This window comes from Pyrus communis, chromosome 10 (assembly GCF_963583255.1).
Source record: "Pyrus communis chromosome 10, drPyrComm1.1, whole genome shotgun sequence".
Lineage (NCBI taxonomy): Eukaryota > Viridiplantae > Streptophyta > Magnoliopsida > Rosales > Rosaceae > Pyrus > Pyrus communis.
Genome location: NC_084812.1, coordinates 22778680 through 22915348, shown reverse-complemented (window position 1 = coordinate 22915348; position 136669 = coordinate 22778680). Strand labels below are relative to the sequence as shown.

General features: G+C 37.1%; 14 protein-coding genes, 1 long non-coding RNA gene and 2 pseudogenes across 23 annotated transcripts in view; 7 read left to right on the top strand and 10 right to left on the bottom strand.

Annotated features, from left to right (window-relative positions):
* The first annotated feature begins 1185 nt into the window (after positions 1-1185).
* On the top strand, positions 1186-7797 carry LOC137746663 (phospholipid-transporting ATPase 1-like). The gene is made up of 7 exons (XM_068486665.1): positions 1186-3982; positions 4079-4385; positions 4557-5265; positions 5384-5507; positions 5631-5850; positions 6355-6813; positions 7323-7797. Exons 1-7 carry the CDS (start codon positions 2062-2064, stop codon positions 7540-7542), a joined length of 3960 nt encoding a protein of 1319 aa, XP_068342766.1. The 5' UTR covers positions 1186-2061; the 3' UTR covers positions 7543-7797.
* A 2425-nt stretch (positions 7798-10222) lies between these two features.
* Positions 10223-20293, top strand: LOC137746662 (ATP-dependent DNA helicase Q-like 4A). The gene is made up of 26 exons (XM_068486664.1): positions 10223-10348; positions 10438-10548; positions 10630-10800; positions 11630-11687; positions 11844-12275; positions 12611-12781; positions 12869-12999; positions 13255-13633; positions 13722-13853; positions 14143-14229; positions 14325-14452; positions 14916-15036; positions 15134-15285; positions 15385-15520; positions 15818-15941; positions 16015-16085; positions 16205-16273; positions 16560-16688; positions 16790-16948; positions 17073-17153; positions 17236-17397; positions 17551-17606; positions 18499-18628; positions 18962-19056; positions 19264-19341; positions 19415-20293. Exons 2-26 carry the CDS (start codon positions 10520-10522, stop codon positions 19803-19805), a joined length of 3672 nt encoding a protein of 1223 aa, XP_068342765.1. The 5' UTR covers positions 10223-10348; positions 10438-10519; the 3' UTR covers positions 19806-20293.
* Positions 20294-20477: 184 nt separating this feature from the next.
* On the bottom strand, positions 20478-22771 carry LOC137746661 (probable gamma-secretase subunit PEN-2). The gene is made up of 2 exons (XM_068486663.1): positions 22387-22771; positions 20478-20796 (listed from the first exon to the last, which is right to left on the bottom strand). The coding sequence occupies exons 1-2, from the start codon at positions 22643-22645 to the stop codon at positions 20636-20638; spliced, it is 420 nt and encodes a 139-aa protein (XP_068342764.1). The 5' UTR covers positions 22646-22771; the 3' UTR covers positions 20478-20635.
* Positions 22772-24840: 2069 nt separating this feature from the next.
* Positions 24841-25814, bottom strand: LOC137746660 (uncharacterized). The gene is made up of 2 exons (XR_011069893.1): positions 25571-25814; positions 24841-25074 (listed from the first exon to the last, which is right to left on the bottom strand). It is a non-coding gene; the product is annotated as an uncharacterized lncRNA (long non-coding RNA).
* A 9225-nt stretch (positions 25815-35039) lies between these two features.
* On the bottom strand, positions 35040-39917 carry LOC137747009 (probable inactive leucine-rich repeat receptor-like protein kinase At3g03770; annotated as a pseudogene).
* Positions 39918-45813: 5896 nt separating this feature from the next.
* Positions 45814-48150, bottom strand: LOC137748388 (pentatricopeptide repeat-containing protein At1g11710, mitochondrial). Its single transcript, XM_068488535.1, has one exon. It carries the CDS (start codon positions 47973-47975, stop codon positions 45996-45998), a length of 1980 nt encoding a protein of 659 aa, XP_068344636.1. The 5' UTR covers positions 47976-48150; the 3' UTR covers positions 45814-45995.
* A 1508-nt stretch (positions 48151-49658) lies between these two features.
* LOC137748228 (chlorophyll(ide) b reductase NOL, chloroplastic) lies at positions 49659-58105 on the bottom strand. Its single transcript, XM_068488343.1, has 13 exons — positions 57704-58105; positions 56497-56565; positions 55279-55340; positions 55020-55106; positions 54756-54823; positions 54604-54652; positions 54443-54528; positions 52905-52962; positions 51825-51875; positions 50554-50604; positions 50413-50454; positions 49963-50073; positions 49659-49813 (listed from the first exon to the last, which is right to left on the bottom strand). The coding sequence occupies exons 1-13, from the start codon at positions 57981-57983 to the stop codon at positions 49766-49768; spliced, it is 1062 nt and encodes a 353-aa protein (XP_068344444.1). The 5' UTR covers positions 57984-58105; the 3' UTR covers positions 49659-49765.
* A 10562-nt stretch (positions 58106-68667) lies between these two features.
* Positions 68668-76873, top strand: LOC137747216 (serine/threonine-protein kinase VPS15-like). The gene is made up of 11 exons (XM_068487283.1): positions 68668-69160; positions 69452-69574; positions 69674-69719; positions 69808-69968; positions 70677-70756; positions 70997-71102; positions 71406-71582; positions 71679-74825; positions 75528-75772; positions 75852-75951; positions 76395-76873. The coding sequence occupies exons 1-11, from the start codon at positions 68888-68890 to the stop codon at positions 76569-76571; spliced, it is 4635 nt and encodes a 1544-aa protein (XP_068343384.1). The 5' UTR covers positions 68668-68887; the 3' UTR covers positions 76572-76873.
* A 4571-nt stretch (positions 76874-81444) lies between these two features.
* On the top strand, positions 81445-86800 carry LOC137748690 (uncharacterized protein At2g38710-like). Of its 2 annotated transcripts, none has more exons than XM_068488865.1 (5): positions 81445-81689; positions 83246-83365; positions 84372-84486; positions 84712-84805; positions 86455-86800. In XM_068488865.1, exons 1-5 carry the CDS (start codon positions 81586-81588, stop codon positions 86658-86660), a joined length of 639 nt encoding a protein of 212 aa, XP_068344966.1. In that variant the 5' UTR covers positions 81445-81585; the 3' UTR covers positions 86661-86800. The 2 variants fall into 2 exon arrangements, with proteins under 2 accessions (XP_068344966.1, XP_068344965.1); XM_068488864.1 differs by having other exon boundaries at positions 84372-84519.
* Positions 86801-87524: 724 nt separating this feature from the next.
* LOC137747629 (vesicle-associated membrane protein 727-like) lies at positions 87525-91062 on the top strand. Of its 2 annotated transcripts, XM_068487770.1 has the most exons (7): positions 87525-87686; positions 87919-88158; positions 88254-88452; positions 88537-88657; positions 90539-90601; positions 90710-90854; positions 90949-91062. In XM_068487770.1, exons 2-6 carry the CDS (start codon positions 87969-87971, stop codon positions 90851-90853), a joined length of 717 nt encoding a protein of 238 aa, XP_068343871.1. In that variant the 5' UTR covers positions 87525-87686; positions 87919-87968; the 3' UTR covers position 90854; positions 90949-91062. The 2 variants fall into 2 exon arrangements, with proteins under 2 accessions (XP_068343871.1, XP_068343870.1); XM_068487769.1 differs by having other exon boundaries at positions 90710-91062.
* A 2139-nt stretch (positions 91063-93201) lies between these two features.
* LOC137748947 (pentatricopeptide repeat-containing protein At1g09220, mitochondrial) lies at positions 93202-95574 on the bottom strand. The gene has a single exon (XM_068489137.1). The coding sequence runs from the start codon at positions 95461-95463 to the stop codon at positions 93991-93993; it is 1473 nt and encodes a 490-aa protein (XP_068345238.1). The 5' UTR covers positions 95464-95574; the 3' UTR covers positions 93202-93990.
* A 1864-nt stretch (positions 95575-97438) lies between these two features.
* Positions 97439-101256, bottom strand: LOC137747691 (ribonuclease H2 subunit A). 2 transcript variants are annotated; one of them, XR_011069990.1, is made up of 9 exons: positions 101046-101256; positions 100895-100966; positions 100230-100353; positions 100057-100144; positions 99250-99387; positions 99082-99169; positions 98873-98993; positions 97929-98212; positions 97439-97785 (listed from the first exon to the last, which is right to left on the bottom strand). XR_011069990.1 is itself a non-coding variant. In XM_068487847.1 (8 exons), exons 1-8 carry the CDS (start codon positions 101134-101136, stop codon positions 98035-98037), a joined length of 900 nt encoding a protein of 299 aa, XP_068343948.1. In that variant the 5' UTR covers positions 101137-101256; the 3' UTR covers positions 97846-98034. The 2 variants fall into 2 exon arrangements, 1 of the variants encoding a protein (XP_068343948.1); XM_068487847.1 differs by lacking the exon at positions 97439-97785 and having other exon boundaries at positions 97846-98212.
* Positions 101257-102979: 1723 nt separating this feature from the next.
* Positions 102980-104491, bottom strand: LOC137748861 (F-box protein CPR1-like). Its single transcript, XM_068489048.1, has one exon. The coding sequence runs from the start codon at positions 104352-104354 to the stop codon at positions 103218-103220; it is 1137 nt and encodes a 378-aa protein (XP_068345149.1). The 5' UTR covers positions 104355-104491; the 3' UTR covers positions 102980-103217.
* A 7750-nt stretch (positions 104492-112241) lies between these two features.
* Positions 112242-114077, bottom strand: LOC137748746 (F-box protein CPR1-like; annotated as a pseudogene).
* A 5216-nt stretch (positions 114078-119293) lies between these two features.
* On the top strand, positions 119294-123057 carry LOC137747197 (uncharacterized). The gene is made up of 2 exons (XM_068487254.1): positions 119294-119981; positions 122612-123057. The coding sequence occupies exons 1-2, from the start codon at positions 119438-119440 to the stop codon at positions 122791-122793; spliced, it is 726 nt and encodes a 241-aa protein (XP_068343355.1). The 5' UTR covers positions 119294-119437; the 3' UTR covers positions 122794-123057.
* A 1223-nt stretch (positions 123058-124280) lies between these two features.
* On the bottom strand, positions 124281-128955 carry LOC137748556 (ABC transporter I family member 6, chloroplastic-like). Of its 3 annotated transcripts, none has more exons than XR_011070073.1 (7): positions 128504-128955; positions 128091-128312; positions 127867-127989; positions 127441-127617; positions 126716-126813; positions 125337-125470; positions 124281-124588 (listed from the first exon to the last, which is right to left on the bottom strand). XR_011070073.1 is itself a non-coding variant. In XM_068488725.1 (6 exons), the coding sequence occupies exons 1-5, from the start codon at positions 128924-128926 to the stop codon at positions 126733-126735; spliced, it is 1026 nt and encodes a 341-aa protein (XP_068344826.1). In that variant the 5' UTR covers positions 128927-128955; the 3' UTR covers positions 124281-124588; positions 126716-126732. The 3 variants fall into 3 exon arrangements, 1 of the variants encoding a protein (XP_068344826.1); XR_011070074.1 differs by having other exon boundaries at positions 125337-125431; XM_068488725.1 differs by lacking the exon at positions 125337-125470.
* A 5697-nt stretch (positions 128956-134652) lies between these two features.
* The window catches only part of LOC137746478 (ubiquitin C-terminal hydrolase 13-like), a 14405-nt gene continuing 12388 nt past the window's right edge, over positions 134653-136669 (top strand). For 2 of the 4 annotated variants that reach the window (XM_068486499.1, XM_068486498.1), the window contains exons 1-4: positions 134653-134797; positions 134926-135013; positions 135598-135742; positions 135852-136009. In XM_068486499.1, the coding sequence (XP_068342600.1) occupies positions 134768-134797; positions 134926-135013; positions 135598-135742; positions 135852-136009 (421 nt within the window). In that variant the 5' untranslated portion in view covers positions 134653-134767. Of the gene's footprint in view, positions 134813-134925; positions 135014-135597; positions 135743-135851; positions 136010-136669 lie in introns of all 4 variants that reach the window. The other 2 variants (XM_068486495.1, XM_068486497.1) reach the window with 2 other exon arrangements.

Genomic DNA, 136669 nt, shown 5'->3' with positions numbered 1-136669 from the left:
GTCGCTAAACGGGCCTAAGTTGATTAACTAGATTTTATTTTTGGAAACTTTAACAAAAAGCTTCCGGTACTGTTTATTTTGACGAAACCCATATTTTTATACTAAAAAATCAATTATGGTACTATTCATTTTACTCTTTATTTTGTTATTATCATTAAAACTTAAAATTTTCAAATCATTTTCATTAGTTTTCTTTTTATCTTTCCTCGTTAGTTATGTCATGTGTGGGATTTTTTTATTTGGTTGTTTTCCAGGCTTGTGGACATTTCTTGCCCAGTATGGATTTGTTTCTTAGGCTTGCATGAAGCTCAACACGTAAACCCGTCCACCCCAACCACGTAGCGGTTTGGTGGATTCGTTTACCTATATTCTTTGGTGAAAATGGTTTGTAAAAATGTCTACTTGAGCCTAGCTGACCGTCTAGCGGGCTGAGGCTCGAGAAAATTTTAATTATAACCGGAATACGGATGGTACATCACGTGTTTTTATATAAGTAGTGAAAAAGTTTAATTTTTAAGTTATTAACTTTTTAAGACACATATCTCACTATTTGTATAGTGACACGTAGTGTACCACTTCGTGTGCAGATCACACTTCAAAATCTCTCTTAAGGCTCAATCTGAACCGAATCATGTTCACCCATATGTCTAACCGTGATTGACACGCAGTAATCAAATTAAATTAAAGAAAAAGAAAACATACAAGATATTCGACATTCCTCAAATAAGACAAGCTTGCTGTCATTATTGGCCAAATATATACATGCACGCAACTTTCTTTACACGACGGCCCTACGCGAGACATACAGAGGTTTTCTCCTTTCTACATTTGTGCATGCATAAGACATTTTAACTACAATGACACTTTGTTCGCTTTCTACATGCATTAGCCTTATATGCCCATAATATGTATATAATATATATATATATATATATTTTTTGCCATAAGAAAATAAGAGAATGAAATGATAGACTACATTTTTACCACATTTTTATTAGAGATGTTGTACAAATGTAATATGAAAATGTAGTAAGAATACCATTTTTGCAAAGGGAGAGGAGAACTTTAGAGCGTAGTTTTTTTTTTTTTTTTCTTTTGAACAAGCTATATTATCAACATAAGCGGTTGTGAAAATAGACTAAGTCTCTCAATAAACAAGTCCACTCTTTTCTTTATTTTAATTTAAAATAAACATATCGTTTTTATTAAAAAAAATATTGTGATATTAATTGTTCAGGATTTATAACATATATCATATATGATATAGCTGTTTTTTTTTTTTTTTTTTTCCCAGTTTAAGAAAAAATTGAGAAATTTATCATAGTTATTACGGGAGCTGGAGCTACAGGAAAGGAGACAAAATGGAAATAAAAGGATCCTGCGGTCAAACTCCGACACCCACACCCCACGCACATTTCTAATTCACTTAAATACAATAATTTAATGCTAATCTCCAGCTTAATTAATCTAAATGGATTCCAATCACGAGCAGCCCTTCCTTCCTTCTAGAATATTTGAAAATAAACAAGTAGAAGAAAAGAAGAAGAGGAAGAAGGACAAGGACTTCTGTAACATTATTTGAATTTTGATTACTTTTGCTGTCGCCACCCGTTACGACTTGTTCTTCTTCCACATTTATTGTATTAGCCGGCTTCCTCCTTCCTCCTCAGACTCCGTAATGCCTCTCCCTTTGACCTTTTACATTTCTTTATCCTCCATTTCCAAATCCATCACACCTTTCCTTCAACCGCCATTGTTGTTGTCTGCAATTCCTCTCTTTCCTCTGATATGTTAACCCACTAAGCTCAACCCAAACAGTCTCTCTCTCTCTCTCTCCCCTAACTTTCTGTATTAATTTGGATGGACAGTTCTTGCATGTTTAGCTGACTCTACTGGATTATTCACTCGCGTTCTTTTCTGGGCTCATTTGTTTTCCAGATTTCGTTGATGTTCTTGTGAAATATTGGGACTTTGGTCGGATTCGATATCTGGGTATTTCGTGGATATTGTTGACTGAATGCTGGTCGGAGAGGCCTCTGTGATCTGAATCTTGTTCGGATCATGACCTCGAAGCGGCCTCTACTGATCCCATCTCCAAGAACCCCCAATACCCAACACCTCCCTGCTCTACCCGTCTATTCCGATATCGCAAATCCCACTTCCGGTGGCACTGGATCGTTTTCCGGCATGGATTCCAGAAACCCAGCTGCAGCTGACAATTCCATCAACGTTGAACCCCCCACCTTCAAATCTTCCCCCCAAAGAAGCGTTTCTTCCTCCCAAAGAAGCGTTTCTTCCTCCCAAAGAAGCGTTGTTGAACCCCCCACCTTCAAATCTTCCTCCCAAAGAAGCGTTTCTTCCTCCCGAAGAAGCGTTGTTGAACCCCCCACCTTCAAATCTTCATCCCAAGGAAGCGTTGTTGAACCCCCCACCTTCAAATCTTCATCCCAAGGAAGCGTTGTTGAACCCCCCACCTTCAAATCTTCCTCCCAAAGAAGCGTCTCTTCCCTTCAATCCAAGGCTTCCGGCAACAATTCTGTTCGGGAAAGCATTTCTTCCCTTCAATCCAAGAATTCGGGCAACAATTCTGTTCGGGAAGTGAGTTTCGGCGATCTCGAATCGAAGCCAGTGCGGTATGGATCGAGAGGAGCTGATTCGGAAGCGCTCAGCTTGTCCCAGAAGGATCTGAACGAGGAGGATGCAAGGGTTGTTTATATAGATGATCTTGCTAAGACAAATGAGAGGTTCGAGTATTCTGGTAATTCAATTAGGACGGCAAAGTACTCAGTTTTTACATTTTTGCCTAGAAATTTGTTTGAACAGTTTCATAGGGTAGCGTACATATATTTTCTTGTGATTGCCGTGCTCAATCAGCTCCCCCAGCTGGCGGTTTTTGGCCGCGGAGTTTCCATTTTGCCACTGGCATTTGTGTTGCTTGTTACTGCTGTTAAGGATGGCTTCGAGGACTATAGGCGGCATCGGTCTGATAGAATTGAGAACAATCGTCTGGCATCAGTTTTGGTTGGTAATCAGTTCCAGTCGAAAAAATGGAAGGATGTTCGAGTTGGTGAAATCATCAAAATTCAAGCAAGTGAGGCTATACCTTGTGATATGGTACTGCTTTCGACAAGTGATCCAACTGGGGTTGCTTATGTGCAGACAATCAATTTAGATGGGGAATCAAATTTGAAGACACGGTATGCAAAACAAGAAACCCTCTCCAAGATGCCTGATAAGGAGAAGATTACAGGGTTGATTAAGTGTGAAAATCCCAACAGGAACATATACGGATTTCACGCATTCGTGGAAATTGATGGGAAGAGATTGTCACTGGGACCCTCTAACATTATACTTCGAGGGTGTGAGCTTAAGAATACTCATTGGGTAATTGGAGTTGCTGTATATGTCGGTCGTGAGACCAAAGTTATGCTCAATAGCTCTGGAGCCCCATCCAAGAGGAGTCGCCTTGAGACCCGTATGAACTTTGAGATCATTTTGCTCTCCGGGTTTCTTGTCGCTTTGTGTACAGTTGTCTCATTCTGTGCTGCGGTTTGGTTGAGACACAACAATGATGAGTTGGATGACATACTTTTCTACAGGAAGCAGGACTACTCCAAAGGGAAAGTGGATGATTATAACTATTATGGATGGGGCTTGGAGATTCTTTTCACGTTCCTTATGTCTGTCATTGTGTTCCAGATCATGATCCCCATCTCATTGTACATTTCTATGGAGCTTGTCCGGGTGGGTCAGGCTTACTTCATGATCAGGGATGGTCAAATGTATGATGAGTCCTCTGATTCAAGATTTCAGTGCAGAGCTTTGAATATCAATGAAGATTTAGGACAAATTAAGTATGTATTCTCAGACAAAACTGGTACGCTGACAGAGAATAAAATGGAATTTCAATGTGCAAGCATTTGGGGAGTAGATTATAATGGTGGGAGAAGTAGTCCGGAGCAAGTGGGGTACTCTGTCGAAGGTAATAAATGTTTTTCTTTTGATTATGTTTTCTTCTGATTATTACTTCCAATTGTTTTACCAGTCTACAAATTCTTATTTTTCTTGTTCGTATCAGTTGATGGGAAGATTTTGAGGCCAAAGATGAAGGTGAAGGCTGACCCAGATCTTCAGCAATTACTCAGAAGTGGAAAGGACACAAATGAGGGCAAACATGTGTACGAGTTCTTCCTTGCATTGGCAGCTTGTAATACCATTGTGCCTCTTGTTGTAGACACGTCTGATCCAAATGGGGGATTATTGGATTACCAAGGGGAGTCGCCAGATGAACAAGCATTGGTTTATGCTGCTGCCGCCTATGGTTTTATGCTTATTGAACGAACCTCTGGTCATATAGTTATCGATATCCAAGGGGATAGGCAAAGGTAATTTCACAGTGTCCTTAATTAATTTATATATGGATACTTCTGACTTTGAGTAATCATGCTTGTGTAATCCCTATGATTACAATCTAGTGATATTAATACTGAACTTCCTTTTGAGAAATAAAGATTTTTCATTTCTCGTTCATAACTTACCAATCCTGGGCATTGCAGGTTCAACGTCTTGGGTTTGCATGAGTTTGATAGTGATCGGAAGAGAATGTCGGTTATATTGGGGTGCCCTGATAAGACCATCAAAGTCTTTGTAAAAGGTGCTGACACAACCATGTTCAGTGTAATAGACAAACGATTGAACTTGGATATAATACGAGCAACAGAAGCCCATATTCATGCTTACTCCTCTTTGGGTTTGAGAACACTTGTTGTGGGCATGAGAGAACTGAGTGCTACAAAATTCGAGCAGTGGCACTCATCTTTTGAGGAAGCAAGCACTGCTTTAATTGGTAGGGCTGCTCTACTTCGCAAGGTTGCTGGCAACATAGAAAACAATCTCATTATACTAGGTGCCTCTGGCATTGAAGACAAACTCCAACTGGGGGTGCCTGAAGCGATAGACTCTCTAAGAACAGCAGGGGTTCAGGTATGGGTTTTGACAGGGGACAAGCAAGAAACTGCCATATCAATCGGCTACTCATCAAAGCTTCTAACAAGAAGAATGACACAGATTATAATTAACAGTAGCTCCAGGGATTCATGTCGACGGAGTTTAGAGGATGCCATACTAAAATCTAGGAAGCTCATGACGGTGTCTGCAGATACACAAACCGACAGAGGAAGCTCTGGACATGGTGGAACTCAGGTAGCTTTAATCATTGATGGTACCAGCCTTGTGTATATTCTTGACAGTGAACTTGAGGAAAAGGTAATTGCTTTTAGACCTACCTATTTAGTTTTCTAAATATCTAGACAATTCCATTTGCCTTTTTTATTTTATTGTGAGATATTGTCTTATATGCTGGTCTAAAATATTTATACCGCAGCTCTTTGAATTAGCAAGTTACTGTACTGTGGTGCTTTGTTGCCGAGTGGCTCCATTACAAAAAGCTGGAATTGTAGCCCTTGTGAAGAACAGGACGGCTGATATGACACTTGCCATTGGGGATGGTAAGCACTATTCTGTTTATTTCACTTGTGTAGATATGTTTCCAATACCAGAATCAGTATCTTATGCCCACTCTCATTAACATTTGGTGTTGACAGTAGGAAGTTCTTTTGTTATATTGATAGGTGCTAATGACGTTTCAATGATCCAAATGGCTGATGTGGGAGTTGGCATCAGTGGCCAAGAAGGTCGGCAAGCTGTCATGTCATCAGATTTTGCAATGGGGCAGTTCAGATTCTTAGTTCCCCTTTTATTGGTACATGGGCATTGGAATTACCAGCGGATGGGCTATATGATATTATACAATTTCTACAGGAATGCAGTGTTTGTTCTTATTTTGTTTTGGTGAGTAATTCTTCATCGGATAAATTCTCAGTTACACTCTGTGGTTGTTCGGCAGATTTCAGTTGCTTTCCTTGAGCCTGAACTTTGTCTTGGACTCTTTGTTTTTCTTTTAAAAGAATTAAAAAATAAAAAAAAATAAAGAAACAAAATACTAGGGAGAGGATTATTCATGGTTGTCTAGGTCTGAAATCAGTGTCATTGAGAGGAAAAAATCTCTGGCTTCCATTATAATTCATCATCTAATTTCAAGCTAGAAATGTTGTGGAAATGAAGTTTGAACTTGATGCTAAAAGTTTGAAGCTGGTCAGATTCAAAGTAGGTCTCTATGTCAGAGTGTAATGCGTTCCAAATTATAATTGACGTTTAGATCATGCTGTGAGTTTTATTTTATCTTTTCCAAAGGGAGGAGTAAATGGAGCCAACCAGTAAAGGAAAATAAAGGAGAAGAATCTGTATGAAGTCTTGCTTATTGTTGTAGCTGATTATATTTTGTGGTCTGTGTAGGTACGTGCTCTTCACTTGTTTTAGTTTGACAACTGCAATCACCGACTGGAGCAGCATGTTGTATTCTATAATCTACACGGCAGTACCTACAATTGTTGTCGGGATTCTTGACAAGGACCTAAGCAGAAGGACCCTTCTAGATTATCCTCAGCTATACGGAGCTGGTCAGAGACAAGAATGCTACAACTCAAAATTATTTTGGTTAACGGTTGTTGACACATTTTGGCAAAGTCTGGCTGTCTTCTTTATCCCTCTCTTTGCATATTGGGGCAGCAGCATTGATAGATCAAGTATAGGGGATCTTTGGACGCTTGCAGTGGTAATTTTGGTTAATTTGCATTTGGCTATGGATGTTATCCGGTGGAATTGGATTACACATGCAGCCATTTGGGGATCTATAATTGCAACTTGGATTTGTGTCTTTGTCATCGATGCTATACCTTCACTGGTTGGATACTGGTATGCCCTCTAATCTTGTAGTATTGCGTGTATATCTTAATTTTTGCACAAACATAATTGCATCTAGCTTGTTTAAACTACGACACCCTATAGGAAGCAGCGGCAAGCATTTATGTTGCATTTCATGTCATGCAATGATCAAAGATTGAATATCATGATATATAGGTCCCCTCAAACTCGTTGACTTATCCAATTAGTGTAAATCCAATAATTCGCCATACCGAGGCAAATAAAGAACACAAAACTGGATAGTTGTCTCATGATTGCTTACTATTTTCAACAAATAATTAAATGCAAGTGTTTCTTTGCATGGGAGGCCACAGTTTATTTATCCCAAATAATAATGTAGGATAACTTCATGCTCATGGTAGAACATGACATTACTTATGAATGCTAACGAGTATATTGTGCTTTGAGAAGCTCTACACATGCATTTCTGAAGTTTTCTATTATAGATGTCACTTGCATTGGTATATGCTAATCTTTGCAACTCCAATTCTATTTGACAGGGCCATTTTTCATGTCATAAAGACTGCATCGTTTTGGTTATGTTTGTTGGCAATCATCATAGCTGCAATGGCTCCACGCTTTGTTGTAAAGTTTTTGTATCAGTACTATAGACCTAGTGATGTTCAGATTGCAAGAGAACTTGAGAAGTTTGGCAATCCAAGTGCGTCAAGGCCTGCACAAATAGAAATGAACGCGATCTTGGACCTGCCGAGGAGATGAGAAGGTGATGTTACTGCTTTCGGCATCTCTTCTCATTTTTTCTTTGTAAAAATGGAATTCTTTAGGCTGCTTCAGAGTATCTCTGTCTTAGTTGCCTCATTGTTCATTGTTTGCTATCCAAAGGATAGAGTTTGTAACTTTGTAGTGCTAGCCTTATATTTTGTTTTGTTGTACCTCAGAAGATGCATTCAGTGTAAATAGTGACAGTTATTGTAAGAATGCTAAACATAACGGAAAGAAAATACCTTTTTTCAACTCTGAAAAGTGGGACTTTCTGTCACCTCATGTTTTTAACATAATTTTCGTGCCAATATTATAAAATACTATGCCAAAAACATAAGATGGCGGACAGTCCATAGAGATTGGAGAGTCCTACTTTGAGAGTCTTCTTAGCATTTATCTACCTTGTTATTATAAAGAGAGTTAGAAACAATGAGTGTCTGGATAACAAAACTTATGCTTACAATCGCATTAAGAATTAAAGTTATTAAACTATGACCGAAGACATAAATGAAATATTTTGAAAGGGTTGTGGTTATAATCATGACAGTACTAAGGATTGTGCATGTTGCATAATGTTTGGATTTTAACCTGACACCCTGAATTCAATAATTGGTGATGTGTATGATATTTCCTATTTTTCAATATCTGTATACAGGTATGAGTTTGGCTGTATGATAACAGGAATAGTCTCTAACAAGGACATTATTGGACCCTTGTATTTACTTGTCACTAATTGACCGTCTTGATTGATTTGTTGTTGTGGTACACGGAAGAGATTATGTCGTGTATAGATTTAAAACCGCCATGACCCTTGTATTTACTTGTCACTAATTGACCGTCTTAAGTGATTTGTTGGTGTTGTGGTACACGGAAGAGATTGTCGTATATAAATTTAAAACCGTCATGATCTGCATTAGTGAATTATTTAAAATTGGTATCTATGTTGACCATTTGATAATGAAAGTGCTTTCAAATATAATGTGCGGTGAATATTAATTTATTAAATCATTAAGCATATGTGTTATATAGGCAAAGTGGTTCAAATTATTAAGTTAAATCATTAAGCATATGTGTTATATAGGCAAAGTGGTTCAAAATATTAAGTTTACAATGTGTTTTCCGAAGTTGCCCTATTCAACCAGGTAGACGTGATCGTGAGAAATGGAGGTATAGCATAAACAAGTGAGGTTATCTTCAAAGAAGATGTCAAATATGCCAAATAGGATTAAAAGACGTTCAAGTGTTCTCTAATGGATATGCCAAATATGATGTGGCAGTTGAGTTATTTGACTTCTTACTTTCTAGCTGGCTATTTTTATGGCAAACAAAGAAGAAGTCAAATATTTTTAATTTAATTTTTTAATTCATGGGTCCCATTAACAAGAATAAGAACTAAAATTAATTTTGATTATTTTTCAATAGTTAATGTAACTCTGACCCAATAAAATAATAAAATACATATTTAACACATTTATTGGAAAAGAATAGGATTTAACACTTGTATTCAATTTGCCACATCAGCTATTAAATATAATTTTGACATATTATTTTTAACATCTCATTTGGAGATGCTCTGAAATGACTAATATGTGCATCAACTAGTAATCTAAATAGTCAAGTTTTTGATGCAGTATTAAATAAAGACCGACTATTAATATTGAGCTTAGCACTATATCAGACAAGAGAAAAATTGATGATGAAATAAAAGATTGATAGATAAAACGAAAAAAAGGCAAGTCCAGATAAATTACAGAAAAAAAACATAAAATAAAAAGAGAAAAATTCAGAAAGAGGGAAAAAAAAAAAAAAAAAACCAAACCTAATATGAGCAATAGAAATTTAATGGCTGCCTGCCATGAGAATTGCGCAGGGCCTTCGTGACTCGTGAGATGCAGAGAGAGACTGAAGAGAGAATCCGATAAAAAGAGAGAGAGGGAAATAAAAAAGACGAAGCGGTGCGAATTGGACTAATAATACATAATTTTGGGTGTATTTAAGCGGTTGTGTGAGGAGTATCAAAATGATGAGGCTGGATAATTTAGTTCAGGTACTATTTAATACATTAGGGCATCAAACATCCGGTTTCGTATTATTAGTTCAAAGTGGTGTGACCTCAAACGAATTATTGTTATAAAATTGTGAGAATAAATGCTCACAGTAGTGTAATTATTGTTATGTGATGTTTTTAAAAGGGCAATTATAGTGTAATTGTTGTTGTGTGAAGTTTTCAAAAAGAGTAATCATTTCACTTTTAGTTTGTCACGGATGTGACTTTAATAAAAAACGCTCCGTGTGTGATTACAATACAGCAAAGAAAGGAAGTGAAAGCAATACTATTAGTATTTCTCTCTTTCTTTTTTTCCTGCAATCTTTTTGTGTTATAGTTACAAAACTAAAAAATATGATATTTTGCATCCGTTTATCTCACGTCTCTATCAAAGGTTGTTTCTTTAACTTTTACCTATTTATAACAATTATTCGATTTTAATACAAATTTTAGTTGAAAATGTGGTGGCAAATTATAAACGGTATAAAAAAAATTAAAAATCATAGGGTTGAAAATATAACCTCGAACAAATTATTTGGTTTTAAGCCAAAATAATGTATCCCGCCACTAGTCACCGCGCCTTCTTTTGAAACTCCCTCACTCTCTCCCTCTCTCCCTCTCTCCCCCGTTACAACCCCGAAATCTCAGTTGCCGTAGCATCGACCACCGAAGGAAACCGTACGTCTCCAGGCGCCTCACTAGCATTTCTAGGGTTTCATTTCAGCAGAGCGTCTTCGGATTAGTGCAATTTTCAAGGTATAAATTTTCCCCTTCTCATCCCACTTCCAGCAATCCCAAATTTGCCATGTTTTCCTTGCTCTTCAACCACTTTGTCCTTTTCGTAGCAAGCCCCGATTCATTCAATCCGCAGCAGATTTTGGCACGAAGAAGCTCCATTGATCCCGAATACGCAAATGTGTTGGAGCAATGAATAGGGCATCGCATATGAGGCAAGAGTAAGCGGAACAAAGACACAGCATTTTTACTTTTCATTTTCCGGATTGCTTGTTATTTATTTGGAATTCGGGTATGTGCAGTTGTCCCAATCTGGGTCAAGATTTCTGCGCCCAGACGCCTTTTAAAGCTAATTTGTTGGAACATGTCAATGCACTTAATAATTTCTCGTGCCCACATAACATCCTGAGCTCAAATTTCATTTTCTCCTTACCAACACAAAAACCTCATGCCGAAGAGGCAATGGGTTCCGGGTATGTCGCGGTTATACATGTTTTGTTTATTTTTTGTTGGGTTTTTTCCTACTGTTATTTCATTTTAGCTTGAGGATTACTTGTTATTTGGTGACAACTTGACACCAGTTTTTGTATTTGGTGATTGTGGTCGTTTGGTTGGGTAAAATATAGCTCGTGTTAGCTGCAGGATTTATTGTTTGTTTCTGCTAATTCTAAGTTTCATCTGCCTTAGTAATTAAGGCCGGTTCTGAGATTTTAGGGGTATGGGTCCCTACATAAGAGAACCCCCGACATAGCGAAGCTAATTTATCTGTCTATAGTTGTATTAATAAGGTATCTAAAATTTCAAATGAACAGTAATCATGAAAATAAAACACAATTTAGAGCAAAGCCAGCAGAACCAATTTGAAAAAACATAAAAGTGATTCCTATTAATACAGATGGAGACTATTATTTCTCTTATTCATATACAAATCCTAAAATGTTTCCCTAAGATGAGATCATTTTACACAAACCAAGGTGGAACATATATACATGATATCATCATTTAGGGACCCCTTGGGATCGGGGTCCTGTGCAAGGGTACCTATTGCACGTGGCCAAAGCCGCCATTGTTCGTGATAGATATATAATACATCATTTTAAGAATGGATGCCTTTGTGAATTCCATTTTTTGTTTTCCTCGAATCCAATAATTGATGACTGTTGGATACTCCTCGTTCTTGATGGTAGACATGGATTTTTATACAACTAATGATACTATTATCTCAAAGCATTTAACCTGGTGTATATCTTGAGTCAATTGGGAGTTTTTTCCTTCTAACAAAGGTTCTCGTTATGCTTTTAGCTCAATGGCTTGTCCAATTCAGGATACTGAAAGATTACAGAGTGCACAAGTTCAAAAGGTAACCATGTTGGATGAGGGGTAGTCAATCTCATTTGTCTTTTTGACTTGGTTAATTGGTTTTTTCAACATTTTTGACAAACTGGGGTTCTACCAGCCCTTTCCTGCCAAAGCTTTCTGATTTGGCTTTTGCTTCTGAATTGGGAAATTTTGGCAGGCTTGGCATGCTCTTTCCAATCTTCAGATTTCTTGTAGGAACTACACAAAACCTGGAAAAACTCTTCTAGTTAAGGATGTTAATGCAGAGTGTCGTCGTGATGTTGGAACAACAACTTTGCCAAGCTCATGCAACATTGATAAGAGTCGCGCACATATGCCAACACATCAATACATGAATGGAACTAATACCAGGAACAGTGAAGCGGCAACTTGTTCGGGCAATCCGTTTCCGTCAAGTAATGTTAATGTTGCAGATGCAGGGAAAAATCTTGGACGGCAAAGTCAGTTCAGAGCATCAATCGTCAACAGTTCTGATGCTCGGGCGTTGGATTTATCTCTTGGCAACAATAGTGTTCATACCCGCCAAGGGAAAGACTCTGCAAAAGTTTTTGTTAATGACCTGGACGACGACGATGATGGCATTCTTGAGGTAATTCATATCACTATTTTAGATCATTGTGGTTTAGTTGTTGCTTATTTAATCTGGCTATTTTTGTAAATATCTGTTGAATAAGGCTACTACTGTCAAGATCTAGATGAAAGTTCACTAACTAGCATGTGGTTGTTACAGTTCTACTTAAGTGCTATTTTGTACGGTGACTTAATTGCTACTAGTCAATCCATGTTACGGGTTATGTATCATTTGGACTACTCGTGTGTAAAATTTGAACATTGTTTTATGTTTCTATTTTCCCCAAGGCTTATGTTGTGTTGTCTTTGTTCGTGCAAATGTTGATTTCACTGAACTCATTTACTTTGGTTCAGAATATTGATGTTGACCAGATAGTGGAACAGTACCAATCAAGTTGCACACCTCAACCATCAATTTCCAAGCTTCCACCCATTGCTCCCTTTATAGATAAAGATAATATTGCAAGACAAGATGCTACTAGTTTGCCACCGGAATTGTGTTCAAATTGCAGTCATGGGTTTAAGGTATGCTTGTCATCTATATTCTGCTTTTTGTGGCTCCATCTAAATATGTGGACAGCTTAATGTGCCTAATTCCTGAATGTGATACAGATAGGACTTTGCCCAGAAGCTGCAAGTCATTTGCAGGAAATGAAGGATACCCTAATTATCATATCAAATGAACTGCTTGATGATGTTAATGACCTCAGTCCAGAACAAATAAATAAGCTTCGCCAAGATAGGTTTACATACCACCCCCTTTCATCTTGATTTGATTTTCTTTGTGAGAGTCAAGGTATGTCTATATTGAGGGAATTGTGGATAACAATAAACAAGTGAAAGAAAAGAACTGGCGGAAAAATGCTCTGGTTCTCTACAAGTCATGTATTATGCAACAAAGCTTCAGACTGTTATTTTTGGATTTTTGGTTCACATTTATTATTATTTTGTTATATTTTACAAAGTCATAAAGGAAAACAGTGTATTCCCATTGGTAGGTTACAGCTTAATAAGCAGATTCAGCAGCTTGAGAGATATCTTTGTAACAACTCATTGGACGAAGAAAGGCGAAAGTCACATTTTTCTGCATCAACAACAACTCCCAGGCCTTTCCAATGTGAAACACCTCAAGCAGCTGCATTCAGGACTGATCCCATGAGATTTGATTCGCAGGTTCATCCACATAACGAGTCTGGAGGATATGACAGATGTAATTCATCATCAGTTTCATTCTCTTCTGTTGATAGGCTTGATTTCTCATCTTGTCCTGTTGAGAGGGAACCATACATTTCAAAGTTTGTTGAAGTTACCTACATTGAAGGTTCTAAGGACAAAAAATGGAGTAGTGATAATTTTCCATGGACCAAAAAGCTGGAGGTGCTAATCTAGATCATTCTCATAGTTCATATTAGTATTATCTTTCATTATTATTTTGTAATTGTTGTCCTACTGCTACCACTTTCAGGATGGTAACAAGAAAGTGTTTGGAAATCACTCTTTCCGTCTCAACCAAAGAGAGGTCATTAATGCTACGATGAGTGGCTATGATGTTTTTGTTTTAATGCCAACTGGAGGGGGTAAGAGCTTGACATATCAGGTAAAAGAATTATTTTTTGGAACTTCTTACGAGATAAGTCATTTCTGTTTAAGGCTTACCATAGAAACTGTTCACTTAGGAGCAGTTCTATTGTTTGGTCATCTTAAGTATGTAGTCTTTATTTGTATGGTCATGCTTAGTTTACTGGTTCAGTTTCTTTCTTTATTTGTAGGCCAAATACCTTGCATCTCCATCATTTGTTCCCTGTAGAGTAGTCTCATTCTTTACGGTAAAGTACACATTATACTGTCTAGACTAAAGGGTTTACTTGCGTTTATGTACCTTGTAGCTCCCTGCGCTAATTTGTCCAGGAATAACATTGGTTATTTCTCCCCTTGTATCACTTATTCAAGATCAAATAATGCATTTATTGCAGGTAATGTTTCTTTCCATCCCTTAGTTCATTTATATTGTTTCACTTCCTGCTATCTATTACATTGCGTGCTCATGTCCTGTTCTGGCATGTGTTAGGCAAATGTTCCTGCTGCTTACCTAAGTGCCAATATGGAGTGGACTGAACAACAGGAAATACTTAGAGAACTAAATTATGAGTATTGTAAATACAAGCTGTTATATGTCACCCCAGAGAAAGTTGCTAAGTGAGTATTTGTTTATCTTATATGCTTGCAAACATCGTTCATTTGTATTCCCTCTATTACTTTAAAAACAGCATTTTATTGGTAGGTATAGTGTCAATAGAAAGGTACTGGAAACTAACAAGTTTGTGTTATTTACAACTACTATATGTGAATCGACTCTTTCAGTAGTCAAACATGATAAATATATCTTACAACTGATGTAAGTAATTTGTGTTGTCTGCTAATTAGGGAATGTGAATTGGCATTTATTTTGGCTGTTGATTGTTGGAATCATTGAGAACACTATACTTTTTATTTAATTATCTTCTATTTCTTGACCTTGTCAGGTCATGTCTAACCACTAACATGAATATCCAGCCTTATAATAATTTCTGTTTCAATTGCAATTGAAATGATTGTTATGGTGTTAAGTACTGACTGAGTCTGTATAACTTTTTAAGAAGCCAATCTTTCTTGTCTGCAGAAGTGATGCTCTTTTACGGCAGTTGGAGAATTTAAATGCTCGTCAATTGCTTTCTAGGATTGTTATTGATGAAGCTCATTGTGTGAGTCAGTGGGGGCATGATTTCAGACCAGATTATCAGGTTGTGGCCTTAAAAAGTATTCAAGTTCATGGCAATGGGATTTTTCTTCTTGATTGGTACACCATTTTAATGTCAAGCTATTCTTTAAAATGCCCAGGCTCTTGGTATCTTGAAACAGAAGTTCCCAAATACTCCAGTTTTGGCTTTAACAGCTACTGCAACCGCTAGTGTAAAAGAAGATGTTGTGCAAGCTCTTGGTCTTGTTAACTGCATTGTTTTCCGGCAAAGTTTTAATCGTCCAAATTTACGGCAAGTGTTAAACAAGGAATCTGTTATACAAATTTCAAATCATACTTTTTCTAAACTGTCATTTGAAGTTGAAATGGTAATTCGTTCTGTGAATTGCAGGTATTCTGTTGTTCCCAAGACTAAGAAGTGTGTGGATGATATTGACAAGTTCATTAAAGAAAATCATTACGATGAAAGTGGAATAATTTATTGTCTCTCAAGAATGGACTGTGAAAAAGTTGCTGAAAGATTACAGGTTTGACCTTATCTTGGTCCCTTTGTAGTTCAATGGAGTCTTATGCTCTTTTTATGTTTTCTTGAGAAAGATAAAAAATGGTTCCATGTGCACTGATTCATTATGTGGGTTTATTAACTTCTTTTTCTGTATATTATACATGGAAAGTCTTGTATTGTTGCTTAATCATTTATTGCTTGAAGCTTCTTGAACATGTATCTAGTGTTTGCTAATTGTGTAATCTATGACTTTTGATATGATGAAATTTGTTTACTTTCTTTCTGGTTAGTTTTGCTTGAGAGTGCATCTGTTGTTCAGGAATGTGGCCATAAAGCAGCATTTTACCATGGTAATATGGATCCTGCTCAGCGTGCCTTTGTCCAGAAGCAGTGGAGTAAAGATGAAATCAACGTTATATGTGCTACAGTGGCATTTGGAATGGGTACTTTAGTTTTTGCTGATTTCTGCCTTCATTAATAAGGGACACCATTACCAATATTGGAATTGGAATTCAGGTATCAACAAGCCAGATGTCCGCTTTGTAATCCATCACTCTCTCCCGAAGTCTATTGAAGGCTACCATCAGGTATCAGAGTGTTGGACTTTTGGAATTTAGCTATTCTTCTGCTTATTTCTTAGTAATGGTTTATGCATGGGAAGCTTAGATTAAGGATTCTTTTAGCTTACTACGTCACTATGTTTCAGGAGTGTGGTCGAGCTGGTAGAGATGGTCAGCATTCATCTTGTGTGTTGTATTACAGTTACAGTGACTATGTAAGTTGGAGTAGTAAAACTTGTATCTACTTGATTCTTGTCAGTTCTGTATTTGGACAATGAGTAAGCATTGGAATGCGAACGGCCTGTGGGTCAAGTGGCATGTCCTCTCACCAGTTCAACACCTGTTTGGGTGCTTAACTCAATATTTCAATAAATAAATGCAAATAGAAAAAGGGAATACAAGTTTGCATTTTGGTTGTTTAATTTGATCATCTTAAAAAAGTAGGGGAATAATATTTTTAAATTTTCTCTGCTTACATATATCTCTATAATTCTTTTGCAGATTCGAGTAAAGCATATGATTAGTCAAGGAGTTATAGAGCAAAGCCCACTGACATCTGGATACAATCGTATCAATACTGCTAATTCTGGGAGAGTACTGGAAACGAATACCGAAAATCTTTTGCGCATGGTACTTGATTTTGGCTTCATGTGTAGTTTTTGAGGTTTTACTATTGCATACCTCTTGTTTCGTCAGACATGTACTAAATAAAATGATCTAAAAATTTGCAGGTCAGTTATTGTGAAAATGGTGTTGATTGCCGACGACTTCTACAACTTATTCATTTTGGAGAAAACTTTGATTGTGCAACCTGCAAAAAGACGTGTGATAATTGTTTGAAGTTTAAAAGTTTCAGTGAGAAGGATGTCACTGAAATCGCAAAGCAACTGGTTTGTAACGATAATAATTTTTGGGAGATGTTGGCCAATGTTTCTATTGATGAATGTCAATTCCTTGCAACAGTTTGCAAATCCTTGCATTGTCTGTGTATTCACTTCTGCCACATGTGCTCAGGTTGAACTGTTGAAGTTAACAGGGCAGCAGTTTTCGTCATCTCATATTCTAGAAGTCTACAGGGGCTCCTTAAACCAATTTGTATGCTTTAATTTTAAGAAATGTACTGTCCTTTCTATCTTATTTTCATTCATCGATTATAATGTTATGTTTGTATTGTTAGGTCAAGAAACACAGGCATCAGACTGTGAGACTGCATGGAGCAGGAAAACATCTAGCCAAGGGTGAAGCTTCTCGTGTATTACGTCATCTTGTTACCGAGGACCTTCTTGTTGAGGAAGTCAAGAAAAGTGATGTTTATGGATCTGTATCGTCAATACTAAAGGTACTTTTAATTCTTTCAGTTCACTTATGCTGGGTTTTTCATGAAGATCACCATCCTTGAAAAGAGCAAACTAGGCAAGAAAATACCACTTACTGTCATCGCTGCTTGTTAGTTTTTGTACAGTAATTACATGTGTCATTTTTTTTCTTTCAGGTTAATGAACAGAAAGCGCGCGAACTTTTCTCTGGCAGGAAGACAATTTTAATAAGGTTTGGCTTTCCGGTCATACCACATTTTGGCTTTATTCTCACTATTATTTTTGCTAGTTCCCTACGAGTATTGTACTAATATGTCAAAGATCCTTGCATTAGATGCTTAAGAACTTGTTTTTATCTCCATCTACCATGCATGTGCAGTGTGTCCAATACTATTACTGTCAGCTGGGGATGGACTTGTGGTAGATCCACCTTGTTCAAAGGACCCCCACTCCCATTCATCTTCATTGGTCTCCCCTAAACTGCGTATCAAAAATTTAGAATCTGTTTGGAACACATTCAAGTTTTGTTATATACCATACGCTTTCAAAATTTTGAATACGAATACACTTTACAGCTGATGGGATATTTGGTTTCTAGGTTCTAGTCAGGTTCACCAAAAATCCTTCAACTGCGGTGAACATGCCTACCTGCTTAGAATAATTGTCCATTAACAACTATGAATAACATCGTCGATAGGATCTGCTTGCTGAAATCCCTCCACGAAACCCATAAAACTAAATTTCTCTTATTTGTGTCATATTTAGTTAGCATTAGTCAACTAAAGCTTTTGCATGTTTCCTCTTTGTGGTTTCTGAGCCGCTAGTTATCAGTCTAGCATTCATCTTTTGTTACTAGAAAAGCTTTCACAAACTCGCATGATATCTTACACGGTTTATATTCATCACTGATTGCTAAGTGAGATGATCATGTTTGTACTCCAACCATCGTAATAATATGTTCTTTTTATCTAATCTTGTTCTTATATTGTGCTATGATATGCTTCTTTCACCTAAATGCTTTTAGTCTTGTGAATGTCAATTGAAGTCTGTAAGTTTTTGTTCCTTTTCTGCCCTATAAACCTGCTCGCAACAATATTGTGACTGACATCTTAAATATATTGTAGATTCCCTTCCACATTAAAAGCTTCCAAACAGAAAAACCCCGAAGCGATTTCAGCTAAAGGCTCACTGACATCTGGGATGCAGAGCCCTCCAATTACTGGCACTGAACAACCTCAATCAAAAGGAGATTTGGTATGTTCATAGATTTAGATGCATTATATAGGATCTGAAGCGTTTATAGACTTAGATGCATTATATAGGATCTGAAGCATTCGTCTGGTCTTATATATTCTTCTTCTTGGTCAAGTTTGTCTCCTGCCTAGGCCGAACTCAAAACCTTGACCTTTATGCCTGAAACCTAAGCAGTCAACAGGAACAGATGCGCACATATTACACGCGTACACAGATACATATTTCAGATTTATATGTTGGCAAGACACTATTCTGCTTGCTGAAGTATCTGACTACCATGAGGGCTAAGTCGACCTTTGTCAATTGATTTGTTTATCTGAAATTTCATTACAGGTTCTATACACGAAAATATTTTCTGCTTTGAAAATGCTTCGAACTAATATCATTAGAGAAGCTGGTGATGGTGTCATGGCACACCACATATTTCCGTAAGATTCTTACTCTTTTTCCTCATCCCAATAGAATAAATCTGTTTCATACCTGTTTGTTTTCAGAGGAAAGAAGGAAAAGTAATTTTGGAAAGTTGCTACTCTTTTGGAGTTAGGAATTTTTATCCCGGGGTGTCACTATACATGTCTCCATTTGTCCCTTCGATCTTTAAAGATGTTTCCTGATTTTTTGCCATTTCGAGTCAGGAATACAACGATTAAAAACATAAGCAGCAAAATGCCTAGAACGAAGGATGAACTCCTCGAGATAAATGGCATTACCCAGTAAGTTTCAAGTTATATGATTATATGATGCTACCTAAGAAACAATATACTGAACTTGTTTGGCTTAATGCAGAATTAAGGTGGCCAGGTACGGAGATCGAATACTTGAAACAATTGAAGCTGCCATAAAGGAATACTTCAAAACAGATAAAAACAGCAGCGGTAGCAATGACAGCAACGATATAAAGAGGAAAAGAGATGGTAACAAGGATCGGAAGGAAATTTTTGAAGATGACGACTTCAGAAGCACAGATAGATCGAAGAAGAGGGCTCTAAAGACGCAGAGCAATACTATTGAGACCTTCCGTTATGTGGAGCCAGATTACAGTGAATTCATAGATGATGAATTAGACTTATCTGGTTATGACTTTGAAGCTAATGTTCCGGATATGAAAACCAATCAGAACGGTGGCGGAAGAGTGCTGCCACAGTGGTCAACTCCTGGAAATGGGCGACATCGGTAGAATTTTATTCTTTTGCATCGAATTAGGAAGATGTGGGCGGTGAGACTCCGAAGACGACCATGCATTTCCGGCTGCTGGAACAAGGCTGTGTCCCGTCTAACAGATCATGTCTTACGTTTATTGTCAGAATACTTGTGTACTTGAATATCAGAGCTAAGTTACAATGGTGTCCAACCATATGAACTAGTATAATGTAAAAAATTATGAGGGTAGTGGAAGGTAACACCGCAGAAGGGTTTCTACCATTGGTTCTTTATCGTGGTCCAACCCTTCTGCGCCATTGGTTCTTTATCGTGGCCTGAAACTTTTGGACCATGGAGGTTGGAGACAGGAGCTTCTGAGAACAAAAATGAAGCGATTCACAAACAGCCTAAAATGGATATCAGCTTATCTGAGTAAAGGGACTATCTAATACATATTTTTCAGCTTTGTTCGATTGATTTGGATTTTTTGTTCACGTTTGAAGTAGAATCACACGTAAGATGCATCGTGGCCATTGGTTTATAATTGTGCATTCTCTTCCATGGATACCATATTTCGCTTATTCGACATTGATTTACCTGACGTTTGATTTGAAATGTGTATTCAACTTTTGAGTAGCCAGAAGCGGAAAAACGATCTAATTCTGAGATCGAAATCTAAACTTGTTACAAAGGTATCTAACATTTAACAAGTGCTTCCAAATTCCAATATATAACGTCACTCATTGTTTTAACAATCCAACAGCCTGTCCTCCTCTGTTAACCTAATGCAAATGTTTGACGAATAAAAAAGAGTAGACACAGAGGAAGTGTTTCGTAATGGTGAAGTTCGAAGGAGAAGGCATAGACTTAGCTCCAACCTGTCAAGCCAAGTCTGTCAGCGAGATTGTACATAACGAGTTGATCCCAAACATGGCCGAAAAGGTGCTCCCCTCCAATAGCAAATGTAAGTGCCCATGACAAGAGAAGAGCAGTAAATACCGTGAATCCAACTGCTGATCTTAAAACATCTGAAATAAGAGAGTTTTATCAAAAAACAACAGCCAAAACAGAAGCTCTATAATTATTATACATATAAGTTCCAGAATGTCAAATGATTACATACACTTCATGGCATGATGTATTAAGAAGCTCAAATTTTACACCGCAAACAACCCAGCACATCTATTCAGTCATGCAGCACTTATATCTTATATGAAAACACCCGAAACATTTGCTTTAAAAACAACTGACCGGTAGCAACAACCAAACACATCTATTTGAAAACATCATGTCAGTACCATCTAGGCAGGATAGGAGAATTGGGGAGGTCAAATCATCAAGAGGTATTTTCTTTTAACATCAACCATTTAAATATTTTTCGGTTACCCTTGAACAATCACTGCAAAAGGAAATTTGAAATTGACGGTTTCGTGTAGCTAGATGGGAGTATGTCAAGAATCAAATAACAAAGATGTAATAGGGTTAATTTATACATATTGTTAATTCAAGTTGTAATCATCTCTGACATTCCTAGGTGGGAGATAACATCCTTCCCCCTTTTCAACTTCTCATATTTCAGTCCGGCCAAAAAAGTTACAAAATTGAAAACTTATTGTTCTATCTAGTTCAATCAAAATATTATCTTTGGATAATAACCCCTGAACACATAAACCTTCCCTGATAATAAGTATTCACCTAAAAGTTGTTGGTCTAGCTGTCAGGTCCTTGGTTTGCTCCCAAGTGGTCTGGGGTTCGACAACATAAATCATAGGATCAGAGAGAAACCAGAACCACAAAAACCTGAAATTTGTTCCTCACATTCAACATTTTGCACTTTCTCTAAAGAAACTAATAAAGCTTTAGCCAATGCAGGCGGCATTCACCAACTTCCCCTCTTTTGAAACAAAAAGGCCAGTAAAAACCCCTTTGGGCATAGAGAATACATAAACATCACAATCTGCTACACGAGATGCTTTTAGAAAGTTTGGATTTCATCATATTCGCTTATAATTGGGAGAAGCTTTGGAAAAACAAGGGTCAAGTCGAGCAACGACACCACATGTTCTAGTGTTTGATCAAGGTCAGTTATTTTCTGAAGTTTCCTGCCTCCCCAAAATTGTAGGATTTTTCCCCAAGTAAGTTTGGGGAATTTCCGGTATCAAAAAATGAAAGCAAAATGGAAGATGCTTGAACAGCACCCAATTCCTTTATATGTCCAAAGTAGCGACATGAAAAACTAAGGGCCTATTTACAAATGCCTTCAAAATAGCTATACGCGCTTTCAGATCACCAAAAGCACTTCTGACCATATTTGGCAGAAAAAGTTAGAAGTGCTTCGGATTTCAAAAAAGCACCTGAATTTTTATTAAAAATTACAATGTGCTTCTAAAAGAAGCGCTTTTACTGTAAGTGTAGTTCCAAACGAGCCCTAAACCAAATGCGCGGAATTTCAGTCTGACATTATCAAAACAGAACCGAAACCCAGAAATCCAGAAATGATCTCCAAAATAAAAACTTTGTTTGCTTAGTTTTTCCTCAATCAACAAACACAACACAAATCCAAATTAGAAAAAGTCCAACAGAAAAATCAATCGGCAGAGAGAGAAAGAGGGGCATACAGTGGTGAATGCGAGGGAAGGAGCGGGAGTGGCGGAGGACGGGCCAGAAGTAGAAGCAGTTGAGGGCCCAAAGCCAAGGGAGCAGAGCGAAGCCGAACTTGTAAAATCTACGCGCGTAGCTCACTGACTCTTCCTCTGACAGACCCAGTGGGCCGTCTATGGTGGGCCACCTCAGCGATGCAGACGGAATCGGAATCGGGTTTCTTCTCGGGCTAGGGTTCAGGTTCGGAATTTCCGAGTTACTCCGTGAAGCTTCCATCTACAACAATACCTCCTCCGCCCAATCCTGTGAAGTTGGAAACGACGTCGCCTTGCTGCCTGTTGATTCCCTTGATGTTCGTTGGTGTTGTGTTCGGCAAGGAAGGCAACCAAGAAATGGAATGAAGTAATGAACCGGTTCTGCAGGTAGCCTTTGCTGTTGCTTTCCCATTTTCTTAAATGAGTAATGTTATATTGACTAATTTTTTTTAGATCAAATGTATAAATTATGTAAGGAAGGAAATTATAGCAAATATTTCTCAACTTCAACTCAATTGGAGTAATGATCTCTCAACTAAAATTTTATAACCATTAGTCCCTTACCTCCTTAAAACGTGCGACTATGATCATTTTCTTCAATTTCGTAGAATTTTTGTCAAAATGAATCATGTTCCATGAATCCATGCACATGAGGTTGAATCGAGGGGCAAATATGAAAAATCAAATAAGAAAAATTGTAGCAATGGTCGCTCAACTTTAACCCAAATAGAGGAATAGTCTCTCAACTTTAATGTAATTAAAGCAATGGTCCTTCAATTTTAGCCTAATTATAGAAATGGTTCTTTCAACATAACTCATTTTGGCGGAATTCTAATGGAGTTATCGAAAATGATCATAGTTGCACGTTTTAATGAGTTAAGGGACTAATGGTCATGAATTTTTAGTTAAAGGACCATTACTTTAATTAGGTTAAAGTTTAGAGACGATTGCTACAATTTTCTCATATGTAATGTGTAACTGATAGAAATTAAATACGTTGAACAACATTTAGTAATAATTCAATCACTAATAATTATGCCATATGGTTTTTAAAATGTAGTTTAAGTTGACTGTCTACTTAGCATTACTTATTTAATAATATAGTCATAAAAATTGATGGAATTTAAATCTTATGCACCTGAAACTTAGTACTACAGTCGAATAGAATTCCTCTTCATTTGTAAGTGAGAGGTCTAAAATTCGATTCATGTTAAGGGCGAAGTAAAACCACATTGTTGCTAGCCTATTGTGAAGATTAACACACCTTCTCTCCATAGTGTAGATAATATCTTTGTTAAAAAAAAAAAAAAAAAAAAAAAATTCAACCTACAATTTTCTGTAGCCTATCTTATTTGTTGACATTGACTATTCATTAAAACTCTATTTAAAAATATTGCTAATAAAGAATAAATTGTCAAAAAGACACGTATCAGTTTCGCTTAAGTTATTAGTTCAAAAAGAAGCAATAGAACGTTTTGAGTGCAGAAAATTTAGACTTGAATAAATGAACTAGGGTTAGATAAGTACCAATAACTTTATTGTGTTTTTAAACTACCAAAAACTTTAAATACTATTAATTTAATGAAGGAATCAACTTAGGTGGAATACAAATTTAAATAGAAGCACTCATTATAATTTAGAAAATATTCCACCAACAAAAACACCTTCTTCTGTTTTTTTTATTTTTTTTTATTTTAATTTTATGTAAACAGCCATTAGCTTATGCACGAGTGCAAATTTTCTAACATAAATTTAAATTAATTTAAAAAAAATCATGACTTGAATATTATATCTTCTTTGCTTCTTTCACATTCAGTGTTTTCTTTCCTTTCTCTAAGACTTGTGTACTTTCGCTATCTTAATTCTATGTATTTTATTTCACAGCTTCTCTTGGTTATATTACTATAGTCTAAAACACGCTTGCCAACTCCATTTTAGGATTATTGCTAGAGAACCACTAGGTTGCCTTCTTATTGGATTAGCCTTGTAGGTTATCTGGATATTAATTAATGGATTATAGGATTAGTTATTTTTGTATAAGATAATGTTAGGAGATATATCTATTTAATCAAATCATATTTTGTAAACCGTGCTTATTGATGATTGAATTATTATTAAAGTATTGATTAACGTGCTTAATTTCTATTAGTAACACATTACATGATTGCAAATGTACCCTAAAAGTCGGTTTACCTAACATTACTGTTTTATAAACAAAAACGTAACTTACTATGCGCTTACTTCCTTAACTTTTTAATATGATGTACATATCCATGTATGCAATCTCACAATACTTTTCATTTCATAACTTATAAAAAGAGTGTACATACATATCCATGTAATCTCACTGTTAACTTTTTTCTTTCAACTTACAAAAAGATATCCATGCACGTAATCTCACCATTAATTTATACATACATATCCATTCACGTAATCTCACCATTAACTTGTTTCTTTTAACTTAAAAAGAACGTACATATTCATGTATGTAATCTCACCGTTAACTGTTTTTCTTTTACTTACAAAAAAAAACGTATATATTCATGCACGTAATCTCATCATTAATTTCATTTCTTGGGCTTGATTAATCGAGGATGTCATATCCGACGGATATGACAATGCCTCGGTTTATATGTTCTACGCTCCCTCCGCTTCGGAATCGGCATGAACCTGGTTTGATCAAAAGAAACAAAAACCGCATTAGCACTGTATTATTTCTCAAATGACTGACCTGAACACAGAAACGAATGCTAACATAATCATCTTTTACTAAGTCCAAAAAAAACTAACAGACATCATAACCAAGTGATTAACGTCTCTCTCTCTCTCTCTCTCTCTCTCTCTCTCTCTCTCTCTCTCGCTCTCTCCTATAACAATATTAAGTCCACAAAAAATATCAAACATCTAATAAAAATATATATATAAAAAAAAGATAGAATCTCAAATAACCCACAACCAAAAAAGATACATATATCAATTCGATCCATACAAAAATCCAATTTTCCGTTATAAATTTGTAATAATATTAAAATATTAAATTACGTGACCGGATGATTCAGATCCAGTAACCAAAACATCAGAAAAACAATATAAACTAACGGAAATGAATGAAACCGTAAAGAGATACGGGCTGTTCAGCCTGTTTGATTAGGCTTAGGAAAATCACCTCTGGCAAATAATTCTGGTAAATCATTGATGCGATCGAGTGTTGAGAGCCATCATCAGGCTCTTCATCATCGTGATCATCGTCTACGTCTTCATCTCCCCTTTGGGCTTCAGCAGCCACGCCAGACAACTCTACCAAACCCGGCGATAGGGCTATTTGCTTTATGCTATATCTCGTGTTTGTTTCATTTTCCACAGATGCATGACACACAACGGCATCTTCTCAATTTATAGCACCAGTAGATGATTCCAGAAGGGCGATAGGGTTAGGTGGTAGGAATTTTGATCTTATCTAGTTTCACTAGAGTGTGCGTTTCTGTCGTGTTTTTCTTTTTAATTTTCATTTTTAGTTGGTTACATATTTTTTTTTTTGGGATTTTTATTCAATAGCTCCGATACATAAAAGTACAAAGCTATTGGTTTTCTCTCTTTATTATTGTATCAAAACTGAATGATTTTACTAGTAATGACTAGAAAAATAGAGTAATTTATAACTTATACCGGTCACTGCTAATTTCTCAAATGGAGAGAATTCCGATAGAAGTTCAATGAAACTAACTTCAAAGCAAGAAAATGAAAGATAAGGTAACTTTTGGTTACACGCTTACCAGCTCCATTTTGAGATTATTGCTAGAGAAGCACAGGGTTGCCTTCTTATTGGTTTAGCTTGTGGGTTATTTGGATATTGATTCGAGGATTATTGGTTATTACTTATTAGTTGTTTTTCATAAACAAAAACTCAATTTACTATGCACTTCCTGTCTTTCATTAACTTGTTAAGAAAAGGCACAGATCCATGCACATAATCTAATTGTTGACTTTTCCTTTGTTAACTTACAAAAAGATCGTACATATTCATGCACGTTATCTCACCGTTAAATTTTTCTTTGTTAACTTACAAAAAAATGCACATATCCATGCACATAGTCTCTCCATTAATTTTTTCTTCATGGACTTACTAAAGAACATGCATGACATACTTATGCACGTAGCCGCACACCGTTTTTTTGGCATAGCGAAAAAATAGAGAAAAATGTTACAAACACCCATTAGTATCATTTAAATTTAGGATAATGAGAGTGGTAGATTTACTCTAGTTATAGCACAATTTTTTTCAACTCACTATATTTTACGTTCAAACCTTCCTCCTTATAATTAGAATAAATATAGTGTAAATAAACTATCATAAAATCACCCAGTGATCTCTTATCACTCAAGACCTTTGGTCTCGACCCCGACCTAACCGCCTAGCCTGCCCTCACCTCCATGCGCACGTGCCTATGTCCTCCACGCTGCTATTTTTTTCCTACAAAAAGTTGACCATAAATATCTAAGGTCCATTTCATTTTGTCCTTTATTTTTTCAATTTAGCACAACAAACCCAAAATACCCAATTTCTTCCTAAACTCTTTTTTTTTTTTTTTTTTTATTTTTAAAATAAGTAATTTTTTTTTATCAAATGATATATTTTGTTAAATTAGATGTTAGATTAGCCACTAACAGAGTTTGAACCTACGCCGTTATGCAATGACTCAACACTTTTCCACCACTGTGGTAAAATGCCACTTGTAAATAAGTAATTTCTTTTAAGAAACTAAAGAAATTTAAAATTCTTAAAAATCAAATAAATAATTACTATAAAATATTTATCTTAAGATAGGGGGTAAAATAAATGATAATTTCTATGTATCTATAAAGTTTCAAAATGGAATACACTTTAAATTCGAAAATAAAAACAAAGACCGTAGTGGATGGTGGACACGGCCGCCATTGGTTCTTGCTCAGGTTTTGGAATGACCACGGAGGTGGGAGCTTCTGAACATCACTTAGAAGCTTCTGAGCTTCTATGCTTTCTTTCAGTTAAGATAGTGGGTATATTAATATGATGAATAGTGCTTCTAGATGTATAAAGTTGTTGGAGTGAATTCACCACCACCATCGTATTAAACCAGAGAAATTTTTTTGAACCAGAAATGGAGTGGGTTGACGAAGAATACTACGAAACAATCCACATTTATTACATGTTATCTTTTCTTCTACAACATCTGCTCATTCATCATATTCTTTGTAAACAATTTTCACAGGTTCACCTTGATTATAATTTAGAGGATTTTATATAAATAATTCAGAAGGTTTTACAATTTATATCTAACTAATTGGACGGAATGCATAAAAGAATTGAAGACCATAAATAAACATAAACAAGTCATGAAGTCATGACTTCTTGTATATTATACACTTCCTTTTTACAAAATGTATGGAGTACTCATCAAAGTCCCCATATCTAGACAAGATATGACCCATCCCATTACAACAAAATATGAGCTCGGATCAAACTATCATATTTTCTACGTCTAATATATATATATATATATATATTTCGATACACATGATGATCATCCTTCACATTCAAATCGTCAATCTCACATCACTGTTGCCAGAAACGCCATCATACCAGATTGGGGTATGCTATCGAAAGTGCTAAACCAGGGTCAGGTGAGGAGCCTGTTTTGCAAAAGAAATTCCAAGTCATGCAATTCTCCCTTGACATAAAAAATTGAAACGAACAAAAACAAAGACATTAAGAATCACAGCTTACATTTCTTGGTCCGAAGTCACTCTTGAAAGGCAACACATCCCTTGGCCTTAAATCGAGGATATCGATGCCTCGATTGTAGTTTGTGTGTTCCCTTTAGAATCGGCATGAACCTGCAGGTTTGATCAAAATATAAATATGCATCGATCCAGAACAAATACCAACTTTCAGTTATATTTTGTTAAAATGTTAAAATGTTAGTTGGTTAAATGAACAGTTGATTCAGATCCAGTGATGAAAACATCAGAAACAACAATAAACTAATGTAAATGAATGAAACCCTAAAGAATATAAGGGCTGTTTAGGTTTTGGAAAAATTACCTCTGAAAAATAGTTCTGGTAAATCATGGATGCGATCGATTTAAGAACCATCATCAGGCTCTCTACATCATCGGGATCATCGTTTTCATCGTCGCCTTGGGCTTCGGCAGCCATGGCTAATCTCCAACTCATCAAAGATATTCTCTAACCCAAACACGCCGTACGTAACTGCTATATGTTATAACTCGTGTTTGTTTGTCCACACACATGACACACACACTGCCCTCTTCATTCAATTTATAGGGGCAGTAGATGATTCCAGAATGACACTAGGGTTAGGTGGTAGGAATTTTGATCTTATCGCACTCCAGATATTGCTCCACTCTCTGTCCGACGAGTGTGAGCGTCTCTTTGTTATTTCCTTTTTTCTTTTCTCTTTTTTTTTTTTGTTGGTTACATACTTTTTTGTTTATTTCAACACGTAAAAATGCAAAATTCAAACATTGCGTTTTGAAAGAAGAAAATGTGTATTTGGCTTATTTTGTTTGTTAAATTGAAAAAAAAAAAAAACCGACAAAAAAGAGGAAAGAAAGAGGATATCTAGATCATTGTGCTAAATTTAATTGTAAACCTACACATTGTTGTTATATTTACAGTCATCATAATGGTCTCTTCCAAAATACGAATTAGCTTGGGTTGTGAAGATCGCGTTGTTCCCATGTGCATATCTAGAAGTGCTACATTCTCATTAAAAAACGAAATTTCTGTTGGAAATTATATATTTATATAATATTATAATTTCAATAATTGAATAAAAATAAAATATCACTTGTCTAAATGAGTGTGCTAATAGTAGTTATTGTTGAAATTTGAGTGAAAGGGTTCATTCAAATGATACATATTTTTATTAAGAGTTGCCGTGCCTTTTGCAAAGGCTCTATATGTTTTGTTGTTGAGATATTGAGTTACATCTCTTCATAAAACAAGGCTTTGAGTTCTATACAAGTTCATAGCCTTTACTTGTTGGCAAAATAGTTTAATCCCCAAGACTTTATTTTCTCTCTCATTATTAAATATCTTTTGAGTCGTGTCTTGAGAGTACGGAATATACAAAGTTCGTCAGAGTCCGAAGATTTAAGTGCTTCGACTTCGGATTATAGATTGTTGAATCTTGGGAGACAGACGCCTACCCAAACTACAAGCACAAGAGTAAGGGAGAAATTCTGTCTTTAGGATATTGCATTTATCCAAGCCTCAATCTCCAAGTTTGTTAGTGTTTCTAACTTTCTATCTAGTTATTTATATTAATCGAATACATAATTGATGTTGTGATTTTCTTTGTGATTATTATCATTAGACTTCTTGTGTTATATTTTCATATTTTCTAATATTGCTCCAGCAATTTTCAGGTAGCTTGTGATTGGATTATTGATGAGAATAAATATATTCAATTGATGCATAATTTTTCCATATATTTTTTTGTTTTTTGTTATAACACAAAAAAAAAAGGGTTAAGAGTGCAACCATGTGTATGGATATCCATGTTCTTTTAGTAATCAAAGAAAGACAAAGTTAACGGGGAAATTACGTGCATGGATATATATACGTTATTTTAGTAACAAAAAAAAAAAAAAAAAAAAAAAAAAACAGTTGACTGTGGTATTAGGTGCACGAATATGTGTTCTTTTAGCAAGTTAATGAATGTATTACGTGCATGGATATGTAGCTCTTTTAGTAACCGAAAAAAGAAACAGTTAACGATGATATAATGTGGACAAATATGGGTCTTCTTTATGCAAGTCAATGAATAGACTACGTACATGGTTATGTTTTTCTTTATTAAAAGTCCAAACTTTGATTCAAATAAAAGTATTCAGGATGTAATGTGTTTGTAGGACATATACTTCACCAGCCCCAAAATTACTAAGCACCGGTCAACTTTATATCTTTAAAAACACACTGAACAATTTGTGCTGAGGCACTGTCGAAACACATGAGTTTCGCTCCAACCAGGGGACTAATCACAATGCGCACAGGTCAATACCAAAATAAAGCTTCTAGAGCCCCACGTTGACCGGCAAACGAAAATAGGGAACTCTCCTCAACTATAAAAAAAAAAAAAAAAATTCTTCTCCCACAATTAACCTTCTTATGGTCTTAGATTCTCTAATCCATTATTAGAACTCACTAATTATGATTATGATTCAACCTTTGTACATGTAAACTCTACATTATTTTTTAGAACTACTCTACCTTTGTGGATGTAGCCCAACTTATGGTGAACAACATACTTCTTGTGTTAGTTTCTCTATCTCTATTTTTTTTTTCATACTTCACTTAGTGACCGAAGCAACCCTGTGAAGGTCACATCTCAACATTTTACGTTGGTCCAAAGTCAACCCAATTTTGTTCATTAACATACATCATAACAAACACTCAGGGAAGGAAGACAATCCATTAATTGATCCTCTAATCAATATCCAAATGAGCTATAAGCCAATAAGAGCCGAACACCTAACAGTATCAAGAGGGAACTAAAAGCGTGTAAGTAAAAGTTATCTTATTTGTGTATCTCTGGCTTGAAGTTAGTTTCATTAAACTTCTCGAGATTCTCTCCCGCTTTTTAAAATGCAATGATAAGATTTATTGATAGTGTTAAAAGGTTCACATTGCAAAGACACAACAAAGCTGCAAACAACTAACAACAAACTAGCAGAAACTAACAACAATCCTCAAGTAGTAAGTCAGTTATAAGGTTCGGAGAATCCTCAAACCAACAACAAAGCTCATTATGAAAACCATAGAGATCTAGGCGACACTGTTGGCAAGGTGGCGCACATGAGAAAGATGAACTCCAGTGATGGTGGTCATCAACGATTTGACGTCTTCCACAACAGGTCCAATCAAAGACATGTTGACTGTTGAGAGAAGACTTCATCAAGACTGACACAATCTGGAGCGTTTTGCTCTCAAGGATGAAATTTGGTAAATCCCTCCCTTGGCCACCAAAACCAATCCCTCTCTAACTGCAACGAACTCCACATACAACGGGAAGAAATAATTCTCGAAGGAACCAACAAAAGCAACTATAGATTCCTCCAAATTGTCACGAATAATAACTCCAAACCCCATGTTTTTACTTCCTCATTCCACGCCCAATCCACATTAACCTTTAGGCTACTCTTGGAGAGACAAGATCACTTCACCACATCTCGGTGACCTTTGGAAACCTTAGAAATGAGAAAAAATGCGAGTGAAATCCTGCCACCCACTAAAGACGCATGAGATAACAACATCTGGGGGATCATCCACAAGTGATAAGCAGGAGTCACCACAATTTATAAGCCACTTGTTTTGCCTGCGCGGAAGCCCATTTCGATTTGCTCGCGCGGAGTGCGCTTTGTTTTTTGTGCTCCGAGAACATCTTGTTTGATGTGACTAAAGCCCGTCTGATTTTTCACGAGCAGAGTCTGCCTCATTTTCTGTTAGTAGAGCCCGCCTCGGTTTGCATGTACGGAGCCCATCTCATTTTATGTGTGCTCGGATTCACCTCGTTCTGCGTGTCCAGAGTCTGCCTCGTTTTGTTTGTGTTGAGCCCACCTCGTTTTGCTTGCGCAAAGATCACATCTTTTTACACCCACCAAGCATGACTTTAAGGAAATATTTTGCTTAGGAGTTAAGGAAAATGTTGCATATGTAATCTTACCGTTTGCTAGGTCCCATAAAGTTGAAAAATAAAAAAATAATATAAACCAATGGCAAGGCCCCGAAAGAGATTTGTAGGTGTCGAAAATCTTTGGAATGTCCTACATTAATTTTAAAAAACATGTGGTGCAACTTGACTTAAATTTGGCTTATAATGTATCGTGGAAAAGTTCTCAAAATTGATTGGAAAACGTGGGTTATAACTCAGTTTTTGTGAAAAAAAATTGAAATTTTTAGTTTTAGGAAATATTTTATGCGAGAATTAATGAAAATATTGCAAGACCTTTGTATGTGATTGTATCCTTTATTAGGTCCGAAAACTATTTTCTAATGACTTTTAAAGTTGAAGATAGAAAAAATAATGAAAACTAATAGTGGGCCCCCCAAAAAGATTTGTAGGTGCCTAGAATCTTAGGAATGTCCTGAATTAATTTTAAGAAACATGTGGTGCGAGTATGATGACTCTAACTTTAGTTTATAACAAATATTGTGAAAGTTCTCAAAATCAATTAGAAAATTGTAGGTTATAACTCACAGTTTTTGTGAAAAAAAATTGAAATTTTTAGCTTTATGAAATATCTTGCTTCGGATTTAAGGAAAATATTGCAAAACCTTTGAACTTGATCCTACCATTTATTAGGTCCCGAAACTATTTTTTTATTGAGATTTAAAGTTTGAAAGTAGAAAAAGTTTTCAAAATTGATTGGAAAACATGGGTTACAACTCAATTTTAGTGAAAAAAAAATTGAAATTTTTAGTTTTAGGAAATATTTTGCGTGAGAATTAACAAAAATATTGCAAGACCTTTGTATGTAATTCTATCCTTTATTAGGTCCAGAAACTATTTTCCATTGACTTTTAAAGTTGAAGATAGAAAAAATAATGAAAACTAATAGTGGGCCCTCCAAAAAGATTTGTAGGTGTCTGAAATCTTAGGAATGTCTTGAATTAATTTTAAGAAACATGTGGTGCGAGTATGATGACTCTAACTTTAGTTTATAACAAATATTGTAAAAGTTCTCAAAATCAATTAAAAAATTGTGGGTTATAACTTACAGTTTTTGTGAAAAAAAAATTGAAATTTTTAGCTTTATGAAATATTTTGCGTCGGATTTCAGGAAAATATTTTAGGATCTTTGGACTTGATCCTACCATTTCTCAGGTCCCGGAACTATTTTTTATTGAGATTTAAAGTTTGAAAATAGAAAAATATCTTTAAATTTAAGTTTTAAATCGTTGATTTCAAGTGTTTAAATATGAATTATAATAGATCTTACATAGATAAATATATTTTAAGGAACATGAATATGATAGCTTGTTGGTACGGTAAGGGAAACAAAAGAAAAATTAACAAAAAAAAATGAAAAAGAAAAAAATTGAAAAGCATGGATCGGTATGAAAGTAGCGACTTTACTCAAGCACAGTTGCTAGCGTACTAACGACTGCCCTCGTAAAGGATCGGTAGAAAAGTCTAGATAGTATCCTTTCCCTTTTTTTTTTTCCCTTTTTCTCTTTCCATTGAATTTTTTCTCTTTCTACGTTACTTTATTTACATTCAAATACCTTTAGATTTTATATCGTTGTTTTTGAATTTTTAGAAATGGATTATAAGAAAATTTTCGCTGGGAATACATCTTGTAGAACATGAAGATGATAGTTTGGTGTTGTGGTATGAGAAAAACGAAAATTTAATAAAGTAGGGAATTGTTATTAGCACTCTACAAATCTCATTCTACATCCCTCGTAAGTGTATTTTTTTTTTCTAATTATAGAAAGTTTGGAGTGCAAAATGAAATTTTTGGAGTGCCAATAACAATTCTCATGAAATAAATCATAACATAAATAAAATTAATGGTTTAGGCATAAGGAGACGCACCCCAAATTTATGTCCAAGCCCAAACTCATCCCAATAACGCATGCCCTCGAGAAGGCCCAAGGCGAAGAAGATGCAGTGGAGGCCATGAGGTTTAGGGTTTTGGGGCGTGTGAATAGTAACGCCCTGAGTTCAAGTGTTTAGGGCCGTGTTAATAATAACTCCCTGAGTTCGGCGCATTTCAGCACCCAGTGTACTTGAATTTTTTCCCTCGCCGCAGCGCGGCAAAGAAACGCTTTTTTTAAAGACAGGGTTACTATTAAAACTTACGACATTAGTGTGAATTCTTTCATGGTTGATAGTGACTTATAAATACCACACCTCCGACAACAATGCTTCGTCCTACCAACATGGTTGAAGAGACCGTGTAAAGGCTCTCATTCAGCTCGATATACAGAGTTTAGGATTTAGATGACATCCCAGTCTTTTTTCCTCGGTGACGTACGGAGGGGGTAATGTGTATTAGGAGTACACTATATAACTTTAGTTTGTTTGAGAAGGAATAAGGCAGAAGCTAGTTGAGAGATTTTCCGGCATTTTTTGTATAAGATTTGATGCTGAGATAGGTGGCCAGCTTCAGTTTGAGTTATGCAAATATTGAATTCGGGCCGGTCTCCGTTTCGTGGCTACTGATTAGCATGTTTTCCTCTTTTTTTCCTTTAGTATGGTTCGAAATCAAGTATTTATGCTCTGTTAAAATAAATAAAACGTGCCAATATCGCGGAAATCTTAGAGATACGAGGGAAGAAAATTACTTCACTCTTACTATCGGCATCGGAGTCTTGAAAAAGGATATACATACATATAGATGTTTAGGTAGAAATTTTCATTCTTGATCATATGTTGAGTGTTGGGACCAAATTTGCGCACTTCTACGGATATGGAGGCACAAACTCAAGCATGGTCCCACATTTAGCAGTGGTCCATTTCAACAAGCATGACATTTATCCATCTCCATTTGCAATATTAGAAATGGAATCAGCGCAGACTGCAGAATTGTTATAATTTCTACCATTAAGTAGAAATCTCCCGCACTATAATTTTTTCTTTATTGGGATACCAGGATCCTAGAGCTCATGAGAGAAAAATACATTTAAAAAAAAATTGACAGTACGAGGGGGAGTTTTATAAAAAGTTACACCTAATCAGAAGGACATAATAACATAATACTAACATTAAGGGCTTACAGAGCTTATACATTTGCCATTTGGTATGGTGCATTTCAAACAGTGTTCCCTAACTAATGAAAAGATAGGAGGAAGATGAAAGTCAGATTAGCTGGAGTTGGGGTGATGAAATGGGCGAGCCCTGATTACTACTCAAAAAGTTCATCTGTCGCTGAATCCTGAACCTGCGCTGCAAAATGCAAATTCCAAAGAATGTCTTCGACTGAAGGCCTATCAGCTGCCTCATCAGAAAGACATCTCACACATATCTCCATCATTGTCTTCAGCGATTCATCCGAGCATTCCTTGTGCACTGCTGGATCCACAATGCTCCTTCGAGCTGTGTCATCAGTGGTCAAACTTACTTGTAACTGCGTAAGAAACAACCAAAACAGAATTTCTGGTTTAGCTGGAGAAAGCAATTTTTGTTGGTTCAATCAGGATGATATCAAAGAGCGTAAAAGAAAAGAACAAATTGATTGAAGAGAAAACACTCACAAGGTCTTTCAAAACACCAACTTCATTTTGGAACATGATAGGCCTCCCCAAAATGATTTCTAGCAAGATTACTCCAATATCATAAACGTCGTTCTTACACTCATGGTTAACCCTGCAAAAGGGAGTAAGTAACAAAATCATCCAGTATGTGTGCACGTGTATTACATTCATTTGTATGCAAAATGAATGTAATACAAGCATACAAATAAAGAGGTTTGCACTTATTTCATTTGGATTTATCTTCTATACTAAAAGAGTAACCGTGTTGGGTAATGCTGATGAAACTATGACTAAATACACAAAATAAAAGAGCTTACAAGGATTTCATGAGATACCGAAAAGCAACACATTAGACAAAAGGCGTGCTTATTAATGCATTTCTGTGAAGTTAGAGGGAGACTAAGATGAGGAACTTTGTTTAGAATGGTGTCATTGTTACTAATGATGATCAGTAACTGAACCAGACAGGTACTTATTGATGAAATTCAGGTTTCACCATAAAACCAATTGGCAATATGGGGAGTAGCCCAAGATCATATAAGCACATAGCAAACCTTGTCCCTCACCGATGTGGGACAACTCTCAACACGCCCCCGCACGTGGGCGGATTTTCAAGCCTACACGTGGACAACAACTGGGTGACATGGAGCGCGTGTGGCCGTTTGGCTTCACACGAGAACAACCCGCTCTGATACCATGATGAAATTGAGGTTCCACCATAAAACCAATTGGCAATATGGGGAGTAGCCCAAGATCATACAAGCACATAGCAAACCTTGTCCCTCACCGATGTGGGACAACTCTCAACACTTACATGATGATTAACATGAAGCAACTCAAGGTGAATTTCTTATATAACTCAAAAATGAAGCTTTGCAGAAAGCGTAATTTTAAACTTTTGTGGAGGAGAGCTTCATGCTGAAGTATTTGTCTAGACTCTGCACAAAATAACTGAATTTATTGGCCTAGCTCGTATGCGTTTAATATGTGATTTCTATATAACTTCGGAAAGTAGACATGCTAATACCTAGTTTGAATGCTTCCTTTCAGTGCAGGAGAAGAAACTGTAGTACCCACCTGTTGGATTAAAAAGAAAAAGTTAACTCGGAGGACAATGTCGAGGGGGATTTTAACTCACCAAAGCAGTATATTTTTGTAGGTCTTACCGTTCCCCTGTTGTTTTCAGCTAAAAGAGGTAGGTTATAACTGCTTATTTTCACATGAAGATCGTGATCCAATAAGACATTTGTTATCTTGAGATTATTTGATTTTACACCAGGAACAATCCCTGTATGCAGAAACTGAATACCCTTTGCAACTCCAATTGCAGCTACTATTCTCTGCGCCCAAGTAAGCTTTCGTCCTGGAGGTCCTTCTGCCAAACTAAGTGTTAGACGTGAATATCCAGTTTCTCCCAATGCAAAGATGTTACAAACAGAAGCAATCAAAGAAGACGAAGAAATCAGTAAAGAGTAATAGATGACTGTCCATTGCCACATATATGTATGCAATGTTGAGCAATTAAATAGGTCTCACCTAGAAACCTTCTGCTAAAAGATACTGATAACACGTCATCGGCATTTCATGCATTAGATATTATACTTTAATTTAAATCATGACTGATTTTTTTTTTTCTTGGTTTCACATGAGCTTGGTTTCACATGAGTTACGTATAGAATACGGGATACCATCATAATCTGAAATCACTTTCTACGATTAACAGAAGAATGATTCAGAGTTACGCAACTGAAAATGCAACCATTAATCCTGAAAAGCAGTATAAGTACATGAAAAGTAACTTTACCAGAAATGCAGCCTCTTAGAGTTCCATTTGGAACAAACTCAAATACAAGAAATATTCTGCCGACCCCTGAATCATCGGGATGGTACTCCAAGCAATGTCCAAGAGCACTAACCAAATGGCTATGTCTCAGTTTTGAAATCAGCTCAAGGTGGTGCGTGTAGACTTGTGGAGCCTGCCTCTTTCTCATTTTCAAGCCTCTGATAGCAACAAGTGTTCCATTGGTGAGCTTCCCTCTATACATCTGCCGTTATTGTTACAAAACAACAAACATTTCAGAGTGACAAATTTGCATTTCACTAGATCATAAAGACTAAGACATTCATATTATAATTGCCAGAGTATGCTGAGAACTTTTAAGTATTTCCTTGAAATAAAAGTCCACAGGACAATTAGCTACAACAGAGAGATTTTACAATTCAAATGTTACGTATTATTGCATTTCAACGGTTCTGACCTATGGCAACTTGCAAATTGAGAGAACATCGTATCGCTATCAGTAAGTAATGTTGAATACCTGTCCATGTTTGCCTTCACCAAGTAATGTTGAATCATCAAAGTCATTCGTAGCTTCCTTGAGCTCCTCCAAAGAAAATGTTCGATAAGCAGGAACGCTGGCTCCCAGCTTCATTGTTTCTGATATATATTCTGCAAATAAAGGACTCTCCTACTGTAATTATGTATAAAGGAATGTGATGGTGAGTGATTCTCGTGATCCTAATTTACAGAGAATGAAAAGGAAAGAAATATCAAAATTACTTGCATCCGAGAGTAGCTTGGCTGTGTTGACTGTTGAAGCTGAATCTCTAATCAACCGTGTTCTGGGACTTTTAACAGGCAGCTGTTCGCCGTATAACCACTTAACAGCCATGAAAGCCAGAGCAACAATTGCAGCGGCACCCACAATGCCTGCCAGGGCTTTTGATGCAACGACTTGTTTATTATCATGAAGCCTCTTGCGCTTTTCGTCACCAGAAGGCGGTATCTCCACCGCCAGAGCTTCATGGTGGCACAAGTTAGAAGGATGCTGCTGCTGCTTCTGGTCCACATTCGTCAAACAATTCCCGGAATAGAGAACAACCACACTGCTGCTCTTCGAACCCCGGTTTTTGAGGCAAGTGGGCAAGTCCCCTGCCAAAAGATTTGAGGACAAATTCACAAAAGCAAGCTCAGCATTGCAAGACATGTTCTTGGAGAGCACTCCGGTGAATTTATTTCCGGCAATGTCAAGATAATTGATGGAAGGCAGCGACAGCCAGGAAGGCGAAAAAGGCCCCACGAATTGATTGAGTGAAATGTCAAGCCTCTGGAGCTGAAAACCGCCTCGGAATCCGGTCTGGATTCCAAGGCGAAACTTGTTGTTTCGGAGCACAAGGGTTACCAGCTTGTTCTTGGAACGTAAGCTTGGAAAACGAGGCCCGAAATAGTTAGCTTCCAAATCAAGAAATTGCAAGTTTGTGAGGCTTTTGAGGTCAGGAACTTCGCCGGCCAGGAAGTTGTGGGAGAGAGAGAGGACTCTGAGGGTTTGCAGAGATGCCAGAGAACGCGGGAGAAAGCCGTTGAGGAGGTTGTGGTTCAAACTGAGAACGGCCAACGACCGAAGCGAAGCCAGCGACGGCGGGAGTCGGCCGGTGAAGTTGTTGCGGTCGAGGATGAGAGTCTGGAGGTTGACGAGGGAGGAAATGTGGGGAGGGATGGCGCCGCTGAGGTAGTTGGAGGTGAGGTTGAGAATCTCGAGGGAAGATAAACCGGCGATGGAGGGAGGGAGTGGGCCCCAGAGGCGGAGAGAGACCAGAGATAGGACTTTGAGGGTTGGGAAGGCGGAGGCGAGAGCGGAGAAGAGAGAGTGGGTTGAGAAGTCACGCGGCAGCGGAGGGAAGGCAGCTCCGCCGCCTGAAATGTGGAGCTGGGTAACGTTGCCTTGGTAGCAAGAGAGAGTGAGGGAAGGAGTTGGTTCAATGCTGCACAAAGAGTGTCCGTCCTTGGAACTGACTAGGTTTAGAGGTGGTGGGTAGTTGAGGAGCTGCTGGATTTTCAGAAGGCTCTCAGACTCCGACTCAGTAGCAGCACCTGAGTGGTGGACGGAGAAGAGGGAGGATATCAACAGAAGAAGAAGAAGATGTGAGTTCGCCATTGTTACACTTAACTGAGTAGTTGAGTGAGTTGCAGAAACCCAAAAGGCTTCACTTCTACAAAATCTTCCTTCTTCAATTCATCTTCTAGCTGGATTTTGCTATCAACCAATCACATGTTCAGTTGTATCAAACTAATAACCTGATCATTTCCTATTTCATTCATTTTCTAATCTAATCTTCGAACTTGAATCCAGAGGATACCTTTGTTTATTTGGACGATGAGGAGTGTTGTCCCGTACACATTAAAAAGTAAAAACATTATTTAACGTGTACGGAACAATACTTATAGAAACTATTATTAATTAGCTCAACCTATAAATCTTTCGCTTATTAAAGTTTGAATTCAACTACTTTCTAATTTGTGTGATATTTATGCAAAAATATTAGTTATTACATTGCGTCTTTATAAAGACTTCCACCTTGTAGGCCTCAAAACATAGGTTTCCTTTTTCCACAAGAACTCTAAACCATTCGATCACATGAGAAGTTTACAGGCAACGCCACTCTCTTCAACTTATGAATTTCATATATAAAAATAAAAGAAAATAATGGAAATAATTTGAAAATTTTGAGTTTTAACGATAAGGATAAAATAAAAGGTAAAGCGAATAGTATTATGATTTATTTTTTAGTGTAAAAATGTGGTTTTTCGTTAAAGTGAACAGTATCGATAGCTTTTCGTTAAAGTTTCCTAAAAATAAGGATGAACTGTTAATTTAGTCATTGAATTATCACCTGGGTGAAAATTACATTCCTAAACTATTTTTTCAGAAAAATTAGTCCTTGAATTAAACAAATATGCCAATTAAATCATTAATATTTTATTTGAAGCTATTATATTTAATTTTCTGTTAATTTAAATCACGTTACTTGCATATGATACACATTGAACGGTAGATTGGTAATTTTATATAAAGGAATAGTGTATGGAGTTAACTTTAAAGGGTAAATTAAAATTAAACATTAGATTCGCAACCTATATGAAATGCTAAAGGTTTATTGGCGAGAAAATGACAATATTACACTCTAAAGTGTGTCAAGTAACTTAAGTTAACGAAAAGGTGAATAAAATAACTTTGAATATAATAGTAGGGATGAAATTAGTAATTTTAATGAATTTATGGACTTATTTTACCAAAAAATAATAATAATTTAAAGACTAATTTTTACTGAAATGATAATTTAAAAACTAAATCGGCACTTCATATTAAAAATAAATAATTGTAGTAAAGTACGACGTTGGCAAAATTTGAGAGTACTGTGAGAATTATTAAAAAATGTAAAAGTACCTCAAAACGTAATGTAAACGGTTAAAAGTGAAGTGACAAAATGGGTAGCGAGTAGTGAGAGGAAGATAGATAAGAGGAACAGAAGCCAAACAATGAGTTAAGTACTGAAAGCGTAGTAATTGTCGGTGGTCCATCCACTTCACTTGACATGAAGTAGATAAGCAATTATTCAAGGATGGTACTTGCGCTCCTGTGAATGCATATATCTTATTATTTGCCAATAACGTATTTTTACTCTATAAGTTCTATAATAGAAATTGTTTGATTTTATAATTTTTCATTTGAAGACTATTCATACAAAAACAATTATTCGAATTGTTTATTATTTAATTATTCAAATGTATAAAATAAATAAACGATTCATCGTAAATATGTTACCTAGTTCTCATGCTGTTGATTTATTCTATATTTTTAAATATATAAACATTTAATTTTTTTGTTTATACGATATTCGAATAAATATTAAGATATTAAAAAATTCTAATTATGAATCTATACGTTAATGATACGTTGTTCAGAAGTAGAACATTCAATAAAACAATAAAAAAATAAAGAAACTTTAACGAAAAACTTCCGATATTATTCACTTTAACGAAAAATTATATTTTTACACTAAAAAATCAATCATGATATTATTCACTTTACCTTTTATTTTGTCCTTATAGTTAAAATTCAAAATTTTCAAATCTTTTTCATTAGTTTTTTTAAAAAAAATTAAAAATTAAAAAGAGAAAAAGAAAAAAAAAAGTAGAACATTTGCAGGACGCAAGTATTATTGATTAATGAATGCGCTGCATGGAATATACGTCATGTTTCAGAAATTGAGTAGATCAATAATTCCTGAGAAGTCTATGGAATGGTGCGAATGAGTGGGACAGGGCAAATGCACATGATAATATGAAGTGTCACATGTGCATTTGTCTTCGCATAGAAAACTGGCACGTCATACCAATGGGAACTTTGGACTACGTTTGTCTTCTAACAGAATCGTCGTATCTGTTCATCATATATCGTATGATCAGTTTTTATCAAGTAATGTTTATGTTTATTTTTAAATAAAAATATTTAAAATAATTTATGACTGCACGATATACGATGAACAAACACGATTCACCGATCTTTGAGATCCTCACAAAGAAGATCCGAACTCGTTTGTCTTTATCAACAAATTTGAAGTGTTGCCCTATGTTTGATCATTACATTTTCAATTTAAAACTAAGGGAAATGTTATTTGCACTCCAAAAATCTCATTCTACACTCTTCACAAGTGTATTTTTCTTTCCTAATATAGAAAGTTTGGAATGTAGAATGAGATTTTTAGAGTGCTAATAACAATTCCCAAAAATAAAACCCAAAATGAAAATTTAGGTTTTATTTATGAGAACTTTAACGAAAAACTCCCGGTACTGTTTACTTTAACAAAAAAATCACATTTTTACATTAAAAATTTAATACTGGTACTATTTATTTTATCCTTTATTTTATTTTTATTATTAAAACTTAAAACTTTTAAACCACTTTCATTAGTTTTATTTTATTTATATTTCAAGAGCAACTCGAGAAGCGCAAAATTGGCAACAATACCAAGGATTTTGCAGATTTGGGCCTCGGCGTTGGAATCAAGCGTATGGTATGTTGTTTTGATGTGAACGGAGCATAAATTTTTTCTCACCAGCTTTATTTGCGACATAAGGGCAAATTTGCCCACATATCTTCGTTTATCATCCCAAAATTGAGTTATAAAGTTTTGAGGATATTTTTTATATTTCATTAATTGTTTATTTAATTTCCTTTTTGAACTTTAATCCAACTAGGGTTTGGGTTTAAGTATTAGGCCTATAAATACACCTCTTGGGTGTTGTGAATGCCATCTCTCAACTATTATTCAATAAACTTGTTCCTGCTCAACTTTTCTAGTGGATTTTAGTATTGGGATTTCGTTCGATTTTCTTTGTTATATACTCCGTTGCATCAACTAGGAACGATGTGTTTCTCTTTAGGCATCCGAGCTGAAATTTGCCTCACGCCGTTTAAATTAATTTAAAATTAAATAAAACTATATGCAGTTTTGAGTATTTTTGAACAAAATGTAATTTCTGCAAAAGTTTAAATTGTGCTCATATTGTCAGGTCTTCCGTCAAATTAAAAGACAAACGACAAAGTAGTTTTCAAAGATAAATTATTAAGAAAGAGATGTTCACTATGTTTCCTTTTTATGGGAAATATGAAGACCACTGCCCAAAAAGAAAAATAATTCGTGATGCCGATATATACTATATATTTCAAATCAGTCGTTTTCTAGACAGCAAATTAAGAGTCGTTTTTATAGTGGCCAAACGCAAACAAACATTTTTGTTATTTAGGCAGACAAATCTCACATCTTGCAGTCACGGGTGAGCCTATGAACATTCACTGCATTATTTATTTGTAATCACAGTGGCTGAGAAATCTAAACACTGATTGATGTCAAAAATTATGAAGCTAATTATGTTTGTGGTGATTAAATCAATACACCTACTTAGCGCACACGTAACTTTTCTTTGGTTCGTTTTAGTGACACCTCACAAATTATTAACCACAAACATTCTGTATTTATTTTTAAAAAGGAGAAAATATTTTAAAATGCTATTAAGCTTACTCCAATGTCTTATCACTTCATACATTTTAAAATAATACTTTTATTGACAAATTTATCTTTGTATAAAATAATCTTTAAAGACTTATAGTATTAAAAGACATTTACTTTTAAAAAGAGAAAATATTTACTTTTATGCAGACTGTTTTCAGTCTGCATTTACTTTTAGAAAGAGAAAATATTTTAATACGCGCATTTTAACTTCCCAAAAAACCCTCGTACCCCACACTTTAGGCATATGTCGATCTGGGGTTTTAGGTTTCCATCAAGAGATGATCATCTATTGCTGATAAACGGATTGGCTGCAATGTTTGGCTGATCATCTTTGATTAGTTTGCACCAGTTCATTATAAACAAAAGTATACCATATATTTCTTGGTGGTTTGGCGGAAGAAATGAGAAAACGTCATCCTAATTCTTCGAGAAACATCAACATGTTTAGTGCTTTTACTGTGTTTCTTCAACCGCGATACAGTAGAAAAACATCATATATTTCAAGCATAATTTTAAGTTTATCACATTGAATTCGTAGGTTGCATTTAGAAGTAAAAATTTAAACCGTAGTCAATAATTTGTGAGGTGCCAATAAAAAAAACCCTTTTTTATCTACATATTTATGTTTTAGTTCTTCAATTGGAGCTTGACGAATTCTCCTATGCTCCTCGTCAGTGTAATGAAGCGGCTCATTTGGTGGCGACTTTTGTTCTAAGACGTGGTGGTTCATTTGGTGGCGGCAGCTAAATTGGATGGGCCGCGATCTTGTTGGCCTCCCAATCAAACTAGCATGGAACTTGTATCTATATATATATATATATAGAGCAGGCATCTCTTTCCAAACAAGCACCTGCATAAACAAAACGTCATTCACTAGATGTTTAAACCAAGACTCGCAACGAGTGGATAAGCATTCTACAGTTTAGGGTACATCAATCCCAAACTGGCCCTTCGTCCTTACAACGAGCAAAGCTCGTCGCAGTTAACGTACCCATAAGAATCGTGATAAATGCCAAAGGCCATAACAAAATTTTCAGTACTTCACGCTATTTATAATCTTTAAAGCTTCACAGTTCACAATCACAACATTAATCCAAATAGAGCATAAGATAACATTTACGGAAGTAACAATGACAGAAGCAATAAAAAAATTTCCTTCATTCACTTAATTAACAAAAACAATTAGCTGAGATGAAACTACAACAATACTAATAAATAACATCGAAATTCTATTTTAATCAATCAACAAATCCAGAACAAGAGTACAATGGAATATGAACTCAATTCGGCGGAATCAAATGAGGGTTTCAGACATTTACCTGGTAACAGAACCAGCAACACTAATAACTAGTGATCTGTCTGTAATCTGTATTACCAATTCCGGAGCCTGTATTTTTTGCCTTCAGTAATCTGTATATCTTGCACTTCATCACCTTCAGTCCTCTTGAATACATGCCTTCAGTAAGTAAAGCTGAATGCTTTCATTTTTTTTTTCTAACTAAAGTAGGTCCACCCAAAAACCATATGTGACGTGTTCGTCAAAGTACATACAAGAATACAAAAGCTAAGGCCTCTGAATTATTATATACCACTTGTTTCTTTTATATTTATAAAAGGCAAAATAAATAGAATGAATGCTCAAATCTAATCTTGTAACTTGAACTCATCGAAGAGAATACAAAAACACTTTATGGCAGGAGAAAAGTGGGGGTGACCGGTATTGAACAAAGGACCTCAAATGCATGAGTAAATGATCTTAATCACCTGAGCTACAAGACATGTCATCTACTTCTTCGTTAGGAAAGATTAAAGTATTCTATTAAAACTAGCATAATACTTTAAGTAGCAAGAGATTTCCAATGTTAACGCATTTAGAAGGTTGAGCAACATAAAAACTGAACTGCTAACACAACGAGAAAATTCACAATCATCCCATCCCTTGAAACCATCAGATTATTGCTTTCAAACCCTCACATAACTGTGGACAAAAAATCAAAAGAAAATTAAAAAAATCTCAGCAGCACAAAGGAAACAGAAACATCCACATGAGATGAATTTTTGCACGTCTCAAAAGAAATAACCCCCAAATTTTCACTAATGAGTACACAACCAGAATATCTAAGCCTACAAGTTTCCAGTGGCCACCTAGTAATTAATTGCTATGGAATATCAGCCAAAGGATGACAACTTATCAGTGATTGCATACAAGTTTGAACAAACGACTTATGTGCATGGATTCATATGTTAAGGGTTACCGTTTGTTATCTATATGGATGTAGTCAGCAGACGAGTAGCATATAAAAAATTGATGTATTAGAAAAGATAACTTCCATGCCTGACATAAAGAACGTTGAATATGTGTGATTCTTGTTACTTTAGAAAGTCCAGCACATTCTCTATGCCCAAAGTTGCCTAAAACACAAACGATACTAGATGACGGGGAACAAATATACACCTTGCTGTACTGTTGAACTCAACGCACTGTGCTAATCTTTGAATTTTCTTCTGGAAGATATGGACAGACAATATCTTTGTACGTTTGCCTATCAGGAATTACTCCCTCAATTACCATGTAATCATGCAATGCAATGACTTCTTCGGGGCTGCAATTCTTACTCAAATTGGTAATGAGTGTGGTGTATGTTATAAAATCAGGAACCACACCCCTTGAAATCATTACCTTCATAAGTTCTTTTGCTTGTTGAATACACCCAAACTTGCACAAGAAGTTGATCAATATATTGTAGGTGACTATATTCAATGAAATTCCAACCTTTTCCATTTCCCGAAGCAAAACAAACGCCTGATCAATCATCCCACTGATGAAATACCCATTTATCATTGTGTTATAGGTTATAATGTCATGAATATCCATCCTCTGTAATGAATCCATCAAAAGTTTTGCAATATCCACTGATGCCTCTTTGCATAACCCGTTAATAACAGAATTGTATATCACCAAATTAGGTTTTTCCTTCCCCACTATCAGTTTTTCATAAATCTGAACTGCACTTCCTATGTTCCCTTCTTTGAAGTGGCAATCAATCAAAGTGCCATGGGTGATGGTGTCAGGAAGTAAACCATGAACAAACATGCTGCCCATCAATTGCTTGGCCGCTCTCAAATTTTTGCTTTTGCACAGATAATCGATCAGGATATTGTGGGAGAAAACATCCTTGATGAGGTTCTTCTCAAGGATGTGTCTATGAAATCTAATTGCTTCTGTCGCAAGCCCATTTCTAGAGAGCCCCTTGATGAGGATTGAATAGGTGAATTGATCAGGGCATATATTCCTCTCAATCATGTCAGACAACAAGGAAAAAGCTTCCTCAGTATCTCCTTCTATGCAAAGCCGATGGATAATTGAATTGTAAACAACAGGATTAGGGGTCAAACCCCTTTCCACCATTTCATCGCATAATCGAAGTGCCACCTCCAAACTCCCCCGTTTTGCATATCCATCTACTAGAGTTGCATAAGTCCTCAAATTGAACGGAACACCTACCTCGGTCATTTCAGCACGGATTTCTTCTGCAACCGATAAACCACCAATTTTGCAAAACCCATTGATGATACAATTGTAAGTAACTGAATTGGGCGTAACACAGTACTCCGACATTAGCCCCATCTTTCTCAAAACCTTCAAAGCAAGTTCCATATCACCCATCCTGCATGCTCCATCTATAATCATGTTAAAAGTAACAACACTAGGCCAAACTCCACTCTTCAACATCCGATAATATGCCGATATTGCTTCTAGTAACTTGCATTCCTTACAAAGAGCATAAATAACCAAATTGAAGGTATTAACATTTTCAACATACCCATATGAAAGCATTTCCTTATACATCTTCCAAAACCTATCAATCTCGTTCAACTTAATCACATGGTTAAGAAAGTTATTCCAAGCATGAATCGAAACCCAATAACCATCCGATCTCAGCTTCTTGATCACCTCATAAGCACCCTCGGAGTCCCCGAACTGAGTACAAGCCCTCACAAACGCATCAAACACTGCAGGGCTTGAACAACCACAACTAGTAATCAACCCTTCCAAAACATCCAATGGGGGCAAACCCTCTGCCCCCATTAGACTCTCCATAAGAGACAAGGCATCATCGTACCTCCTAGAATCGATCAAAACATGAATTACAGTACAAGAAGATTCCAAAAACTGAGGAAAGTTCCTGTTCCTGCGAACCCAGTTGTAAAATTCTAAGGCCAACTGCGGCGAGTTCCGAAACTCGCGAACAACACGGCTGACTAATGAACTGGTTAGAGAGGGGGATATCTGCTCTAAGAGTTTCCATCTCCTCTGTCGAAGATTAACACAAACTGCTTTGAAGACAATGTTGTCGGAGTTTGGGGGTGAGAAATGCTTACTTGCGTGAAGACCGCGGCAAATCAGACGGCTTGTTTTGGGCGGAGAGAAGAAGCTTGGAACCCAGTTCATCAAATGGCGCCGCCGTTTCTGGAACAAAGCTTGAGACCCCAAATCCAGTGCATCATCACCATTCACTTCGCAGATTTTTTCGTTTCTTTTGCGTTCTTTTAAGACAATAACAGTGAGATGCTGCGACGAAGGGGGAGAGCGCAATGCCACAGAACTTCTACTTCTACGGGGGAAAACACAGTTTCAGTCTTTTTTTGTTTTTCTCTTTTTGTTTTTTTTTTTTAACCTAGAGCTGTAGATGTTGGACTCTTGGGCTTTGTGCGTTGGCTCAAATAGGATAGCTTTTTCAACATGCCCAAACAAGATACGTCACATGTTATTATAGAAGCGGAGGAAATTTTTTTCTTTTAAGCTTTTTTTTTTTTTTAATTGTATAATAACATATAACATATTACATTGAGTTTTGGGTAGAAAAATATTTCCTCAAATACAAAGCTGCTTACATAAAATGAGTTTGGCACTATGTGATGTTTTAATTTAATAATATAATGCCATATGTTGAACACATGTCGTTGTGTAGTGAAAGGAATGTCACAGTGGCGGTGAAACTATCCCAAATTGGTGAAATTTTGTAGACATATGGATTATGATTATGATGAATGATGAAAGATTGCTTCAAGGCACGTATAGATATATTATATTTTCAAGACTCTATTTGTCTTCAGATACAATGTGCAAAAGCAATATGCAAATAAACCTTGTGTATATAATGAAGCCAGGCCTGCCTATTGTTTGTCAAAATTTAGCACCTCCCAAGACAAACGCTCAAAGAAATAGACAAGATCGCACAATATTTAAATTTTAGTTTCCAGAGGCTTTTGTATAAGCAAATATATGTATAAATGAAAGAGGCTTTGGTAGAATCTCTTTGTAGAGGTGCAATGTGTCTCTTCTAACCATCATCTCGCATTGGGTTACAACCTTGAATAAAGAGTTGCGAATTAATAGCCCGTAAATTTAATAAAATTTCTTGGCATCTAAAAAAGTTACTCATATCACATTTTGGGTTTCAGCTTCAATCCTACATAGCATTCAATGCGACGAGTTTTTAGCCATTATATTAAATTTTCACAACTGTTAAATCTTTTATTTTCAATCTTGACCATTCATTTTCATATCACTTAATGTTACCTACCATTAAAGAAAAATTGCGTATTTTGTGTGCCATATTTGTATCATTCCTCTAATAAAGATGAAGACGAGACCTGGCAGTATTGTTGAGACCTACCGCTATTAGAGAAATAATATAAATGTTGCATGCACAATGTGATGACTGCAGCATTTCTATAAAAAAAAAAGTCTTGTATGGTCTCTTCATATTGTTTTTTGGCGTCCATATAGTGTTTGTATTGAGGTACTCCATACAGACATTGGTTTCCTTAAAAAAAGACTAGCATGAGGAGGAGTGCAGATTCTTGAGTTGAGATGCTAACTATCCACCATACAGTAAATTAAAGATTAGGGCTGAGAATTCCATCAAACTCCCAAACTTTGGGGTCTATTGACTCATCGAAAAACTCATGGAAAACCAACATAACGTCATCTGTTAGTTAGACCGAGCAATTAATGTAAGTGGTGGATTGACTTGATGGTTAAGGTCTTCCTCTTCAACCCACTGTTAATCGTTTCAATTTTAGCTGTTAAGTCACCTACCTATAATACAATTTATCTAAGGAAACATATACCTAACCAAAATATGTTAAACTTCAAAAAATGTTTGAAAATATTGTTATACAGAATTGGTAATTTACATTGAAAAGTCGGATAAAAAGATACATTAAGGATGCTATTCAGTCTTCAAGTACATACCTGTTTCTTCTTGCTCCAAAAGCAAATCTCTGTGGATTAAAGTGAAAGGGAAAAAATATGGTGACCACATATTCACAGATAAAAATGCTATAACAATGAGATCATATGTAGAAATGACGTTAGGAAGTTCGGGTTTTCATTTATTTATTTATCTATTTTTTATGTTTGTTTACTTAACTGAAAATATCTGGGAGTAGGCTTTTATCCCAGTTAGGAAACGAATGTATGTAGGCTTCATTGATCCATTGGCAGGGACGGATCTTATATTCGGAACCAGGTACTCAGCGACCTGTGACAGCCATGTAGAACACACAAATAAGATTTTAAGGAAAGAAACTACGATATATAACTCAGAACGAGGGGAGATTGTGAGAAGAAAAAAGTTGAAGCAGTTATATTCCGCTGCGTTATATTCCATTGATACGTACCCAGGGACAAAATGCTATTTTTCCCAAAGAGCTTCACTTAATTTAAACCATACAACATACAGATACATCATAACCTTAGTATTTTATGACCATAAAAAATCAAATTCATTGTGAATGACCACTAAACGTTCAGTCGTAAAACAAAAGCATCATAGAGGACTCGTACATCACAAATTCATTAATGATGAATGAAGTCTTACCACTTCAGGTGGTTCTGCCAAAACATTAATGAAAAACTTTGCCTGCGGAGAACATGTTTATTAATCAAACAACATGTTCTATTAATCAATCAGGAATAAACAGATGATTATTAAGAAAAAAGTTTACAAGACTTATACTACCTGCTTCGTAGTTGCACCAGACATGAGAAGATCAGTTGTAACCATTCCTGGCTGCAACACCAGATATAGGCTTCAGTAAGGGAAAAAAGGAAATATTTTCCATAACCAAAGAAACTAAATGGCACTTATCTAGAAGAACATCAGTCACTGCATTTTTCATAACAAGCATATTTCATCATGAGATAGCATGCAACTATGCATAGAATGGAAAGGTTAGGTGATATTGAGATAAAAACATATGACACAAACTATAAGAAAAGTAGGTATAAAATGGGACGAGTTGAAATTTGCAATGAGTAACATATAATTCCACAATTGAAAGATTCACATAGAAGATTGTGCAAACTAAGCATGACGATATGACTTATACCATCTAATTGACATATTTCAAATTAGTTGATGACTCCGGTTTGACATTTCTTCACTTTCGAAATCAACCATTACAATGACTGTAGGTGGAAGTGGGTGGGTTGGTTTGGTTCAATTATGGACCAAAACAACCAATTGAGCTACCTCTTTCGGTGGAGAAGATTTTGGCACGAACGCCGAGCCGCAAAGAGGTTGAACCGATCATGGTTGGTTAACTAAAGAATGTCTGGTGTGTCTCCATGAGGCAGCGGTGCGACGAGATTCGGGCGACAACGAGAAGAGTGGAGAACCTGCGGTGATGCTGATATGGGAGGAGAGAGAGAGAAATGATGGTGGTGGCTCAGAGGAAAGGAGAAGGAAGAGAGGGTTTGTGGTGTGCAATCACCCACTATGCATACCATGGTAAGAACTTGAATGCCCACTAATATTTAGACACATAAAAGTAATTTTATATAAACTTCAGCCCTGGTTTGGTTAACCGGTGGTTTAATTTCTGCAAACCACTACAAAACCAGTTTACTTCCTGTCTGGTTCAGTTTTCGAACTGAATTTGCAAATTTGATATTAAAACATGCTAGCCCAGACCTATAGGTCCGGTTCTAGACAAACTCTAAAAGTCACCATGTACTTTTGACTTTGTTGCAAATGAACAAAACAAACAAGTTCAACCTGATCCAGTTAAAATGGCCCAAAGAGCATCGAAACTGAAAGATTCAATTTTTCCTTTATGGGCAACTGAATAGAGGATACAATTAATGCAGCATGTGATATCATAATAGTAGAAATACAAAGTTTTGATCTCACAAGTTGAACATAGAAGTGTTTGGAAATTTTTTTTTTTTTTTTTGGAGAAATAAAACAAAACGAAAAGGCAAAAAGGAACAGAGTATGGAATTACATACTGAAAGGTTATGCACTGCAACATTTTTGACATCCTGCATCTGCATTTCTGCCTGCAAAAGTGTTAAGAATTACGTATTATAAACTCAGTTGGGAGCAGATTTGAATAATATAATGACATCAAGACACCACAATTATGCTTTGGGGGAGACACAGAGAGTAGTGATCGTAAATATCAGACTTGACCCTAAGTTTACCAGTCCTATTTTGAGGAATTGATTCATGTGTTTGGGATTGTGGATGCATGCCTCAATGGCACTTTGTGTTTTGTGAAACTTTCAACGAAAAGAAACAATATCAACTTTGAAGACATTTAGTATCCTTCCCGGCTTCTTCTCATATCATTATAGATACTTTTAATTTTATATATAAGAAACAAAAAAATTCAATGAAAAGTGGGATACAACACAGGGTGACCCTGGGATCCACCAAGCTAATGAGCAACTAAACAGAAACCATCGAAAAGAAAAACAAAACAAAAGAGAACTAATTTATAACAGCAGCCCAATTTGGTTTAATAGCATGAAAGAAACACTCTAAAACCAAAAGGAACTGATGCTCACAAGGATAGCCAGCAGAAATCTTTCCTGTATACAACCCACAGTCGTCCCCCTTCTCAGGTGTGAGTTCTTATATGAACCGATACCATTTGGACATACCCATTGACTGGAATGGCAGTTCAGATTTTTGCCCATTTCCCAGATGAGTTGCTTACTTTAAGGTGAAGATGCCATTTAGAGCGCCCAAAACCCAACAGGTAAAATCTAGATCTAAGTATAGGCAGGTTAGATGGTAACACAAGAAGAACCACAACAGAACTATGCTTTTAAGTTTCAAAACTAAAAATGCTCCATGGAAGAGTTAATTGTTAGATTCGGACAATTTCCATTGAGTGACCAACCTGATTTATGTATCAGAATGGTGGGACCCATTAACAAGGATTGTTACAAAATAGAATGTGCCTCAAGTATTTGGGTACCAACAACTTAATAAGCAGGTGACTAAAGAAAGAATGACCATGATAAAGAAGAAAACGACCTGTGTGGTCACAGCCATTAACAATTGAAACAAGTTGAAAGTACCTGCAATGATTTTGTTAAATGCACCACACTACGCTTTGTTGCCCCGTATGCTGCAAACCTACGGAAATAAACAAAAGAAAGAAAGAACCATCATGCAACGCTCACCGAGAAATTGCATCTTAACATACTCATGTCACATGCATGTACCTAAGAGATAAGAGAATGCAACAAAGCATACAATGTCTTGCATAATGATGAGAAAATAAGAGAATTCAGTTAACCATATAATGGCTTCACTTTAAAATGATATATAGAAGGTTAACGGAAACCCTATTCTAATCACCAAAAGTGACAGTGCCAGTGGCTGGGTGGTCCTGGTACTAGTGTCATCAAGGTGTTGAAGCTCAAATGTAATTTCCATGACAGAGTAAGGGCAGCAATGGTACTAGAATGGATGTGACAATGCTGACGAGAAGGCAATGATGATCAAACTGACACACGATGACAGAAGCTAAGACTGGTGGCGAGCTAATGGTTTTGGAGGAAAATAGGGATACGTGAAAGTAAAAGGTAAGATTAGCTTTTCCAGTTAAAAACAAATAAAAACATGGAGAACCAAAATTTCAGTTCTATCCCTATGCACTCCATTATGTTAATTAAAAAGAATTATGTTCCTCTCAATTTGCTGTTTCTAGGAGAGAATGCTAAGAGAGACTCTGAGGGTGAGGATTGGAGATCAGGAAGTACCAAAGAGTGAGCATTTTCGTTATCATGGATGTATCTTGCAAAAGAACAAGAATTGGATGGAAATCTCAATCATAGAATACAAGCTAGATGGACGAAGTGGAAGCGTGCATTGGGTATGTTGTGCGACCGATGTATGTTACTAAAGCTCAAGGGAAAATTTTATAGACGGGAATAAGGCCAGCAATGCTTTATGGCATAGAATGTTGAGCGTTCAAGCAACAACATGTGCAAAAAATGTGTAGTGGAGATGAGAATGCTTCTTTGGATGTGTGAGCACACGAGAAAGGACAGGATTAAGAACACAGATATCTGAGATAAAGTAGGAGTGGCCGCAATTGAAGATAACATGAGAGAGAATCGGTTAAGGTGGTTTGGACATGTGAGCCAAAGACCTATGGATGCTCCAGTTAGAAGATGCGATTATGAGACAGAGTCTCAGTGCATCAGGGGTAGAGGAAGACCAAGGAAGACTTGGAAAGAGACTTAAGAAATGAAGTACTTGGAGCTAATGGTAGACTTGGCACAAAAACAAGCACAATGGCGTTCTAGATTCATACAACCGACCTGACTTAGTGGGATAACGCTTTATTTTTGTTGTTGTTGTTCTTGTTGTTAGGAGAGAATGCTATTTGCCTAGACATGGTGCTCAGCGGATAACCATGCATAACTCAGACCAAGGTGTAACATCTTGCTAAAGAATCTGATTAAGACGTTTCAATGTGCCCACTTGTGTCCGTGTACTAGAAAACTTCCATATACTCTTTCCACTCTGTCAAGGAATGGTTGTCCAGACAAGATAAGGGCAAAAAAGTAGCATAAAAAGATATAGCAAAGAGAAACTAATACAGCACCTCGGGGTTGGTCTTCCATCAGAACCAGCTCCATCAATGTTGAAAATATGACCACCTCGAGGCTGGTTGAACATCATTTTTATTGCCTGATAAACAAAACAATAATCATGCATGAGACTCAGCTTACATGCACCTTGCTTAAAAAGAATGGAATTTTCTACCTCACGGCAACATAACATCAAACCAAGCGTATTCGTAGTAACGACTTCACTGCATGTAATGAGTCCAAATTAAGAATAACCATAATGGTCAAAACTATGGTAAAAAAGAAGTTTAATGAAATTGCAAAAAAAATGAGGGAATGGATAATAACATAAGGTCTTCATCTGAAGCCTCTGCCAGTGGTTTATAGCTATACGCATTTGATCCTGCATTATTAATCTGCACCATTCTCACAAATAAGGTAAGATAGAATTATATATTCCTCAAAGTATCAAAATCAAATATTTCTTATGATGCACAAGATGAATTCTTAAGGACGAAGGGAGATGGGGGAATGGGGAAACCAAGGGCACTAGTCGTTGGGGAAAATATTTAAATGTTGTGTGTGACAAAGAAAAGTGTATGGTATTAATACCCATATATCAATGTACTTAAGGTTTTTTTGTGCAAAAGCAACTAAGTCTTTCACATCCTGCCCTTCTCTAACATCACAGTTAGTACCCTGTAAAGAAAGAAGTGAAATATGACTAAGAAACAATGGCATGAAGTACAAGAAACAATGTAAATAGCAGGAATGAAGACACAAGAGAAAACTATCACATATACTCACACACAAACACATATATAAGAAAAAATATTCAATAATTAAAATGAAAAAGTATCAAAGGAGGTACCCACACATGCTGCTCCCCGAAATCCTGCCTAAGGCTCTGAACAGCAGCATTAACACGTTCAGCTAAGGATAAAATTTTCAAAAGAGAAAAACACTAAGCAGGTAATAAGACCAACTACCATTTTGGTATTTCAATAGTAAACATAAAATAAATTCTCATATTGCAACTTCTGCATCCCAATAAGTTTTTATACTTCCAAATGGATTTTGAACATAATGACAAAAGACTTATATTCAATGAGAAAGTAAACCAGCTACTGAAATTGCAATGAAACTTCAGAAGAAAAAACAGAAGTGATCACAAAATCTTTCATTAATTGAATGATATAGAAGCAGATCCAAAACTACGGGCTCTAAATCGCTTAAATGTTACCCTCATTTTTCCAAAGTTAGTTGTGCATGGGGTTCCCGTTCCACAAAAAACTTCTTGTCTCTAAGCTCTTATAAAGTTCAGCATGCAGAATGGTGTTTATGCATTTCCAAAGAATTAAAAGTTTTAATATCCACATGCAATTGGTCTGATCATCTCGAAAATATTGGATATATACGCATCTTGGGCTACCTGTTCTTATTATGAAAGGTCCCTCTTCAGTTATCAAATAAGTCTGAATCAAACATTCTGTTTATTGAAGGAATATGCATGGACCTATGGAGACACAAATCTGTGATTTCATCAATTATAAAGCCGCATCTCATGGGTTTTATTAGATTTGGACCAGTTTCACATTGTAAAAAAAACTGCAAGAATATATTTTTTAAGCTTTATCAATGAGAACTAAACTTGAATGACAGCCAAAATTACAGGAATAAAAGTGCAACTTCACCTTACATTTCTAAAATCCATGTAAAATGGAGTGTAACAGTTGCACATAAAGATCCTTGAGGCACATTTTATTCCAAGGAAACCTCTAGAGATGAAGGATTGTTTTACTTCAGTCCTATGTTTTGAAGAACTGATTTCTTGGTTATCGAAACCTAGAATGTCAAGCATGCATCATAACCAAATCCCTTGTCATGCTTTTAGATTATACATTGGAACATATTGTTTTCTTACTAGTCATCAAAATTCAAATGAGGCTTACAACCTCTGTCATAATGCATTGATCATCAACATTTGCATATAGGATAAAGATACAACACATTTGACCACAAAATGTTTTGTCATGAAGCAATGAACCATATTCCAAGAAGATTTCAGAAACGCACAGTCATAAGGTACCTGATCTTGAGCAAATTACGACGTTATCCCCTGCTTTTAGAAACTCTTTGGCTAGAGCATATCCGATACCTGATTTAAAATTAAGGGGAAAACCAGAGCATATTGGAACTGAAAAAGTTATATAAAATAAATAAATTTGTTGGTCGCATAATAAATGATAGAAATCAATGTGAAACTCTGAATGCATGACACTGCAAGTGTGAGACCAAAGACGACTTAGTCCTGCCACATGCCCACTGAACAAAAAGACTAAGTTGTCGTTTAGCTCCAGCTGGCAACACCACCAAAATCATAAGCCTGAGCTGCGGGTTGTGGAAGACCCGAACCCTTGCTCAAACAACTTAAGCCAAGATGGCTGAGGTGTAGCACAGGCAGAAAGTCAATTCAGCTCAAGAATAGGCAGAAAAGATAATTTAACATAGACACCGGCATAATTAAACACATAGCTTCCAAAATTTACAGAAGCCAAGGCCCAACACAGAAGGATTCATAGATATTCACACCTAGTCAGAAAACACCTTTGACGCCCACAACGATTACAGAAAATCTAGTGTGCAATCCCTCAGCTAGCAAGCTCTCCTATCAGTATACTACCACCCTCACCATGACCAATCGAAGGTACAAAATACTCCATAAGTTTTAACTCTTTCTTGAGTTTCAATTATCGTAAGCTTCCTGAAGAGGAGTTGACCTATGGAGGGTCCTTAGCCGGCCTCACATAGGTGTCGCCGAACCCCAGGGCTTGTTTGCTTTGCAGGTTATTTTAGTCACTCAACAAGCGACAGTTATTATTAATTTTTAAGTATAAGTAGAAACTGTAGAATACAATCCAATAACAGAACGAATGAAGTAATGGAAGAGCATAAGATAGCTATTTTGCACCAAATGTAATTCGACATTGCCCAAACTATACCGCCTTGTATTCGGATTTCTAAAATCAAACTTCTCTACATTGCACAGGAAACAGGTTGAGGTTGCAGTGTCCAAACTAGAAAATGTCAGTCATAACTCATGAGGAATATATGCAACCATGACAATTTCGTGTGTGCGCTGAATGCACCGGCAGTCAGAAATCCAGAAAATTCAATATAATATTCTTGAAAAGAGCAAACGCCATAAAAACCCATATCAAAAACCCAACAGGAAGCAGCAACCGCGACCCAATATTTGTCGAAAAACAAGAAAACACGAAAGAACAGTGAATGACCTTTCGTTGAGCCGGTGATGAGCACATTGTAAGGAGGAAGCATGGGCTCTCTGCTCTCAGAGTCGGAGCCGGAGTTGGAGGCGGAGGCGGAGGCTCTTACAAGCCGACTGTCGGAGGTACTGAGACTGCCAAGGTTTTGGCGCCAACTAAAGGTCGGAAAACTGCAACGGTCGAATTTAGGGAAATTGGGGTGCGGGTGGAATCGAGGAGGGTTAGAGTGATGGGATTTGGAGGAGAGCAGAGGTGGAATTGATGCGCAGGTACAACTGTTAACCGCCATTTCTGATTTGTGGAATGGGGAACTCAGGAGGGTAACACACGAATGAACGAGAGGATCAGGTCCGGATAATCGTGTCTTCCACCTTTGCTTGCTTACTTTGTACGACACCTTTCCTTGCTTACTTGTTCGAATTTTGTGGAATAGCGATATTAAATTATTTTTTATTTCGTTGTGTGAATAATATTATCGTAATAGATTTATGAAAAAAAAAGAATGAGAAGTAGGTGGATTTTATTAATGTCAGATTTAACTGAAAAATAAATATATTTTATTAGTAAAGGTGATCTATATTCATTTATTTTCATTCTTATTCTTTTTCATAATATTCTTATTTTTATCGATAATAAAGACATGTGTTTCGATTTTATTAATTTTAGATTTAACTGAAAAATAAATATATTTTATTAGTAAAGATTATATATATTCATTTATTTTCATTCTTATTCTTTTTCATAATATTCTCATTTTTATTGATAATAAGGACACGTGTTTCTAACACACCTCCTTTTTTTTTAATCATCTACATAATTTGGAGCATTTCCAATTAGCTTCTTTCATAAAAGTTTTAAGGAAAAGGATGAGGACTTGGGCACAAACGAAAAGAGTATTTATCAAATATAGCCAAAAATTAACTCTTAATTTCAAAAATGTCAATTTCTATCAAAACTTTCAAATATATCCAAAAATTCACTTAAATAGACAAAAATACTCTCAAATTTAATAATCAAATAAATTAAAGGCTTTTTAGCCACCGTTGCCTTAAGCTCCAGTCCAACCTCACCTTCGCTCCTACATTCCACCACCATAACCCTATCCCTTTCGACCTCCTCATCACCGACATTGAGTGCTACTGCGGTTACTACAAATGGGAGCAGCAGAATTTCAACCATGCCTTCAATGCCTTCTAACTTTCCGAGACCCGAGTCTCAGAACCCATCGCCAATTCATAGACGCAAAAGCTCTTTCTGAATCGCATCAATTCTCTATAATCTTCGAACCCAATTGGAAAAGGAAAAATTTTAAGAAAGAACCACTAAATTATCTCAGGGTGCGGAAATTTGAATTGGAAGGTGGATGGTTTGGATTGTGAGAGAATAAGGGTTTAGGTAGGTTAGGATTTTTGATTTGGGCATGTCTGTTGGATTTACCCACCAAATGAAGAAGACGACTTCTTGTTTTAATTTTTTTTATTTATAACTTTTATTTTTCTTACTAATATCATTTTTAGTTTTAAATATAAAAATAGTTTTTAAAGTCAATCCACATGTCAATAAATGATTGTATTTGTGAGACCCACGTGGCGGCATATCATCGCACTAACATAGCAATTGACATATTTTTCATGGAAAGACTAAAATGATCACGATGGACAAATTCAGAGAAAGACTAAAATGATTCACGATAAACAAATTCAAAAATACTACCACTGATTTTCATTGGTAAGGACCAGCCTAAGGAGTTATGTCAATGTCACAAACCATTTTAGCTATAAAAACCTTAATTTATTTTATTGTTAAATTTGAAAGTATTTGTGTCTATTTAAATGAAATTTTAGATATATTTAAAGTTTTTATAAAAAGTGACTTTTTTAAAATTAAGGGTTAATTTTTTTTCCTATATTTAATAAATACTCAAACTGAATTGACTAACTTCCTCTCCTTTTAACTCTCCCACAAACGTACATAGGTATAAGTTATAACCAATTAACGAGAAGAAATATGCTTCCTCCATGTGTTCCATGTTTGGATCCTCCTTACCATGTTAAATTAGTACAAGTAAAGAAAGGGACAATTGTACAATAAGTTTTCACTTTTTATACGAATCCAAATTGCTTAAGGTAAAATTCAATTATTATTAACCATCCAAACTTTTCACATATTTGTACTATTATTTGTATTTTCTATTTAATAGAGATAGAGCTCACTAACACATGTGGGTGTAATCTTTATAATAAAAAATAGTACAAATGATGACACTGTTGCAGTCCTATTAGATTAGGAATGTGATTGTGTCAATCCTAGTGTATTTAGGGATATCTTAGAATAATAGATATTATCCTTTTAGAGTTGTAATTCTATTAGGGTAAAGATTTAACCTATCATACTAATATAAATAAAGGCACAATGGGGTGATACAACACACACATCAGAATTGCATCTCTCTTACTGCCAACCCTCTTACTCTCTAGTCCTAAATACAGTTCAGTAAATTAGGCCTACAACACGTTATCAGCATGCTCTTACCAGAAGCTAAGGAATTGAAGGATCGTAGGAGGATGCTCTCTTCTACACAATCAAAGGCTTAATCGTTTTATGTCAATTAGGTTCTTTTAAAATAAATTAAGATATTTGAAACGACTTGAAGCATGAAAACATTCCACATAATGCATGAACCCCCTATATTTATATTTTCCTTTCAATTATATATATTGCATATGTGTTCATATATTTGGTCAATATATATATATATATATTTTCATGCAATACGCAATTATGTTATATGAAATTTGTGAGTCAAAGCATCGAAATTAATTTAGAAGCAATTAAGGTTTTTAAACCTAGAATTCAAAAAGAAAAAAAATCTGGGATTTTTGCATCATAAGTCGTGGCTTGTCGCCGCACCATCGCTGACATCACCACTGCCAAGCCTCATTGCTGACAAGCAGCCCAGCTGCGTGGTGCACTTTGGAACGACGTCGTTGGACGATTAGACCACATAGTAGTAGCCCTTTAGGTTTTACTGCACACGCACGACACCTAAGCCCTCGGCCTGGTAGGGTTCTTTTATGGGCCTGCATCCCTAGCCCACTTCTAAGAGCTTGCAGCTCTCAATGGGCCTGTCCACTGCGTCTCTGGCCTATAAACCAACAGCTTTATGTTGTTGGGCTTCGTCTCGTGCCCTAAGCTCGCATGCAGCAAGCCCGCATTGCTTGCTAGGTTTCATCAACCCTCGGCCCAACCTATTAGCAGCTTTAGAGCTGTTAGGCTTGAACTGCCCCGGCCCAAAAACCAAAACCCAACTTCGGTTGGCCTTTGCGAGCACCAACCACATATCAGCATATGTTGGACCCCCGCACCATTTTGAGGCCCAAATTGTAACATCCCGGGCTGGGGGGGACCACTTCCCGGGCCCGCTCCGCTACCGTAGCACGATATTGTCCGCTTTAAACTTACCATTCCCTCACAGTTTTGTTTTTGGGAACTCACGAGCAACTTCCCAATGGGTCACCCATCATGGGATTGCTCTAGCCCTTTTCTCGCTTAACTTCGGAGTTCCTACGGAACCCGAAGCCAGTGAGCTTCCAAAATGCCTCGTGCTAGGTAGGGATGAGAATATACATATATGGATCACTCCCCTAGGCGATGTGGGATGTTACAATCCACCCTCTTTAGGGGCCCGACGTCCTCGTCGGCACACCACGGCCAAGGTTAGGCTCTGATACCAAATTGTCACATCCCGGCCCGGGGTGAATCACTTCCTGGGCCCGCTCCACCACGGTAGCACGATATTATCCGCTTTGGGCTTACCATTCCCTCACGGTTTTGTTTTTGGAAACTCACGAGCAACTTCCCAGTGGGTCACCCATCCTGGGAATGCTCTAGCCCCATTCTTGCTTAACTTCGGAGTTCCTACGGAACCCGAAGCCAGTAAGCTCCCAAAAGGCCTCGTGCTAGGTAGGGATGAGAATATACATTTAAGGATCACTCCCCTAGGCAATGTGGGATGTCACAATCCACCCCCCTTAGGGGCCCGGCGTCCTCGTCGGCACACACGCGACCAGGGTTAGGCTCTGATACCAAATTGTCACATCCTGGCCCAGGCGAGACCACTTCCCGGACCCAACTCCACAGTAGCATGATATTGTCCACTTTGGGCCCCCAGCACACCCTCACGGTTTTGTTTATTAGAACTCACACGAGAACTTCCTAGTGGGTCACCCATCATGGGAATGCTCTCGCGCGCTACTCGCTTAACTTCGAAATTCCTACGGAACCCGAAGCCAGTGAGCTCCCAAAAGGCCTCGTGTTAGGTAGGGATGAGAATATACATTTAAGGATCACTCCCCTAGGCGATGTGGGATGTCACACAAATCAAGCAGCCTAACTGTTAGGTTCCTTCCCAAAACCGGCTCGTGGCCTGCAACCATGATTGAGCTGCCTTTGTAGCCAACCTGTGGCCCATTAAACCCCTTTAGGGCCTTTTCCTATGCACGGCTTCTAGCCCACTGAGTTGGGCTCCGTTTTTTTTTTTTAATCCAACGTTATTTTGTTAACATTACTGCTAATATTAACCTGAATGTTATTATTTTGTTTCTACGATCAAACCTGAATGGTTACGATCTATTGAATTAATTAAAGTGACCCGCATTCCATTAATCTGACAATTAATCCAAAATAATTGGCCTGAAGTTCACTTTTTGGCAATTAATGATTCAATAAATTATTTCTTTTCTTTGAACCGTTGACTATCTTTCGTAGTCCCCACTCACTCACACTTGGGTTCCTAAAGCAATCCACAAATTCAGTACACTTTATTGTATATTGTATTTTGTGTTTTTGCAGGTACCTCTATATATGAACTAGACCTTCATAACTAAATTGAACCTGTATTTTCAAATTTAACGTCTTTGAAACCCAATGTTTTCATTCAAAACTTACCACATGAAACCCGTAACTTTCATACTTAAATTAAACCAATACATGTCTATAAAATCCGAATGTTCTACAATGTATGTCTATGGATTTCCATATGGCTAACCATGTTTTTGTTGTACCCTTTGTTTTAGGGACATGTCAAACTTCAACAAGCTCGATTTCATCACTTTGGAAGTATCTGGCAGAAACTACCTAAAGTGAGTTCAAGACGTGAAGCTCAATCTTACTGCAAAGAGTCTTTGAGCTAACATCGAGGAACCTACTAACGACCTAGTCAATGAAGATCATAAAGTTACTACTATGATCTTCATCCGAAGACATATCCATGATGCACTGCAGACCGAGTACCTTGCTGAGGAGAACCCTCGCACCCTCTGGGTTGCTTTGGTCGATTGCTTCAATCACCAGAAAAAATATTTACTTGCCTGAAGCAAGACATGACTAGCAGCATTTACGCTTCCAAGACTTTAAGTCTGTGAATAAATACAACTCTAAAGTTTGTAGAATCCAATCACTACTTAAGTTATGTGAAGAAGACTTAACCGAAGAAGATCTCCTGGAAAAGACCTATTCGACCTTTAATGCAACCAGTATTGTCCTGCAATAACAATATAGGGCATAGATGTTCACCACATTTTTGGATTTGATATTTGTTTTACTTTTCGTTGAAAAGCAGAACCAACTTTTGATGAAGAATCATCAAGCTCGACTTATTAGCTCGAACGCTCCGCATGAAAGCAGGCCCTCTATTCTCCACATTCCGAAAGAACATTGTTGAGCTTTAGAGATATTCGCTATAATCAATATCATGTTGAAACCACTGAAAAGAATGGTTATGAATTTCTTTGTATCACGTCTTACAAATATGGCCAGAAGTGTATTCACGAGAAGCTGGAACTTCTTTCTAGTGAGTTGTACATAACAACCATTCGTTCTATTGAGACCCATCATATGGCCGACCCTATGACTGGGTTCCAGAGCACTCTCCTGTTTTGGCATAATCGAATGGGAATCCTCAAAGTATCAAATGGGCATTGCCTAAAATCTTATCCCGGCCATCTGCTTTGCAAAGCATGCTCCTTGGGGAAGTTGAATATTCAACCTTCAACTACAAAGATTATTCATGACCCCCCTAAGTTTCTTCAGATGATTTAAAGAGATAATTGTGGACCTATCCAACCAACTTGCAGACCATTTAGATACTTCATAGTGTTGATTGATGCATCGACGCGTTGGTTACATGTCTGTTATTGTCCACATGCAACGCTGCATTTGCAAAACTCCTGGCTCAAATCATTAAGCTTAGGGCTCACTCACCATCCTGATTATTCGATTAAGTCAATTCAACTGGATAATGCTGGAGAGTTTATGTCATAAACTTTTGACGATTATTGCATGTTAGTTAGGATTGAAGTTGAACATCATGTACCCTATGTTCACACCCAAAACAGGATGGCAGAAGCTTTCATAAAGTGCATTCAAACGATAGCTCGAACTTTGGTTATATGAACTGAATTGCCGGTATATGCCTAGGGTTATGCAATATTGCACACAATTATGTTGGTCCGCCTGAGGCCTACCACTACCCAACCTAATTCACCATTACAGTTGGTTACTAGATATGAGCCTGATGTCTCGCATTTATGTGTGTTTGGATGCATAGTCTATGTGCTAATAGTGTCGCCACTATGTACCAAAATAGGTCTTCAGAGAAAAATGGGAATCTATATTGGTTATGATTCACCATAAATTATTCGCTAGTTAGAGCCATTGACAGGAGATATCTTTACCGCACGTTTTGTGGATTGTCACTTTGATAAGACAGTCTTCTTGTCATTGAAGGAGATAAGATCGTTCACAATCCTGTACAATGCCGCGAATTGTCATGGATTACTCCTATTTTGTCTCATTTAGATCCCCGCACTGCTCAGTTTGAAACTGAAGTGCGACGTATTCTAGATCTTGAAATCATTGCTCAAAGAATGTCAGATGCTTTTACTGATCTAGCAAAGATGACGAGATCACATATACCTGTTGCAAACGCACCTGCAAGGATAGACGTACCTAACGTATGCCGTAACACCGTCTTGGAAGGTTGGATCGTCCCCGAGGGTAGGGTAATCACACCTCACACGCAGCTCGGTACACTAGCAGCTAACCAATCATCTGATCCTACCCTAAAGCATGGCAGACCTCCTAGTTCAAAGGATTCACAACTTTGGAATAAGAGAACGACACAAACTAGTGACCTTAGTCTAAATCCGACCATCGCTTACTCGTTTGTTCTAACGCATGAGGTTATTCTAGATTACGGTGATGTCTTAGACGAGACAAACTAGCCTCCCGAGAATCACAAGATTTCAGTCCATTACACAATATTATATGAGGTTTGGAATCAGAATGAAATAATTGTCAATGATGCATTCGCGTATACAGTTGCTACCGACATTATGCTTAACGATGACATTAAACCATGTTCTATTGATGAATGTCGACGTAGAACAGATTAGTCAAACTGGAAACAAACAATCCATGTCTAACTCGATTCGCTTGCGAAACGTAAAGTGTTTGGGCTCGTAACTCCTACCCCACCATATGTGAAGCCTGTGGGCTACAAGTGGGTTTTCGTGAAGAAGCGTAATGAGAATAATGAAATAGTGTGATACAAAGCATGCCTCGTAGTGCAAGGCTTCTCTCAAAGCCTTAGGATTGATTACGAAGAGATGTATTCTCCCATAATGGACGTCATAACATTTCGCTACCTTATCAGTTTGGTAGTTTCCGAAAAACTGAATATACAACTTATGGACATGGTATTCGCGTATCTCTTTAGGGATTTAGATACGAAAATCTACATGAAAATTCTAGAAGGACTTCCATTGACTCGTTCAAATAGTTCTAGACTACGGAACACCTTTTCGATTAGATTGAGAATATCACTCTACGGATTGAAACAATTTGGGCAGATATGGTATAACCATCTGAGTAAATATTTGACAAGTTAGGGTTATATGAACAACAAGCTATGCCCATGCGTGTTTATCAAGAAGTCACATTCTGGATTTGCGATTGTTGTAGTTTATGTCGTCGACGACATAAACCCCATCGGAACTCCCGCAGAACTTGAGGAAATTGCTGTTCTCTTGAAATTGAAATTTGAGATGAATGATCTTGGGAAAAATCGATATTGTCTAGGCCTGGAGATCAAGCATTGTTCGGATGGAATCCTAGTACATCAATTAAACTACAACTAGAAGGTGTTGCGACGTTTTAATGAGGATAAAGCGAAACCCTCGAGTACTCCTATGTTCGTTCGGACTCTAGATGCTAAACGAGATCCCTTCCATCCCAAGGAGGATGAGAAAGAGATTTTGGAGATTGAAATTCTATACCTAGATGCAATTGGTGCTTTAATCTACTTGGCTCAATACACTAGACCTGACAAGGCACTGAACCTGACATCTTCTTCGCTGTTAATCGTTTGGTTAGGTACAACAATGAGCCTACATGCAGACACTGGAATGGTGTTAAAGATTTTCCACTACATCAAGGGTACGACGAATTTGGGCTTGTTCTACACCCATGAATCCTCTAGAAGAGCCACCATCTTCCTCGGTCATCAGATTGATTCTTGTCGACGACTTCATTAACTGTTCTACCTTAACTGCTGAAGATATGATGCGAAGTGTTGTTTGAGTATTTACACACTCAAGGGGGAGTGTTGCAGTCCTATTAGATTATGATTGTGTAAATCTTAGTGTATCTAGGGATATCTTAGAATATTCCCTTTGGTAGATATTATCCTATTAGAGTTGTAATCCTATTAGGGTGAAGATTTAATCTATCATACTACTATAAATAAAGGCACATTGGGGTGATACAACACACACCTTAGAATTACATCTCTCTTTTATCGCTGGCCCTCTCCTTCTCTAGTCCTAAATATAATTCACTAAGTTAGGCCTACAACAGATACAAATATGTGTAAGAGTAATTTTTTAAAATAAAAAGAATAAACGTTCCAAGTAAATAATTATAAGAGTGTATTCAATTGAGATTTTAAGGATTTAAATGGATTTATAAATTCACGAATTTTGATGGAGTATAATTTATTTGAGATATTCCATGCAAAATTTTGATTCGATTCATTCGAAATCAGGTGAAATTTGTGACTTAAACTATACTACGAAATATCTTTGATTTTGTCAAAATTTTCAATTTTTTTAAAATTCTTTAAATTCAATTGAATACACTGAAATTTCTAAACATTTTAATAAACTATCTTAAAATCTTGATTGAATACAAGTTAAATCTCAAAAAATTACTTCAAATTATAATTAAGTGTTAATCTTAGTTTACCACCTTGAAGTTTTGCAATTCTCAACATTTGGTACATAGAGTTTTTTTTCATCCCAGAGTCATACCTCAAGTCTTAATTTTGAGACAGTCTCATACACCCGTTAAGTTGCTGTTAAGTCAGCCGTTATCTGGTGACGTGGCGCCTACGTGGATACTGACTGAGTACCACTTGTCAAAAATTTAAAAAAAATAAAATTCAAAAAATAACAAAATTAAAACATTAAAAAAAAAGGTGTGTTATCCACACATCCCATTTTACTTCTTACACATCCCTTGATAATTTTTGTCCGTTGATTTTCTTCAATTTATCTGATCCGATGACCAAAAATTTAAAAGGTGTGTGAGAAGTAAAATGGGGTGTGTGGATATCACACCCCTAAAAAAAACATTAAAACATTAAAATTGAAAACCTAAAAGCTTAAAAAGAACCCCCAACATCGTCTTCTATGATGAGGATGGTGAAGCACCCAACATCGTCCAGCTCCAAAAGGTCATGGCGAGCAAGTCCAAGATCTATTTCGCAATGAATCTGGTCCACGGCAGCGAGCTATTTCCATAATCTCTTTCCGCCATCAATTTCTGCTACAACAGTGGCGTCTACCATCGGGATCTGAAGACGTCACCGAGGTCATGGACTCTTCTTGGTTCAAAGAATTTGTTTCTAAAATCGTATGGACGAAGCCAGGATCTGAAGTCGTCGTTTTGTCCCAATCCGGTCGGGGTAGTCGATCGTAAACAGCTCATTCACCATGGCAGCCAGATCCTAATCGTCAATTACCATCGTGGCCATGTTCAACACGCTGAGGGATCTTCCAGAAGGCATTCAGATCTGGATTGCCGTAATCGACGGCTATGGCAGCGAGAGGGTTGGTGAAGGAGATGACTATGGCAGCGAGATAGGCGAAGGATAAGATGTAGGCGGTGAGGAAAGTAGAGGATATGGGTTCACAGTGTGGTGGGTGAGTGAAAAATGACAGCTTGGGAAGCTTTGGGAGTGGGTTGTCAAGGGGAGATAGGGATGGCTGGAGAAGGTGTACGCAATAAAGAATGGAGGTTATAATTTTTTTCTTCGGTCTCCTTGCTGGCAAAAAAAATATTTTTGAATTTTGAATTGGGTTTATATGTTTATGTGGGGTCCACAGTACCACATTTTTGCATAGTCATCATCCAGTCAACTGCCACGTCACGTTTTAACAGAGCTCTTGACAGAAAGACAACGGAAGTATGAGATTGTCCCATAATTAAGACTTGAGCATAACTCTGGGAGACAACGGAAGTATGAAATTGTCCCATAATTAAGACTTGAGTATAACTCTGGGATGAAAAAAATTTCATGTATCAAATGTTGAAAGCCACAAAACTTCAAGATAGTAAACTGATATTAACCCTATAATTAAATGGAGGCAGATTGTTTGCCTTCCTGTTTGTGTGCCATTTCCATCCCCTCCTAGTTGTGCGATCACGGTTAAGCCACGTCAACATTTTATATTCCTATTGTTTTTTATCTTATTATCTCTATAAAAAATCAATATAAAATATTGACATGGCTTAACCGTAACCACACAAAATATAGGAGAGGATGAAAATAGCACCCAAACAGAGGACAAACAATCTGCCTCCTAATTAAATACCCCTAAATTTATTTTAAAAATTATCATCCCCCATATAGTCCGACCCTCCTGATTTGACTCCGAGACCCGCCCGACCCCCTCATCTTCTTCTTCTTCTTCCCACTCCCTCCAACCTGCAGAAATCCTAAGCTCTGAATTCCCCATTTTCTCTCATTCAATTAGTTTAGGTGGTTGCCTGCTCCCAAAGTTTAATGTTAAAACCTACCTTGAAAATTGAAATTAATTGTGAGATTGAGAGGCAAAGGCAGAGGGAAAATCGATGGGGAACAAGATCGCTCGAACGACGCAAGTGTCGGCGTCGGAGTACTACCTCCACGACCTACCATCGTCCTACAACCTGGTCCTGAAGGAGGTTCTAGGGCGGAGCCGCTTCTTCAAGTCGATTGAGTGCAAGCACGACGAGGGTTTGGTCCTCGTCAAGGTCTATTTCAAGCGCGGTGACTCCATTGATCTCCGCGAGTACGAGCGCCGCCTCTTCCTCATCAAGGAAACCTTCCGTGCTCTCGATCACCCTCACGTTTGGCCCTTCCAGGTCATTTTTCCATTTCTTCTTATACTTTTGGTTAGCATAAACACGATTAATCAGTTTCGGCAAAAAAACAGGATTAATCAACTTTACTTTAGTGTATTACTATAAGCATATAACCTTAATTAATGGTAAAACTCCTGGGTTTTCGGTTTTGCTTGGAAGCTGATGTTTTCATGTGGGTCTGAGTTGTTTTGATGTTTCCGAGTGGTATCATATCATACTTTGATGTTTCCAAGTTTATAAAGAAGCCAACTTTTTGAGTACATGGTGGCCCCTACTGTTTTCTTCTTGCAGTTTTGGCAAGAGACAGATAAAGCAGCTTATCTTGTAAGGCAATTTTTCTTCAACAATCTGCACGACCGGTTAAGCACCCGCCCGTTTCTCAGTCTAATCGAGAAGAAATGGTTGGCCTTTCAGGTCTTCTTTCTCACCCTCTATCTGTCTGTCTTCCTTGATTTATAAGTTTGTTATGTTTATGGTTCCTCTTAGAGTTTTGTTTTGTGGTTGTTGGTGTAGTTACTTCTTGCTCTGAAGCAGTGCCATGATAAAGGAATATGTCACGGTCAGTTCAGTTTTATTCAGGAACTTCACCAGCGTTATTTTTTCAATGTCTTAGTTATGATGGTTTTCTTTTCTATTTGTCGTCTTAGGTGATATTAAGTGTGAGAATGTGTTGGTGACTTCTTGGAATTGGCTCTACCTTGCTGACTTTGCATCTTTCAAACCCACCTACATACCATATGACGATCCTTCTGATTTCTCTTTTTTCTTTGACACCGGAGGAAGAAGGCTTTGTTATCTTGCTCCTGAGGTTCACTTTTCTATCTCTCTTCTGTATTCACTTTCTTTCCATTTATCTGCAGAGGAGGTGCACACTTTATCCATTTTCTCACTTTTTCTTAAGTTGCAATCGGTTATGTAATTATATGCATACAACATGAACATATAGGTTCATAAAAGGGATATTGTAACATCCCACATCGCCCAGGGGAGTGATCCTTATATGTATATTCCCATCTCTACCTAGCACGAGGCCTTTTGGGAGCTCACTGGCTTCGGGTTCCGTAGGAACTCCGAAGTTAAGCGAGAAAGGGGGCTAGAGCAATCCCATGATGGGTGACCCACTGGGAAGTTGCTCATGAGTTCCCAAAAACAAAACCGTGAGGGAATGGTAAGCCCAAAGCGGACAATATCGTGCTACGGTGGTGGAGCGGGCCCGAGAAATGGTGCGCCCCGGGCCGGGATGTGACAGATACAGCTTGCAGTCATAAGATCCAGCTTGATCGGAGTGGGTTTGTGAAATTGATAATGTGCCTGCTATCCTGCTACAAAATTTGAGCAGTTATACAAATCCCAATGTAGTACGAATTATAGTAATATGTATTAGGAGTCAGCTGAGAAGTTTCACTTCTAATTTTAAGAAAGTTCTCAACATTACCGTTACTAACCAGTCACGATATATACTTTCGTAAATAAATTGTTACATTATTAAATTTCTTCATACGCCTTCATTTTTCAGAGATTTTATGAGCATGGAGGTGAGATGCAGGTTGCACAAGATGCACCATTAAGGCCATCTATGGACATATTTGCTGTAGGGTGAGCTTTTGTTGAGTTAGGATCTCTCTTTTCAGACACGACTGTTTCATTTTGATGTCAAATTTGAAGTTGAAATCTCAAATATAGGATGAAAATGGTATATTTCAAGTTTATTGATACATTGTCAAAGTTACAGTGGGGGCGATTAGCCTGAATGAAATTGCGCTCATGCTTAATCATGGCCATTATCATTATTATTTTCTTTTGAGATGCATCATCATATTCATGACATTGTTTTAGATGTGTAATTGCTGAGCTTTTCCTTGAGGGACAACCACTGTTCGAACTATCTCAACTTCTTGCTTATCGTAGAGGGCAATACGATCCTAGCCAACTTCTTGAAAAGGTACTCTCTCTCTCTCTCTCTCTCTCTCTCAATACTAAGTGTACAATTCTTTTTGAGTTTCCATCACATCTCTTCCCATAATGTATTAAATTACTCTTTATCATGTCGCTTCTCTAGTCTTGAACCTTATATTTTAGCCAACCCTTGGTTATTATATTGCATCTTGGTTGTTCTAATGTGGCTAACTGATGTACATGGCTATGCAAATGACTGCATTGTGTGGTGGAAGCTTTCTTCACTTTCTTCAAGTTGACTGTGAATATTGTTGGCCATCCTATCAATTTATATGCGCAATGAATGCAGATACCAGATTCTGGGATTCGCAAGATGATACTTCATATGATTCAGTTGGAACCGGAGTTGCGACATTCTGTTGATAGCTACCTTCAGGAGTATACAACCATTGTTTTTCCAAGTTACTTCTCTCCATTTCTGCATAATTTCCATTGTTTCTGGAATCCCCTTCATTCAGATATGAGGGTAAGAAATGTTGGTACATAATATTTAAGATTCGCACTTCATACTTTTTGGAACTCATGTTAAAGTGATAATTTACTTTGTCATTATTGTATGTAGGTTGCACTTTGCCATAGTGTTTTTCATGAAATACTTAAACAAATGATGAGCAGTAGGTCAACTGAGGACACTGGAACGGGAGTGGGAACTCCTTCAAGTGCCCATGGCATTAGTGGTAGAACTTCTCAGGAAGCAGTTGTAATGCAGAACAAGGGTTTGACAAAGGGATCGTTTACAAAGAAAGAAGAGATGGGTAAAGGCTTAAAATGTGATCAATTGGAACTTCTTGGCGATATCAATACCCTTCTTCGGGATGTTAAACAAAGTAATAATTATTCTGCTACCAAGCCAATGCTTAACGATAATCCCAATTCTGCATTTTCCCCGAATCTTGGCAACTATGGCATGCAATCTCCTGGTGAATTACTTCAATCTATCTCTAATGCATTTAGGAGAAACGATCATCCTTTCCTGAAAAAGATTACATTGAATGATTTGAATTCTTTGATGTCCAAGTATGACAGCGAATCAGATACCTTCGGCACACCGTTTCTGCCGTTACCTGAAAACAGTATCAGATGTGAGGGCATGGTTCTGATTACCTCGTTGCTCTGTTCATGCATACGTAATGTAAAATTGCCTCATTTAAGGAGGAGGGCCATACTTTTGCTGAAATCCTCTGCCTTGTATATTGATGATGAAGATCGTTTGCAACGTGTAATTCCATATGTTGTTGCAATGCTTTCAGATGCAGCTGCAATTGTGCGTTGTGCTGCCTTGGAGACGTTGTGTGACATACTACCTCTAGTCCGAGATTTTCCTCCCAGTGATGCAAAAATTTTTCCGGAGTATATTCTGCCAATGCTTTCCATGCTTCCGGATGATCCAGAAGAAAGTGTGAGGATATGTTATGCCAGTAATATTGCTAAGCTTGCGCTAACTGCTTATGGCTTCTTGGTTCACTCAATGCGCTTGAGTGAGGCTGGGGTACTTGATGAATTAAGTTCTGCAAAAAAGCCACTGGCATCATCTAGTGAGACATCTGGTCAACTTGCAGTGTTGAGGAAGTCTATAGCTGAGGTCATTCAAGAACTTGTTATGGGTCCAAAGCAAACTCCAAATATTAGGAGAGCACTCCTTCAGGACATTAGCACCCTATGCTGCTTCTTTGGCCAGAGACAGAGTAATGACTTTTTGTTACCCATTCTCCCTGCTTTTCTGAATGATCGAGATGAGCAGCTGAGAGCAGTATTCTATGGGCAAATTGTATATGTATGCTTCTTTGTGGGTCAAAGAAGTGTGGAAGAATATCTATTACCTTACATTGAGCAGGCTGTAAGTGATGTAACAGAGGCTGTAATTGTCAATGCATTGGACTGTTTGGCCATTTTGTGCAAAAGTAGTTTATTGCGGAAGAGGATACTTCTTGAAATGATTGAGCGTGCATTTCCATTGTTATGCTATCCTAGTCAATGGGTAAGAAGGTCAGCTGTCACTTTCATTGCAGCCAGTAGTGAAAGCTTAGATGCTGTAGATTCCTATGTCTTTCTAGCCCCTGTTATTCGACCCCTACTCAGCAGACAGCCAGCATCTCTTGCTTCTGAAAAGGCTCTCCTTTCGTGTTTAAAGCCTCCAGTCTCAAGACAGGTTTTTTACCAAGTTCTAGAAAATGCAAGGAGTTCAGACATGTTGGAAAGACAGAGAAAGATATGGTACAACTCTTGGCCTCAGTCTAAACAATGGGAAAGTGTTGACTTACTTTATAAAGGGGTTGAGGAACTGAGTTCAACAAGGAGCTGGCCAGACAAGCAACAAAATGCCGAAAATCATAAACTTACTGGAAAGGCCTTGCAACAAGGAGAATTAACTGAATGTGATGATGGCGAGGCTAAGTTGAGAAGTATGGGAAGCGTTACACGCTCTTCTAGCACAGTTGACATTCATGATCCTTTGTCCTCTGAAAAGTTGCAATTTTCAGGGTTTATGTGGCCACAGGGAAGTTATGTGAATAGCTTCATGTGCGATAAATCATCTGTTGGCATACCATTATACTCCTTTAGCATGGACAAGCGAGCAGTCGGAGGTCCTCCTACAACATCTGATTCTTCTTCACAAGTGAATTCTGTAGGAATTGGTGCATCAGCTATGCCTTGGATGGATCCAGTAAATAAATCATTTAGTTTGGCTAGTTCTGTTCCAGCACCCAAGTTTGTGTCAGGATCATTCAACATTGGCAATGGTTCCAAACAGTTCTATAGAGTAGTACATGAGCCAGATGGTAGGGATAATGATCAAACAGCCTTTGGTAATAGCAAGCTTCAAGATATGGGATTATCTGGCACTACAAAAGGTGCTATTCCTGCGGAAGATGCATCCACTGCTAGTGATCTAACAGGAATGCCATCTCCTTCACGAAGTTCATCAATTCCAGACTCTGGTTGGAGGCCTCGTGGGGTGTTGGTTGCTCACCTGCAAGAACATCGGTCTGCTGTCAATGACATAGCCATTTCAACTGATCATAGCTTTTTTGTTAGTGCGTCTGATGATTCCACTGTTAAGGTATGGGATTCAAGAAAGTTGGAAAAGGACATATCATTTCGGTCAAGGTTGACTTATCATCTAGAAGGAAGCCGTGCACTGTGCAGTGCAATGCTCAGGGGGTCTGCCCAAGTCGTGGTAGGAGCATGTGATGGCATGATACATATGTTTTCTGTTGATTACATCTCCAGGGGACTTGGTAATGTTGTTGAAAAGTATTCAGGTGTTGCTGATATCAAGAAGAAGGATATCAAGGAAGGTGCCGTATTGAGCCTGTTGAATTTCTCAGCGGATAACTGCACAAATCAGATGGTTATGTACAGCACCCAAAATTGTGGGATCCATCTTTGGGATATAAGGCTGAATACCAATTCATGGACATTGAGAGCAACTCCTGAGGAGGGCTATGTGTCTTCGCTGGTAACAGGCCCCTGCGAAAATTGGTTTGTGTCAGGATCTTCGAGGGGTGTGCTTACTCTTTGGGATATGAGGTTCCTTATTCCTGTAAACTCATGGAAGTATTCTTCTGTTTGCCCTATAGAGAAAATGTGCCTGTTTCTTCCTCCACCAAATGCCTCTGTGTCTGCTGCTGCAAGGCCCCTTATTTATGTTGCGGCAGGTTCCAACGAAGTTTCTCTTTGGAATGCTGAAAATGGAAGCTGTCACCAGGTACACACAGAAATCATCTCCTATAAGTTTTCTTAGATATCAGATATGGATGGTGCTGGAAAAGTTAGATGATAAAATCGTACGCATAGATTGCACTCCCCTGGTTGTGCTTTATTCAAAGTAATAAAAATAAAGAAAACTGAAAGCAAAAACCAGATCTTATTTTATAGAGACAGAATTTAAGAGAGGCAGATTGTGTTTTCATCCATGCATTCCCCTTTGGTATGAAATTGAAGGATTGCTGGTTTTACTCTGCGGTTTACCAAAATTTTCTACTTCTTTTCTTCAGACTAGCTGAATGGTAGTATATTAGTTTCTTGTAGTCCAGATTTTTATTTTACTGACTCCTAATGACTTCTGGAATGAGACCCTTGATTCTCCCTCGCTCACGTAAACCACATTTAAAGTAATCAATAGAATGCAAAAAACAGAAGGGTGCTTAAGATTTCATTATGCAAATTTTTACTTTGGACATGTAATTTGTTGTTAAGAAAAAGGTTAAATTTGTTTAGACTACTATCAAGTGTCTCTTGGCCTTTGGATGCTTTGTTCAGCCTTTGGGTTTTATCAAACGTTTTAAATGCTTGTTTTTTTTTTTTTTTTCTTTTTCTTTTTATTTAATTTTCATTGCGTACACAAGTCCCTCTTTTCTGTTAGGTCTACCTTCATAAGTTCAAATGTCTGAGATATTTTTTCCTGCAGGTGCTGAGAGTGGCAAATTACGAAAGTGATGCTGAAATATCTGAAGTTCCTTGGGCCTTGGCTAAGTCATCAAGTAAAAGTTCCAAACCAGATCTGAGACGGAATGTCAATCCCCACTACAGAGTTGATGAACTAAATGAACCCCCTCCTCGTCTTCCTGGCATCCGTTCATTGCTACCCTTACCTGGAGGTGATTTGTTAACTGGAGGAACCGACTTGAAGATACGTCGATGGGATCATTACTGGTTTGTACACAAGTTCATTATCACTTTATTGGTTTACTGAAGGGTTTGTTATCTAATTGGCCTTATTCATATATTGCAGTCCTGATCGAAGTTACTCTATTTGTGGACCAAACTTGAAGGGAGTCGGAAATGATGATTTCTATGCAACAAGATCTAGCTTTGGCGTGCAAGTTGTGCAGGTATGATTAGTCAATTGTATTAGTCATATATCTACGAAATTAGGTGGGGTAGTCAACTATCCCTGGGTGGAAGGGTATGATGACTGATGAGGTCGATCTGTAGATTATCCATGCAGAAGCTAGTTTTTCTTTTATTCATTTAACTTTATCCTCCTAAAACCAGAGCTAAACGACTTGGTAGTTTCAAAGAACCTATGGGTTTAGAATATTCTTTGGGGAGGGGAATCAGGCAATAGAATTTGCTTTCTGTTATTATTTTTCTTTTATTAGCCGCTCCAACTTTATGTCACGGGTCACTGTTCTATTGTGTCCCTGGTTGCTGTATTTGCGTTGTAACAAGTAGGACACTAGATCAGTTGCTAAGTTGAAGAAAGTTGTTATCATTGTAACTTGGTACCCAGATTTTTTTTTTATTCTTAAATTGGTTCTTGTTTTAAATACAGGAGACGAAAAGACGACCTCTAACATCGAAGCTGACAGCCAAGGCAGTTCTTGCGGCTGCTGCCACTGATTCTGCTGGCTGCCACCGCGATTCAATCCTAGCATTGGCCTCGGTTAAGCTAAATCAGAGACACTTAATATCAAGCGGTAGAGATGGGGCAATCAAGGTTTGGAAGTGATTGACAAGGTGATAGATATTCCGTTGTACATACATAGCACAATGCTAGTGCAGTTGTACATTATTATTAATCAAAAGCTTAGACTCATCCCATTATAACAATTGCCTAAGCCCTCGTCGTATGTATGTTCGTGTCATACCGTGTTCGATTGGTATAGTTTGCACACATGTAAGAATGTAGATAGGGTCAGTCAAATTATCGACGGACGTGCCTCCTTTCGTTGATACTTGCTGTGGAATTGCGCATTACAGGATCATGTAAATTTTGGCATTAGTTGTGAATCCAAATTCAAGTTTTATTCACATTTACTGTTGGACTGCACATGGACAGAATATGGTTTCGATGATACTGTTTCGTGCCTTCTGCATGCAAAGTTTGAAATTTGAGATTCATATGGTAAGAATGTCCTACTACCAGTCTTGTTCTCTTGGGGTGCATTTATTGCACCGGACTATCTCGAACTGAATTAAACTCAGAGACTAAGCTAGATTGGCTTAGACTAGACTAAACTGGATTAATTAGTGAAACGTTTGGTCCAGTATCGGACTAACAAACAAATAATATTTTTCTTTTCTTTTTTCTTTACCATTTTCATTTTTTTTTTTTTTTGGCTCTGACCTTTACCATTTTTTAGAACACATTCTCCATTTTTTCCATGAAAAGTTATCCTCACAATCCAGAATCATCGTTTGCTCGAATGGGTTCTTCTGATAATCACTATGTGGAGCCTTTGCAACCACAACTTCATCTCAATCTTTTGCACATCTTCACAAATTCGCTCGAATCAGAAAACCCAGATTGAATCGCAAATTCACTTGAATCACAAAACCCAACTTCGCTGGAAGTGCAAAACCCATATTCGAATCACGAAACCCAAACTCAAAATGCAACCTCCAAACTCAATTTGCAAATCCAAAATTTCGTTCAAAGCTTTGCAACATTTGCAAAAATCAGTTTCCACATTAGTTTCTGCATAAATCAGTTTTCACCCACAAAATCGAGTAAAGTAAATGATTGAGAGCACAAGATGAGGAAGCAGGCCCTCCAGAGGATGCGACTTGATTCAGCGTTCTTCGAGTTTCAAAACGAACAGACGAAGAGATCCTGGGTTCGCGAGTATAAGCGACGGCGACGCGAGCAGACGAAGCAAGCAGAAAGATGAGAGAGGACGCGACGAAAAGAAAAGAATGGGATGCAGCGAAGGTCTTAGCAACCCCAGGGTTTTTTTTTGGGGGGGGGGGGGGGGGGGGGGGATTGGCTAAGACCTCCTAGTGAAGGAGATAGTCCGCGCGAGTCCAGCTTTAATCTCACTTAACTTAGTCCGTGTACGTAACAAACACGAGACTACACTAATGTCTAATCCTATCCAATCCAGTGAGAGTTAACGAGTCCAAACAAACGCACTCTTAGATTCCATGATCTAAAGAAATTGTGGTCACCCATTGTTCGATCTTAATGCAACGATAAATAGTTGTTTAACTTTGTTACTGTACTTTTTTCTGTACCATTGGGTTAAGATCGAACGATCAATGATCACAGTTTCTTGAGCCATGGGGTCTAGGAGAACGGGCCTCGTCCTTTTACGCAAAGCATTTTTTTCATGGTTTGGTAATGCAGCAGCCATCCTGATCTGAAATTTTCACAGCGGAAACACATGCAGCCTCGTGATATGTTTACTTTTCAAAGCTCTGTAGAAGGAAAATTACTAAACCAGATTGAAAATATTTGACTTATGGTGTCCTGTGGAAGCCAATTCATCTTCCGCAATTATACTTGCTTCTCGGTAAATATGCCGAACGTTCGTAAGAATTCTTAATGAAATTCTTAGCATCCTCACGGACGTTCGGCATATTTATCATTATGGATGCCAAGAATTTCATTAAGAAATTCTTAATGAAATATTTGACTTATGGTGTCCCGTGGAAGCCAATCCTCCAAGGGCATCTTAAATGGCTTGTAAAAGTTGCTTTTACATTTCATTTTATATTTTCGGAAATTTGTGATTTTATTTAATTTTCTCTTTTACTAACGAGGCTCGTCTTCTAAAGATGCAAGAAAAGATATAAATTAATATTTATGTTTACATTTTCTAACCAAATTGAGTATTTTGTATCCCGTCCATTAGAGAACTTTCAGGCCAACAAGAAAGTAAAATGCTAATTTTAAGGTGCCTTTTTTTTTTCTTTTTTTTTTTTTTTAAATTTATTTATTATTTTTTAACTCGGCTGAATAAATCAGCTCCAATTTGTAAACTCAATTGGGCAGGATGTAATTGGAAAAGGATGCCAAACTAAACCCGATCATTTATTGAGTTTGGTTTGGATGGCCACACCTCTGCTCTAACCCAACCCAATATGAGTTCAACTCAAAATTCACTCGTGCACGCCAAACCAAACCTACCTAATTTATTGAGTTTGGTTTGGATAATGGTATTGTTTTATAATCTAACCTATGTTTGGAAGAGAGAAATAAACTTGAAATTTGAGTAAAAGTCAGAATTTATAAATTGGCATGCCCCAATTCCTTTGTTTAGATTCATAAACATAGAAATTTAGAATTTCCGTGTGGAAAAAAAACTTAGAATTTGGGACCTCCAATTCCTAAGTTTAAATTCCATGTAAATAAGTGTCATTTCCTAATTTCTATGATTGAGTGTTTAAAAATAACAAATTCCATATTCAATTCCATTTTTCTTTTAGGTTAACCAAACAAGAAAATTCACAAATTCTAGAAAATAAAATCTCGTCGTTTTAATTACCGTCATTTTAAAATTCGTTAATAATATTACATTTCTTCATCCAAACAATAGTGTAATTCCACATTTGCATGGTTAATTTTCCTATTTCGTTTTGCTTTTAAGTAGATAATGAACTTTTGAATTGAATTCTAAATTCTAACAATATATTTGGATGAGAGAAATAAATTTGAAATTTTGACAAAAATCATAATTTATAAATTGACATGTACAAATTCCCTTGTTTGTTTGGTTTTATAAACATATAAATTTAGAAATTTCTCATGGAAAAAAACTGTAATTTGGGACCACAAATTCTGAAGTTTAAATTCAATGTTGATAGGTGTCATTTCCAAATCCTTATGAGTGAGAGTTAAAAAAAAAAAAAAAAAAAATTTGTCTTCAAATTCATTGTTGGTTTAAGTTAACATACAAAAAAATTCACAAATTTTAGAAAATAAAATTACCTCATTATTTTAGTCATTTTCAAATTCATTAGTAATTTTAAATTTCCACATCCAAACACAATATAAATAATTTATAGATTTGAATTTCACCTTATTCCTTATATTTGATTTAACTTTATAAATCTTGCAAAATAAGGTGTGACATAATTGAACATTAGTAAAATTTCTCATTCAAACACAATGTACAAATTTTATAAATGAATTTCACCTTATTCCTTACATTTGGCTTAACATTTATAAATCTTGCAAAATAAAGTGTTACATAATCCAAACATGATAAAGTTTGCCAATCCAACCCGACCCAACTCAAGGAACTTGAATGGGAATGAAGATCCTCTTTGTGAGGATTTCGAGAATTCTCCAATCACATCCGTTCATCATACATCGTGCGATCAGAAATTATTGTAATTTTTTTTATTTAAAATTGAATATAATTAGTACCTAACGAAAATAGACTGCACAATGTACGATAAACAAATGTGATTGGAGGATCTTCGGAATCTTCACAATGAGGATTCGGAGAGGATTCTCATTCCTGAATGGAACCAAAATTTTCACCTTGCTACTCGTTGCTGAGTTGCACCATTTCAACGGTTAAAAATAAAAAGGATTATTATATAAAATGGTCTATGAGATTTGCATGATCAATAGAAATGGTCCTTGAGATTGAAAATCAATAGAAATGATCCCTGAGATTGTCCACCATTCATGATTTTGGTCATTCATTTAAAATTGATTTCGGGCAATTTTCAAAGCTTTATAACTCAATCGTTTCTTAACCAAATTCGACCCATAATATATCAAAATGAAGATAGGAAAGTGTAGAATAAGATTATACCTATTGGGAATCACAATGGTTGCCGGAGATGGCCGGAAAATAGCCTGAAAGGTGACTGGTCCGTAGGAAAATTGGAAAACTCGTCGGAAACTGGGTAAACTTTAAACATTCATAATTTCTTCAATACTTAACCAAATCGAGTGATTCAAAAACGAAAATAATACTTCTTGACGAGACGAAGAGAATAGTACCTTTTTCGAAGGCTAACTCGCCGTGTTTTGGTTGGACAATGGCTTGAAAGTGGCTAACCATTTTCGAGCAGTTTTCCTGCCAAACCACGGGGAGTTAGCAGTAAAGAAAGATACCATTATCGTCATTTCGTCGAGAAGTGTTGAATAAGTTATGAACGTTTAAAATTTACCCAGTTTCTAGCTAGTTTTCTACTTTTTCCGCGGATCAGTCACCTTTGATGCTATTTTCCGGCCATCTCCGGCAATCATTGGGCTTCCAAATAGGTATAATCTTGTTCTACACTTTATTATCTTCATTTTGATATATTATGGGTCGACTTTGTTTAAGAATCGATTGAGTTACGAAGCTTTGAAAATTACCCAAAGAGTTTTTAACAGAATGACCAAAATCATGGATGGTGGACAATATCAGAAACCATTTCTATTGATTTTCAATCTCAATAACCATTTCTATTGATCATGTAAATCTCAAGATCATTTTGTATAATAACTCAAAATAAAAAAATTGTAAGAAAATGACGTGCGATAGTCGGTGCGAATATTTGTATTTTTTGGTGGCTGACTTGGGAGGATTTTTCCTCGAGCAAAGCAAATTTTTCTACTTTTTCCTTTCTGTTTTTCCTGCTTTCTTCTCTGTTTCAATTATTTCTGGTTTTCTGGGACCAAACAAGTTTGGTTTTTATACTTCCATTCTTTCGTTCTGTAAAACCCTAATTTCAGGGATCAAATCAAATACGAAGCAACCGATCATTTATACCAATTGCAATTGTATAATAAACAAAAAATGGTGTCGGCGAACAAGGACATGGTGGCTTACTGCTTCGATACTCTCCTCGCTCACTACACCACCGACCAACCTCCTCCCCCTGCTTTCGACGACGGCCAGCAGTACTCTCTCTCTCTCTCTCTCTCTCTCTCTCTCTCTCTCTCTCTCTCTCTCTCTCTCTCTCTATATATATATATATATAAATGTACACACACACACATGCTTGTTTCAATTTTATTATATTTAATTTTTTAGGAAAAATCTAATGCCATGGTTTTACTTTTTGCTGAAGATTGTTGAGATTGCATCTACTGGGAGGACGGTTTCTGGCTTCATTTTTTCGATGGCATTTTACTTTAATTCTGTTTTATTTTTCTTCTACTGTGAAGTGTGAACTACAAATTTATAACTTTTTTTTTTAAAAAAATTTATACATAATTATAGAACCGGTCTCAGTGGCTTGCTTAGATTAAGATGATTTTGTCACGCCATTGCTGAATTTTCCCAAAGTATATTAGCTCAGCCATGTACGGTTGTCTTCGGTGAGCAAGTTATGAGTGTGGTGTTGGAAGGTCGTGTATCGATCCCATGTTTTCTGAAATCAGCACTAGGCAAGAGGGGATAGGATATATGATTAGTTTTATACTTGATTGAAGTCCATTCAGATTAGTTACTCTGTTTCGAAAATGCACGAGGAGGTGGAGGCCCTTTATTGTAGCCTGATCGGAGTGCTGGCTTAGCTTCTAGCATTGGCTTTTTGACTGGCTATGAGAATCAACTTGTTGAGTGAATCGTTCCTGTTTTTGTAGTATTGTTATTTGAAAAATAAAGTGCAGTCATTTGCAAAAGCGAGAGCGCCGTTTGAGTTTCTGTTGTGTCTATAGCTATCAGTCCCGTTCTCTTAGACTCCATGGTCCAAGGAAATTGCAGTCACTCACTTTTGATCTTAATCCAATGGTGGAGGAAAAAGTACAACAACAAAAGTTAATTGACTACCTATCATTGGATTCAGGTGGAACGGTGGGTGATCACAATGTTCTTGGACCATGGTGTTTAGGAGAAAGGGACTCCTATAATTATTTTCCCCCTTGTTCTTTTTATGTCTTTTTTTTTTGAACCAGACACAAGGATAGATCCGATCATTTTCTCGTACCGGTTATGAGGAATGGGAGATTTGAACTTGACACCTTCTCTTTAGAAAAGAGGTGTATGTACCACGTAGGCTATACGTCTTGCAGTTTCTTTTATCAATACTTGGTTTGAGATTTATTTGCTTTTAGTTTAAATATTGCATCGTCTCCAATTATGTGGCATGTGCTCTTTTATATTACCCTTTGTCATTTGGGTTATGAGTGATAAATAGGCGGCAATATTAATATCATGTTTCCTTCTGCTAATAGAATATATATACATATATATATATATATACACACATATATATATATGTATGTTAGTGTGTGTGTGTGTGTGTGTGTGTGTGTGTTAAGTTGGGAACCTAACTTGTGGACTTGCATATCAGTCGTAAGAGTGGGTGATCTGCAGCGTAACTGGTACACACAACACATACACACACCCATATGTGAGAGTGTGTGTGTTTATGGATTGCTTTATGGCTTAAGAAGCAGTACATTGATTCTTTCAATGTTCTCATCTGATATTAACAATGCTTTGGTCTCAGTCCATTGTTTGTTACTTGGAAGAAAGTGATGAATGGTGCTGAGCCTCGTTTGCGTGGATGCATAGGAACACTAGAAGCTCGGGGCTTGATTAATGGCTTCAGGGACTACGCCCTAAACAGGTGTTATAACAAATCTTGTAATTATTTATCAAAAGATCTTCTGATCATCATCATGTGGCATGAATGGGCCCATCTTTTGGATTGCCAAGTCTTCATTATTATTTGTCATTAACCTTTGACCCGTGTCTTTTGGTCTTTGATTCCTTAACTTGTTTATGTTTGATTGGTTTTTGGTTTTTGTATATCTTTAAAGATCAGACCTTTTAAAAGGTTTCTTATTTATTTCCAACTTGGTGCCCTTTTTTTAACATAAGAAACACAAGAGATATCAACAACTGGTGTCAATTTACTGCCACTCGATGTGCAAAATAGGAAGAACAGGTAAAGGGAACCGTTAAGGGATAGGAGGAGACAGAGAGAGATGAGGATTTTAATCTGGTGATCGGTTTTTGTACAAGATGTTGAGATGAGGATTTTATTAGATGGAATGATTGGTGGAGATCAAAATCAAGACAAGACTGGTGTCCTTGAACCTTCTTGAAGCAATCCTGAAAGGGCTGAAGAACTTTGACCTTTGCAAGACGTTTCTCGCCTCAATGCACAGTGCTCCACTCGATCCTCAGAATGTAGTAGGATTGGATAAAGTCATGCAATGTTGAACATTTCTTCTATAACTTGTTTAGTCAAACAATGTGAAGCATTCTCTGCTGTATGATCCTTTGCCACATTAATTTTCCTTAACTCTACCCAGTCCCTACTCCAGTAATATCAAATCAATATGCTTTGATCTTCCATGAAATACTTGATTCTTGATTGGAAATAAATAACATTTGGCTGTCACATAATGCTAATCAATGTTGCTTCCTTGGATGCTTCATATACTTTGGAACAACGCTTATTGCTGTGAGCTAGGTCAGATCTTGTGCAAACCATCGAATACATGAGACATCCTACTGCATTTGCATAATGAACTGTATTTTTTTTATATTTTTCTATACTGATGTGGGGTTTTTCTTTTCTTTGTGATATTTTTTAATCATTTCTTCCTGTTTGTAATTTTCTGTAGTGCTTTGAAGGACCGGAGGTTTCCTCCAATACAGGCTAAGGAAATACCTTATTTGGAATGCACAGTTTCCATTCTGACTGATTATGAAACTGCTAGTAACTACCTTGATTGGGAGGTATGCTCAAGTTCTTCCACCGTTGGGATATTTGTAAGGATCTTTAATGGTTTTGGCTTAATCAGCTATGTTGCATGGTATACTGTAGGTCTCATTGTTTAGATTAAGTTTGTAATATACTCTGGCATAGGATACAGTATGCATGAGAAGTACGGTCATAATTCACTCTGTAATTTATCTCCAAAATTTTGTTTGCTCTCTTATCATGATTAATAATTATTGCAGATTGGAAAACATGGTATAATTATTGAGTTTACTGATCCTGACTATAACACAAGGCGCAGTGCTACGTACTTGCCTGAGATTGCTGCCCATGAAGGTAATTCTTTCCACTCATTACTTTCTAAAAATACGACTTTTTGAAATTTATGAGCAAAAGAATTCATAGTAGTATCTTTGAAAATTCTGGTGGTGCAAATTTTACGCCGACCTTTGAAATAAAATTAGAATTGGAAAATGTGATCTTTTTTTCTTTGCTCAGTTCTCCAAATTCTGTTTTGTTAATATATTTACAATTATATCTCATGATTTTCCACATTTATTTATTTATTTTTAAACTAGAAAAAAGCATATGTTGCCTTGGTCATAAGACAGTCGCATGTGATGGGCCCCTCAAATGGGTTCATAAGAGTCGATTTTGAGGCCCCTGAAACAGAAACATACCACTTTCCATGGCATTACTATGCCCAGCTATAAAAGGCGGGGAAGGGAATAGTTGGGAAATGACAAGGAAGGAGAGTGGTTAAATTTTACAAAAAAAAAAAAAAAAAAGACTAAAACATTAAAAAAAATATAGGGAGCTTTACCCAATTGGAAATTTAGCACGGTTCATTGTCGTCCTGCATTTTGACAAAGGTCCTTTGAGTGGGCGAACTACTAGCTAAGTTTCTTATGTTCATAGTTTGTTACTTATTTACGTTCTGTTTTGCTAATTGAACAGGTGGTCGTAGTGCCACTTTTCATGGAACGAACCGAACCAGTTTCTTTTATAGATTTTTGTATCAGCAGCTGTTTACATATTTGTAAGATGAGGTACAGGGAAAATGAGGTAAAGTTAGTTGGGGGCAAAAAATCATCCAGGAGAGTGGGAATTTTTGTTTTTCATCTGTTTGAATAGTTGGGCAAGGCTTTCCAAAATTACGGTTCGAATGGGTTCATATAGATTATTCTTTTTATATAGTTTTATGTTGTAACGTCACCTCAGCCACACATTGGTGTCACTGCTTTAGTCTCGTTGAAGTTTAAGATATATAAGGATTTAGGGCATAGGATTTGGGTTTGAGTACTTTGAACTTTAAAGCCTAGAAACTAAATTTGAAACCTAAGCCACAATCAGATTCAAAACATTAGAAAAACAACTGGACTAAGCTGTTACTACTGCTCAGACACAGTTGTATGGATGTCATGCAGTCATAAAAATTAGGTTTGTTAAAAAATGATAGTATAGTTTTGCAACCGTTACTGTTTGAAGGTTTGAACGACGTCGTGGTCCAAACTGATTCCCTCTTCTACCTTTGGTACCTAACTTGAACAATTCTTCTACGTCTTCTACGTCTGCTATAGTGCCCAAAACTGAAGCAACCTTATCTTTTATGAGCAAAGTTTTTAGTACTGAACTAAAAAGACCCTATCCTTCATAGACAAGGTTTCAGCCCGATGGATTGAGTCGTAAATTTAGCGGACACAGGGTTACCTATTCCCAGGTTTTAATGTACGCTTTCATGATTTCTGTTACCGCTCATCCATTGTAACAGAAGTCAGGTGGATTATTTTTGAAATTGTGCTTTGCAGACGGTTCCTTCAATAATTTCAGTTTGAAGATAAGGATCCAATTGCAGCTAGGTTTCTAATGAAAATTAAGGAACGCAATGCGATATGTGTGCTGTTATTCACCAATAAACCAAAATTTCTGAGCCGATTTGTGTTTGGTACTGTTTTGGTTCTTAGTCTGGTCTGATTTGGTTTCAGGTTGGACAAAAACTGAAGCAATTGACTCATTGATGCGGAAATCTGGTTACAATGGGAACATCACTGAGTCGCTTCGGAACCGTATACGGTTGACCCGCTACCAGAGCTCCCTATGCACGATGGACCATAATGACTATGTTTCCTATGTCAAGGAAACCAGAGGCGGAGCTCCCTGTGTAGTTGGTGTTAACTCTGGCAGCCGCTGAACAAACATGAACTATTCCGAAAGAAAGCATTTGGGGTTGGAGTGGATTTGTTTGTTGTTCCAGTGCAGACCGCAATAATGATGTACTTGTAAAAATTTGTAACTCATTTTCCCAGAAACTAGTGCATATTTCATGTGTAATTTTATGTTCTTCAGACTCTACGTCCTGAGAACAACCTACATGGCATAAGTACGAGCCAATAAATTACGGGCATGCGGACTAAAACATATGCGTGTCCTCATTTCGTTAGTTAAAAAAAAAGAAAAATCTGAAGTTAAAACTAAAATGGATAGCAAAGAGACCCTGAGTTAACAAGCAACAATAGTGTTCAAGCACGTGTTGTCAACATGATTACCATTTTTTTGTAGAAATTAAAATGAAGAGTTAACTACATTTTATGCCATAAGGTTTGGAATAATTTGCAAAATGAGCCACAAGGTTTAAATTTTTGCATTTTATGCTACAATGTTTGGAATAATTTACAAGATGAGCCACGAGGTTTAAATATTTGCATTTTACAATCATGATTTTTGTATTTCATTTGTTAACCGTCAATTTCACCACTAAGTCATTTAAGGGGTAAAAATAAAATTTGAGTTCAATCTTTTGATGGAAAAGACGTGGTGGTGATCTAGTTGAGTAAAACCCAACATGGTCCTCTCCGGATCATTTTGGTGAGGATCCTAGGAATCTGTAAATTGTGTCCGTTTATTATATATTGTGCGATTATTTTTTATCAGATACTATTTGTACTTAATTTTAAATAAATATATTTTAATTTTTTTTTTTAATTACATAACGTACGATAAAAAATATCCGTATTCGAGTAAAACCAATTTAGAAAGCAGAGAGGTGTACCACGTCGCCTTTAGTTAAAGCACACGCCCAACTGACTTCCGATTTTACCAAATATTCTATTTCCAGGTCTTCAACTTTCCGACGAAGCAACTTCCCCTTAAATCCATCACACACACACACACACACACTCTTTTGGATTGCGTAGATCGGCATCCATTAATCTGACAAGTAAGTTCCTCCTTCTTCCCTATTTCTCGGTGTGATTTGCGTATAATCCCCATTTCTTTGGGACCTTTTTTCCTTTTCTGTTTGGTTGCCGAGAAAATTGAAGGATTGCGATTGGTTAACTGACGATGGTGGGTTTCAAGCACATTGAAAACCCATCCAACTGAAGTATAATACCGAATTTTCGTTTAGCGCATTTTGATAGTTCTTTTTCATACTTTTCAAATTTCTCTAGGGTAACGCTGCATTTAGGTATCTTCGCGCGATTGGAGTGATAACTCAGATATGAGTCACAGAGGATTAATATATAGCTTTGTTGCAAAAGGAAGTGTTGTTTTAGCAGAACACACGTCCTTCTCCGGAAACTTTAGTACTCTTGCTGTTCAGTGCTTACAGAAGCTACCTTCCAGTAGCAGCAAGTACACCTACTCGTGTGACGGCCACACTTTTAACTTCCTACTTGACAGTGGATTTGGTACGTATTCTTTCTTAAGTTCCAACAATTGCAATTGTGCTTGTTTGAGATTTACTTGTGGAATGTACGGTCTAACCAGCTAAATGGGTTTGCAGTGTTTCTTGTTGTTGCTGATGAATCTGCGGGGAGGACTATACCGTTTGTGTTCCTTGAACGAGTGAAAGAGGATTTCAAGCATCGGTATGGTCCAGATATTAAGAATGCAGGGCCACATCCTCTTGCAGATGGTGACGAAGACGATGACTTATTTGAAGATCGGTTTAACATTGCATACAATCTTGACAGAGAATTTGGGTGTGTATTTTCCTTTTGGTGTTTAAATATTAATCTTCTATGTAATTTAGTATGGCAACTAAATATTGGGTTTTTCTTTGACAGGCCAAGGCTTAAGGAGCACATGCAATATTGCATGGAGCATCCAGAAGAAATAAGTAAGCTTTCCAAACTGAAGGCCCAAATCACGGAGGTCAAAGGTGTGATGATGGACAATATTGAGAAGGTAAAATATAATATACTCGTGGCTGAGGAACTTTATGAAGATATGGTTATTTTATGCATAGAATGGTGTGTTTTCAGCACAAGTTACAGCCCTTTGTGATAGAATTTGACCTGATGCCCTAGTACTCGTAACCTTATTGATCATGTTCTGAGGGTAACCTGCTGACAATACTTTGCCATTAGGGGTTTGGCTGTTTTGAAATGGAGTTTTTATGAATTTTTTGTTTTAAAAGTATGTTGGGCTTCCGCTTTATAATTTGGAGGGGTTGCCCATGAGATAATCTTAAGACATTGATTTTGTCTATTTTTCTTTTCAGCTTTCTATTGAACTCCCCGTATTCTTCTAGTTTCAGTTAAGTTTGTGTATGCATCAAAGATTTAACAATGGACTTGTATCGGAGCTTGCATTCTCTTCCTTTTGGATAAATTGCATCAATTTTTAGAAGTATGTGACAATTGAATTGACTTCCGCTGAGAATTGCATCACCACCTCTTTTGTTTTGTGGATGTTTTGTAAGAAAATGTTGGTTTTTATTTACCACATTTCTTTGGGGGTAGTGACTTGAGAGTTGGATATTGATAGTACGTATTGAGATGGTGCGGCTTAAGTCATACCATTAATTTTGGTAGTTCCACCTGATGCAGGAAAGCCTTAGTTTTCAAAAGGCAAGGCTGGCTATCTGTTCTAGATGAGTCTTTATGAAAGTATGACTTCTAGAATGAAAACTCATCCAAAGATTTATAAAACGAATAGAGAAAACAACAGTAAACATATAGGTTCTACTAGCATCATGCCAGTAGATTTCTAGGAATCACCTGTAGGGGTTAGGTTGCATCACACAAACCAAGAGAGAAGTAAAGCTTCGGAAATTTTATTCAATCATTGAATCTGCTCCAAAGAAATAGAAAGATGTAAATTATAAAGTCTTATACCTACTAGATTTGTGTTCTTCATCATCACCACTGCTCTGGTAACAAGAGGGATAATTATTTAACTGCAGTGCTACCTTCAAATTTTTACTGGGATGAAGGGTTCTCCTTTCTCCCATTTCCTCTGTTGAATAAAGAAAATCTAAGGACTTTTTCTTCCAATTCGATTATAAGAAAGGGTAGGAGTTCTTTAGAACATATCATGCATAAATTCAGTCTGTTTTTTATTGTCAAACAAGGATATAAAAGAGAATGTAGACATTTGTGGGGTGAGGAAGAACAATCAGCTTGGGTGGAATTTCCATAGTCATGCAAACTTGGTTAATATAGATAACATGCGGGTATAGCTAGTGCTATTTTTGGGTGGTCATGATTTAAGATTCATCTATATGCACCAAGGAATAAAGATTTATGGCCAGGTGGAGTTATATGGGTCTTGGGGAGTCTGGTATGGTAAAATGGGGGATATCAGTGGTTTGAATTGCTTCTGATCTTACAACCATGTTTTGCTAGAATTTTGATAACCGTCTGTTTGAGTCTGATAACTATTGTTCTTCAATGTGCGTATGGGATTTAAGGGCTTCCTTGAATTGCATATGGGATTTTTGCAAATCCATTTAAGCAAGAAACACAAGTCTTGTAATGAGTAGAATCAGACTAGTTTGGGTTGTACTTGACCACCTGAACTAAAATTATTCTGAAATGCTGACAACAGAGTGGGAGGGCAGATAGAAATATTTGTTGTCTGGTGTTTTAATATCACTACCGTTCAAATACCTTAATGTTATAAATCAAATCTAATTGGAGGGTTTGCTTCCCTTGGTGCTTCTGTAGAAAGAAAATAAGTATCTTTTTTTTTTTTTTTTTACCTTCTTATATTTGCGAGTCAGCCGTGAATGACTACTTTTGTTCATTTTGAGTTGATTGGATAAATCCCATCTCTTGGTGGCAGGTTTTGGATCGTGGGGAGAGAATTGAACTTCTGGTTGATAAAACAGAAAATCTGCAGTTCCAGGTACATGCCATCACTTACCTAATCTGGTTGTATAATCTAAAACCGGATTTGAACTCACAAGGTATTTATAGTTGACGTGCTATTGGGGATGTTTTGTATTGAATTCAGGCTGACAGCTTCCAGAGGCAAGGCAGGCAATTGCGACGTAAGATGTGGCTGCAGAGTCTCCAAATGAAGCTAATGATTGGAGGTGGAGTCCTTATCCTGATCATCGTACTATGGCTTATTGCCTGCGGAGGTTTCAAATGTTAAGGTGCTAAGCAACACGGAATCGTCAATTATTAGCCATATGTTGTCCAGTTGGTGTACAAAATGTTGATTGTTCTTGTATGTGTGAACTTTTGCAGAATCGAATACTCAACAACTTCGTCTGCCATGTAATTAACCTCTCTTAACCGCTGGTTTTGTATAATCAGCTACTTTTGAGATGGTAGTTCTCTTATTAACCTTTCTTTTGTTTACTGTCTAATTTATTTAGTGGTCATGAGTGAGTTGTTTGTTATGGGTTAACTGGGGCTGTTTTTGGAAAGCCAAGAGTGCTTCATAGAAGTGCTTTATGAAGAAATACGTACCCATGTCATCTTTTGGAAGCACTTCTAGTGCTTTTTAAGAAAGTGATGTAATAAAAATTCAGTGTTTCTAGTTAAAGCATCTTTAGAAAAAAGGTTTTTAGGGCTTTTTATTTTTATCACAAATGATTCTTCATGTTTTACAAAAAAGTTTGGTCCAACACATCAGTTCGGTCGTTCTGTCCAAATCCGTTAAAGTTCTGTTAGTACACTAATGTGGTACACGAGTGCAATCCCGCAACACCAATCACATGGCGCCAAGTGAATTAAAAAGTAATTTTTATATTTTAAAAGATGGTTTCAACCAATCAAAACCTAATCATCAACCACATGTATTGCACAAATTTCAGCATCATCTAATTAAATTTGAGATTATTCTACTTAAATATCACGTGTAAATGTAATATGAAATGAACCAAGGAATTGTTTCATACAACTGCAATAAATAAACACAGTTAACAAATGCAGGCATATCTAAAAGTGTTGTGGGCGGCATGAACACTTTGAATATGTCCTTGAATTCATTCGGGACATGAGCAAAACTTAGATTGGAGAAGAATATGGTTCATGGGTTTCCTTTATTGGAACTATGTTTCTATTTATTTTTGTTTCGAATTAGTCATGGGCTCTTTTACCTTCGAAAATCATACAGTTATCTCATGGAGAGTTAGCCGCAGCTACAAATGATATAAATATTACAGTTGCTTTAGCTTTACTCACTTCAGTAGCATATTTCTATGTGGGCCTTACAAAAAAGGGATTAGGTTATTTCTGTAAATACATTCAACCAACTCCAATAAGTTAATCACTCCGATGCACATCCCTTTCTATCTTCCCCTTGCCCACCTATGCGATTTCTGCACACACCTCTCTCTCTCTCTCTCTCTCTCTCTCTCTCTCTCTCTTAAACAAAGCAATACAATTAAACACAGATTAACGAATGCAAGCATGATAGACAATCTTTGCAAAATGCAAGCACGATAGACAATCCAATAAGTTAATCACTCCGATGCACATCCCTTTCTATCTTCCCCTTGCCCACCTATGCGATTTCTGCACACACCTCTCTCTCTCTCTCTCTCTCTCTCTCTCTCTCTCTCTTAAACAAAGCAATACAATTAAACACAGATTAACGAATGCAAGCATGATAGACAATCTTTGCAAAATGCAAGCACGATAGACAATCTTTGCAAACACTTACAAATTGACATTTTAAGTACAACACGTGGGGCTGACCCAACCCAACACGATCACTTCAGAGGTTTTTTTTTATATTTTTTTTTGCTTCTGTAGCAAATATCTTAAATTTAGCTTATTGGAAGCTCTGAAATTTACTTCAAATGTAATGACTTTGATTGTATAAGAATACATGTATATATTACAAGGATCCCTACTACATAGCTAATTGGTATAAGTAATCAGCCCATGATATTCTCCCTTATCAACGTTGATTAAAGGCTAATGAGGGAAAGTATCATAGAGAATCATTGACTTTCTCAACAAAATATGTTTATGCTTTTATTTCAGATTCCGGAAGTGATTCACTTTAGTTATTGCCTATATCTCTGTTGATTTGTTAATTAATTAGCTCTTTTCAGAGCAAGATGTTTCAGACTATGATGGGTCCAATAATACTCACACACCTTTGGGCTGTGTTGCTATCTATTTTACTCTTCAGTGTCCATAGTAACGCTCTCTCTCTAGAGAGTGCGTTTCCGAGGAGTCACCCTACTTGACTCGACAAACTTCGAGCTCGGGACCTAACCAGGCACGCCCACCCCTCTAAAAGAGGTGTGGGCGGCATGTTCAAAGCTAATCACTCGCACGTAGACGTCCCTTTCTCTCCCCCACCTCTGCCGCTTCTGCACAACTCTCTCTTTCTTTCTCATACTTACACACCCTTTGGGAATGATAACCATTCAATCTTTTTATCTTTATAAATATGATCATGAAAAGAAAAAGCAACCTACTTGCTTATGACACATCACCAACTTGTACAAACCAAAAAACACGTACATGATCAACTACGATATAAATTTAAATTTTACGTACAACACGTCAGGCTGGTCTGACTGAACGCGAGAACAATACATCACCAACTTGTACGAACCAAAAAACATGTACATGATCAGCTATGATATAAATTTAAATCTCAAATACAACACGTCAGGCTGACCTGACTCAACACGAGAACAACGGGCTTAAACTAGGGACGACATATGATGAACTCCTAATAAGACATTTTATATTAATGATGATTTGGTCAGTCATATCAACTTAGGTATTGAGCATCTATTTGGCAGGCCATTTTTTCATCAAGGAAAATTCTAGGGAGATCACATTTTGTATACCACGTGTAAGCCATCTCTCTAATAGCGGTGGGACCGACTATCAAACTCTCTCTATTAGAGAGATGGTTCGAATGTGGTTTACAAAATGTGATCTCCTTGGCATCACCCTTTCATTAGTTCATATTACCTACAATGTCTTCAAAAGAGCCCTTTCTAGAGAGAGTGGAGTTTGAGGCATCATGGTTTAGTAATAAACAAATATGATATTTCCTTGATTTTGTTAGAATTTGAAGTCGGGGAGGGGAAATGAGACATTAATAATACCCACCATCTCACAGGTAGCCCTAGATTGTAGTGTTCGATGGCAAGTATGGCTGGCCATTTTGAAACGAGAGTGGAAGGAAAGACCACGGGCAGCGACATGAGCTCCATACAAAACAAGATATCTCCGAGGAAGCACGAACAGTGGCAGGAGCTATCATAGCATTTATAATCTCTCTCAACCCTGGTTGTGCATCTTCAACACCAGTTAGACCAAACTATGCCCTGGAAGTTTGAAGGCGTTCCTCTCATCTAGCAAGCTTCTCATTCTCTCGGCATCACTATACCTTCCAACACCAGCTAAGATGTTGGACATAAGCACGTAGTCCCCTCCATATCCTCTCTCCATCTCCAGTACCCTTTCCGTCACCCTCTCGCCCATCTCCACATTACCATGAAAGCTACAAGCACCCAAAAGCGTCCTCCAAATCACAACATTAACAATATTGCAAGGAATCTCCAAAGCCATTTTTTCTGCTTCTTCTAATCTTCCTGCCCTCCCTAGCATATCTATTAAACACCCATAGTGTTTGATATCCACTGCAATTTCATACCCGTTGATCATCTTCCCAAAGAAGTTCAGCCCCTCATCTATTAATCCTCCATGACTGCAAGCATTGAAAATACTCAAGAATGTCACTCGATTTGGTTTAAAACCAACTTTCTCCATACTTAAAAAATTCCCAACAGCTTCTTTCCCCATTCCGTGCATTGCAAAACCGGATATTATGGACGTCCATGACACCAAATTCTTCCTTTGGGCAGGTATCTCCTCAAAAAATCTTGATGCACTCTCTATACAGCCACACTTTGCATAGGAGTCCAAAAGGGAATTTGCGACACGTATGTCAGATGCATTAAACCCTCTCTTCTCACCATAAGCATGAAGTGATTGGCAAATCTTAAGATCCCCAAGAACAGAAACCGCTGGGAATATGGCCAGAAGCGTAATTCCGGTGGGTACAATAAGATCTTCAACAACCATTCTCCGAAACAAAGCCACAGCCTCCTGGGGCTGATTCATCCGCGAGTACACATCAATAATAGCAGTACAGGACACAACAGTAGGCTCCGGCATCTGATCAAACATAGACCGAGCCAATTTAAGCTCACCCCATTTGGCCAAACCAGTTATCATGACATTCCAAGTGACAGAATTCCTGTGCGGCATTTCATCAAACACATTGAGAGCAAGTACCAAAGAGCCACAAGCAACATACATATTAATCAGAGCAGTTTGGACGTAGACATGGAAATGAAAACCTAGTTTGTGAGTCAGGGCATGGATTTGGACACCTGGGATTACGGAGTTTAAGGCAATGGAGGCGTGGAGAAGGAAGAAGTAAGTGAAGGAGTCAAAGGAATGAGAATACTGCCGGACATGTTTGTAGAAGGCGAAAGCTTCGTGAGGGAAGTGGCCGGAGGAATAGCAGCGGAGGAGAGTGTTGATGAGGAGGAGAAAAGCGGAGGTGAAATTGTGACAAAGGAATAAGCCGGAGGAGAGAAAGTGAGAGTGGATTTGCTGGGTGGCTGAGCGGCTTGCTGGGTTTTTGAGCAAGAGAGAGGCCAAGTGCCTTGGGTGGGAAGGCAATGAAGAAGAAGAAAAACGTAAGAAACGTTTGCAGCTTCCGGCAGTAGTTGGACCAAATTTGCAATATTTTGGAAATAAAAATTGTTTCATTGCATATTTGATGAATTTGATTAGACAAATCCGGCAGCAGCTTCAGCTTGCTTGCCAGCTTATTGTAAAGTTTCTGTTTCTTCTTTTCGGCTTTTTGGGTTGGGTGGGCTGCTGGATTGTGTACAAAGCTTCTTTGATGAAGTTAATAATGCAGATGGAAGTTGCCACCCGGTGGTATTATGGTCCGTAAGTTTGAATCTCATGGATTGCAGGTTACAAATCAAATTATTATGTATCACTTATTGTGGTTTAGACTAAATCATTCACTTTTAGTGTAAATGTATCGTTATTTTATAAAAATGAACTTTAATGAAAACCCCTTATGATTAAAAAAAATCAATAAAAATCACTTGATGAAAATTGATTAATAATAAGTAAAAAAATGACAGTAGCATTTTCATAAATAAAATGAAGTTTGGGAGGCGGTGACACTTTCATAAATAAGTTGAAATTTGCTGGCATGACAATTTATAAATAGTTAGGTTAATTGTTTATACACAAGTCAATTGTTTATACATAAAGTGTCACCATATCATGTATAAACAATTGACCTCCTCGTATATACAAAAATGTTACCAAAATTCAACTTATTAAAGAAAATATCACCGCCTCTTTTTTTTTTTGTCCTTATTTTTAAGTTGGCCTCAACATTTTAAAACATTTCAAACAACTACTTAACATTCTGAAAATTGAATATCTATTAGATCACCAACGTTAAGTGAGCCATTAACAAAAAAAAAAAGTGATGACATCATTAATTAACTAATGTCGTGGACAAATATTGAAATTGGTTTTCACTTATCCTTATCTTTGAAGTGCTAAATTCCTAGATCGCTCCCTTTTAGCCAAGTTAAATTCTAAGTTTGCATGGCAAAAAGGGGTCAAATTATGAATTCATCAATGTTTTAAAAGACGTGCCACGAGGCGTGCCTAGGCGGCTTTGGAGGCGGGGCAGGGATGATAACGCCTCTGCCCAATGGGAGTAGGTGAAAACTCACCCAAGTGCGGTCAAGGCAAGCTTAGGCGATTAAGGCGTGCCTAAAGACAATTGGTGGGCGTTCCTAGATCCATCAACGACCCGAAATTGAAGTCAATAGCTCTGTTTAGGGTTGCAGGGTGTGCGGTGTCTTCACAAGGAAGATGACCGCAAAGAAGAAGAGGAATTCTTTATTTTTATTTTTTTATAAATGACTTGGCCCAATACGACGTCGTTTTGGCCAAGTTTGTTTTTCTTTTATTTTTAAAACCCGCAAGAGTCCCCTATTTTTCTTGTTTTTCTCAACAGTTCCCTATTATTTAAGGTCCAGTAAGGCTTCGCCTCACGCCTAGGCGAGGCTATCCACAAAACACCTCGCATACGCCTTCGCCTTTTAATACATTGGAATTCATAGCTTCATAGGTGACTTCAAAGTTAAAACCCACTGCAATTCACTTAACAGGAGGGATAACAATTCATATAACTCACCCAAAAAGTTCACCTTTAACCATTTGAGAGTTAAACTGTTCCTAAGCCACGAAACCTTAATTATGAATTCTCATTCATCCTCTAAATCTTAGGCATCGAAGATTCTATGACTTATACCATACCAAATAACTAAGACTCACTTGTCTATTTTGTTGGACAAGTTTCAGTACTAGGTAATGACGAAAGATACATCACAGATGAAGGTGCAAATGTGCATGACAGCAATGGTAGTGATGATGATAGTGAAAATATAGAGCAGAATAGCACTCAGCAGCAAATTCGAACATGGATGCAGTCATGGAACTGCAAATGCTGGTGGATCAATTGGTTTTGAGGAGAATGGAAATAACAGCAGGTCCAGATCTCCATACACACTAAGGTTCAACGTTTATACCTGTAACACAGCAAGTTGAGCGAGTAATCGCCACCATAACAGCCACTATGGTGCCGCCAACAGCAAGAAGAAATGCATTGGACCACCCACCTTGTTTGCATCCACCTGGACATCTTTTGTCCATCTATGTATAGCTTTCCAATACTAAATTGAAATTATGGCGTTTCTTGCTGGCATTATGCAGAAACTGTAATATGGCTTCTTGATACACTCCCACAAACGTTGGGAAAACTGTGATAAGAATTATTGCCTAAACAACGCTCTGTTATTAATTCAGGTATGCGCATCTTGCGCGTCGATGATATCTAAGGCACACGACAAGATGCAAGTATTACTCGAAATGCTTCTTTCAATAGTACATTTTACACAAGTATGCTAGGTGATGGCGGCTTCCAAATGGTCTTCAAAGTGTACGGAACTAAATAATTCTTAGCAAATGCACCACTGCAAGTTAATTCCAAAACTGCCATACAATGGACTCAATACAGATATTTTGTTAAAAACAAAAACTTCATCATACTACTCAGTCAAATTCTTGTCACCATTCACTCAAAATAAATAAATAATCTCTTCATTCAGTTAAAATTTTTGATTTGCATTTCTTACCATGATAACAGCGATGAAAGTTTGGATGATTTTCTGACTTGAATCAAGGAAGACAAATAAGTGGAGGGAAGCAAGAACACAAATAGTAAAGCGTCAAACCTTTCACTTAGAATTGAGTAACTTGCTCAAGTTTACGAGCAAGAAAAAATTTGCAGCGCCCTTTACCACTTGATTCAATTTCTTCGATCTTTCTCTTGGATGTTGTAACACCAAAACTACTTAGTTTCATTTGCCGCTTGCCATTAGCAGTGCTAGAACCATCTTCATCCATTTCATCGGATTCCCTATGAAAAAAATATTCAAAATTTCAAAATCCAATCTAAATTAGCATGCACAAGAACTTCACCAGACAATTTGTATCTACAAGGATTGCTAGTTTTATTTAGATGTCCAGGATTGGGAAATGGGTTGTTCACAAATCAAATAGAAAGTGCATAAGTGCATTTATACGTGCTTGATTAAAAGTTCACGGTACAATAACCAAGTGATACAGGCACGAACAAATCAATTATAAAGTTTACATGTTTCTCTTTTAATATCAATTATAGCAGCCAGTTCCACTCCAAGACCATTTAGATTTGAAAATCACTCAAACCCAACAATGTACAAGTGAACCAGCAAGTTTACATGTTTATTGATGCATAATTGATTCGGTTACTGTTTCAAGAAACTTCATTTATTCCTAATGTAAAGCAAATTTTTGTCGTCTTCTTTAATTTTTACCAACATGTCCACCAAAAAATCCGAAATTCTGGTTTCGACCTATACAGATTTTATACCATATGTATGTTCAGAGCTTGGTTTCACTGGAATATGACCGATGTCAACTCCATACTTATACAACTGACATTTTAAAAGTCTATAAATGAGCAGGTACATTCACATAAATGAACTAGTACATAATTTTGGGAAAGAATTTGTCGAGAACATGCAGGGGAACTAACCATAAAACTTCCGCAATGTCTTTGAAATAAGGAGTGCATGTACCCCAGCTGAAACGAACCAATGATGGGAATCCAAAAACGAAGTGCTTGTGATGTTCCAACCATGCCTTTGTATTCGGATCTGTAAAAATGAAACCAGATTCCTCATAGTATAGTAATTAAATGATGTTTACAAAGAGACTAAAATAAATAAAGCATAAACATCTCACCTCCAGGATATCCAGAACCAAAGTCTTTATGCAAGTCTTCAGCTGTTTCCTCGAGCACCCACTCACGCAACGCTCTGTCTCTGGTAACCTGAACAATTGAATGAAAATTAAAATTAATACCTCCGCCAGAGACTTTCAGCAGAGTTAACCCAAGGTAAAGGTAATTACTTTTGCAACTATGCTCGCTCCACTGACAACAGGATAAAGGCTATCAGCCTTCTTCGCAACCACAAACTTGACAGATGGGAATCTATCAGACAGTTTAGCTCTATACTTCTCAGCATCACCCACTGTATCCACATAAACCTGAAACATATATTCTTAAATTTTTCAACCACTTTTCTAGGTTTCTAACTTTTCAAGAATAATCTAACAACACTAGCTTTGAATTCCCAAAGGACTACTCCGTCAAGCCTCTTGATTTCCAAGGAACTACTTGACTGAGAGGAAGTTTTGGATAAACCCTTCAGAAGCTTGCAATAAAGAATTGAAGTAAAAATAGAAGAAGAAATAGATGACAAAAGTTTAGATAAGATTGGGGAAAATTGAATGGTTAAATAAGGATTGTAACTTTTATACAAGGATGCACAAGGAAAACTTACCAATAAAAAAGCCTTCACCTTGTTCATTGTCTCATTCTAATTACTAATCTGCGTACTTCTTGTTTATTTTGTTTTGTATAATATTCACCATATATATTTACTTTTAGATTAACCTAATGAAAGATCCTATTACAGATTCTGTCAAATAGTATAAAAGTTTACCGTCAGCAGATAATCCAGGAGCTTACAACAGAAAACTATATCTCACAACATTTTTATGTTTCAGAGTCAAGAATATGCAGTCTTCTTTTTTTGTTCATTAATAATGTGTCGTAAAATCAATTCAAAAGTATTTGGGATCTGAGACTGGTATGCATATACATAAAAACACCTGTATATCACCAGTAATCTCTTTAAGCTACAACGAGTTTACCTCAGTTAGAAGAACTCCCATGTTTAGGACCTTTGTGACAAGTCCCATGGCGGAGTCATGTGATATTTCATTAAGGTTTATCTTACTTCTGTCTCAAAACAAACCAAAGAAGTCAGATAAGAAAACACTGGCCTGTGATTGACATAGGAAAAAGTATCCATGTCAGTACTAACTTCTTTAGCATTTTGGCCGAAAGTTCCCTTGGATCTATGACATCAACAGCCCACCCAATGGATTCATCAGCCTTTAAATTCTCAAACAATTCCTCCCTCTTCTCTTCCTTCAATGTCTTTGAATCTGCAGGAAGCAAAACGGGACTAAAAAACACAGGGAGAGATATGACTTCTGATGCAATATTCGAACACAATGAGCTTAGAATTTCCAGGGAAAGTGATATTCACTCCAAAATACCTAATTAGGGTAAACATGGTTGAAAACACTAAGTAGAACTGTGTAGATGAAAAGGTCAATTAATTGATCCTAGGGCATCCCAACTGCATTTTGCTCTATATCTTAGACTAGGGTCCGGCGTGAACGTAAGTCCACCAAGTTCAAGTTGACTTCAACTAATATCCATAAATCGACAAGAATCTCATGAGTTCATAAGCAATGAAGTAGAACCACCTTGATTTCTTTGCTTGCTTTGTGTGGAAGTCTATAAGCTAAACGGTTAACATATAGCAGTGTTTGTTTTCTGAAAGGACTAACAATTTATATCAATTAAACAAAAATAACAAAAATAAACATATCCCAAGCTGGGAAAAATGAAATTAAAAAAAAAACCAGAAACAGATTAAATCTAAATTAAAAAAGTAAGAAAAGGAGGAAGAGGCTAAACCTGCGAAGTTCAAAGAGGAGAGAGTATTCTGATACGAGCGAGCACAGTACAAGCAACCGTACACCATTGGACCTGTTGACATTGTTTTTAGTGGAGGAAATTTATCAATGAAATATGTATAGAAGAAAGTGGAAGAAAGTAGAGTAGAGACCTAAAACAGGGCCACGGCCAGCTTCATCGATGCCCATGATGCAAGGCTCTGACGCCCATTCGGGGATTGCAGCTTCACGCTCCGATCCCATCTTCTTCTTCTTCTTCTTTCCCTTCCCTGTCTCAAAAATCAGATTATACTTCTTGGGTTGGAAAACCAGACGTTTTCCACTAAATACACAATAAGCCTACCAAAAATTTGGGAAGTTAGTGTTGAACAATAGAGTCCAACATCAGAGAAAGGTTGTCCTAACTTTTACTTTGTACTTGCAACTTGAAATCAATGAGTTTGTCTACCATCAATTATTTTAATTCGTCATTAAAAACAAAACACTATTAAATAAGTATAAAATGACAAAAATATCCTCAATTTTTTTCAAATCATTTTGGCTCATTGTTTATTAAATTGAGGGTATTTTGTTTAGTATTTAACAGAATTTTTCATCGATCAAAATAGTTGATAGTGGACAAACTCATATATCAATTTCAAATATCAAGAATCAAACTGAGGAGTTATGCTAATTTCATAGACGATTTTGGCTAAAAAGCCAATAATATATACTACATGTCAACTTCTAATATTATTAGGGTCTTTTTGTGATAAATCCAAACACTTAATAACAATAAGTGATTAAATTGAGACAATTTATTACATATTATAGGTGGACCATATTGGGCTTAAATAAATCAAAAAACAACTTTAACTAGATGTACACTTGCAAGTGCACAAGAATGTCGTAGTGAAGTGATTTACCAATCCAAGTGTTGTTCCCACGGAGATAGGATAGGGTTTGGGCAAACGAAAATAAACAAAAACTAGATTTGATCAGCATAGGGCTTTGCATTTAGTAATACAATTCAATTAGCTTCTTGCTATTAAGTGTGATCAATTACATTATTCATTTTTTTTAAAAGGTACGATATTCATTAATAAGAAATGGGTATGTACATCAATGAGAATAGGGTGCTAACAAAGGGTCTAGATAAAAACCTTGTCAGGATTTTCAACCCGGTCGAAGGGAAAAAGAGTGTCCCGCACCAACATAATTAATTAGGAAATGATAATTTTTTAAAAAAAACTATAGTTTAACGTGCCTTACAAGGACTTAGGTGTGGAAATGATCGTCTAACAATCAAAAAGTCAATTGAATGCATCTCTAACCTTGTGAACGTAACCTAACTTAAGGTGAACCACATACACTTGTCTCTACTTCTCTACCCTTATCTTTTTACATCTCATCTCTACTTAACGTCCAAAGCACTCTCGCGAAGGTCACTTCACCACTCTTTTTGTTGACTCAAAGTCCACCCAATTTTGTGCATCAGTAGTACTAATGTTTAGTAGTATTCCTCTCACTTGTGAAAGATCTTAGATCCGACTCTTGTGGTATCTCATCTATTCTTATTCGCATACCATGTGAGTAAACTTGACATTAATTGCTCTAAACTGTCTACTTGAATACTTCTCATTGCTTGAGACCCGAAAAACTCGAGCCCATCTATAGCGTTTGCCGAGTCGTATCTTTTGGCTCGAGTGTTATATTTGTTCGTTTTCGAGGAGTGTTGAGATGGGCTTTAGTTGTTGAGGGGTCTCGAACAATGAAGACAAGGCAAAGGTTTGAACATCTTTCTCATCCGATCCCAGAAGGAGAAACTGCTGTGGCATACTCAAAAGCAAAGGTGAGCAGCTAAAAAAAAGTTTTCCCACACACGTCCTTGGATGTCTACCCCAAGGTTTTACAGACGTATCTCTAGTCATTTCCCACAACACATTTGCAATCATGAACGAATCCAACTTATATAGAAATTACTTGTTATGACAGGGAACTCGCTGCTGCTTCCCAGATCGACATCAAGAACAAGGACAGTGAGGAACATTGTCTATTAGATGCATGAAATTGTAGCACGTCATCCATTATTCATACACCATAACACCAAATAGACATAAAACAAAGAACTACGAAAACGAAAACATGGAATTATAACGTTATGACTGGAGCACAAGTTTGCAAACTAACAAACTAACACACACTGTTAGCATAACGAGAAAAGGATTCATTACAAAGATCAATAAGCCTAGAATATGGGAAGGAGCGCACAAGTTCACAGATTTGGACTACCAGATCGATAAATTCACTGCTTGAAATGTCCACTTAATATAGATAGAAGGGACTTACTGCTGCCTTCCAACAGTCATACGATCGCCGTCAAGAAGAGAAAGGCTCCCCACACAAATGGTTCCATCGAAGCGAGTTGCCAGACCACAAATTCGAACTTGTTTGGCTCTCTTTTTCTTTAAATCACACCAAAAAAAGGTTGTCCGCTCTATATTCACAAGAACAACCATTTCACCCTTCTTTGAGAACACCAAAGGTTTGAAATATCTGTTGGCATAAGCCATACCTCCATTCTCAAAAGTATAAAGCAAGGTCCAAGATTTTGTAACTCCGTATTCCTTCATAACCCAAATATCACATTTTGGCCAAAACTCATGAACACAAATACATAGAGAGCCTCCCAAGACCTCCAAACTCATCATAAAATTGTCATCCTCATCCCCCACCGGGGTGCCAAACTCCGTATACTTCTCACTGGCAAGATCAAGGGCTACAATTTTGCATCGATTTTTATATGAATCTGATTTCCGCATCAAACAACTCATAGCACCGTTCAAAAACACCACATCGCCCGTCTGCACATAGAAACCATCGCAAGGCAATTTTGGGATCCTTTTCCATGAGTTGAATTTTAGGCTATAAAGACTGACTTGAGAACTCATGGTAGCATCATCCCTCCGATTAAAGTTCAAAATTGCCAAAATTTTATAATCGTGATTAGCTGAATCGTACCCGAATCCATATTCAGGGACCCCGTATGAGGATGCCTGCTGCTCAATCTCAAAGGTTGGGAGAGGAATCTTCTTGAACTTTTGAATCGACGGGTTCCACAAAGCAAGATTCTTACGCATTCCGTTGTGAACGCAAACCACACCATTAACTGAGCAGCCCAATATCTCAGTATAGTCGTCAGGGCATTTCAACGGCTGCTCAATCCTGACGACTGGCCCGAACGTTTCACTGTCGTCGAAAGCCGATGAAAAGAAATCTGATGGGCGAGAGCCATCTTCCGACTCGAGTAAAATGGTGCGAAAAGAATTGGTTTGGATAGAGCGTTGAAGATGAGCTTCGATGAAGAGGTGGTGGCGGATGAGGGCATTCCAAGCTTTGGAAACGCAGAGGAATCGAATCAAATCCTTGGGCGGAAGGCGTGATAGGATGTCGAACAGTATCTCCGGTGGGAAGTCTGACATTAACTTCTGAGGTGATTTGTGCGGTTTCGGTTCAAGATTTGTCTTCTGTGTTCCGCCAGAAGTTGAAACTTTAAAAATGGAGCAACAATTGGAAGAAATCAGATATGGAATTTGGATTCAGGGTTAGCTCCTCAGAGGTGAACTCTGCTTTGGGAGTGAAAGCTTTTGGAAATGCTTTACCCCAGCCACGCGCAATATTTTAAGGCTAAATTGGTATTTTACTATCAAAAATGTCCGTGCTCCACTGGAAGTTTGAAACCATTTAAGAGGATAGTATTATTTATGGGAAGTGTTATTGGCATTTCAAAAATCTCATTCTACATTCCTCACAAGTGTATTTTTCTTTTCAAATATAGAAAGTTAGGAGTGTAGAATAAAAATTTTGAAGTTCTAATAACAATTCCCTTGTTTATTAGCTTTTTTTCTCTTTGAAATTTTGACTGTGGACACTTGAATTTCGAATGGGTTTTTTCTATTTGGGTTTCAATCTCTGTCATATTATAATAAAATCAACAACAACAAAAACAGAAAATAAAAGAAAAGAATACACTCCATCAAACAAAAAATGAAAGACTTCAACGACCCAAAATGGTACATTTCTATGTCCCAACTAAATATTGTATCAGAATGGTGGAAAACAAACACTAAATTTCAAAGCTTCAACTAATACAAATTAGAAACACTTCAATTCACTTGTTTTCATTATTCAATTTATATCCTAAGAATAATTACTAATAGTTCAAATATTAAACATTCCGCAACCAAAAGCATTAAACACCTCAAAAGTTATAAAAACGTTGATTTCACTAACAAACACAACAAACCCAGAACACCAAATTCAGTATACCTGCTGCTCTCGCACTTTATGAGCATCCAAACAGAACCCAGAATACCAAATTCAAAACCCCTAAAATCAGAAAAACGGCCCCAAAAAAGCCCAGTATATCCTCCACCACAAAATCTTAAAAGGGCTTTTTAACATTCGAAGCACCTGAAGAAGATGAAGAAGCCTCTTTGCTTTTTTTTTTTCTCTTCTTCTTCTTCTTCTTTGATGTTTGATTGTTGGTTGAAGCTACACCGGCTTTCGCTTTCGGCTCAGGCCCTCCATGGGTTCATCAACATTTTCCGATTCATCCTACTGCAACCACCCAAGACCTCACAAAAAATAGAAAATTAGAAAACACAGACTGACAACTAAAGTTCTATACACAAACTCGTCAAGAGCTCACTTGAAAAGAAGAAAACCACTTGTCATGCTCTAATTAATTCTTACTCTCCCATTTCCAATTCAATTGGGTTTTATCTAAGGTTTCGAGTTGAAGTGTTTGCTCTAAAGTGTAAAGGCTTACGCTAGGAAAAAAAAAAAATCACAGAATCCAATCAACAATTTTTCACCTTTCAAAATGAGAATTTGTTTCATTTTCTTAAATCCAAAAAAGCAAAAATTATAATTAAATTTAAAAAGTGAACCTGGCAGTCATCTTTGTCTCCGCTACCATCGTTGAGGAGGGATTGATTTTAACTTTTAAATTGAGCTACTGGCTTTCTTCCTCCTCCTGATTCAGTATCTATCAAGTGTCAGTCTTTTTCTTCTTGTTCCTTCATAACTTTCGTAATTCTCAATTTTTTCTAATCAAATCAGCTTCAGCCTTCAGTGATTCTCCTTCCAACAAATAAAACCCAAATTGTCTTCCAAACCTTGCATACCCAAAGGAATATCCCTAGAAGGTAAGTTTCTTTTCCACATAAATTTTTGAAATCTAATGTTGGAACAATACTAATCCAATTAGACAGTGTTAATCGGAACAATTAACTTTTCTCAAGAAGAATTGAAATTAAGTGCTTTCTAGAAAAAGGTTGCTTTTCGAAAATGAGATAAGATGTAGTGATCGGCAATCAAATCGTTCGAGAATAAAGTAATGAACTCTTGCGAAATGTGATTAAGATTTTGAAAGGAGTTGGAGTAAATCTTTGTTGGCTAGATGATTGACCAAAATGGATTTCCCCTGTTACAACTTAAGATGTATACTTCAATGAAAAAATAAGAGGCATTTGCAATAGGGGTGGGCAAATGGGCCCTGGGCCCGCGAGTAGGGACGGGTATTAGTGGTTCGGGACGGGTACGGGGCAGGTCCTAATAAGAGAAACAGGAAGGGGCGGGGTGGGCGTTTGAAATTTTAGGTTCGGGCCAGTTCCAAAAGTATAGAAAAACAGGTACCCGGACCAGCCTGTTTGCAAAAATACCCCCGTGTTGGGTACTATTATTGTCTCCCAGGCCCACTTCTTTTTGTTCCTCCTCGTGGGCCGTGACATTTCTCACTATCCAGAACACTCCACACACACACACCCCATTTCCCCGTGTTTCCCCCTCCCCCAATCTCTTGAACCTTCTCCCTCATTCCTCTGCTTTGTTTCTTCTCCCCCCATATCTGCAACTCTCATTCTCGGAGCACAAACACACCACACCCCCACCTACACCCCACTGAGAAATGATATGCTGTTGCCGCCCTCCTCCCCCACCAACTCCTCCGTCTCCTCCTCCGATCTCAACACCGAGGTAACTCATTTCCCTCATTTCTTCCAATTTGGCAATTTCTTAATTTTGATTTACAAAATTTGTGAAAAGTGAAAAGTTGTGAAATTTTCAATCGCAGGTCTGGCTCTTGTCCGGGATAAAGATGGTCTTAGTTGGCGGGTACGAGTGCTGGAAGGACAGCTTGGGGTTCGACCGGATCTCCCCGTTTGGGTCGTTCAGCTGCAGTGGGGAGTGGTGGAGAGAACTGAGAAGGCGCACAACGTGGTCAACTTAAGCTTTCTCTCTTCGGTGAGGAAGTTGGATCTGTGCAACCTGTGCTCCGGCGGCGCTTTCTCCGTTTTTCTTTTGTTGCTAGATGCTCAGATGGAGTTTCTATTAGAACATCTGGTTTCTGTAGTGGATTACAATATGACCCATGCATTTTTATTATTTCAGATATTTAGATTTGTAGTATCTCATCGATGTCGTGTATAGATACTCATAAATATGTTGATATGTTATATGATGCGTGAATGATTGCTTTGATTTTGTCTGTTTCTTTATCATATTTGCAATGCTATTCTGATACATCTTCTCACAGTTATTGTTTGTTTGTTATTTTGCAGAAAATCGAGCAAGAGAAGCTAGAGAAGATACTGAAAATTAAAAGGAATAAAAAAATAATAAAAAAAAAACAGGGTACCCGTTGGACCTGTAGGAAACGACCCGTTTTATACGGGTCGGGTTAGGTCCGGTTCTCAGTTTGAAAATAGTAAAATCCGCCCGGCCTAGCCCGTTGTATTTTCAAGCAGGTCCAGTCCGATCCCTTCAATTTTGGGCCCGGACCAGCCCATGACAACCCCTAATTTGCAATGTAATAACCTTTGAACTGAAGTTAAAAATTAGGATTTAGAGAAGGAAAGGGACCCATTACTCTAAAGCAGAAAAAGTACGTAAAAAGATTGTGTGGTTCTTTGCTTTACTATACTCTTGCAATGGATTTTTTTTTTTCAAACTAAAGTCAGTTTAATATTCATTTATTGGGATAGTGAACTGAAAATTCTTAAGCAAAATAGTTGAATAATCCTTTGCTTAGACTTTTAATTATGGTGGATTCATTAAGCATAATTCTCTTGCAACTGCAGTTAATTTAGTTAGTTTTTGTGAACAGGTAACAAACCGAAACTGAAAAAGAGATGAGTACAATATGTACATACCACAATTGGAATGATTCCAATCCAGAAATAAAGATTAGACATTGTCACAGTTCGCAGAAAATAGTCATATTTTAGAGTTTTCAAAACCGATAATGGTATTATGAATTTATGATCTTCCAAAGAGTCTCAGAGTCATGAAATACGCGAGCTACAAATATTACTGAAGGTGACTACAAATAAATCCTCTTGAGTTCTATGTGTACGTTTCACATTAAACAACATGAAAACAACAAATCCCCAGAGTGTGCCACTGCAAGATATTTAAGAAAATGCATTTAGCTATTCATTCTCAATGAAATTCAACTAATTTACCACTCGATCATAATAGGGGAAAACAATTAAACCTAGCAAAATTTCTGTAATTCAAAGACACAGAAAACAGTTGGCAACAAAGATTTAGAGTTCATTTATATCATGGAGTGCCAACTGATGGACATAAACAGGATGCATAGCGAAATTTGAAAACAACAAAATATTCAAAATAAAAAAATAAAAATAAATAAAAAAAAGGAACAAAGGTGGTTCATATAAGAATCTTCTTTCTTTAATCATATGGTATTGCATTATTTCAAAAACTAAGTATCTAATTTCACCAAAACAAAAAAAAAAAAAAAAAAAAGATCAAATATTTCACAAAAATTAACAACTCCAGAAATTACCTTCCAAGAGATGAGTTGGTAGCTTCTATCTGAAGTGGGTCTGCAAAAAAAATGTCCTTTGATGACCCAAGAGGAAGACGGAGAAAAACCCATCTCTCGAACACCCTTTCAGCTAAGCGGTTTCGCTGCGAAAATCATAAAATCACACACAATTTCAACATAAACTTGAAATTAAGGAAATGACTAACACTATAACGATTCGAAAGCATTGGAATTTAAATCACAATTCTTACAAATTCAGCTAGATTATGACTATAATTCGTCAGTAGCTCGACCCCCTCTTGGTTATACATCAATGTCGTCTTTCGGAGGCCATGGCTGCAACAAAATAACAATACAACTTTCGTTTCTCACTACCAACTGTGATGCAGATGGACTTCTGTGTAGATGCTAGCTCACGGTCGGGGAATGATTCCTCCAGTCGGAAACTCAACCAAACATAGAGATCCACAACCTTTAATTTTGGCACAAACAAAGAAATTATCAGAAGCTCACCTCGCAGAAAACTTATATCTTTCGATTCTGTGTCTTACTAATGAACAAATAGTACAAACCAGGATATTTCAAGTTAAGTGGGAACTAAAATGATCACTACAACTGAATCTTATGGGCTAGAAATTAGTACTTTCATTGATTGGGAGTGAATATTCCACTGGTGAAATTTGGAAATTAAACTCCCATATTCCTCACAAAACAAGCATTCTAAACAAACTATATTGCCTTGTGAAGGGGTTCAAGCTCTTCTAGTGCGGCTTCTGATTTTGGTACCTTAAGTGACCCTGGTGTGAATCTTTCTCGGAGCCTAACAATGCCCTTTTTGTGCAAACTATAACGGGACAGAATGATTATTGTTGTGTGAGTCAATCTTGGGGAATAAGGAATGTAGAGTTATTTTGGGTATAAAATTATGTAATTGATCCTCGTGGATTTGGGATACTTGTTTCCTAGTTTGTAGGAGATTGTGTAAGTTTATAGGCTTTTTAGCCAAAATGGTCCCTGAGATTTGCATAACTCTTCACTTTGGTCCCTGAGATTCCAAATCAATAGAAGTGGTCCCTGAGATTGTCCACCATCCATCATTTTGGTCATTCCATTAAAAACTCCGTTAAGTGTCCCAGAGCTCTTGGTCGGAAGTTTAAGCAATTTTCAAGCTTTGTAACTCAATCGTTTCTTAACCAAATTTGACCCATAATATATCAAAATGAAGATAATAAAGTGTAGAATAAGATTCTACCAATTTGGAAGCCCAATGGTTGCCGGAGATGGTCGGAAAATAACCTCAAAGTTGACTGGTCCGAGGGAAAACTGGAAAACTCGCCGAAAACTAGGCAAACTTTAAACGTTCATACCTTCTTCAATACTCCACGAAATCAAGTGATTCAAAAACAAAAATCATACTTCTCGATAAGACAAAGAGAATGATACATTTTTTAGAGGCTAAATCGATGTGGTTTGGCCGAAAAATGGCTCGAAAGTGGTTGACTCGAGACCAAGACATCCACTTTTGAGTCGTTTTCTGGCTAAAACACGGTGAATTAGCCGTTGAAAAAAGGTACCATTATCTTCTTCTCATCGAGAAGTATGATTTTTGTTTTTTGAATCACTTGATTTTCTTGAGTATTGAAGAAGTTATGAATGTTTAAAGTTTGCCCAGTTTCCGGTGAGTTTTCTAGTTTTCCCTCAGACCAATCAATTTTGAGGCTATTTTCCGACTATCTTCGGCAACCACTGGCTTCTAAATAGGTATAATCTTATTCTACACTTTCCTATCTTCATTTTGACATATTATGGATCGAATTTGGTTAAGAAACGATTGAGTTACGAAGCTTTGAAAAGTGCCCAAACTTTCGTTCAAGAGCTCCGAGACACTTAACGGAGTTTTTAACGGAATGACCAAAATGATAGATGGTGGACAATCTCAAGGACCACTTCTATTGATTTGAAATCTCAGGGAGCAAAGTGAAGAGTTATGCATTTGGTGCGGTTGAGCTTCATCTTGTACTTTCTAAGGATGTTGAAAGTTTCCGCCAAGTTGCCGATGTGGTCTAACCGCTACTTGCCCTTCACCATGATGGCATCCACATAGACTTCCATGGTTACCCCAATTTGCTTCTTAAACATCATGTTTACTAACATTTGGTAAATGGCTCCCGCATTCTTGAGGGTAAAGGGCTTGACTTTGTAGCCGTAAGTGCCTCGCTCGATCACGAATGCGGTTTTCTCCTTGTCAGGCTCGTACATGGCTATTTGGTTGTAGCCAGAGTATGCGTCCAAGAAGCTGAGCAGTTGGTTTCTAGAAGTTAAATCTACTAGTAGATCGATTCTGGGAAGCGGATACGAATCTTTTGGGCATGCTTTGTTGAGGTCGGTGTAGTCTACGCAAACACTCTATTTGCCCTTCTCTTTCTTCACACTAGCATAATGTTGGCTAGCCATGCTAAGTGTGCTACCTCCTCCAATAACTTGTTAATTTTTGCTTCAATGATTGCTACTCACTCGGGTATGAAGTGTTTTCTCTTTTGGATTACCAATTTGGTAGCGGGGTCGACGTGTAACTTGTGGCAAGCTATCTCGGGATCGATGCCAGGCATGTCAGAAGGTGGCCATGCAAAGATGTCTCGGTTTTCCCTAAGGAAAGCTGTGAGTTCTTCCTTCTCGGCTGGGCTTAGACGTGAGCCGGTTTTAACAGTCTTTTTAGGCTGCTAAGGATTAAGAATGATGTCCTCGGCGTCCTCTTCGGGTTTCCATGATTCACTTGCTGTAATTGCTATTTGGTAGCTTCTTCGTCCCTTTAGACCTCAGTAGCCTCTACGGGGGTAAAGGTTCTTTTTTTTGATTCCTTCAATACTTGCACAGTGCATCATCGAGATGTGGCCCTGGTCAGACTTGATCTCTCTGACTCCTCCTCCCAGGATGCAAAATCGGATCTTTTGATACTTGACGGAAGTGACGGCATCCAGCTTGATCAATCAAGGTCTCCCAAGAATCCCATTGTAGGGAGATGGGTCACTTATGATCGTGAAAGTCTGCTTTGAGACAACTGGTGGTGTTTTCATGTCAAGTGTGATGTGGCCGATGAGAGTCGAGGTGTATCTGTTGAATCCGGTGAGTACCTCTAATTGGCGTATGATTGTGTTTTCCATTCTCATCTTCTGAATGACTGAGAGTTGAAGTAGATTGACTGCACTTCCATTATCGACCATCATTCTATCGACTATAGCATGGGCTAGTTGTACAGATACTAATAGTGCGTCATCGTGTGGAAAATAGACACCTTCTACATCCTACTCGATGAAGCCAATGATGGGTTCGGGTTAAGTGTTGACTGCTTGGACACGTGAGACTAGTAAAGCTTGTTGGATCTTCCTTTTTTTTGGAGTTGTTAGTGGCCCCCAAGTGCTCAGATTCGACGAAAATGCTATTGATTTGAATCATTTTGGTTGACGGCTATTGATTTGAATCGTCTTGGTTGTCTACCCTGCTGGGTTACTATTACTATTCCCGATTACCCAAGTCATAAAGGGAACGTTTTACAGACGTATCTCTAGTCATTTCCCACAACACATTTGCAATCATGAATGAATCCAGCGTATATGGAAATTACTTGTTATGACAGGGAACTCGCTGCAGCTTCCCAGATCGACATTAAGGACAAAGACCGTGAGGAACATTGTCTATTAGATGCATGAAATTGTAGCACTTCAACCATTATTCATACACCATAACACCAAATAGACATAAAACAAAGACTTAGAACTACCAAAACGAAAACATCACATCATAAGTTTACAAACTAACAAACTAACACACACGGTTACCATAATAAGAAAAGGATTCATTACAAAGATAAGCCGAGAATAAGGGAAGGAGCACACAAGTTCACATATTTGGATCATCTTTTCTTTTGTTGTTGCTTGGACTACCAGATTGATAAATTCACTGCTTGAAATGTCCACTTAAAATAGATAGAAGGGACTTACTGCTGCCTTCCAACAGTCATATGATCGCCGTCAAGAAGAGAAAGGCTCCCCACACAAATGGTTCCATCGAAGGAAGTTGGCAGACCACAAATTCGAACTTGTTTGGCTCTCTTTTTCTTTAAATCACACCGAAAAACGGTAGTCCGCTCTATATTCACAAGAACAACCATTTCACCGTTCTTTGAGAACACCAAAGGTTTTTAATATCTGTTGGCATAAGCCATACCTCCATTCTCAAAAGAATAAAGCAAGGTCCAAGATTTTGTAACTCCGTATTCCTTCATAATCCAAATATCACATTTTGGCCAAAACTCATGAACACAAATACATAGAGAGCCTCCTAAGACCTTCAAACTCATCATAAAATTGTCATCCTCATCCCCCACCGGGGTGCCAAACTCCATATACTTCTCACTGGCAAGATCAAGGGCTACAATTTTGCATCGATTTTTCTCTGAATCTAATTTCAACTCATAGCACCGTCCAAAAACACCACATCCCCCGTCTGCACATAGAAAACATCGCAAGGCAGTTTTGGGATCCTTTTCCATGAGTTGAATTTTAGGCTATAAATACTGACTTGAGAACTCACAGTAGCATCATCCCTCCGATTAAAATTCACAATTGCCAAAATTTTATAATCATGATTAGCTGAATCGTACCCGAATCCATATTCAGGAACCCCGAATGCGGATGGCCGCTGCTCAATCTCAAAGGTTGGGAGAGGAATCTTCTTGAACTTTTGAATTGACGGGTTCCACAAAGCAAGATTCTTACGCATTCCGTTGTGAACGCAAACCACACCATTAATTGAGCAGCCCAACATCTCAGTATAGTCGTCAGGGCATTTCAACGGCTGCTCAATTTTGACGACTGGCCCGAACGTTTCACTGTCGTCGAAAGCCGATGAAAAGAAATTTGATGGGCGGGAGCCATCTTCCGACTCGAGTAAAATGGTGCGAAAAGAATTGGTTTGGATGGAGCGTTGAAGATGAGCTTCGATGAAGCGGTGGTGGCGGATGAGGGCATTCCAAGCTTTGGCAACGCAGAGGAACCGAATCAAATCCTTGGGCGGAAGGCGTGATAGGATGTCGAACAGTATCTCCGGTGGGAAGTCTGACATTGACTTCTGGGATTAGGGCTCAAACTTCTGAGGTGATTTGTGCGGTTTGGGTTCAAGATTTGTCTTCTGTGTTCCGCCAGAAGTCGAAGCTTTAAAAATGGAGCAACGATTGGAAGAAATCAGATGTGGAATTTGGGTTGAGGATGGAGGAACAGCAATGTGAAGACATCAGATATGGAATTTGGATTCAGGGTAGCTCCTCCGAGGTGAACTCTGCTTTGGGAGGAAAAGCTTTTGGAGATGGCTTTACCCCAGCCACGCGCTAGACTTTGAGGCTCTATTAGTATTTTGGATAAATTACACTTTTAACACTTCAGATTTGGAATCGATTTTAATTCCTTACAAAATCTTTAAAGCATTTCAATTTCATACCTCAAGTAATATTTTATTTCAATAGAATACATCTGTTACATTTTCCATCCGTTAAAAGCTGACGTGGTTACTACATTTGTACTACATGGCAAAAGAAATTATTTTTTAATTTAAAAAAAAAAATGAATCTTCTCAATTAAAAAAAAAAAACCAAGAAACCCAGAATCCCATCCCATCCCCACAACCCCCCCCCCCAACAAAACAAACGCATCTCCTCCACTTTCTTCACCTCCCCCGACCCCAAAACCCAGCCCATTTGAGTTACTCCACATCATCTCTTCCCTTCTCTCTCTCGCTTTTCAATTCCAAAAAATCCATTCCAGAAATCAAAGGGCAATGGAATCAAAAACAAAAACCCACAAAAGTGCAAGAAACCTAGAAGAAAGAATGGTCCTTGCGGGACTTCGAGATCGGAAAACCCATCTCCTCCACTCTCTTCTTCTTCCGCTTCTTCTTCCTTCTCAACCCACTCGGCGATGCCGCGAAGAGGCCCGTCTCGAATCTGACTTTCCACGACAAAGTCGACAGTGAGGAAGAAGGTTTTGTCGATGGGGATCCAGGTCAAAGATCCGAGACCAAAATGTGGCGGCGGTGAGGCGGTGGGTTTGCAGGGATGGAGACGTAAGTAGGCAAGGATGGAAGAGTAAGGGGTTGGCGGGTTAGCGGGTTGGAGAAGAATGAGAGAGATGGGGGAGGTGGGGGTTAGGTTCTGCGTTTTCCGTTTGTTTGCTTTTTTTAAAGAAGATTTAGGGTTTTTTTTTTTTTTGCCACTTGGCACAGCCACGTCAGCTCTTAATGGATCAATGGATGAAAAATGTAACAGATGTATTATATTGAAATAAAATAGTACTTGAGGTATGAAGTTGAAATGTTTTAAAGGTGTTGTAAGGAATTGAAATCGACCTCAAACCTAAGGTGGTGAAGTGTAATTTACCCTAGTACTTTACGTCCACCTTTGTTATAATTATAGGTTGCAACAAATTCATAAGTTGGGGTATGGTATTGTAATGTTTAAAACATGAGGTATGAGATTGTGTTGTGACTTATAATTGAGGTAGTTTTGTGTAATTTACTCTTATAATTATAATAAAATTGAAAGGATAGCTATAATTTTATATAGGGTCTAAGTTTTGATTATTTTTCAAAATTTATGTGTTTGTTGTAGACCTAATTTACTGAACTTTATTTAAGACTAGAGAGGGAGAGGGCCGGCGGCAAGAGAGAGAAAAGAGAGATTTAATTCTGAGATGTGTGTTGTATCATCCTATTGTGCCTTTATTTATAGTAGTAGGATAAGTTAAATCCTTACCCTAATAGGATTACACTTTAATAGATAATATATACTAAAGGGAATATTCCAAGATCTCCCTAGATATATTAGGATTTACACAATCACATTTATAATCTAATAGGACTGCAACACTCCCTGTAAATACTCAAACAAAACTTCGCATCATGTCTTCAGCAATTGAGGTAGAATGGTTGATGAAGTCGTTGGCACAACAAGCGAATGCGAGTTTCTAATTTAAAGAAAGTATGTTTTGGTAGTAAAACTCACAAAACCTCACTATGGTAAAACCTAAGGCAGGTAAAAACTCAGAGACTAAGGAGAAAAGTGAGAAGTACGCAGAATGTCTAAAACAAACGTCAAACGGGACGAAAGTAGTGAACTCAACGGAGTATGATCATCCCAGGATTTGTGCCTCATCAAAACCTCGCTAGGTAGCAAAAACCCAGTGAAAAAAAATGCTCATAATCGTAGGAAAAATAATACATTAAGATCAAGTGAATATGCTTTTGGATACTCCCTCTGAGTTAGACATAACTTCCAAATAAGAGAACTACAAGCAATTCAACTTAGATAATTTACACATACCGATTCCTTGAACGAGCTTCTAAAAAGTAGACTTAATCAATGACTTGGTGAAGAGATCGGCCAGGTTGTCCTGAGAACGAATTTGCTTGACTTCAATGTTCTGATGTTATTATTGCTGGTGAGAGTAAAAGAACTTCGGGGTTATATGTTTGGTGTTGTCTCCCTTGATGTATCCCTTCTTTAACTGCTCAATACATGTTGCATTATCTTCAAAGATCGTCGTATGAAGGTCAACGATGGAAGTAAGACCACTAGTTCTTCGAATGTGTTCCATAACTCCTCTCAACCAAAAACACTCACACTTCATGCAAGGCGAGAATCTCAACATGGTTCAAAGAAGTAGCAACTAGCGTTTACTTGATAGACCTCCAAGATATTGCGATGTCTCCAACAGTAAAGACATAGCCCGTTTGAGAACGTGCCCTATGTGGGTTAAACAGATAACCAGTATCCGCGTAACCAATGAGGCGAGAATTAACCCTAGGACCAAAGGGGCGGCGACTCCTCTCGAGGATTCGTGGGTGTAGAGCAAGCCCAAATCCATCGTACCTTTAAGACGAAAGGGATCTCGTTTAGCATCTAAAGTCCGAACGACCATATGAGTACTCGAAGGCTTCGCTTTATCCACATTAAAACGTCGCAACACCTTTTGGGTGTAGTTTAATTGATGTACTAGGATTCCATCTGAACAATGCTTAATCTTCAGGCCAAGATCGAGTTTTTCCAAGATCATTCATCTCAAATTCTGATTTCAAGTGAATTTCCTCAAGCTCTGTAGGAGTTCCGATAAGGTTCATGTCGTTGACATAAATTGCAACTATCACAAATCTAGAATGTGACTTCTTGATGAACACATATGGGCATAGTTTGTTGTTCACATAACCCTGACTTGTCAAATATTCACTCAGACAGTTATACCACATCCGCCCGGATTGTTTCAATCCATAGAGTGATCTCTTCAATATAATCAAGAGGGTGTTCCGTGGTCTATAACTATTTGAACTAGTCAATGAAAGTCCTTCTAGAACTTTCATATAGATTTTCATATCTAGATCCCCATAAAGATATGTGGTTACCACGTCCATAAGCTGCATATTCAATTTTTCGAAAACTACCAAACTGATAAGGTAACGGAATATTATGACGTCTATTACGGGGGAATACGTCTCCTCGTAATCAATCCCAGGGCATTAAGAGAAGTCTTATGCTACGAGGCGTGCTTTGTATCGCACTATTTCATTCTTCTCATTACGCTTCCTTACGGAAACCCACTTGTAGCTCACAAGCTTCACATGTGGTGAAGTAGGAGCTACGGGCCCAAACACCTTGCGTTTCACAAACGAATCGAGTTCGACCTAGATTGCTTGTTTGCAGTTTGACCAATCGATTCTACGTTGACATTCATCAACAGAACGTGGTTCAATCTCATTCCAATTCCAAACCTCATCCAATACTGTGTAATAGACTGAAATCTCGCGATTCTCAAGAGGCCGATTTGTCTATTCGAAGACATCACTGTAATTTAGAATAACCTCATGCGTTGGAACAAATGAGTAAGCGGTAGTCGAAATTAGACTAGGGTCACTAGTTTATGCCGTTTTCCTCTTCCAAGGTTGTGAATCCTTTGATCATGGGGACTGCCACGCTTCAGGGTAGAATGTTTGTTGCGTCAAAATGTGTGATGGATATGACTGAATATAATGCGTTATGAATTCAAAATAGAATAGGTTATCCAATGTATCCTTATAGGTAGGTTACAAATTCTGTCTTACAAGTACTTGCTAATCTAATCTTATCCTTAAGCCCAATTACACGAAAAATTAAAATAAAATAAAAATGAAATCTTTTAATGCTACTTCATTTATATAGTTTAAACCCAATGAAATCTTTTAATGCTTTTAATGCTGACTTCATTTTAAATTTTTATTTATGACATTTCATATTTTTTGTACTTGTTGATAATTATTGCATCATAAAGAGAAATTTTTTATACGTCACCTAGAAAAATTATAGTTTATCGCTGTGGGTTTTCCTATACATAACTTTCCCAAGTTGGAACAAGAAATTTTTATGACTGTAAACACCTTATTCCTATATGGAGTATTACCACAGAGACTAGAGTGGTTTACTGTATGTATAATAAGAATAAAGTTGGAAGCCTAGAAAAATATTTACAAACTATAAAAAATAAAATTAAAAAAAAAAATTAAAAAAACTTGAAAACTTTGGGTTTTAATGATAAGGACAAAATAAAGGGTAAAGTGAATAGTACCATGATTGACTTTTTAGTGTAAAAATATGGTTTTTCATTAAAATGAACAGTATCGCGGGTTTTTCGTTAGAACTTCCATAAAAAAAATTAGAACATAAACTAGTGATTACTAAAATCTCCTGTAGAATCATTAAAACAAGAGGTATTTGTCGGTTTAGTTTACCCTTGTATAGAGGTGCCAATTTTTCTCTGAATTTTAATTTTAGTTGAGTAATTTCTAAACTTTTATAATTGACCAATTCTCCCCGAACTTTAACTTTTGTCGCTAACCTCTAAAATTTTATAAGTAGTCAATTTCTCCTAGCATTAGATTTTAAAATTTCATCCATTTTCTGCCCCCCATATAGTTGTCATTTGTTGTTCTCGTTATTGAAATGGATAAAAAATTAGATGAAAATTTTTAAAGTCTAGCGTCAGGAGAAAATTGACTATTTATAAAAGTTCAGAAGTAATCGGTTAAAATTAAAATTGAAGAAAGAAATTGACTAATTATAAAAGTTTAAAAGTAATCAATTAAAATTATAATTCAAGATGAAATATTGAGAGCTCTATACAGTTTTAAGGAACAAATCGGCAAATATACTTTGAACAAATGTTTGATTTTTCTTCTGATACTTTTCGTTAAAAGCTTTGAAGGGACGTGTGATATTTGACTGAATAGTGAATACCTTTTTAAATTTTTCGGGGCCTATTAGACATGCACTCTGGAGTCTGGAATACCTCACGATTCGGAAAAAAATATCCTGACTGTGCGGGGAGAAGTCTCCCCTTGAAACGGCCAATTCTTCCAGTTCTATGGAGGTAGGTTTCTTAAATTCACAAAGAATTTGCTCTATCAGTAACACGAGGATAATCCTCCAGCATCCAATCCCAGATTTTCTCACACCCTTATTTAAATAATTAAGCTATATTTCTGTGGCCGAGATTTGATCTGCAAAAGCGCTGGCCAGAGACTGAAAGGGATTTTTGGATGGCCATGGTTCTGTAATCTTTGTTTGCTCCTACCCTCTCTCAGGACTTTCATCAAGCACCTGGCAGGCACATTTTGGGCGTTCATAGTGGAGCAAAGATGGGTGTGGGTCTGTCAGTTCTGATAGGGTTGAAAGCAGCAGTCTTGTTCTCGTTGTTTGCATTCCTCAGAAGCTCTGGTTTCGCTGTGCTTTCGATACCAATTTTGTACGCCTCTCTGGTATCCGCGTTGGTTTCACTTGCTGCTCACCCATCCATAGACCTTCCCATGCTGTTGGGGAAGAACCCAGATGGGAGTTTCCCCGTTTGGTCGATTATAATGTTCAGCCCCTATTTGTATTTCGTTCGCTTTTTCTCGGCGCTGCGGAGATTGCGGAGTAGGGAGGCTCCGTATACTGAAATCTGTGAGGGTTTGTTCGTCGGCGGGTGGCCTTCTTCGCCGGATAAACTACCACCAGGGGATCCTGCTGTTGTTGATTGCACTTGTGAATTGCCAAGAAAGCCTGAGTTTTCAGGGCATTCTTATTTGTGTGTGCCAACTTGGGACACAAGGGCTCCTCCGCCGGCTGCCATTGAATCCGCTGTCAAGTGGGCTTGCCGGAAAAGGGATCAAAATAGGCCTGTTTTCGTCCACTGCGCCTACGGTATGCCGCCTAAATTGAGTAATTTTTCATTTTGGTAATGATATAGATTCACTTGTTTTGCAATGTGTATGCATGTGTGTGTATATACTATATTGGAAAATTGTTTTGAATGCTACGTGTCTGGCGGTATTAGCTCCTAGATATCTATATAGGTGAATAAGGTGAGGAGTAGTTGTGGTACAATGTACATAAGGTTGCCTTAGGATTAAACCCTATGTAGGTACATCCTGATCAACCACTGCTCTGCTCAGGCTCGTGGTAGATAAGAAACGGGGTATGGAGTTCATGCAGAAAGCTTTCTTGAATTCCGTCACTCTTCTTTTTGTGAAACAAATTCCATTCTCAGTGAACTCTTTGGTTGCACCGAGCGCAACATCCCAACACTTGGGCCTGCAGTCATCCACCAATCTTCTCATGTTTCATTCATGTAGCCTCAAGCCTAATATCCCTGCCTCTTAACTTTTCGATTTGGAAAATTGTTGCAGTTGCTAGTGCTATCTTCTTCCACTTCCATCGGCCAAAGCCCCTTGCCCAACACTATGTTTGATGGTTCATGTCCTCTGATAGAATTGGAAGCACATCCATAGCCAATGTGTCATGGATTTGTTTAATCATCCAAAACTTCATAGGCATCTTCTCCTGATCCCCCAGAAAGCCCTCAGCAGCTTAATCTGCTGCCCCTTAATTTCCTAGGGCAGTTACTCAAGTTGAGGAACTTGTATCTCATACAAAAAATTTGTAATAGCATTGACAAGTTTGTTGGTTTACTTACCAGTATTCACACAAGCTTAAGCTGTTTAGATGTGGTTCAACGGTTGTTTTATATTTTAGCATTCCCACTCGCAAGTAGGTCACTCTCCACATTTTGAGATCAATATGTGGAATTAAACTTATTTAGGGAGGATTAAATTGCAGGGATTCAAACTCAGGATTTCTTGCTTTAATACCATGATGAAGGTTGGTAGTTTACCACTATTCCCAAAAGTTTAAGCTGTTAGAACTTTAGAATACGGGCCACCATTCTTCTATATTCTAATTACATTCCTTATTACTATATGGTTAACTTTGTGCCTTCTTGTAGCAAGGTGTACCTTGCTCCCTTTGATTTCTTACACAGCCTAACTAACCCAAATCAAGTCAGCATCATCCATTGTTTACCACTCGGCACTTGCTCACTTCATATCCCAACCACCTGCTCAATGGCAACCTAATAGCAAAAGCCCACAGTTGTGGCAGTTATATGAAATTTAAATGCCTTTAAAGGGTTCACACAACAGAGAACAAAAATAATTAGGTAAGTGTAGATGTGTTATAATTGCAGCACAACAAGAGGGTGAAATGATTCGATCAGGTTTGGGCTCTTTGTCACATGGGAAAAGTTTTCCCCGTATTAAGCACTAATATATTTTTAACGTCTAATTAGATCGGGTAGTCATTCAATTTTTTTTTGAAACACTCAATACTCTGCACTAATCTATTGTCTTACAAAAAGAAAAGGAAAAAGGAAACTTAATTGTCATATTAACTCTTATATTGCTTTGGTTCAGTTTCCCTTGAAACCACTCCGACTGTCTCATTTTTTAAGCTGGATAAGACCTCCAATCATTTCTTATGGAGAAACAATGCTGTCACTGCTGTTGGTTTTTAGAAATACAAGTCACACACAGTTATTAAATTTAAGTTTGCACTTACACTGATGTTATGTGCGGAATTAGTCAAACTTTTGGCCACTAGATTTTATAGCTTTTCTTTGAGCGAATTTGTTGAGGACATCACTGAAAAACCATTTAAGGTTTAACAAGTAAAGAGATGGAAGAAAAGATGATTTCATTCAATATTATCTTTGTGGTTGGATTACGTTCCTGGGTTGTTTGTTTGTTTCCTGAGGATTTTAGTTTCCCTGTTTTAGTTAGGATTTGGCTTGGTTTTCTATACAAGTTTGGTACGCTCTCTGTTGAAGCTTCTTGTTAAGGTTTTGACTTGTTTCATTAAGATCTGTGCTTTATATAACACAGCTATTCTGCTATAAAATAATACCTGAGGCATGCAGTTATACTTGGATTTGGGAATGACTTGGAAATTCAAACAAGATGGAGCTGCCCGGGTTTATAGAATTTACAATTTAAACTTAAAGGGCCAAGCTTGGAGGTTTCGGGTGATTAAGGTCACGTCCCTACATATATAATCCTTAAGACTGTAACCTTTAACTGTCTGGTTGAAAAGAAAACGTAATGCTGCGTACTGAAATGGTTCTGGACTCAAATCAATCTAAATTCTGAATTCATTTTAAATTTTTGTCAACAAAGAGTATCAAAACTCTCTTTTCAATGTGCTTACAATGTTTGATATGAATACTGTAAAGTAAACAGTTAAATCTAAATCCTTCATTTCAAATACACAAATAATGCAACCATAGTGAAATGATTGCAAACAGTTCCCATTTAAGTTGTTAAGTTTCTTCTCTAACTGGTGGGATTCTCAACATCCCCTTCTGTGAGAATCCTTTGTGTATTTTGTAACAAAATTCCGCTGTCTGTTTCTTCATAGTATTGATATTTGATTTCTCAACTATTTGAACGGGTGCAGGTAGTGAGTTGTAACTAGAAACTCTTTTGTAATTTCCTGTTTAGGTCATGGGAGAAGTGTAGCTGTCATGTGTGCACTACTAGTTGCTCTTGGGGTGGCAGAGGACTGGAAAAATGCTGAGAAACTAATTCGAGAGAAACGTCCTTACATTAGGATGAATGCTCTACACCGCATGGCTCTGGAAGAGTGGTCAAAACATCGGTTATCTCCTTCTAAGAAGAATTGATAAATTAAGGTAATAGACAGCCATGGTTTCCTGTGGTGCCAGTCGAACTGTTGACCCGGTGAACCTCGTGTGGAACATGAAGCCACCAGGCTACAAAGAGACCGGCGACAGCCATGTATGCTGATGCTACTGTTAAGTCGGGAAACTAAAATTAGTCCTTACAGACTAAACAATGATTATCAATATTTCTTGAACAACTTAATGTGTATAATTATGCATAAACATGATCTGCATTTTTAATATGTATGCTCAACTTAACCCTGAGTTATTTCCAAGGGCGACGTTCGTCCTCTTGGTATGTTGTTCCTTTTTTCATCTCCTCTCTCCCTTCTTCGAACATTTAACATCCCAAATTTGTTGCTGCAATTGGTTGGGCACCATTGCACAATAAAAACTAGGGAGTTTTAACGAAAAGTTCACGGTATTGTTCATTTTAACGAAAAACCATATTTTTACACTAAAAAGTCAATTCTGGTACTATTCATTTTACCATTTATTTTGTTCTTATCATTAAAACTCAAAGTTTTCAAGTTTTTTTCATTAGTTTTCTTTAAAAACTATAGCTAATTTTCATTTTACTACCATCAAGGTTTTCTAATTATCGCTTTTAGTACCTAGGGTTTGTATGTCCAACTTTCGTCCTCAAACATTGATTTTTCTACCGAGTAATGTTAAAGAGATTAAATTTATAGATAAAGTTTGCAAACTAAATGATGTGTCACCAATAAAAAATAAGCAAGTTTATCAAGCTTAAGTATAATCTAATCATCCACTTTCATGTCATTTAATTTACAAATTTAATCTTTCTAGCATTACTTTTTTTCTACCTCTTACCCACCTTTATTTGTCATTGTCTCAATTCTTTTGTTAATTGATGGCGGTTAACCGATGACGAATGTGGGTTATAAAGAAAAAGACGATAATAAATTCAACCCTAGAAAGTAGTAGGTCATGTCATGTGCACGGCAATTGAACTTGGATATTGTTATTCATATACTCATTTTTACATCCTACATACTCGTGCTAATTTTTGGATTTTGATTTTCTTCAATTCATTTAATCCGGTGATCGAAAATTAAGAAAAGTGTGTGAAAAGTAAAATGAATGTGTGCATAGCACTACCTGATCTTATGAAAATATTGACAACTTGTTATCGCCACATAGTAATGATATTTGGCTTCTCGAAAACACACAATCTAATTCCTAACTTCCCTTGTAAAACCAATGCGTACGAAATAATATCAAGAGTGAAAAAAAATAGTGGATTCCACCTTTAACCAAAACTCCAGTTGATCTCATTTTCTTTTTCTTTTTTTTTCCGTTTCCGATTTATAACTTCCTCAATTTCAGATAGACTTTTCTCCTCGTCCACACCCATATTTAATCTAGATGTTATTTTCATTTGACGCGTTGAATCAAATGACGAGAAATAATAAAAAAAAACATGTGAAAAACTAAAAAAGTGTATGAAAATCAGCACGCAATAATATTATTGTTCCAAAATCTTTGAAGTAGAATTAATCAAATCCTATAGTAAATACAGATGCCCCACGTGTTTTCCATCGCCCATACCTTTACAGAAATATCAAGGAAAGTGGCTTGGTAGGTTTGTTCGGTTGAAAGGCACTTTGCCTATAAAACAGTCATCCAAGCAAGAGAAGAGAACGTACGGCAAGAAAAGAGGAAAGAAAGACCGAAGGGAATGCAGAAGAAAAATATCAAGAGAGGAGAACATATGATGTTTATTTTCCGGAAGAGATCATTACTCCAACACCCGCTTTTCTCCGAATCAAATCTGCAAGAACGAGAAAGGGACAAAACAACATTAGTTTTCAAAGTGAGATGTACAACAGATGAAGCAGCAATCAAATATACCATATAATTTGTTTATTGTCCTAGTGAAAATTGCAAGACAATGCAGGCAGTTCAAGTAAATCGGTGATCACTACTATCCCGCGTTCCTCAAACATCATATGCCGGTATATTTTGGACGCTAATCATATATTAATGGTTCAGAATCAACAAACCAAGGCCAGGAAGCTTCGGAATTGTCGTCAGCAGTGGGATGTCTAACTGACAGTCATTCAGAGCAACCGTGTTTCAGCATTAGAACATCAGGCCAAAATTTGTGGTAGTAACCAGGAACAGCATTTCCATTCCCATATCATTCACATTCTGAATCTTGAGGAATTTCCTTCCCCGTTGCATGCGAAAAATCCTAATCGGGCAGGCAGAAGTGGTTTTACTATCACTTGACTTCATTAGCAACCATTATCATATGATGATTATTTTCAAAAGTCCACGCATTTTTTTCTTTTTATCCAGAGATCCCAAACCCGCTTTGCGAAATCAGATGTGAAACTGGGGCCTCCGAAAAACTCTAAAATCTTTGGGAGGAAGGAAACTGTAGTAAATAGGTACATAGGTATCTTGAGGAAACGACCTCCACGTGGGAGCAAACGACCGGCCTAACAAGTTGAGTAAACCCATGAAAACTTGGATGATACTAATGATCAACATCAACATATCTGGGAAAGCATTACCCTGAAGCAGTTTCGGTAATACTACATCTGAGCTTGTGTCCATTGTGTTATCTTGCATGACAGTTTCATCTTAAAAAGGAAACCGGAGCCATGCGCTTTTCGGCCACAGAAACAGAAAAGGATAAGAGAGCTACCTAAGCAAAAGATGCAGGAAAGAAAGAATTTTAAAACAAAATTACATTTTAATCCAAAAAAAAAATGCACAAACAATTCATATGAATATAAGGGGTGAACTATGCTAGCTAAAAGCACAAGATGCTATGGGACAAAAATAATTGAATCCCTGAGATATGAAGGAACAGTAATAGGGCTAACAGTCAGAAATCTAGACAAAAGTATCCATGAAATGAAACAACAGGAATTTCAGATGCTCAAACAGACTTTCATATTGAAGAATGGGCGATACCACTAATCAATTCATCTCATCCTTGAAATAGAATACAAACACTTTCCTTCTCACTTTTCCACACTATATGTAATCAATACGGAAATAAACAAACATTTTTGTCTCCTTTTTTTTTTCAAACCTTAATAAAAGTATTAACCCTGCATAAGCAACTAACCAAGCAAAAACTAGTGCCTTAGGGGCACCTTAGCCTTCCAAATTAATAGAAGGAAAGAGATTTATTGTCGCATAACTTTCTAACACAAGAGTTACATAAAAAGCTTGAAGATTTCAAGCTCCATCTACTAGCATAGAAAATGAAAATAGCTAGAAATTCTCTGACAGTGACAGAAAAGATAGCTCGCCAACGTCCAAATCTGTATAACTTCTCCTGAAGCTGAATCCCAACTAAATGGAACTAAAGAAGGGTTTACAACACTAGCAATGGATCTCCATAGCACCTAAATAAAGTATGCCACACTTCTTGTTTTGTTAATTAGACATAGAAATCTAAACCTGACCTGTGGTCACTTACTTTATTGGATCATTCCCTGGCATAACAGTTCATTGCAAATGCATGGATGCAAGTAGGGCAGCAACAAATAAACATGGGAACCTATGAATTATTAAACTCGTAAGGAGCAAGTTCCTACCAAAATGGAAAATCATCTCCTATTCTAAATAGGATGCTGAAGCTCACTTAGAAACCTGAAGTTCTTCTGTCATAATTTAAGGGGGGGAAGGGCCTTCTTAAAACATAACAAGCCACATATAATTGCCTTACCATGACCACATGAATCAAAACAATTATATGCAAAAAGGAAAATAAATGTGATTGAAGGACAAATTAGGTCTCGTAGATAATATAATGCACTAGTCGAGCCACTTTTATTTGAGAAGATAAATTAAGTTAATGGTCCACACCTACAATATTAGTATACAAGCAATAAAAGATGTTTTGAGGTTTAAGAGAGTGAGAAAGAAAGAGCAATACCTTTCAAGTTGTTATGCTCAAGAAATTGCTTTGTACCCTTCCTTCTCTAGTACTTCTGCTAAGGAGATGTCACCTGTCTTTATAATTTTCCCATCCTCCTATAAAATCATTTAATTAAATAATTAGATCAGTACTGAAAGAGAACCTAGGAACAGTTTTAGAAGCTTACTGTATTCCTCGCAATGATAACTTATTGATTATCCTGTACAATGTTCTAGCAGCCAAATTATATAACATTTTTCCTATTGCCTTCTAAAAGCTAAGAAAAACCCTAAAAACAAAAGAGAAATTTCTTCTTTTTCCAATCTTCGTGAGTTGATATAGCTCCAAGGTTATGCCCAATTCATATATCTCCTAAACGACTTGTATTAATTCTACTAGTATGTGGAGCTTCTACAATCTAGCTCTCAAATCTTGCCAACTGTGTTCACTCTTAAGTAAAAACAAATACACCAGGAATCCTGGGGAAGAATGCATGAAACAAGCCCTATTTGCTGATGATCCAAACGATATGTTTATGCAATCCCAGAAAAATTACTGGACACATGAAACTAATAAACTCATTTACCTTGTCATACTTTTTTTTGAACCACGTTATACTTTATATTTATAGAGTATCCTTATTACATTTCCTTTCTGTTTTCTAATTTCATGAGACAAATACATGAACCGAGACCCAAAACCTGTCTTGTCAATGTATGTTTTTATATCTTCCAATGACTTACCATAATATGGATACAGGTTGGCTTTATAAATTCCAGAAGTCGTAGGTAATGAGTAATCATCAATACAGAATTTGTCGGGGTCAGAAGCCCATTGACTGCCTTTGCTACATCTCGAAGTGCATCGACATCCAGCCCAGAGTCAATTTCATCCAAAATAGACAACTCTGCTCCCAAAACCTGCATTTAGCAGAAGCGTTTGAATACAAAGATAAGTAATGAAGTACGTACAGCTTACATGAATTCCAAGGAACGACAATATCTCCGGGGAAGAAACCCACTTCCCACAGCTTTACATATTTCTACAAATATTGTAATTATGATGCTATATATCCAACACAAACTTGATACCAGGCATTTCCTTATAAATGAAGTTTTGATCAAGATTACAAAAGAAGCAGTAATATTAACTAAGAACGATAGTCATACCGCCAGTTGCAAAATCTCATTGCGCTTCTTTTCACCTCCACTGAAGCCTTCATTAACATTTCGGTTAAGGAAGTCCGTCTTCATGTTGACAAGATCAAGTTTGGGAAAAATATAAGCATAGAACTGCAAGGACATAAATAAGGATATAAGAATGAATCAATAAACCACCAGAGACATCTCAAACAGCGGCTTTGGACGAGAATGAATGGTTGTAGCTAGCTTGCCTCAATCGGTCCAAGCTCGGGCAGTCCTAGTTTCTTTCTGCGAGCATTGTACGCCATGTTGAGAAAATCAATGTTGGTGACACCAGGGATCTCAACTGGGGACTGGAAACTCATAAAAAGCCCCTCAAGTGACCGGTCTTCCGCTGGCATTTCAAGCAAGTTTTCCCCTTTAAACACAACACTACCTCCGGTAACTTGGTATTCCGGATGCCCAGCCAGAACCTGAACCAATGAACAAACGAATGAAGACAAGAATGACAAAATTAGGGTGTGTTTGGAAGTCTTAGAAAAGGACTAAAAATGCTTTTTTGAATCCGGTAAAAATACAAATGAATCCTAAAAAAGCACTTGACGTCAACCACGTTCACCAAAAGCACTTTCACACTTCATAAGGAGCCCTTGATAATACGGACCTTGGCGAAAGTGCTCTTCCCTGAACCGTTCTTTCCCATAATAGCATGAACCTCCCCTTGGTAGACAGAGAGGTTGACGCCCTTGAGAATCTGCTGTTTGGATTCGGCAATCACGGCCGTTAGATCCTCAACTTGGAGTAGCAGCTCCTTCTCTCCTTCCCCTCCTCTACTGCTGGAAACTGAACTTTCCGCGGCGGAGGAGAGGCTACCTTTCACCTTCACCTTCACCGCCGTCAGAGACCGCAGCTGCCGGTGGCGTGATGGCCAACAGAGGGGGCGGAGGGCAGAACCTGTACATACTGGGGACTTGGAGGGTGAATAGCTGCTAACAAGACAAGTAGCAGAAGAAGAAGAAGATTGCAGTGGGGATGGTGGTAGTTGGGCGGGAAGCGTACATGGATGATGGAATCGCAACAGCGCCATTGGACTGTTATCGCTGCAAGTGCAAAAAGCCCAAAATATAATTCAACAGGAATGCCTAACTGTAACTATGTTTGGATGAAGAAAATTAAGATTACTAACGAATTTAAAAATGACGGAAATTGAAATGACGAGATTTTATTTTCTAGAATTTGTAAATTTTCTTGTTTGGTTAACCTAAAAGAACAATGGAATTGAATACGGAATTTGTTATTTTTAAACTCTCAATCATAGAAATTGAGAAATGACACCTATTTACATGGAATTTGAACTTGGGATTTGGAGATCCCAAATTCCAAGTTTTTTTTTCCATGAGGAAATTCTAAATTTCTATATTTATGAATCCAAACAAGAGAATTGGTGTCTGTCAATTTATAAATTCTGACTTTTACCAAAATTCCATGTTTATTTTCCTCATCCAAACATAGTGGGGTAAATTACATTTTACCCTAACAATTACAACCTCATACAACATTTTAAAGACATTTTAATCTCATATATTTAGTATTATTTTATTTTAATTTCATACAACCATTAAAAATCTGTTAAGTTAACCGTCAAATGATGATATGGCAAATATGAGGTCTCTATTTATGCTAACGTGACTATTACATTTGTGTCACGTGGCTAACCACTTAATAAAAAAATTTAAAATATTAAAATAATTAATTAAAGAAAAGTATAAAATAAAAAACAAAAACCCCTCTTCATCTTTCCTACCCGAGCCACCCCTCCACACCTCCATCCATTTCCCCCTTCACTTCTGTACCTTTCTCTAGCCATAAATCCCCTTCATCATCCTTCTTCTATCACCAATCCTTTGCCCCAAAATTTTCCAACCCCAATTCGCAGGCCGATCCACCCCCTTCCCCTATCACTTATGCACCATTCTCTAATCATAAGTCTCCTTCTTCATCTTCCTTCTGTCATCATCAACCCTTAACCCCAAATCTTTCCCACCCCAAGTTGCACGCTGCAACCACCCCTTGCCTATCACGAAGGAATTGCATGAGGTGGGTTCGATTTCAAGCAGCAGCGATAGCAGGACGCGGCTCGGTGGTGCAGATCCAACTCGGCTTGGTGTCGATGCTGGAAGTCTCGATTCAAGGAGGCTCAATATCGTTGCAATCGAACATAAGCTTGGTGGGTGGATAAGGGTGGTCGAAGGAGAATGTCGAATCGTTGGAAAACCAGACGGCGGCAGAGGTTAGGGAGAGTTGGTGTTTTTTAGGGGAAGATAGGTTTTTGGGTCTTTATTGGGTTTGAGAAGGAGTTCACAATTAATGGGGGAAGAGGGTGGGCTTGGGTGGGGAAGACGAGAGGGAATTTGGAATTTTGGGTTTAGATGAAGGTGTAGAATTAATGGGGGAAGGGGCGGGTGATGGGGGATGGGAGATGGGGGTAGGCTTGGGTGGTGAAGACGAAGGGGTTTTTGGTTTTTTTTTTTTTTCTTTACTTTTCTTTAATTAATTATTTTAATTTGGTATTAAATGTTGAGTCACATTGTACAAATATGACAGCCACGGTAGTATAAATGGGAATTCTATATTTGCCACATCATCACTTAACAGATTTTTTTTAACGATTGTATGAAATTGAAATAAAATAATGAAGCTGGTGGTGATCCCTTATGATTGACAATGTGGTATTTGAATTAGACGTACTGGACATCAAATCCGATACTTCAAGTAACGAGGGAGATCTAAATTTTAAATAATCCCTCAAACAAAAAAAAAACTAAAACTAGCCGAAAATAATGAAAACAAATTCACAGGGATAATTTTGTCATAAAAATATGAAAAATTGGAAATTAAAAAATAAATTGGTTTTTTTTTTTTTTTGCCAAATAAAAAGTAAATTGTTGGAAAAGTTAAATAAAACCTCCAATTGCACTACACTACCACTTCGCGAAACAAACGATTTTTACTCCTGATTAAAAAAAAAAAAAAAAAAAAAAACCGTTCTTTTCAACACTACTTCGCCAAACCGACTCCCATTACAGTACCACTTCAGATGAAATCTTCCTTTTCTTGCTTCAATTTTCCCAAACAAAAATATGAAACTGCATGCCAGGAAAATCATGAATCCAAACTTTGGAATTGGATTGATATTCGCTATCTTCTCTCTCTGTTTTTATGCATTAGTTTGGAATTGGATTGGTATTCGCTCTCTCCTCTCTCTGTTTTTATGCATTAATTTTACCATTGGATGCATTAGGTTCAATTTTATGCAAAATCTTCAGTGAGTAGGGTGCGCTGAAAAATAGATGTTCACATTTCAACAAATTCCACAATCTGCAGACCAAGAAAAATGGTCTTCGCTTCATTTGGTGGTTTAACTCATTTACTTGGAACAGAAGAATGGGTGCGATGTTTATCAATACTATTAAGCTAGAAGGGTTTTTTTCGATCAATGAAGGAACACAAGTCTCCTCAATTTTCTCTTTATGCTAATGGAGGATATTTAATCTGTTTGTTAGTGATAATTGAGATGAAATTATGGTTGTTGTTGCCGGAAAATGACGAATGAGTGTCCGTGCGGCATTCTCTGGATGAGGCTGACCATTTTCCGATTCAGTCCAGTCAGAAAGGGAAGGGGCCGCTGTCTAGACTGCATTTTTGGAGTTTGATCACCATCCCATTTCAACCAGAAATACAACCCTGTTAAAGGTATCTAACCTTCCTTCCTTATGAGTGGAAATCCAATTTGGTCCCTTTTGCAGAAGGGATCACAATTCACAGGTATAATTTGATTTCCACAAATATGAAAAACATTTTTTAATAGAAGGGGATGATTAGTGTTTCTCTTTTGTTTAAGTGGGAAGATGATGGACGTCTTCTTCCTCAAAAAACAATAAATATTGCTCATAGTAAAGATATGTAACCAAATATGTTTGATGCTGCTGTCATTCCTCAGTTACCAAGAAGGGGTTCTTGATTTACAAGAACAAGGTGTGGTTTATTATGAAGAATATTTTCCTGATTGGTTACGATGGTTTTGTAATTGTTTGTCTATATCTGTCTAGATTGGTTAATGGTTACGGTGGATCTGTCAATTGTTTTATTCTTTGATAGTATATGTCTCAATAAATTTTTGCTACTATTTTCTCAATTTTCTATTTTTCTACTAAATATCTTATCCTTCACTTGCAATGTGTGTAAAGTTTTGTACTGATTTTATTGTCCCTATTGGTGGTGTTTGGTTACTCATTGTGCACGACATTAAAAGTGACGTATCTACAGTGTTAAGGCCTTTTAATTTTTGGATTCCATTTTTTTTTTACATTATTTTGGAGAAGATCATATATGGTATGTGCAATTTTTCAAAGTATGGCTTATTTCCACTAATGTATATTGGTGTGTTTTCACAGCAGTTTCACTAACAAAAGAAACCCATGGAGCGTTGGTCAGCTCATTCGTTGGGGCATGTTGGCAATGAAGACAATCAAAGCCAAATTCATATCAGTAGGTGGGTTAGTTAAGAGTGTAGGGAAAAGAGCATTATGTAAAATTGGACTACCACAATACCACATATTGAGTACTACATAATGCTTGGATACCTTGCTATACATTATGTTTTGTATTGAAGTTGTAGAGTTCACATTGTTTAATGCCGTTTGTTTGTAAACCATGCTTAGAAGAAATCCCTTCATTTGAACTGACTTGCATTTTTTTTCCTAACATTTCATTTCTTTTTTTTTTTTTTCTTGGTACCAACCTTTTAATGAAACTTACAGTTTTATGAATTGATTGTAGAATGTTAATTATACTGTTTTCTTAATTTCTACAGTTATAGAATTTGATAATCTATTGCATTTAGGTTTTGAAATTTCCAAAAAATAAAACAAAATAAAACAAACCAATGATGAATTATATGAGGCCATCGAAGACAAGGACTGTAGTTTTGAAGTAGCACTATAGTTTTGTGTGTTGTTAGCCATTTTAATCAATTTAAAACGTTTTTCTTTGATTTAGTTGTTATCACGAAACTTTTAGAATATTGGTGTTAGTTTTTTTTTCTAATGATTCCATCTACTTCGCTTTATATTAATTGTTTTAGATTTCTACTTTAATTGTATTACCGAAAGTTTGATTACTAAATTACTTATTACTTTACAGACAGAGAGTTCACAAGAGTCAAGAGGATACTAAGGAGCTATGACTTACAACATACATAGTGACTCAAAATAGTCTTCTATTTTTTCTCTTTCGTTTCTCTCCATGTTTTGTTGTACGTATTTAACCATTCTTTTGTGTTAGTAATTTGTCTACATGCATGTATATGTTGGTATTAAGAGATTGTCTACAATTAGTGTTTTTGTATATGTACGTACAACTATTTTCAAACCTTCTCACGGTGCAACACGATCATTTCATATATACCCTCTGTAATAAAAATTGATCCTTTAATTCAAAAATGAGACGCTGGCCAGACACACATAAAAATATAACAAATGTTTGTAAGAAATAATGAAACATAAAAGTATTCAATACCAAATGACATGGTTTGGACATACATAAAAGATCTTTAGGGACGCATAAAAGTATTCAATATCAAATGACATGGTTTGGACATACATAAAAGATCTTTAGGTAGCGCCCACGATAATAAAACAGACCTCTCGCATGCGCGTTAGCGTGTGCAGAGAGGCTAGTTAAAAATAACGAGCACGAGATAAACAATCCTCTCGTGGTTATCAAACCTTGAGGACTTGGTACGAAAATAAGTACGAATAATTTTTCAAGTAAGCCCTCATTTTCAAGTTTGTCTACCCAAAATTAATAATATTCATATACATTCTAATTTCTTTCATTTTTTACAAACACATGAATAAAAATCATATAAATTTTGTTGTAACTAGTAAATATGCGCGTATTGTTAATTCTAAAGGGGATTAATTAAATCGAAAAATTTCATTAATTCGCTAGGTGAAAAGAGAGAATATATATTTACTTTGTATTTTAAATATAGGAGGTATTAGAATACATATTGATGACAAACTAATTGTTTTTCTCATGATATCTTGATACCACACAAGACGGTCACGTATTTTAGCTTTTGAGTCAACAATATACCAAAGTAGAATTGTAAACCCAAAGAAAGTACCTAAAAGAATTTGAACTCAAAATCGAAAGTTCTAAATTTTTGCTCGCTTTCCATTTTACCAACCCATTTGGCTTTAAAAGAAATAATATTTGGATATAAGCAAAGTTCTTTTTTTATAATTTGGTTTCATTAAAAATATAAGTAAATAAAGAGGAAATTGTAGCAACGGTTTCTCAACTTTAACTCCTCAAAATATGCAGCTATGATCATTTTTGCCAACTCTATCAAAACTTCTGTTAAAACGAGTCATGTTGGAATAATTATTGCTACAATGAGGTTAATGTTAAGAGACCATTGCTCTAATTTGGTTAAAGTTGAGAGACTATTTTTATTATTCTCTCATTGAATTTCCCATATTTGCCTCTTGATTTAACCTCACATGCGTGATACATGATTTATTTTGACAAAAGTTTTAATAAAGTTGACGAAAAGAATTATAACTGCACATTTTGATAAGTTAAGAAATCAATTGTTATGAATTTTTAGTTGCTCAAATTAGGTTAATTAACACACACGAACACCAAACAATAATATTATCCGGTCTTGGCGTGCCAAACGAGGCCTTATTGTTACAAAATTCCGAAACTATCCCGCGACGAGCTAAAACCAGTAGCAGAAACCTCTTTCGTTTTCGTATAAGTTGCAGACTCAAAATCTCTCAGTCTTCCTCTTCTTGTCATCAGCTAGCACACAAGTCACTCGGATTCGTCGATCAGGCGACCTCCAATTCCGGCGCCCATGACTCTGATGACTCCTCCGCCGCTAGATGTGATTACTGAACCCGTCTCTCCCTCCTTTCAAATGCGATCTCAAGACGATTTCATTTTTGCGTACGAATGTTGTGCTAGGGTTTCAATTTGCAGATCGGAGCTCTCATATTGACCTTGTTTTTGCAGCAGCAGCAACCGCCGCCGCCGCAGGAGGACGATGAGATGATCGTCCCACACTCCGACCTCCCCAACGGTCCTCAGCCCATGGAGGAAGGTTATTCGTCTATTTTCTATCTTTATTTACTTATTTTTCTTACTTTCTGTTTGTTTCCCGAGAAAATTTCAGCAAAATGTTAAGCAGTGAATTTTTATGTCAATGTCTTGCTTTGCGTCTAGACACAACAGTAGTAGTTTTTAGGGCAATAGTAATTATGGTTTTTTTTCTTTTTCTAGTTTCTATTTTTTAATTGGCAATAATTATGCGTAACAATTACAGTGGGGACTGAGTTGTATGGTTGCTGAGACAAATGAGGAAATTGAAATCAAACTAATAGAAACTAGCCACACTGTTCTTGTCACTTCTGCTAAGTTGAATTCAGAATTGACTTCCGCTAAGCCATACGGGATGGCCAAATTTTATCACTAAGGTGAAAAATGGTCCATTTCCCATTGGTGCCAAAGGAATTGTAGAAAGAAATACATAGAAGTTGTATACGAGATTTGTTTTTTGTTGAGTAAGTTAACTGGTTCCTTGGGTATTAATAGAAAAGGTTGAGATAAAATGTTTGGCTTGTTTTTCTCCTTCGTTCTGCCGTTCTTGACAATCAAACAATTTTTTTGGTTTACTACGTTTGGCAGCACAAGCAGAAACCAACAGTGCAGTGGATGCTCCGGCAGTGGATGATCCATTGTCAGCTAGATTTACATGGACAATTGACCGCTTAACCATGCTTAACACCAAGAAGCTATATTCTGATGTTTTCCTTGTTGGAGGCTACAAATGGTATTTTAACCTCTTATCAGTTGCTAATTTTGATCCGTATGCATATAGATATGGGTACTTGATTTGTTATGATTTATAATGATGATTGTATTTCAAATGCGCTTTGCAGGCGGATACTAATTTTCCCCAAAGGGAATAATGTGGATCATCTGTCGATGTATCTGGATGTTGCAGATTCTGGAAATTTGCCATATGGGTGGAGTAGATATGCCCAGTTTAGCTTGTCTGTTGTCAATCAAAGTCATAGTAAATACTCCATTAGAAAAGGTACTTTCTCTGCTGCTGATGTACCTTTTAGAAATGATAGTTTGGTAGTTTTGTAAAGTTAGACTTTACCTGTCCTTAGAAATATTCATATCATGTCCTAATGGTTGAAATGCAATAAATAAAGGGCGACCCCAAGCCAACCCGCTTTACAAAGGTGGGGTGGGGGTGGGGGACATCTATTGAATGCAGCCTTACCCTTGATATTTGCAAAGAGGTAGGAGTGCAATGAATAAGGGATAAAAATTTGGTGCATATGATGTGGGAGCAATAGAGGACAGAAACTGCAGTCCACCAAAAAGAAAACTACTAGCAATAGAAGACACCAACTGCTATGGCATTTCACATATATTTGCACATTGTGTAGTAGTCAGCTTCTTTTGTCTCGTATCATGAGCTTGTCCAAAAGTGCATGTGCATTACATGTCACTCTGGTTTTTATGTCTATCTTCTCGTAGCCCTTCAAACTCTCACCAAGTTAGCAAAAGGGGTGTGAAAAGAAACACAAAAATATAGTACATGCACCTGTTTTGGCATGTTGCCTTAGTTGCAGGCAGACTATAACTTTTTGTTTGAAGAACTTAGACAAAGAAACCTCTCTCCAAAAGCTTTATCATTAAGATGATGAATAGAAAATAAAGTTATATAGTGGTTGGATTATGT

Coding starts and splice junctions, on each gene's coding strand:
- LOC137746663 (XM_068486665.1), top strand. CDS start 2,062: ATGACCTCGAAGCGGCCTCTACTGATCCCATCTCCAAGAACCCCCAAT. Junction 3,983..4,078: donor AGTGGGGTACTCTGTCGAAG/GTAATAAATGTT, acceptor TGTTCGTATCAG/TTGATGGGAAGATTTTGAGG. Junction 6,814..7,322: donor CCTTCACTGGTTGGATACTG/GTATGCCCTCTA, acceptor TCTATTTGACAG/GGCCATTTTTCATGTCATAA.
- LOC137746662 (XM_068486664.1), top strand. CDS start 10,520: ATGAATAGGGCATCGCATATGAGGCAAGA. Junction 11,688..11,843: donor AGAGTGCACAAGTTCAAAAG/GTAACCATGTTG, acceptor AAATTTTGGCAG/GCTTGGCATGCTCTTTCCAA. Junction 17,398..17,550: donor CTGTATCGTCAATACTAAAG/GTACTTTTAATT, acceptor TTTTTCTTTCAG/GTTAATGAACAGAAAGCGCG.
- LOC137746661 (XM_068486663.1), bottom strand. CDS start 22,645: ATGGAAGCTTCACGGAGTAACTCGGAAATTCCGAACCTGAACCCTAGC. Junction 20,797..22,386: donor CTTCCCTCGCATTCACCACT/GTATGCCCCTCT, acceptor CTCTTATTTCAG/ATGTTTTAAGATCAGCAGTT.
- LOC137748388 (XM_068488535.1), bottom strand. CDS start 47,975: ATGAACTGGGTTCCAAGCTTCTTCTCTCCGCCCAAAACAAGCCGTCTG.
- LOC137748228 (XM_068488343.1), bottom strand. CDS start 57,983: ATGGCGGTTAACAGTTGTACCTGCGCATCAATTCCACCTCTGCTCTCC. Junction 56,566..57,703: donor CATCACCGGCTCAACGAAAG/GTCATTCACTGT, acceptor ATTTTAAATCAG/GTATCGGATATGCTCTAGCC. Junction 54,529..54,603: donor TGATGTTATGTTGCCGTGAG/GTAGAAAATTCC, acceptor TTTGTTTATCAG/GCAATAAAAATGATGTTCAA.
- LOC137747216 (XM_068487283.1), top strand. CDS start 68,888: ATGGGGAACAAGATCGCTCGAACGACGCAAGTGTCGGCGTCGGAGTAC. Junction 70,757..70,996: donor ATGGACATATTTGCTGTAGG/GTGAGCTTTTGT, acceptor ACATTGTTTTAG/ATGTGTAATTGCTGAGCTTT. Junction 75,773..75,851: donor CGTCGATGGGATCATTACTG/GTTTGTACACAA, acceptor CATATATTGCAG/TCCTGATCGAAGTTACTCTA.
- LOC137748690 (XM_068488864.1), top strand. CDS start 81,586: ATGGTGTCGGCGAACAAGGACATGGTGGCTTACTGCTTCGATACTCTC. Junction 84,520..84,711: donor CTTCCACCGTTGGGATATTT/GTAAGGATCTTT, acceptor TAATTATTGCAG/ATTGGAAAACATGGTATAAT. Junction 84,806..86,454: donor TGAGATTGCTGCCCATGAAG/GTAATTCTTTCC, acceptor ATTTGGTTTCAG/GTTGGACAAAAACTGAAGCA.
- LOC137747629 (XM_068487770.1), top strand. CDS start 87,969: ATGAGTCACAGAGGATTAATATATAGCTTTGTTGCAAAAGGAAGTGTT. Junction 88,159..88,253: donor CCTACTTGACAGTGGATTTG/GTACGTATTCTT, acceptor ATGGGTTTGCAG/TGTTTCTTGTTGTTGCTGAT. Junction 88,658..90,538: donor TGATGGACAATATTGAGAAG/GTAAAATATAAT, acceptor TCTTGGTGGCAG/GTTTTGGATCGTGGGGAGAG.
- LOC137748947 (XM_068489137.1), bottom strand. CDS start 95,463: ATGAAACAATTTTTATTTCCAAAATATTGCAAATTTGGTCCAACTACT.
- LOC137747691 (XM_068487847.1), bottom strand. CDS start 101,136: ATGGGATCGGAGCGTGAAGCTGCAATCCCCGAATGGGCGTCAGAGCCT. Junction 100,354..100,894: donor CTCCTCTTTGAACTTCGCAG/GTTTAGCCTCTT, acceptor TGCTTCCTGCAG/ATTCAAAGACATTGAAGGAA. Junction 98,213..98,872: donor GACATTGCGGAAGTTTTATG/GTTAGTTCCCCT, acceptor TTTTTTTCATAG/GGAATCCGATGAAATGGATG.
- LOC137748861 (XM_068489048.1), bottom strand. CDS start 104,354: ATGTCAGACTTCCCACCGGAGATACTGTTCGACATCCTATCACGCCTT.
- LOC137747197 (XM_068487254.1), top strand. CDS start 119,438: ATGGGTGTGGGTCTGTCAGTTCTGATAGGGTTGAAAGCAGCAGTCTTG. Junction 119,982..122,611: donor TTTCGTCCACTGCGCCTACG/GTATGCCGCCTA, acceptor TTTCCTGTTTAG/GTCATGGGAGAAGTGTAGCT.
- LOC137748556 (XM_068488725.1), bottom strand. CDS start 128,926: ATGGCGCTGTTGCGATTCCATCATCCATGTACGCTTCCCGCCCAACTA. Junction 128,313..128,503: donor GGAAGAGCACTTTCGCCAAG/GTCCGTATTATC, acceptor TCATTGGTTCAG/GTTCTGGCTGGGCATCCGGA. Junction 126,814..127,440: donor CAACCTGTATCCATATTATG/GTAAGTCATTGG, acceptor ATGATTTTATAG/GAGGATGGGAAAATTATAAA.